This window comes from Rhizophagus irregularis, chromosome 7 (genome assembly GCF_026210795.1).
Source record: "Rhizophagus irregularis chromosome 7, complete sequence".
Classification (NCBI taxonomy): Eukaryota; Fungi; Glomeromycota; class Glomeromycetes; order Glomerales; family Glomeraceae; genus Rhizophagus; species Rhizophagus irregularis.
The window spans coordinates 5,223,339-5,344,717 of NC_089435.1; the positions used below are offsets into that span (position 1 = coordinate 5,223,339).

Below are 121,379 nucleotides of genomic sequence, written 5' to 3' on the forward strand. Positions count from 1 at the left end.
TAATTTTATAAATCTAGTAAATTTGATAAATTAACCTATTATGGCATATACATGTATTCATGTGATCATCTAAAAATAGCTAAACACGAATTAAATAAACAAACTTAATATTCTCTATACGCTCTATTTTGCAAGGACCGCTCATTGTACATTTGCGTAGCAGAAGACTAAGCAGAAGTATCATGAAAAGTATTTATATATATTCATAGGCTTTATGAATATTTATAATATTAATAAATTATACATGAAAAAGCTTTGCAACAGCTGCTGGAAAAATGAACGCGTACTTTCAATATAGTAGAAGTATGGAAGTTATTTATATTTCATAATTTCATTAATATTCGTAGGTTTACGACTATTTCATAATATAAATAATTGTTCATGGAAAGTTTTGCGTACAATATAATAATAAAGGTATGGAAAGTATTTATACTCCATAATTTAACTATTTTATACAATATTAATAATTATAACTGTTGGTCTAACTTTTGAACTTATAAAGTAAAAATAAAATTAACGCGTGCTCTCAATGTAGTAGTGTAGAAGGAATGGAAGGTATTTGTACTTTGTAATTTCGTTAATGTGTTTACATCTTTTTTATAAAAAATATTAATAATCACGCATAATGAACTGTTGGTTTAACTTTTTGAACTTGTAGAAATAAAGTTAACACGTGCTTTCAATGTAATAGTGTAGAAGGAATGAAAGGTATTTGTACTTTATAGTTTCGTTAATATTCGTATGTTTACGTCTTTTTTATAAAATATTAATAATCACATAAAATGACAACTGTTGGCCTAACTTATTGAACTTGAATATTCGTTGATGCAGAAATGAATTTAACGCTCTCAACGTAGTAGTGTAGAAGGAATGGAAGGTATGTATTTCACGATTTTGTTAATGTTCGTATGTTTACGTCTTTTTTTATAAAAAATATTAATAATCACGCATATTGAAACTGTTGGTTTAACTTTTTGAACTTGTAGAAATAAAGTTAACGTGTGCTCTCAACGTAATAGTGTAGAAGAGATGGAAGGTATGTATTCCTTAATTTCGTTAATGTTCGTAGGTTTATGACTTTTTAATAATAATCACAACTGTTAATCCAACTTTTTGAACTTGTAATTGTTTGTTTGACATAGTAGTGTAGAAGGAATGGAAGGTATATACTTCATGATTTCGTTAATGTTCGTATGTTTACGTCTTTTTTATAAAAAATATTAATAATCACGCATATTGAAACTGTTGGTTTAACTTTTTGAACTTGTAGATATACATGCTGCCCAAATTATTTTGGGATGCCATAATTATAATTTGGAATGTCATAATTTATTCAGTTTATATATAATTTACTATGTAAAATGCCAAAATAATTTGGGATGCCATAATTGAATTTGGGATTTTACTTATAATTACGGCAGTCCAAAATAATTTGGGTGGTATGTATACTTGTAGAAATAAAGTTAACGCGCTTCTTAACGAATAGCCGTAGTGTAGAAGGGATACAAGGTCCCTCTATAGTCACTCCCGTTATAGTCACATTCTACTATATAGTCACACTAGTTGAATGTTCAAAACACTTTATTATTAAAATCTATCCTATATAGTCACAATCTATCTATAGTCACTATCACACCTATCCTCAAAAATCTTATATTAAAAAGAACTGTTTATAATCACAGTTATATAATGAATATATTAAATAACTTGGCATCTAATAATCGTACAAAGATGTATCATAGCTTGTTAGAATCGTCTTACTGAGACGAATCGAATGGTGGTAGTTTTATCCTTTTCCGATCACTAGCTGACGAGTTATTCAACAAAATGTCAAACATCGGGATTATAATATTTCTTGATTTACGTTTACTGCGCCATTTAACATTTTACTAGATTTCTCAGTACTTAGTGATTGTAAAAAGACGATTTATAGCTCGTTGGAATCGCCTCATCGAGACGAATCGAATGGTGGTAGGCTCATCTCTCTGTGATCAATATTGACGGAGTTACTACTTAAAAACTATTTAATATTTTTTAATTTCGGAAATTGATCTAGTGATTGGATTTCAATGTATTTTATACCATTAGATTCGTCTCATCAAGACGAATCGAATGGTAGTAAGATCGTCTTTCTAGGATCAATATTGGCAGAGTTACTACACAAAAACCATTAATATTTTTTTAATTTCGGAAATTAATCTAGTGATTGGATTTCGACGTATTTTATACCATTAGAACCGTCTCATCAAGACGAATCGAATGGCGGTAAGATCATCTCTCTACGATTAATATTGGCAAAGTTACGATACAATAAAGTTTTAAGTATAATTCTAGCTAAAATTATGTTAATTTTTGGCCGGAATTATGATATACAAATATAAGAAATTTTTTATATAGTCACATCTCTTTATAATCACCAAATATGGACTGTCCCAAATGTGTGACTATAAAGAGAGTTGACTGTATTCCTTAATTTCGTTAATGTTCATATGTTTACGACTTTTTAATAATAATCACAACTGTTTGGTCCAACTTTTTGAACTTGTAATGTTTGTTTGATGTAGAGATGAATTTAACGCTCTCAACGTAGTAGTGTAGAAGGAATGGAAGGTATGTACTTCACGATTTCGTTAATGTTCGTATGTTTACGTCTTTTTTATAAAAAATATTAATAATCTTGCATATTGAAACTGTTGGTTTAACCTTTTGAACTTGTAGAAATAAAGTTAACGCATGCTCCCAATGTAATAGTGTAGAAGAAATGGAAGGTATATATTCCTTAATTTCGTTAATGTTCGTAAGTTTACTTTTTTTTTTATAAAAAATATTAATAATCACGCATAATGATAACTGTTGGTCTAACTTTTGATCTTGTAATATTCGTTGATGCAGAAATGAATTTAACGCATGCTATCAACGTAGCAGTGTAAAAGGACTGAAGGTATGTACTTCATAATTTCGTTAATGTTCGTATGACTTTATTACAATTATGTTTATAGGTTAAGTTTTAATAACAATTTGTCTTTACAACACATTTTTTTGATATTAACAAATAATGTTATCCAAATGACTTTTATTTTATAATATCAGATATAACAAAATATTAATCACAGATGAAATAGAAGTGAAGTTGAAAAATAAAAAGTCAAAGAACGAAAGTCAAATAAATGAAGATGAGCGACAAATAAGATTAAAAAAATTCTATTGACGAGATTGAACGCAATATTATGATAGTTTTAAATACAAATTATTTATTGTAGCTATATTTTGAATAAAAATACAAAAATTACATAAATTTATAAAATATTACGTGTAAGTTACAGTGAAAAATATTATTTTGTAATTACATATATTAATCACTTGAATTTGTGAAAAAAGTTCGCGAAATAATAATATTTTGGAAAAGTTTCAAAATATTGTACCGTAAACCTGTGAAATTCTGCGATGTAAAATTACGAAATGTTATACTTTCAGAAAAGTTTCGAAATATTATACCGTAAACCTACGAAATTCTGTGATGTAAAATTACGAAATATTATACCTTCAGAAAAGTTTCGAAATATTATACCGTAAACCTACGAAATCCTACGACGTAAAATTACGAAATATTACACTTTCAAAAAGTTTCAAAATATTGCACCTGTAAACCTACGAAAATCCCATGACATAAAATTACAAAATATTACACTTTCGAAAAGTTTTGAAATATTGCACCGTAAATCTAAGAAATTCTACGATGTAAAATTTACATACATGGCAATATTACACTGTAATTCTACGAAATATTACGCGTAAACTTACGAAATATTGCGTTGAACTTACAAAATATATCTGTTACGTAATTTTTTGAAGGTCATGTAAATTTACGGAGTATTTCGCAGGTGTAAATTTTCGTAATATTACGTCGTATTCAATTTGCAGATGAATTTAGTGTAAACGTTATAACAATTTAAAACATTGATTTAATAATTTTACATAATTTATTACAATATTATTTATTAACAAATGCACAATTATTATTTAACGATGAGAATCTATATTAATCTATATTCATCAGATATCCAATGATCCATGGGTAATCCACACCTCTAATTCATTCATGTATCTAATGTCCGATGCCAAAGTAGAAGCTAGTGAAAACCTACAAGAAGGAAGAAAAGAAACGTCAGTTAACGTTTCTTAAAAAAAATAATAATTAATTAAGTTTCGCAACACAATGTTGCGAAACTCACTGGTTCATTTTGATTTCCATTATCCAAACGTCTGGAACCTACAAAAAGTAAAAAAGAAATGTTAGGTAATGTTTCTTTTTAAAAAAAAAGAATAAAAATTAAGTTTCACAACACAATGTTGCGAAACTTACCGGTTCGTTTCGATTTCTATTATCCAAACGTCCAGAACTTACAAAAAGTAAAAAAGAAACGTTAGTTAACATTTCTTTTAATAAAAAAAAACAAAAATTAAGTTTCGCAATGTAACATTGCGAAACTTACCGGTCGTTTCATTCATTCTGACGTCCGGAACTTACAAAAAGTAAAAGAAAAAAACGTTAGTTAACGTTTCTTAAAAAAAAATAAATAAAAATAAAGTTTCGCAACACAATGTTGCGAAACTCACTGGTTCGTTTCGAACTCCATCATCCAAACGTCCGGTGTTTCTACAAAAAAAAAAGGAAACTTAAAAACGTTTCCTTACAAAAAAAATTTAAAAAATATTTTTTTTTAAAAAAGTTTCGAAGCGAAAAACGCTTCAAAACTTACCCTTTTGGTTCCTTACTTCCTGAAGTCGAATACCGAAAACCTACACAAAAGAAAATAAAGGATCGTTAAAACGTTCCTTATAAAAGTAAAAAAAAAAATTTAAAGTTTTGAAGCGAAATGCTTCAAAACTTACCATCATTTCATTTTCTCGTTTCAGTAAAAGCATCGAAAATCTTACAAAAAAGAAGAAAGGAAACGTTAGAAACGTTTCTTTACAAAAAAGAATTAAAAAAAAGATTTTTTAAAAAGTTTCGTAATGAAATGAAACTTACTTAACGTTCTGAACACTCTGATCCTACAAAAAGGCACTGGTCAAAATAGTCCAAATCGGCTAGAAATCGGATGTCCGATTTTAGGCTGAATTTGGTGATAAATATGGCCGATTTATTAATTTAGGCAAAGTTCTGATTGGCAGGCCGATCGATGCCGATCAGAATGTCTGAATTGTATCTGAATTGCTTAGTATTTTTAATCCGAATTGTTTAAAAAATATTATTCATAAATTTACCGAATTGCAGTGAATTTATTCTGAATTATGGTAAATTTGTGACAAAAGTTTCTGAATTGTAGTAAAATTTATTCCAAATTGTAGTAAAATTTATTCCGATTTGTAGTAAAATTTATTCCAATTTGTAGTAAAATTTATTCTGATTTGTAGTAAAATTTATTCCGAATTGTAGTAAAATTTATTCCGATTTGTAGTAAAATTTATTCTGATTTGTAGTAAAATTTATTCCGATTTGTAGTAAAAAATTTATTCTGATTTGTATTCTGAATTGTATCGCAAATTACAGTAAATTTTATTCTGAAATTTAAAATATTACATATACATATAAAACAATTTCACCAAAAATCATCCCAACTTTCTAACAAATCCGGTATATGTTAAATTCCTTAATTCCCATTTGTTTCTACAAATTGGAGATGATTTTCCTACAAAAAAAAAAAGAAAAAACATTAAAATAACGTTTTTTTTTAAGTTTCAAGTTTCAAAAATCAAAACGTTACCTGTAGGATGGCAAATCGAAGCCAATTTCCATACAAAAAAATAAATAAAATATAATAAAAAATGTTAAATTAAACATTTTTATTAAGTTTCGTCAAAAAGTTTCGAAAAATCGAAACTTTACCTGCGGATTCTGGTACAATTTGGAGCTGATTTCCTGCAAAAAAAAATAATAAAAAATAATAAAAAAAACGTTAAATTAAACGTTTTTTTATTAATTTGCGTCAAAAAGTTTCGACGAAACTTTACCTGCGGGATTCTGGTACAATTTGGAGCCGATTTCCCTGCAAAAAAAATAATAAAATCTAATAAAAAAATGTTAATTTAAACGTTTTTTTATTAAGTTTCATAAAGTTTCGAAGTTTCATAAAGTTTCGAAACTTTGAAACTTTACTTGCGGGATTCCGATATCCAATTTGGAGCTGATTTCCTGCAAAAAAAATTAATAAAAATAATAAAAAAAACGTTAAATTAAACATTTTTTTTATTAATTTGCGTCAAAAAGTTTCGAAAAATCAAAACTTTACTTGCGGGATTCCGGTATCCAATTTGGAGCTGATTTTCCTGCAAAAATATTAATAAAATATAATAAAAAACGTTATATTAAACATTTTTTTTATTAAGTTTCGTAAAGTTTCGAAACTTCGAAACTTTACTTGCGGGATTCCGGTATCCAATTTGGAGCCGATTTCCTGCAAAAAAAAAATAATAAAAATAATAAAAAAACGTTAATTTAAACGTTTTTTTATTAATTTGCGTCAAAAAGTTTCGAAAATCGAAACTACTTGCAGGATTCCGATATCCAATTTGGAGCTGATTTCCTGCAAAAAAAATTAATAAAAATAATAAAAAAACGTTAAATTTAAACGTTTTTTTATTAATTTTTTCAAAAAAGTTTCGAAAAATCGAAACTTTGCATGTGGGACCGGTATCCATATTGGAGCCGATTTCCCTGCAAAAATATTAATAAAATATAATAAAAAACGTTATATTAAACATTTTTTATTAATTTTTTTCAAAAAGTTTCGAAAAATCGAAACTTTGCATGTGCAATTTCGGTATCCATATTGGAGCCGATTTCCCTACAAAAATATTAATAAAATATAATAAAAAACGTTATATTAAACGTTTTTTATTAATTTTTTTCAAAAAGTTTCGAAAAATCGAAACTTTGCATGTGGGATTCCGGTATCCATATTGGAGCCGATTTCCCTGCAAAAAAAAATAATAAAATATAATAAAAAACGTTATATTAAACGTTTTTTATTAATTTTTTTCAAAAAGTTTCGAAAAATCGAAACTTTACCTGCGGGATTCTGGTATCCATATTGGAGCCGATTTCCCTGCAAAAAAAAATAATAAAATATAATAAAAAACGTTAAATTAAACGTTTTTTATTAATTTTTGTCAAAAAGTTTCGAAAATTCGAAACTTTACGGTATTCCTACAATAATATTAAAAAAAAACGTTAAACGTTTTTTTCAAAGAAGTTTCGAAAATGCGAAACTTATCTGGAATATCGGCGTCCACGTTGGAGCCGATTTCCTATACAAAAGTAAAAAAAAACGTTTTTAGTAATATTAAAAAACGTTTTTTAAAGTTTTTGAAACTTTTGTTTCGAAACTTACCTTTGGAAATCAGTATCCAATAGGGAGCCGATTTCCTATATAAAAGTATAAAAAAAATGTTAGAAAACGTTTTTTTTTATAAAGTTTCGAAGAAATTCTTCAAAACTTACCTTTGGAATTCGGTATCCAAGTAGGAGACGATTTCCTATATAAAAGTATAAAAAAAACGTTAGAAAACGTTTTTTTTTATAAAGTTTCAAAGAAATTCTTCAAAACTTACCTTTGGAATTCGGTATCCAAGTAGGAGCCGATTTTCTATTTAAAAGTATAAAAAAAAAATGTTAGAAAACGTTTTTTAAAGTAATAGTTTTGCAAAAAAAAATTAATAAAATCAGAACGTTAACTAATGTTCTGATTGAAAATATTAAATGAAAAGTTAAAAAACGTTTTGTAAAAAATAAAAATGTTAAAAATTGGAACATTATTTCCGATAAAAAATTAAAAAAAAATCCCAAAACGTTTAAAACCGTTTTGTTTAGGAATGAAGTTAGATGAAGATAAAGTTTCGAAACTTTAGTTTAAATAAAGTCTAAATTCGGTAATAGATCAACTAATTGCCAGATTAATTTTACTGTGGCTGCGGCTTAGTACATCATAAGTTGATTTTGAAAAATCGTTTATTCGAATAACTTCTAAAATTGAGACAATTTTTCCATGCCCAAAAGTTTTGATTTCGACCAGTGCAATTTGATATAAAAGTGCCATAAATCAGACAATATTAGGCAAATTTTAAGCTGTTAATCAAATATGATAATTTTTTGCTAAATTTTTATTGAATTTTTATTGAATTGTTAATTTTCCATAAATCTGAAGTACATATTTGAATATTGTAAATTTTAGGTTGATTTACAAATTTGTCAGATTTTTTTTTTGATATCAATCAGCCGTCAATCAAATATAATGATTTTTTAACAAATTTTTGTTGGATTTTTATTGAATTTTTATTGAATTGTCAATTTTCCATAAATCTGAAGTACATATTTGAATATTGGGTAAATTTTAGGTTGATTTGCCATTTTGTCAGATTTTTTTTTTTAATTTCAACCAGCATCAATCAGCTGTCAATCAAATATAATGATTTTTTGCTGAATTTTTATTGAATTTTTATTGAATATTTATTGAATTGTCAATTTTCCATAAATCTGAAGTACATATTTGAATATTGGGCAAATTTTAGGTTGATTTGCTATTTTGTCCATTTTTTTTTTAATTTCAACCAGCATCAATCAGCCGTCAATCAAATATAATGATTTTTTGCTGAATTTTTATTGAATTTTTATTGAATATTTATTGAATTGTCAATTTTCCATAAATCGGAAGTGCATATTTGAATATTGGGCAAATTTTAGGTTGATTTGCCATTTGTCTATTTTTTTGATTTCAACTAGCATCAATCAGCCGTCAATCAAATATAATGATTTTTTGCTGAATTTTTATCAAATTGTCTGATTGGCATCAATCAGATGTGCCGATTTATAATGTTAGTCAATTTTGGTCTGATTTTTGGCCGATTTTCCATATGTCCGATTTTTTTAATTTCGACCAGTGAGGATAAAGGAAACGTTTTCTAAACGTTTTCTAATAAAAAATTAAAAAAAAAAATTGAGTTTCGAAGTGAAAGTGTTTCACTTTGAAACTTACCATATCGAAGTAAATGCTTCGAAACTTCATGGTTTACCGAACTTGAAGACAAACCATACTCCTCTTTGAAGGTTTTCCTTCACCTCGTCTACTAAACATAAGAATTCCACGCATCGACCCAAAAATGAATAGACCATATCTTGGGACCCTTCTCAACAATGTGAATTTTACGGCAAAACTCATTTTCCAAAATCGAATACGTTAAATATCTACAAAAAAACAAGTATAGGAGTCAGTTTCTAAAAGATATTAAAAACACAATTTTTAAAAAGTTTCAAAGCGTTTCGCTTTGAAACTTACCATTATTTTTCTGAAAGACGATTCTGGGAAGGGAAAAGGGAAGGGGAAGGGAATGAAAGAGAAAGGGGGAAAACGAAATGGGAAGGGAGAACGAAGGAGAAAAGGGAGGGGAACGAAATAGGAAGGGAGAACGAAAGAGAAAAGGGGGAAAACGAAATGGGAAGGGGAGAACGAAGAGAAAAAGGGAAGAGAACGAAATGGAAATGGGAAAAGGCGAAAGAAATTGAAAGATCATAAGAAAAAATTAAGCTTTTACTAAAAAAAGCTTAATTTTTTTTCGCTATACCGCAGCAGGCGCAGCTTCAGTTACGCCTGCTGCGGTAATTATTAGTAATATCACGTGATATACGTGATATATATTTTTATATAAATAGGGGCATTTTCCCTGAAAAAAATTTTTTTTTTTATTATAATTTTTTTGATAGATGTATATATATACTTATATATATACATATATATATATCTATCTAATAAATATAAGTAATTTTATGGGGTTTAGGAATATCAGGGTTTTTTTTCTGAAGGAAAAAAACTATGGTATTCCACCCACATGAAATTACTAAGTTATACCCAGAAGCGTGTGACTAAGGTTGCTTGCCGAAACCTAGGGGTTTAGGCAAGATGGCGTTTCGCCGAAAAGCGAAATTCTGCCGAAACTATATTAAAGTTATATTAAAAAACTGGCGAAACTTTGGAGAAAGGCGAAACTGCCAAAACTTATTATAAATGCCGAAACTGCTGAAACTCTGCCGAAACTATAATAAATCTATAGTAAACTTTTGACGAAACTAATCGTAGGATTTTGAAGAGGTTTAGACAAGCAACCTTACGTGTGACTTATGATCACTGTATTATCACGTGTATGATTATAAACTTTTTTACTTTTTTTATACTTTTTATACTTTTACTATCACACGTACAAATTATTTTATTTTTTTCCCTTAAATATTTTTCTACGTTCTTTAAACAAATAATTTTCTTTTACATACAACTGAAGACTGAAAGGATAAAGATGGTAATTAAAAAGCATATTTCTATTTTCTTTTTTTTTTGAAATAAATAGATAAACTAATAAAAAAAATTGATATTTTAAGGAAACCTTATCAACTAGCTCAAATAATTCTACTAAAACGAACAAGTTAACAACATATGAACGATTTGTTATTCCTACAAATAAAGATTTACAAGCTATTCAAGCTTATTCTCACGTTGCTAATACAGATGATAGTACTAAAACTTGGATGAATCTTTTTAATTCCTATAGAGAAGCAGCCAATTTTACTAATTCTCTTGAACTATTGGATGATACTACATTATAAGAACAGCTTTGTCAATTTTTTTGTGGTGTTAGAAAATCAGGAAAAAAAGAATATGCACCTTCTTCATTACATGTAGGCTTTGCTGCAATTGCTAGAGGATTGTCAGATATTTTTTATCCAAATAGAATTATTAATATTCGATGATAAACACAAATGGAAACGATTACATGAAATTTTTGATGGTCGAATTAAACAAATTCAAGACAATCAAGATACATCCCGTAAGAAAACTGATGCACTTGAAATGTGTGAGATTAAAACTATCCTTGATTCACCAAATATACAAACTGATACACCAAAGGGTCTTACATACTGTGTTTGGTTTTGGTTAACACTTCTTTGCAATCTGCGTAGTGGTGATCCAAAAAGACTAAAAAATTCCTGGATTGTTCTCAATGAAGATCACAGTATTGAAGTAAATATACCTCGTGAGAAAAATAATGCAGGAGGTGCCAAAAATCCTTACAATTCTGGTCAGCATAATTATATTCCTCCAGATCTACCAAATAATTATTCACCAGTGGCAGATATTCTATTATATCAATCTAAAAGACCAAAAAACTGCAAAACTTCAGAGTTTTTTTTAAAAATAAATACACCACGAGAAATATATCATGGTAATTGGTTTTCTGATTTAAAACTTGGCAAAAATTCTCATGATAATATGCTTAAAAATATTGTGGCAGATTGTAAAATTGATGCAAATGGACGTAATCTTGTCAATCATTCAATGCGTTCAACTGGAATTTCTTTATGGATGTTACTTGGTATATCTCATGCAGAACAGATGGATATTACAGGACATAGAACACTTGCTGGGATTTCTGCATATTCAACTTCAACTGCTCAACAAAGAAAAAAAAATGTTTCACTTCTTATTCCCCAAAAAAGAAATGCGGATGATCTTAATGAAGAATGTTTAACTAAAAATTTTTCTAACAAAAAACAAAATCCTTTAAAAGAAAATACATCGGGAAATCAAGGTACCATAATTTTCCATATTTATTTTTTTACTTTTAATCTGAAAAATTACATATTTTTTTTAGGTTTTATTCCTGCTTCTCAATTATTACGATATGATCAACTTGAAATACAATCTTTAGAACAAGACCATAAAATAACTCAAGATTCATCAAAATTACCAATAATTAATATTGAAAATATTAATATTCAAAATTGTAATAATATAAAAGTAGAAGTTATTGTTAAACCATTTGAATAGTTAAATAAATAGTGTAGTAATGTAATTTTATATATTTGTAATAATGAAAAAATAATTTGAGGAGTATAAAAAAGTTTATTGCTATGAAAAAAACCGTATAAAAATTTCATGGGAAAAAAAAGCTTATACTTTTAATTAGGGAAATTACAATGTTCTATATCATAAGTCACACTTAGTGCGACAGGGTATAACTTTACGAAAAGCCCCTCCTTTGTAAACAGGTAGAGGCCATAAAGTACCTATAGGGGGAGAGCCATTGCTGCTCCCTCCGCCTGTTTATAGTGACAAAAAGAGGGAATCTTCAGTAGTAAGGTTTTGTATAAATTAAACAACACATCGTGTTGATACATTGTTAATATTAACAATGTGAATTTAATGTTAAATAATGCGTTAGAATATAAATATTATAAATTTAATAATGTCCGTAATTTTACAAATAAATAAAAATTATCCTAACAATTTTAATGTAATTAAGTGTAATGCTACATTATCCTGTGTAATTGTAGTATTTTTTTGTGTTTTTTAGTGCAATTCCACGTTTTTTAGTGCAATTTTGCGTTTTTAGTGCAATTCTGCGTTTTTTAGTGCAATTCCACATTTTTTAGTGCAATTCCGCATTTTTTTAGTGCAATTCCGCATTTTTTAGTGCAATTCCGCATTTTCTAGCATAATGTTACATAATACGAAATTTTCTAAAAAATATGATAATTGTGGTACTTTTTAGCGTAATGCTACATTGTCTAGTGTAATTGTGGTATTTTTTAGTGCAATGCCGCATAATTTAGTATAGTGCTACATTTTTTAGTATAATTTAATGTAATGTGGAATTTTCCAAAAAATGTGATAATTGTGATGCTTTTTAGTATAATTTGGTGAAATGCTAAATTTTCCAGTGTAATGCCATATTATTGAGCATTTTCAAAAAAAAAATGTAACATTTTAACATTCTGACGAAAGTGAAACATTTGACCAAAAAAACATAAAATTTGCTAAAAATATGCAACATTTGACAAAAAATATAGAATTTTCATAAAAAAATGCACCATTTGCTAGGAAATCGAAATATTTGATAAAATTTGATTTTAATTGACAATGTTATAACAATTTTATGAAATGTTGTTATAATGATATCACATTGGAGATAAAATGTGGAATTTTCATAAAAATGCACCATTTGCAAGAAAATTGAAACATTTAACAAAAAAAAAGCAAAATTTAATTTTAATTGACAATGTTATAACAATTTTATGAAATGTTACAAAATGTTACATTTGAGATATAATGTAGCATTTTCCCAAATTTTCATAAAATTTGCTAAATCGGACAATGTTGTAATAATGCTATTCCAAAAAATTGCTCAGCGTAATGCAGCATTTTCCACAATTTCCCACCATTTTCCAGAAAAATGTGGAATTTGCATTTTTTGAATTTTGGACAATGGTGCCCCTTCGACCTGTGATCTTTATGAAACGCCGAAAAGCTATGTAGGAAAAATAGAAGAGGAATCACGTGAACAACAAACAACAACAGTCTCACCCTTAGCTTTGCTGGATGATCATTCAATGGAAATAAAAATTTTAGAGGAACCCAAACACCAATCACCAGTGGTACCCTTGTGACATAAACAAAATTTAATGTATAAACTCAGCTGTATATCCCAAGAGGAAAGAAGTGTGTGACATATGCTGAAATCACAAAAGGTTCTAGTTCTGATAATTTTCAGCTTACATTACCATTCTCTTTAAAAAAATGGAACACTCAAAAGACTTCACCCAAAAGTAGTACAGTAGCAGCAGAATACCAAGAAACCTAAATTTATACTAGAAAGAATGATTTCGACTGTTATGACTGGATATCTGCCACAAAATAAGACTTGTGTCTGTGAAATAGTCATTTATGATATCCCCTCAACCATGTCGCAACTTGATATTCTTATGAACCTAGGGAAATGGGGTCAAGTAATTGCATTCAAAGTTAAGATGTAAAAGAAGTATTCAACTGTAACTGTGTCTATAGACTTCAACAAGTAAACTTTGCTTAATTGGAATAACAGAGTTTGGACTGCTCCATTTGGAAGACTGCCTGTACGATAGTTTTCTGCATCCTGGAATTTGAAGCAACGCAAAGAGCAAAAAAAATTCCAGGCCGTTGTTATGGATGTACCCAAATCTGTTACTAACAATATTATTTACAATGCAGCGAATCCAGCCTAATCAATGCTATCACAATTAGATGGTACTTTAGCATTCAAAATTATTTAAGATCATGGACTAGAGCTCCGAACAGGTCAGCCAAATTCAGGTAATCTGACCTGACCTGACCTGACCTGAAATTCAGGTCAGGTATGAGATTTTTAAAAAAAATTCAGGTCAGGTATGAAGATTGACCTGACCTGATTGACCTGTTAACCTGAAACTATTGATTCTACTATATAATAAAAGTGAGTTGCGGTATTGCGATTCACTTTTTTATATAGATTCTATATAATAAAAGTGAGTTGCGGTATTGCGATTCACTTTTTTATATAGATTCTATATAATAAAAGTGAGTTGCGGTATTGCGATTCACTTTTTTATATAGATTCTATATAATAAAAGTGAGTTGCGATATTGCGATTCACTTTTTTATATAGAATCTATATAATAAAAGTGAGTTGCAATACCGCAACTCACTTTTGTTATACAAAATCAATATAAAAAAGTGAATTGCAGTATTGGGATTCACTTTTTTATATGATTTTAATATAAAAATGTTGAATCACAATATTTTGAGAAAAAACGTTGCGAAAACGTTTTTTCATAATATTATATTAAAAAAATGTTTCGTAACATTTTTTTTTTGATATTTCAATATTAAATAACGTTGCGAAAACATTTTTTTCATAATGTTATATTAAAAAAAACGTTTTGCAATATTTTTTTCAATATTTTAATAAAAAACGTTGCAAAAACGTTTTTTTTCATAATATTATATTAAAAAAAAAAAGGTTTGTACCATTTTTTTTCAATACTTTAATAAAAATAGTCCTGAAATTTTTCAGGTTTCAGGTCAGGTCAGATCAAACAGACAACCTGATATAACCTGACTTGACCTTACCTGAAAAAAAATTTCAGGTCAGGTTTATCAATTAACCTGACCTGACCTAACCTATTCAGAGCTCTATCATGGACGAAAGAAGTTGATTGTATATTTTGACACTTAGGTTAGTTTGGATAAAACACTCAATACAGAATTCACTTTGAAGAATTTAAAGGTATTTGGACTAGATATTTTTCGTCCACCTTGAATCGGCTTAAAAATAAACTACCAAAAAAGACAGATTCTACTCAAAAGTAGAACTAAGAGAAGATTCTGAATGTTATGCAGAATGTGAATAAATCCAATAATAGACAGCTTAAGAAAGGGAAGTCTTTTGAAAAAAAAAAGCAATCTACTTCAAATAACAAGGCTTCAATGGTAACGACAAACTTATGATTTTGGCTGAAATTCAAACGTTGCTAAGATCATTGACCAACTGACGAGAATACTAGGCCAAATAAGGAAAAATGGGATTATGGAATGCTCGCTATTATATATATAAATATTAACCCTTTTTTTTTACCCTGTTTTTTTTTGTTTAAATCCTTTTTTTTTTCTACTGTTTCATAATGGGTCTTGCTGAAATTTCCTTATAGGTGTAAACTGAGAAGAGGGAATCCCCTCTAAGAACAAATATACACTTAACACAGAAAGTACTCTCATAGCCTAAATTCTACTTGACAGTGTACATGTGGAATCCTTTTCAGGATGATGAGTGGTTTAGTTTCTACTGATTATTAGTTTACTCTTTTCATTTTCATTTGTATGATGTATTATGATTATATTATTCTAATAAAGAAACTAAATATGTTGCAGTAAAAAAAAAATAATAAATAAAATGTTTTCACATTTTCATTACAACTACTACATAATGGATATACTAACTTAAAATTTTCTTGTAAATTTTGAAGTACAGTTACAAAATCATTATTCGTAAAGTTCCAAACAGGTTGACTAAATTCAGGTAACCTGACAGGTTGACCTGAATTTTTCAGGTCAGGTTTAATAATTGCAATTCAGCATCAGTTCAGATTATAACATCAATATAACCTAAATGACCTGTTAACTTGAAACTATAATTTTATATAATAAGAAGCATACGGTATTATAATTTACTTTTTATATTGATCTTATATAATAAAAGTGAATTGTGATATTGGGATTCACTCTTTTTTATATTGATTTTATATAATAAAAATAAGTTGCGATATTAAAATTCACTTTTTTATATCGATTTTATATATAAAAAGTGAATTGCGGTATCAGAATTCACTTTTTTTTATATTGAAAAGTTAGTTGTGGTATTGTGATTCACCTTTTTATACAATTTTAATATAAAAAACTGAATTGCAATATTTTAAAAAAAATGTTTTACACCATTTTTTTTTTGATATTTTAATATAAATCCTGAAAATTTTCAGGTTTCAGTTCAGATTAGGTCAAACAGATAATCTGATATAACCTAACCTGATCTGACCCATTTGGAACTCTAATTATTCACATCACACCAATAGCAGATAGGAATATTTTCTGCTTTTTTTGAGATATAATAAAGCAATTCAATAAGCGAATCACAGGAAATTTGAATTTTAACAAAAACCTTTTGTACTAAACTATAATCATCCAAAAAAATTAGGGATCCACAGAAATATGTGTTAATTTGTAGCGTAAATTCTAAATCTTGTTTTTCTTGTTCTGTTAATTTTAATTCACTATAAAGGCATTGTATTTTTTCATATGAATTACATTTTATATAATCTTTGATTTTGGTAGAAATAAGGATATTACTTGGTGCTAGCTCAGTTTTAGAATTTAAATTAATTAAAGAAGAACAGAATTTTTCTGTTGTAAGTTTGCCATATAAATTTGCAAATGTTTCATAATGATCAGAATTATCTATTTAAAAAGTAATATTTTAATAATATTTTAGTAATATTTTATTGTTGAATATAAATATCACAAAGAATACCTTATGAAGTTATGATAGTATTGGATCAGACAAAAAATATAAATTCTGAAAAACATCAATTGGAATTTTGATGGGATAATAAACTTTGCAGGAAGGTTAATTACATTTTTTAATCTAAAAAATTTGAAAATACAGTTAAACCTTGATATAGCGAACTCTTGATATAGTAAATTTTTCAGACAACTATACATCAGGAAATTTGTTTAGGCGTAATTTAGTATAATATTTTGGAGGTGATGTAAAATTTTGAAATATTACACTAAAAACGTAATATTACAAAAGTTTACACTCTTAAATTTGAATAATTATAGTAATTTAATAATATCTCGCTATCTATTGATCAAATCAGGATGATCTATAGCTCATCGGAATCAGCTCATCAAGACGAATCAAATGGTAGTAAAATCACATTTTTACAGCTGATAGAATGCTCTATAGTATGCAATAAATAAAGTTTTAAATTTATAGAAAGTCATCTATCAAATGTAAAGATATGATTTTACTACCATTCGATTCGTTATAATGAGCTGATTCCAATGAACTATAGATCGTTTTGATTGGATCAGTAAATAGCGAGATATAAATTACTATAATTATTTAAATTTAAGAGTGTAAACTTTTGTAATATTACGTTTTTAGTGTAATATTTCAAAATTTTACATCACCTCCAAAATATTACACTAAATTACGCTTAAACAAATTTCCTGATATTTGAAGTTCCTTTTTTTTACTTTTTTTAACAATCATTATACTAATAATTATTTATTCTTTTATGTTTAAATTCTGGATGCTAGATTATATATTTTAAAGCTACTTGCTTCAAAATTTTTTTCATTTGTAGGTCTCCATTGTTTATTGGAATTAAACCAATTGGAACAATGTCCAAACTATTAACAACATATAAATTTATAATATAGAATAATTAATGTAATTTAATTGATTTGTACATATAATTTGTAATGCTTTTATTAAATAAATTAAAAAGTTGACACTAGTTAACATTTAATAGTAGATAACTGAACTTAAGTTGTTTTGAAAAATTTTGAAGATTTATTTTTAAAATTCTACGCAGATTTTTTAACATTTGCAAATCTGCGCAGATTTTAATAAAAATTTTTCTCCAACATATATTAACAGGGTAGTAGATCTGCACAGAAATTTAGGCCAAAGATCTTTACACTTTTTACCCTAAAAAATTTACTGATGATTTGTAATACTTTTGTGAAATGTGAATATGTACAAAAAACTTAGAATTTTTTCTATTTTATTTGTTATTTGTTAAAATCAAACCAACTGAAATAATGTTCTAAACTATTAATAATATATGAATTTGAAGTAAAAAAGATGACGGAACTTTGATTTTAATGCATTTAATAATTTTTTTTCTTTGATAACCTTCAATATGTAATAGATTTTCATATAATTTTTTTTAATTTTGTAAATATTATTAAATATGGTTTAATAAAAAGATTTCAGTTTATAAATGAATTAATTAAAACTTTAAATAGTCTGGATTGATTTGGATTAAAAAAACCTGAGATCAGACTAAAAAAATCAGTCCAGTCCCAGATTATCTTTTAACATAAACTGGACTAGACCAAAATAAACCAATTATTTTGATCCAGTTTGGTCTAGTTTTATAATAAAAAAATATTTGCATTTTTTTTATAATAATATATTAAAAAAAATGTTTTCACAATATTTTTTCATTAAATTAATTAAAAAAATATTGCATGAATATTTTTATAATTAAAATTACTTTGAAAAAATATTTCATAACATTTTTTTATTAAATTATTATAGAAATGTTGTGAAAACATTTTTAATTAAAATTACTTTAAAAAAAATTTCACAATGTTTTTTGTTAAACCATTTTTTTATAATAATATATTGAAAAAAACGTTTTCACACGTTTTTTTATTAAATTAATTAAAAAAAATATTGTGAAAATAGTTTTTTCATTTTTTTCATTAAATTAATTATAAAAACATTGTGTAAATATTTTTTATAATAATATATTAAAAAAAAAACATTTTGCACCATTTTTTTTTATTTAATAATTAAACAATTGAACATTTATTGATTAGATTTATAACCTGAAATCGGATCAGATTAGACTGAATATTTTGATTCATATTGAAACATCAACCCAGACTAGTGGTCCAATCTGGATATCCATTTATCTGTGAACAGATAATTCGTGACCTCCATCACATTGGTCAAAAACTAATATATCGGGTAGCAGATATATATCAAATATGTACCCGATATGTATAGTATTAATGCAGAAAATTGGGTACCCAATATGTGTAAGATATGTGTAAATATATATATTATATACGTATTATTTACGTATAAATATACGTATCGATACAGATATGTATATGATACGTGCAAAATCGCACCCAATATGTAGCATACGTGTAAATATATATATTATATACATATTATTTACATATCATATACATATCGGTACCCGATATGTATATGATATATATATATACATATATCTTACACATATCGGGTACATATCTGATACATATCTGCTACCCGATATATTGGTTTTTGACCAGTGTTACAGATATGGATTTCTACCAATAAAAAATCTGGATAAATTTGTGTAGATAAATTCAATTCACAGATAATCCAGATTGCAGATTTATCCAGATAATAACATAATAAACAGATAATAACGGATAAAACGGATAAAAAAATTTATTATTATAATTGAAAAGTTGAAACAATAGTCAGTATGGTTTATTATTTTATTGTTGTTTATTATTTTATTATCCATTATTATATCACAATACGATGTAAAAAATAAAGTTTCAAAAAAATAAAAGAATGAAAAGATTTAAATACTTTTTGTGTAACTTTGTCATATTAATCGGCATAATTAATATTTTAAAGGAAAAATCCCTCCAACTAAACGCCAATTCTTCTTACAAAACACCAAATTTTCCAACATATTTGATGCCAACTGTGTTCTTTTTATGGTCATAACATTGCCAGCTTCGCTAAAAAGTCTTTCACTTGGAGTGGATGTGGCGGGAATGGCCAAATACTTTCTTGCTAATTTTGATAGTACCGGAAATCTTGTTTTATTAGTTTTCCACCATGTTAAAGGACAATCGTCATGATGAATCTTAGGTAAAGCTAAATAATTAGCTACTTCATTAACGTGAGTAACATTATCTTGAAATATTCTTGCTAATAATGAATTTAATGAAACTGGTTGTAATTCAACTTCTTGATTTTCACCAGTTAATATCCTTATATCTTGATATGCATTTCTTAATTGCTCTTGAGATCTAAGGTGCAATGAATTAGACGTAAATCCAAGTTCTTTAAATCGTGAATCCAATAAAGCAGCCAACATCCCTTGTTCCTGTGGAACTTCCCAATAATGATTCATTGCTTAGTATAATGCTACTTTAACACGCTTATCAAGATTGATGCAATTTTGTGGCATATTAATATTAATTTTTCTACGTATAGGTTGTCCAGAAATAGGTTCATCTTCTGGTGCATCTTTATAGCCAACATCATCATCAAATGCCATATTTTGACTGGTTAAATCTATAACTTCCACATCTGAATTATCATCTGGTAAAATTTTTTAATTAATTATTGTTAATACATTATACATTAAACTAATGGTTGTGTATTTACTCCCGCCTAAATATTCAGTTGCTCTGGCAAAATCTTTCAAAATTATAATTAATTTACTGATTTTTTGCCATTCATTTTCTGTTAAATTTATTTTTTTTAGTCATTTTTCCATCACGCCGTGTTGAAGCATCAGGATCAATCAACATAGTAGATGCCAGGACATCAATAAGATCTTTGATTTTTATTAAACGTTTCCATGCAAGATAGCTAGAATTCCACTGAGTTTCTACATCAGCAATCATTTGGAGGTATTCATCATTATTTTCTAAATTCTATAATAAAATAATTTTTTGAAGAAAATACATTAATTAATACTAAATAAATTGATTTAATAAAATGGAGTGCATTTTTTTAGCATAATAGAGTAATAAATAATCTAATAAATTAGTAATAAATAAAAATTTAATTACCTCATTATTATTAAAATGGTTGGTATTTTTTTGAATCTCCAGTAATTTTTCCGTTTATTTAGGTGATGTAAAAAAATTTATTAGTCTTTTAGCTCGTGCAATTAAAACTTCTGCTGGTATTAATCCTTTACCTACAACAAGCTGTAATGTATGAGCTGTACAGGGGAGTCTTGTAAGTTCATTCATTAATTTTTCAGCTTTTACCATATTGGGTCGTCATTGTAAAGACTTTACCATTTAAATTTCAATTTGAAATAATATCACGTAATACTTCATAAATATTATCACCTGTATGAGAATATGGAATGTATTGAACTGCTAAAATTGCTTCGCAGATATTAAAATTGTTATCAATAAAAGAATACGTAACACCAATATATCCATCTATTTCTACTTCGTGCTGTCCATAAGTCCGTTATGATAGAATAAGAAATAACATCTTTACTAAATTTTTTTGTTAAAACAACCTTGATTTGATTGTATGACTCAGCTATTAGTTGTTGAATTGTTTTATCACTTGGAATTTGATAGTTTGGATCAAGTTCTGAATAAATTCGACAAAACCGTTCATCATTATATACTGGAATGTCATTATCTTTAATCAATATTCCAACAAACTTCCGTCCTGACTATTTTTAATGTAGGATTATTTCAAATAATTTCATCATACGGGTTTGTGATAGCTGATTGTTATTTCGTATTTCACTCATCCTTCTTCTATGGCTTTCTTCAGTAATTCTATGTGTAGAAAGATGAACAATAAAATTGCCAGTAGAATTATCAGAACCCATAAAATGACTACATGATTCTACACCATTTTTCTGTTGAACTTGAACTAAACACTTTACAATCCTTCTATATTGTTCAGTTGGTTCATATTGTTCAAAGTAACTCCATATCCAACTCTATCCTGGTGGTTTAGCATTTGGAATTAAAACTAGTTGGTTAGCTATTTTATTTAAATCAGTTTTGTTGAAACTTTATTGCGTTTCTTATTATTCTTGCCAGTTTTATGCTGGTTATTTGTAGAATCCGTGTCTGACTCTGGCTCAATTAAAGGTCCATTTGGAGCTAAATTTTGCTGATTTAATAGTTCACATACCTTTCGCCTTCGGCCTTTTTGAACCACAAGTTAAGTGGTTTTAAGATTTTCTGGCTGCGAATATCTGCCAACTCCTCACTAGACATTATTATAACAAAGACTAGACTATAATAAGCCTTTTTTTAATCACTGACGCGCATTTTTTGATCAACAAAGTTACACAAAATTAATATATATCTGTATAGATATCCATGGATATTTGTATATCTGTAATCTTTTATCTGTTATTTAAAATTAATATTCAGATATCTGTGTACCCGTATGGATATCCAGATTTCATATTCACAGATTAAACCACTAACCCAGACCTGACCAATCTGAATTTTCAGGCCAGATTGCCAGATTAGGACTGGACCAATTAGAGCTTTAAAATTAATTAATGCAACATTCAATAATAATTTTTGTTTAATATTTTGAAGATTTATTTTTAAAATTCTGTATAGATTTTTTAATATTTGCAGATCTGCGTAGATTTTATTAAAAATTTTTCTCTGATATGCATTGACAGGATAGCAAATCTGCGTAGAAATTTAGACCAGAGATCGTTGCAAATTTTTACCTTAAAAAATTTACTGATATATCTTTTTATTTCTGTATATTATAGAGGTTTAACAAATTTTAAAAATAAATGAAAAATGGTTAAACTTTATTTTCTACAAATTTAATAAGATTTTAATTTAATATATTAATAATAGGCTAATTTATTTAATATTTTAATATTTAAATTTTATTTAATATTTGTATAATTATACAAACATTTATGTAATCTGAAATCAATCAATTTGCCAATAAATTTGTCTACCAAATTATATTAAAATACTAAAATTCATACCATCCATAAGTAGTTATTTTAAGCTCTTCTAATTTAATATATATTTGAATAATAGTAAGGTATGAAATACTAAATTTTGTATATAAAAAGAATGCATAAATATTATCCAAATTTTTTATTACTAGTTAAATTAGCTAAATAGAATAAAAATAATCTAAGATATAGGAATTAGGATTTAATAAAGTTTGAAAATATCCATTTAATTTCAATAAATCACTCTATTTACTTTTATATTTTTTGTTCTATTGATTTAATAACAATATATGGTCATAATATGATTTATATGTACTAATTTTTTCCACTAATGTTAAATAAAGGTTTGATAAGAAGATTGCTATTTTTAGTATTTTGATTATAATCATGAATTATTATCTTTACAGAAACTTTAAGTTTTCAAATGATATCATATTGATATCATTTTAATATTGATTCAATATCAATTTAATATCAATATGATATCAAAATAAAATATTATCATTTTAATATTAAAATAATATCAAAATAGTATCAAAATGATATTAAAATGATAATTGAAATAACATCGAAACAATATATTTAAGTTTAACTTAAAGATATCATTTTGATGTCATTTCAGATATTATTTTGATATTAATTTAAGAGTGAATTTATTTACCGCACCCTGTGTTACAACACATCCTTCCTTTTTTGTAAATTGTTTATGTCGATCTTTAGTTTATACACCGCACCCCTTAAAATGGCAAATGATAAACATAAAAATATATATAAATTTGTAACGCAGAGTGCGGTAAATACATTATTTCTTAATTTAATATTGATTCAATATTAATATGATATTAATTTATTTTGATATCACATCGATATTAAATTGATATTAAATCAATATTGAAATAATGTTAAAATAATACTGTTAAGCAGTGGGAAATTCCAGTTTCCAATGAAAATTTTACTGGAATCTGGAATCTGAAACATTGGAATTTTGATTCCAAATTGATTCCAATGGTTTCTGGAATCTGGAAATTTGATTTCAATGCTTCCAAAACCACTGGAATTAATCTGGAATACATGTTTCCAGATTCCAGATTCCAGAAAATGCCAACACTGCTGTTAAGATAAACTTAATGATATCAATTCTATATTGATTAAAAATGTTAAGTTTCTGTAAAGATATAGATTTACTTTAATATTGTTCTTTTTTTCAAAAACATTTTAAAATTATTTACAAAATTATTTTATTACACAGGTCAAAAAGTAAAAAATCAGGCATCAATCAGTCACCAATCGGCATTTTTGCCAAATACCGTTACCAATCAGGCAGTTTGCTAACTTTTGATCCAGTGATCAGAAAAAGATAAAATATAACTCATTGGAATCGTCTCAACAAGACGAATCTAATGGTAGTAAAATTGCATTTCTAGGATTAATACTTGATGAGAAATTAAGTAAAATATAAAAATAAAAATGTATCAATTATATTTTATTTAATTTTTTATTAACTATTAATCATAGAGATGCGATTTTACTACCATTAGATTTGTCTTGTTGAGACGATTCCAATGAGCTATATTTTATCTTTTTCTGATTACTGGATCAAAAGTTAGCAAACTGCCTGATTGGTGACGGTATTTGGCAAAAATGCCAATCAGTCACCAATCAGTCACCAATCAGCTACCTGATTGGTGACCAATTGGTGACTGATTTTTCACTTTTTGACCTGTATTAGTTTATTCACAATATTGTATAGTAATTCTAAAATTTACATTTTTAACATTAACCTACTATTCTAATTTAAACCTCACTTTTAATTTTCGATTCCTAATCTCTTAAGCCTATACAAAATTCTAAGTTTTAAATGTCTTTACTTAACTCTTCTTTCATATTTTCCATAAAGTAGTTTACATTTAATATTAATAAAAAAAATATATTTATATTCAATATTAGTAATAAAACAGAATTTTACATTTAAATATTAATGAAAGGAATAGTTAAAATAAAAATATTTTAAGAGAAAAAGAAAGAAGCTGTAGGAAATACTGATTTACTTAATAATTGAAAGTTTATTAAAAGTATAATTTATGTAATTATAGTTTATTTTACATTATTACAATAAAAAAATTACACAAATCTTATGACTACTATTATATAATTAAATTAATCAAATCACATGACAAATGGGTATAATGATAAATCACATATATGACAAATCATAATTTTTTTAATTATATTTAAAATTAAATAATTGTTTTAAAAAAAATAAAAATCTTTACATTTTACTAAACAACTAGATAATTGTAATTTTAATAGTGTTATTTTAATACAATCAAAATCCTATTAATAAATCATATTATATATATATTAAAAAATAAAAAATAAAAATAATTTATATACAAATCTATATTACCTATTAATTAGATTTATAACTAATATATTTTATTTAATTTAATTTATAAAAATAAAAATAAAAGAATAATAAATTAATAAAAAAAATGAAATGAAATTGTTTTTATTTAAGAATTATATGATAATATCTATTATAAAAAAAAAATATTAGATTTATATAGTATTAAAATTAATAAATTATAATATTACTTACATTAATAATAATACCAGCAGCAATTGTTTCTCCACCTTTTCTTAACATAATTCTTCCTAATTCTTTATTTTCCTTATAAGTTTCAAAAGGAACTGGTCTATTAGTAAGTTTAATTTCAACAGTAGCAGATGATGCTTTAGGAAGACATCTATTAATTTTATTAAAATAATAATTAATTTTTAAATTATTGGAAATTAATAAATTATTAAATGTTTTACCTTGGATTTTTCTTTACAATTTCTCCTGTACTTTTATCTAAAATAGTAACTAATTTGGTTATAATAGCCGGTTCATTAAGACTTTGTCTATGAAGAATAACCTAAATATATAATAAGTTAAATAATAAAATTAAAGAAAAATTTATACTATCATTTATATATGACTTACAGGAAATCCTTTTGTAATTGGAACTTTAATATCAAATACAACAATTTGTGCTAAAATATATGATGTTACAGGAACTGGATGTGATACTGAACACAAAATAGATCCAACTCTATATATAAAAAAGTTAATAATTAATGGAAATTTTTATAACAAATAAATATATTGCTTACTTAAGTTGGAGAATGTCTAATCCAGATAATGTCATTAAAATAGAATCTCCAGCAGCTGCCCATTTTGAAGATTCATCATTTGCTTCCAAACCTTTAATTATTAATATTTCATTATATTTTAATATTCAATAATTTCCATTTTTATTTTTTTTAAAAAATAAATTATACCTTTTATTACACCATATTCACCACCAGGAATAACCAAAACATCATCTCCAATCTGAATAGTTCCTGCTTCTATTTTTCCAGCAACAGTAATACCTCCCATACCACTTATTCCTCCTTTAAAAAAATCTGAAACTGAAAGTCGAAATGGTTTATCTAAAAGTCGTATAGGAGGTTCAAACTTATCTATAGATGTATTAAAAGTTATATTATATTAGACGGTCAAAAACATAGTTATGTTAAACTGTACAAACCTATTTGTTGAAATAAAGTTGGTCCAGAATACCACTCCAAAATATTTTGAGATCTCTTTAACAAATTTTCTCCTGTCAATCCACTACAAGGAATATATATTACTTTATCCTTTTTAAATCCAGCTTGATTCAAAAAAGGACTTAACTTGGTTATGATCTCATTAAACCGATCTTGTGACCAACCTACCTGTGGATCAAAAAAAAAAAAAATTATTTATTTATTTTAAATCAATGTATTCTTATAAACTAATATATACACTTACAACGTCTAATTTATTAATTGCTACAACCAATTGTTGTACACCCAAACTTCTAACAAGTAATGCATGTTCTTTTGTTTGACCATTTGCTTCAAATCCAGCTTCAAATTCACCAGTAGTAGAATCGATTACAAGAATAGCAACATCTGCCTAGTATTTAAAAATGGTAATCCATTTATTAATAAAAAAAAAATAATTTTTTTTTTCTGAAAACAATTTCATCTACCTGAGCTGCTCCCGAAATCATATTTGGAATAAAATCTCGATGCCCTGGAGCATCTAATAATGTAAATCTTCTATGTTCAGTTTCAAATTTGGTGATTGCAATATCCATTGTGATACCTCTAGATTTATAAAGTATTTGAATAAACTAATTGTATATATAATATACTAATTAATATGCTTTGAAAATTTATAATTCATGCAAACATCATACCTGGCACGTTCTTCACCCGTTTCATCAAGAATCCACGCATACGCAAAAGATGACTTTCCAATTTTTGAAGAGTCTCTTTCATATTTTTTCATAGTCTTTTCATTGACTTCACCAAGTAAATACAATAAGTGACCCATTAGTGTACTTTTTCCTGCATCAACATGTCCTTTATATTAATACATAGGTATAAATAGTTAGCCTATATAATATCCAATATTAATCACAAAGTACTATGTAAGTTTATACACTTACCAACAACCACTAAATTTAATGCCACTTTATTATCATTCCGTTTCTTGTATTCTTCAAGAACATTAATACGCTTATGCTTAGGTGATATTTTTGGTGGCAATTTTGTTACTTTTTTAGAAGAGGTATTTTCAACGTTAAGATTAAGCGCTTCCATATCAAATCTCAGTTGTTTATCAACATTATTATCATATAAAACTTCAGCGCCGTTATCTTCTTCAAGTAAAACAGTTGTAAGTTGTTTTTCTTTGGATTCTGGCTTTTGTGCTGTTTTTAATATGGGACTTGATGCTGAAGCATTTGATGATGTAGAAGAAACATCTTGTTTGGCTTTATCTAATCATTAAATAAACAAGATATTAATAATATAAAATGGTTGGAATATGACAAAAAGGATTAAAATACCTTTTAATGTACCAGTATTTCTTTGACGTTGTGCCTTCAAAGCAGTATCATCAGGGCTTGGTGTATTAAAAGCAAACCCACTATTGTTTGAGCCTGCTGTGTTAAGTTCAAAAGTAATTAAATCATTAGAAGGCACTAGATTATCTTGAAGTTGTTCAAATATGGAAGTAGCGAAAATGGATGGCGGTGCAATATGAGGATTTAATAATAATTGATGTGAATTCTGAATGAATTCCTTAGATTGAGTAATTTCTGAAATTTGGTCATTCATTATAGTCTGAGACACCTCATTAACTATTTCGCTTGATGAAGATAATGTTGTTGAATCATGCAAGCAATTTGTATCAGATGATAAAGTTTTTGATTGTTTGGAAATTATAGGGGTCATTGTTTTTTGCAATGGGGATCTATTATCTAATTTTTTTGACGCAAGTCTAGTTAAAGAAACACGTCCAGAAGACTGTAAAATAGATTTTTGAGCTAGAGATGATAAAGATGGAGCTTGACTGTTCAACTGCAAGCTAGAAGAAGTTTGAGATTTGGATGACTCTAATTTTAACGTGGTATTTGTTGCCATGCTAGATAATGATGGCCTAATTGATTGTTTCATATTCAACTGAGCCAGAGATGACAGTGATAGTTCAGATGAGCGTATCTCAGGTTTCGAAAATGAAGACTCTCCTACGTTGAGCTGGCTATCAATATTATTATTAATTCTGACTGAGAAACGTTTATGTTCATTTGTCGTTCTAGTTGAAAACATATCATTAGTGGAATCCAACTGGCTATGCAAACTCGAGAGTTTCGATTGTGTTGATTTGGGCTTTTCAGAATCTGCACCACCTAGTAACCCGCCATAATGCAAATTTTGTTGCATTTCATGAATTGAATTTTCTGCAAACATTAATTTATTAGGAGTAAGACTACACCATTTTACGTCATGTCCCATCCAAATGTCATTGGGGGAAACACAATTTGCAAAAATAGTTCTAGTTTTGTTTTCTAATAAATGGTGACTTTCAGGATTTCGCTGATTTGCACCAAAGACCACAGGGCTCGGATATCGTTTCCCATGATCCACATTAGACAATAGATCTGTTGAGTTTGAGAAGATCAAAGCCGAGAGAAGATTCTCGGTTAATGTGAATGACCAAGAAAATTATTTGCTTGTAATTTCATTAATATTAGTCATTCTTAATAATAGAATAAAATAACCGCCATCCACTTCTAAAAAAAAATAAAGTAAAATAAGAGATAAAGACTCGAATCACCTTTCTTTACGGGAATAGTTTTATTAGAACCCAATTTCTTTTGTGATTTTTTATTTGCTTTGGATTTATGAACCTCGTCTAAGAACAAAATTAATTCTAATGGTTATTACCGTAGAGATCACGATGGAACTCAAACATAATCTATACCAATACAAACAACTAACGTACCTAATAAGTACGCTATTGTATCCTCTGTATTATAATAATAATTCCATAAAGCATTTTCGATATCTTTATCAGATATCCCTTCTACTTGTCCGATAACATTTCTAACAAACATTTTCCCTTTGTCCATTTGTGCTAGGATGTTTATAACAGTATAAATGTTTCGATTCAATCAAAATTCATTTTACTATTTGTCAAACCTTTATCTTCCGGAGTCATTTCATAATTTTCTTAGAATATTAAATCAAAATTAATTAATTTATATTTGAAATATCAACCTAGGAAAGAAATTTGTAGTTACCATCATCATAATCGTCATAATCATAGTCATAATTCTCTGTTTCTGCAAGTATATCTGAAGGAGAATTAATTAAATTAGCATATAAAGTCAAAGCATACAATAAATTACCTGCAGCATTCAGGCTTCTAACCACTCTATGTCGAGACATTATTTCTGATCAGCTTATTCGAGAATTATTTCTTTTTAAAAAAACGATTTTCGTTCCGCGTGACAGGTTACACATCTGTGCACATGATTCGGATGATTATTTTTGGTAATTATACAGTACATTGATATTTATTTATAATAAACTATTAAGGTATTATATCTTACTTTCTTTTGCTAATAGATTGTTAATATTATAATTGTTGACTTTCTTAAAATAGTTTTGTTTAATTATTTTGATACTTTACAAATATGATATAATATTATTCCTAATACATTGCATTATGGTCCAAATCTCTCCAAATTCTTAGTGTAGTTTGGCGATTTTTTAGTGCTTTAATATTATCATTCATCTTTTCCAATAATTTAAAATTTGGCCAAATATTTTTTTAACCATAGATGACATTTAGCTTAAACTTGATATTATTTCAATGTTTATTAACCTTTTACAATGCCAGTACCATTTTTAAATAAGTGGAAGTATCACTTTTTTTATCTAACAATAAATGTTTGTTGGTTGTTTTTCAAGAAGAAGAGAGCCCTTTTTCTCACTATAAGAAATAATATATAATGCCCAATTTTACAATTAATATTTTCAATATTATCACTACTATTATTTTTTAAAATTGCATTAACTAATGTTGATAATTCAATATCAAAATATATGTTTAATTCAGTATTTTCTCCTTCATAAAATTTAGGTGTGATGAAAAATATGTGACAAATAGGATTTCATTTTGAAAAAAAACTGGCAAAGTCTTTCAGATAAATATAAATAGTGAAACTCAGATAGTACACAAGTTTTGCAGGTGTAATTTTTTGTGTCATAGGGGTAACAAATAAGTTTTTGATACTGAAAAAATTCTGTGTCTCTCAGATAATTATAATAGTATTTTTGAACTCATAGCTGCACATGTGACAATTTAAAAATGATTTATCCCATTTACCTCAGCATCACTCCAAGATTTTCCATTCCCACGTGACTTGTAATTTTAAGTAAAATTAATTGTTTGAAATTACTAATATTTTCGTAAAAATGAAATTAATATTTTTGTAAAAAAAATTTTTTTGTATAATAAATCCACAGGTCGAAAAGTGAAAAATCAGTCACCAATTGGTGACCGATTGGCATTTTCGCCAAATACCGTCACCAATCAGACAGTTTACTAACTTTTGATCCAGTGATCAGAAAAAGATGAAATATAGCTCATTGGAATCATCTTAACAAGACGAATCTAATGGTAGTAAAATCGCATCTCTAGGATTAATAGTTAATAAAAAATTAAATAAAATATAATTGATACATTTTTATTTTTATATTTTACTTAATTTCTCATCAAGTATTAATCCTAAAAATGCGATTTTACTACCATTAGATTCGTCTTGTTGAGACGATTCCAATGAGCTATATTTCATCTTTTTCTGATCACTGGATCAAAAGTTAGTAAACTGCCTGATTGGTGATGGTATTTAGCGAAAATGCCAATCAGTCACCAATTGGTGACTGATTTTTCACTTTTTGACCTGTGATCTTAACATTTTTATTTATATTAGAAATTTTAAATTTTTCTTATTACATAAAAATTTTGTAAATTTACGTGCTAATTTTTTCTCCTTTTTGGATAAATCTTTAATAGTATTTATAAGCAAAAATGTAAAATTTTAAGAAAACCATTAAAAAAACAAATTGAAAACCTTTCATATCACACAGAAGTTTGATATATAGTTTTTTTGTTTCTATATCCCTAAATTTCATAATTACAAATTTCTAATATCATCCAATTCATATAAAACTTTTGCTTCCTGTTAAAATAATCTAAACTAATAAATAAACTACTTTTGCATAAGTAAATAACTATGACTGAAATACCATTTACAATTAAGATGCATTAAAAATCTAAACATGGTAGTTAGTTTATTGTTAGTAGTTAAAAAATAAAGTATTATAAGAACTATCTTTAAAGGTTCGAACTATTGTTCTTCTTCTTTTGTAAACTATAATTTCAGTCAACATTTTTTCAATTGGTTAAACATTTTTTTCAACACTTTTCACCCATTTAAAATTTCCTTTATCTTGTTGATCTATTAGACCATTAATAAAGAATTACATTAAACTTAATTTAATTAATTATAAATCAATTACCTTTAAGAATATCAAGTACTTTTTCTGTTGTACTAATAAGTCTTTTATATATCTCTTTACAAACTTGTAAATTTTCATCTTCAGCAACTTCAAAAATTAATGCTATTTGTAAATTATGAGTATTAGATCATTCAAAATCAATAATTTGAGAAGATATTGTATTAATAAAAGGATATTGATGATAACGATAAACTATATCAAAAAATAAAGTATTCACTATTCCTTTTTGTTGCATAAGATATTTACAAATTAAAAAATGGCTAGTAAGAAAAGATAGGTATCCACAAAACCAATTATTAATGTTAGTTAAATATAAGTCATTATTAAGAACTCGTAATGAAAGTTCCTTCCATTCCCTTTTGAATGCTTTTTACCAATCAGCTTTCTCTCGTTTTACAACAAAAATTTGATTAAATTTTTTTCATTATATGGAACCACTTGCTTCATGATAATAAAGACAACTAAATCCAGACACGAGTGAAAGAATTTGTATAGAAAATCATGCTTTAGTACTTTTCAGTAAACTTTCACAAACATATTAGTTTTCATAATTGAAAATTTATTACTACATCCTACCCAAAACCATAGAAACCACTGGTCTACACTATACCATTCATTTTACAGATAAACTCAAAGCCATGATAATAAATGCTGCTAACAAAAATCATAAATTTCTTTTACAGCTTCTTTCCAAATTTGATTTAATAAACGAAACTGTCCATTGGCCATTGAAATAAGTGAATGTTCATGTAAATGTTTATTTATTTTTTTCCAGACTATAGAACATAATTCTTTTGGACAAAAAATAACTTTCTTCTTAGTTAAATTTATGGGCTAAAATAAAGGATCAATAAAAGAGAATCATAATTTGTGTACTACCTCGCCATTATAGTTAATTTGTATTGGTTTTTTATTACTTGATAGTCTTACTTTTACTGCCTTTTCAATATACCAAAGATAGAGTTGTACCTTTATGTTTTTCCAAATAAAATGAATAGCTGATATTTGAACAAAATTCTTATCACTTATAAAAAACTCTGATTCTAATTCATCACATTCTTTTAGTTGTACTAGAAAGTCAATTAAGATTCCAGTATGTATTCTATTGCCACAATTTCCATTATTCTTCATGAACAAATATGCCAATAAAAATTTCATGCCATCGATTTCGGCTAGGACTCTGATCAGTTCGGTTCAGTATGGTTTTTGCCAAAACTAAAACCGAACCGAATTGATCAGTATCGGTATTGTTAATTACCGAAACTGACTGGTAAATACTGAAAACTGAACTGATTTACTGATTCATTATCAGTTCAGTTTTTAACGTTTTTGCAACGTTTTTTATTAAAAAAACGTGCAAAAACATTTTTTTTAATTAAATTAACTAATAAAAACGTTTCGCTAAATTATTGAAAAAAAATGTTGTGAAACATTTTTTTAAATTAAATTAACTAATAAAAAACGTTTTGCAACATTTTCTATTAAATTATTGAAAAAAAATGTTGCGAAACATTTTTTTAATCAAATTAATAAATAAAAACATTTCACAACGTTTTTATTAAATTATCAAAAAAAAACATTGCGAAACATTTTTTTTTAATTAATTAACTAATAAAAAACTTTTCGTAACGTTTTCTATTAAGTTATTAAAAAAAACGTTGCGAAACGTTTTTTTTAAAAATAAATTAACAAATAAAAATGTTTCACAACGTTTTTATTAAATCATCAAAAAAAAATGTTGCAAAACATTTTTTTTTAATTAATTAACCAATAAAAAATGTTTCACAACGTTTTCTATTAAGTTATTGAAAAAAAACGTTGTGAAATGTTTTTTTTTAAAATAAATTAACAAATAAAACCGTTTTGCAACGTTTTTATTAAATTATCAAAAAAAAATATTGCAAAACATTTTTTTTAATTAATTAACTAATAAAAAACGTTTCGCAACATTTTCTATTAAGTTATGAAAAAAATGTTGCATAACGTTTTTTTTAAATAAATTAACAAATAAAAATATTTCGCAACATTTTTATTAATAAATTATCAAAAAAAAATGTTGCAAAACGTTTTTTTTAAAACAAATTAACAAATAAAAATGTTTCGCAACATTTTTATTAAATTATCAAAAAAAAATATTGCAAAACGTTTTTTTTAATTAATTAACTAATAAAAAACGTTTTGCAACGTTTTCTATTAAGTTATGGAAAAAAACGTTGCAAAACGTTTTTTTTAAAATAAATTAACAAATAAAAACGTTTCACAACATTTTTATTAAATTATCAAAAAAAACATTGCGAAACATTTTTTTTAAATAAATTAACTAATAAAAACGTTTCGCAACATTTTTATTAAATTGTCAAAAAAAATGTTTCATGACATTTTTTATCAACGTCATGAAACGTTCAGCAAATCAGTTCAGTAAATTTACCGAAATGATCAGTAAAATTTACCGAAGTGATCAGTAGAAACTGATACCGAAAATATCAGTTCGGTAAATCGGTTCAGTAAATCGCAAAACCGATACCAAAACTGAAGTTACCAAAACTGATCAGTAAATTTACTGAAAGGTTCAGTTCGGTAAATCAGAATACCGAAACCGTTCCGATACTGAAACTGATCGGTTCGGTTCGGTAATTACTGAAACCGATCAGAGCCCTAATTTCGGCATGTATTACATATAACTCAATTACTCAAACTTCAAATTATTCGTATTATTTAAAAAAGAATAAATATAATTTATCAAATGTATTATAATTAAATTATACAAAAAAAAATACTTACATATAGTATCAACTCCAATTTCATGTATTTTGAATTGAGAATTCTTCAATACATTCCATAATTCTGTTAAAAAATCAAGAGAATTTGGACAGTTTTTTTGAAATATAACATGATATGAACCTTCTTTAAGCCATTTTTAAGCAGATATAAAAGGATCTTTATCTCGTTTGTATTTATGCTGTCCGATTGCTGTCTACCAATAATGTATTTGTTTTTGATGAATATTAAGATCTAAACTACATTCAACAAGCTGCTTGTAAATTTCTCGTGAAAGTAAATTAATATTATCTGATATAAAAAGTTTAAGTTCAGGTGAAATATTCTTATAGAATGTAAAACATGGTGTATTTCTATATCAGATCTTTATTAAAGCATAGCAGACTTTCCAATTTTCAAATAATCACATGACGATTGGTAAATGTTATTTTTACTTAAATAACAAATAAAATTTAAGTAAATCATCAAGTTTTCAAGTAATTTTAAATGATGTAACGGTCATAACACTGACATAATTGTTTGTTATATAGATATAAAAATCGATTCTTCAGGTTATATTTAAACGTATTACAAAAGAATCTGGCTATTGGAAATGGAATCCAGAAGTTATAAATACTTGAAAACTTCTTATAAAACAAAAATAAGCATAGTACATTTTCTTTCAAATTGTAATAAGCTGAAGAAACAAAGAAATACATCAGTAAATTTTTTGGGATGTGGATCCCTAAGGATTCTATAAATTACTATAGAATCTTTAGAGATCCAGTATTTTATGGATTTCTCAAAAATCCTATAACAAATTTTAAGGATTTTTTTGGATTCTGCAGCTTATAGGATTCATAAGGATTTCCAATAAAAAATCTTTAAGGATTCTATACTAAAAATCAATTTTACTTTTCACGTAAAATGATCTACAAATATGTGTTACAAAATTATTGATGTCATATGACTTGTTCGATTTCAAAAAAAATGGTTTCTTTTTTTAAAATAAACTTTAACAATATCTTTTCTTTACCACTCACATGTAATTTTCCTTCCTCTTCATATGTTTCCCCTTTTACACGTTCTTTCCTATATATTTTTCTCTTCCCCTTTCACTCTATGTACTTTCTTTTTTTTTCCTCTTTCCAATGTTAATATAGAATATTTTTTTGGAAATTAACATTTTTTTTTCGATTTAATTTTCAAAGCTTTTTTTAAAAACTTTCTAACGTTTTTCTATATTTTTAGATAGCTTCTTAAGCTCTTTGGTCGATGGCATTTTGGTAGGTATTTTTTTTTATTTTTTCTTTATTTATTTTAATGAACATTACTAATTCATTTTTTTTTCTTTTTTTAGAATTTTTTTCAATATAGAAATGCAGTATATATATATATATATATATATTGAGTAAAAATTTTTTGTTTTGATGAATATTATTTACTAATTGTTTGTCTTCTTTTTTTTAGGTATTTTGTTGAGACTCTTAACATAAACGAAATTGAGTAAGTAAAAAAATTTTTTAATGATTTTTTTATTTTTTTTTTATTTTAAAATTTATTAATTGGTTTGTTTTATTTTCCTTAGATTTTTTCAACATGAATATTCAATAAGTAAAAATGATTTTATAGTTTTTTTATTTTAACGAACATTACTAAATATTCATTTTATTTCTTTTTTCTTTAAGCAGTTTCTTAAAATCTCTCTGGGTGTTGATGGGAATGACAGGTATTAAAAAAAATTTTTTTTTTCTTTTTTCTTAATGAACATTTCTAATTGTTTGTTTTTTTCTTTTTTTTAGGTATTTTTTGAGACTATGGACATGGGAATTTGGTAATTAAAAATATATATACATATATAATTTTTTATTTTAACGAATATCATTATTAACTTTTTATTTTCTTTTTTTTTTAGCAGTTTCTTTGAGTCTTTCTAGAAATGATGTTGTGAAATACTGGTGAGTAAAAGAAAAATATTTTTATATTCTTTTTAATATTAATAAACATTACTACCAAACTGTATTTTTTTTATTATAATATTATCGAAACATTACATACTACAGATAAATCTGCAATTTCAGCATAGATCATATGACTTATTGATTTGATTTACCGATTGATAATCTTTTTTTAAAGTTTTTTTTTAACTGAATTATTTAAAAAAATTTATTTCCTTTTTATAAATCATTTTTTTTTTTAAATCAAATATTTTTTTAAAAAATTATTTTCTGAATTTATTTAAAAAGAAACTTTTTTTAGCCTGAGTGATTTTTTATCAGTTTTTAAATCAAATAATTTTTTTAAAAAAATATATATTTTTTTTTTCTTTGGACTTAGTTTTTAGCATAGAATGGTAAGTTGAGGAGTACAGTACATATTTTTTTTATTATAGAAATGTTTAATACTAATGTTCCTTTTCATTTTTTTCTTAAAGACGGCGAACTTCAGTCTGGAACTTTGGAATGGTAAATTGAGAGGGGGGTTGTGTCTTTTAAACAGTTACTTATTTCTTTTTTCTCTTTTTAGAGGGTTGTTCTTCAGCTTTTTAGACGTAAAATTTGGCGAGAATAGTTTTTCAGTGAGGTTAAATAATTTTCGTTTTTTATTTTGTTAATGAATTATTTCTAACAGTTCAATTTTTCTTTTGTAGATGGGCTTGTTTATTTGGATATTAGACATGTGAAAGTTGGTAATGGGGTTACTTTTAATAATAATTTTTTTAACAAAACTTAATTAAAAGAATAAAACTAATAGCATTTTTAATTCTCTCCTGTAGATATTAACTTTAAACTTGGATATTGCTTGAGATCAGATATTTTGACATGAGATCAGGTACATACTGTTTATTTAAAGAAATTTCTTTGATTTTGTTTTTATTCAAAGATATTAATGATGCTTTTTTTTATTTTTTTTATAGATATCTGGCTTTGGACTTTAGATATGGAGTCAATACCAAAATTTGATGCAACTAATGGGAATTGTAATAATAATTTTAAAATTAATAAAATTAGACACATTTTAGTATTTAATTATTGAAGCTATTTTTATTTAATACTTTTGATTAATTAGCTTTAAAAAGAATATATAATAATGCATGGAATATAATAAATAGATGTATTAATAATAATAAATAAAATATAACACACGTCGAATGACCAAAAACAGGCAAAAAAAAATGGCTAGAATTGCATAAACTATTCGCAAATTTATATAAACTATTTACAAATAGTATAGGTTAATTCGCAAATAGCCAAAAACAGCCAAGAATAGCTAAAAATAGCCAAGAATAACCAAGAATATCTACTGCTTTTCATGCCATTTTTTTGCTGATTTTTAGCATTTCGACCTGTGTAATAAATAAAATTAATAAATTTAATGATATAATAATAGACAAATATAAATAAAAAAATACTTTAAGGATTTCTTATTGGCGAACTTAGGATCCTTAAGGATTCTATAAAAATTTTATGATAGGGAATCCTCGCTGGTGGGAAAGGTTCCTTAGGAATCTTTACTAATTACAGGATTTTTGGAATCCCTAAGAATCTGCGCTCCAAAAAATTTACTGATGTATGAGATCTATTTACAACAATGGAAACAGACATATTCAAAGGTTTGTTTTTACTTAAGCTTTTTAATTTACTATATGTTTATTGAAATTTATGATAGAAGAACCCTTTTGAAGAAGCTCTTTTCTTTGTATATTTAACAACTTCTTAAAAAACAAATTTTTTGGGTTTTATAATAAATTATTTACATGATTTTTCTTTGTTAGAAACTGATCTATCTATTATTTTATTTTCTTTGAATAGTGAATGACTCTTTTTCATTCCTTTAAATAAAATACAAAATCTTAAAAATAACTTATTGGTAAGAAATTTTATGATGTAATATTAGTAATATAGTATTATTTTCTCAGTGTATATATTGGCTAAACAAATAATTTTACATTTTAAAAGATTAAATCACTCTAATTTTGGAATCAAAGATCTTTCCAATTGATTCACTACATATAGAAATATTGACAATCAAATTCATAATTAGGAATAAATGTGTTGAACGCATTTATTCATCAACCAATGATTCAACTAAAGTAATTTTTAATTTGTTGGATAGGTCTTGGACTCTTGGTCTATTCTTTAAAGTAAATATAAAAATGTCAGTCTAGTTTATATGTAAGTTAAATTATTTGCATTTTTTTTATAAGAATTATGTTTGATTTTAATTTTACACAGATGATATATATTAAAGTTCTTTATTTTACATCCATATTCAGTAAAATTTTGAATACAAGTATATCAAGTTGCTATTTATTAATTTGGAAAGTTTGAGTTATAATTATTATGTAGAATTTTAAATTCACCAAATATTTATATCAAAAAAATGTATTGATCACGTTAAATTAATAAGTTGTTATATATAAAAGTTAGTCAATAATAATCTGATTTTAATAAAAATTGGTATAATTAAAATTTAATATAGAACATATATATTAATAGAATTTAAGGATATATTAATATGCCATGTTGCATATTGGAATTGTATATCACGTGATAAAATCAAAAAAATTCGTGTGATAAAATCGAAAGCCTGCTATGCTCTTTATTAATAATGATTTTTATGCAACTTTTACACAAATACTGAATCATCAATTGATTATCACAATGCTTATTAATATCTGAATGTTTTTTTGATTTTTCTTTTAAGCAATCTCTCTGAGAATAATAATATCGATAAGTTATATTTTTTCTTTTTTTTCATTAAAAGTATCGTGAAATCTTTATTAAAAAAATAATAAAATTAATAATAAACACCTATAATCAAATATTGTAAATAAATTCAACTCACATCCAGGTATATTTGTCCACATCAAATATTATTTTTACAAATACAATTGGCTTATTCCTTTAAATCACCTTCCAGTTTAGTACTTTTTATAGTACAAGAAAGTTTAAATTCATGATTTTCTTTGTTCTTACTATTATTCATATTTTCAAATAAATCTGCTATATAGTCATCAAATCCACCATAATGCAATCAACATCTGCATTATTTTGCATTATTTTTCACTGATAAACTTTCTTATTTGTAATGCGACATGTATTGCAAGTACAAAAGGATTTTCCATTAACAGTAAATAAGTTAAGAGGTAAAGTTTTTTTACCTTCTTTACAATACTACTTGTTATTGTCATTTGTCATAAGAATTTTTGAAGTCATTATAGTTCTATAAATATTTTAAATGAATATTACATCAGGAAATTTGTTTAGGCGTAATTTAGTGTAATATTTCGGAGGTGGTGTAAAATTTCAAAATATTACACTAAAAACGTAATATTACAAAAGTTTACATTCTTAAATTTGAATAATTATAGTAATTTAAGAATATCTCTCTATTTACTGATTCAATCAAGATGATTTATAGCTCATTGGAATCAGCTCATCAAGACGAATCGAATGGTAGTAAATCGCATTTCTACAGTTGATAGAACGTTTTGTAGTATGCAATAAAGTTTTAAATTCATCTATCGAACGTAAAGATATGATTTTACTACCATTCGATTCGTCTTGATGAGCTGATTCCAATGAGCTATAGATCGTCTTGATTGGATCAGTAGATAGCAAGATATTTTTAAATTACTATAATTATTCAAATTTAAAAGTGTAAACTTTTGTAATATTACGTTTTTAGTGTAATATTTCAAAATTTTACACCACCTCCGAAATATTACATTAAATTACACCTAAACAAATTTCCTGATATATTAAAGCTCTGAATGGTTTTGGTTTAAACCAGGAACCAATCTGAAACTGACCAAAAATTCAGTTCAGTTTTCAGTTTGGTTCAGTTCTATTTTATTTTAAGAAAAAGTGTGAAAATCAGAATAACTCAACAACCAGTAATCATATAAAGACGTGCAATAGCTCATTAGAATCGCCTTATCGAGACGCATTGAATGGTGGTAAGATCATATCTCTAGTCTTGATATATCACGAGATAATCAATGCTAAACAATTTTTAAGAAACTAGTACTAGAATTGTATTTATTAATCCTAGAGAAATAATCTTAGCATCATTTGATAAGCCTTAATGAGACGAATCTAATGAGCCTTTTTTCATTTTTTTATGATTACTACATAACGAGTTAACTTAATTTTTGCATTTTTTTAAATTTTTAAATGTCAAAAAATAAAAATTCCAATCTAAAATATAACCCATCATCTACTGATTGCATTGGAATGATCTTTAGCTCATTAGAACCATCTCAATGAGATGAATTGAATGACAGTAAGATCATGTCTCTAGCATCAGTGATCAGTATATCACGAGATAAACTATGCTAAGCAGTTTTAGAAAATTAGTATTAAAAGTATCTATCGATGCTAAAGACATGATCTTACTGTTATTCAATTCGTCTCATTGAGACGGTCCTAATGAGCTAAAGATCGTTCCAATGCAATCAGTAGATGATGGGTTATATCTTAGATTGGAATTTTTATTTTTTGACATTCAAAAATTTAAAAAAATGCGAAAATTAAGATAACTCATTATGTAGTGAGTATAAAAAAATGAAAAAAAACTCATTAGATTCGTCTCATTAAGACCTATCAAATGATGCCAAGATCATTTCTCTAAGATCAATAGATACTATTCTAGCACTAGTTTCTTAAAAATTGTTTAGCATTGATTATCTCGTGATATATTGAGGCTAGAGATAAAATCTTACTACCATTCGATGCGTCTTGATGCGGTGAATCTAATGAGCTATTGCTTGTTTTTATACGATTACTGGTTGCCGAGTTATTCCGATTTTCACATTTTTTTTTTAAAAATTAGATAAAATCGAACTGAACTGGACAGTTCTGGTTCAGTTTTCATTCAGTTTTGATTCCTACCTGAACTGAAAAAAAACTGCACTGAATTGACCCATTTTGAGCTTTAAATATTATCAATAATTAATAATATAAAATAAATAAAACTCAATAAAGTAATAATTTATTTAAAGTAATTTTATCGTTATTATATATATTAATATTAAGGTTGCTTGCCGAAACTAGAGGGTTTCGGCAGAATGGCGTACGCGAAACTGCCAAAACTAGTTTTGCGAAATCATCAAGAAATGCCGAAACTGCGAAACCTATCAAAATCGCGAAACTGCCGTAACTTGCCGAAACTGTTTCGGCGTTTCGGCAATACTTTCTATATGATTTAATTAGAGTTTCGGCATTTAAACAATTTATAAGAATAAAGATTAAAGACAATATGATTTTTTGTATGTAAATATTTATTTTATAATATTTAATATTAAACTAATAAAATACACGATTAAAAATATAATAAAAATTAAAATTTAATAATATCTTTATCTTCTATGTGGGGACCTGCTTCTACCTCTTCTTCTATCTCTACTTCTGTCCCGTCTTCTATCTCTACTTCTATCTCGTCTTCTATCTCTACTTCTATCTCATCTTCTATCTCTACTTCTTCGATCTACTTCGATCGGAGACCTAGATCGCGACCTTCTTCTTTCCCTTCGCAATCTATATTCATATCGACGTCGATCATGCGCAGCATGCTGCCGTCGATACTCTCGTCTAAACAGATCTAAAATCCAATAAAAATATTAATGAATTGAATGAATTGCCTAAATAAAATTAATTTAAAATAATAATTAATAATAATTACCGGTTTGTAACCAGAATTCATCGTTCATATCAGCAAAACACGCTCTATCGAAACTATTTGGGCTTATAATAGGAATGTCGTCATCATTATTATTTATTATCCTACTGAGGTTTTCATAACCTCGTTTGAGGGCATTCCATTTTGTTTGGCATTGCCTGGGTGTCGCTGCAAATCCCGTTGCAACGAACACCCTATTTGCTATTATTGTCCATGCATTTACATGATGACGGTTTGCAATTCTTTCGAATTGCTGATGTAAGCTTTCCGCTCCGCGATTAATTGCCTAGCTGCGTTAATCGTCCATTGGAATACTGGTGGTGGCGGTGGGACAAAAGGTACTAATGCTGCCATTTTTTATTTTTATGATTTTTTCGTAACTTGAAATTTGAAAATTAAATACAATTTGAAAATTAAAATACAATTTGGTTTTGAATTGCGAAAAAAAAATTCAAATTTCATAATATTTATAATAATTTTAAAATTCGTTATAATGTTTAAAACATGAACTGATGAACATAATAACATTCTACATAATTAAAGTATTTGTAACAAAATAAACACAGTTTTGATTCTAATGTAATAAATTTAATTAACGCAGTTCTAAATTTTTTTTTGTAACGCAGTTCTTAAAATTTATTGATCTAATGTAATAAATTTAATTAACAAAGTCCTTAAAACTTATTGATTCTAATATAATATGCTTATCCTTATTCCTTAATTAAATTGCACTATTTTTAAAATATAATATGCTTATCCTTATTCCTTAATTAAATTGCACTATTTTTAAAATATAATATGCTTATCCTTATTCCTTAATTAAATTGCAATGTTTTAAAATATAATATAAAATTACAATTGCCTGCATTGCCTGCATAATTATATGTTAACTGGACTTTGATCGCGAATATTTTGCCCTGCATAATTACATCATTTATTTCCTAAATAGTATCATTATTTAAATCACATGATATTAGAATTAATTCTCATTGGATTAACTATTGTAATTATTTCTCATTATTATTATTCCTCATTATCATCATAATTATCGTCATTATTATCACCGTCATCCATACCTAATACATCATCTATATCATAATCATAGTCACCTTCTCCGGGTCTCTTGTTATTACCACTATCATCAACTTCATCATCTTCCGCATTATTTTCATCTGAATCATCCAATATATCTCTTGGAATATCGCCGATTTCACTAGTAATTGAATCATGCGATAAATTAACAAATTGATCAATCCATAGACTTTCGATTACTACACGGCAATTGTCTTCGGGTATTGTTTCACCGCTTGTAGTTAATCTCTGAGTAGAAGCTTGCTCCTCATTATATTCCTCATCGTCATCTTCTGCAAAAGCTTCTGCAATACGTATATTGATCTCATCATCACTAAGACGAGTATTCACTGGTCGAATGAAGGGCTACCGGGTAAATTTCATATACCCGATAGCCCTATTATATGTTTTCGATTTTAACCTGAATGGCAGCTGATCGATCCACCCGATTTGTGACCGGTTCTCGGTGCAGATCAGGTATAAGTCATGTGACTTTCAGGTTAGAACATAACGGTAAAGTGCTATATGAATATCGGGAGAATTTCAGCAATCCGATATTTCTCCGAACTATTTATAATATTAGATGTATATTTGCTACATCGAAACCCGAAACTTATTATTTATTTATTTATATATACTATATATTATTCATTTATTTATTTATTTAACATAATAACATATATATATATTTATTTTATTATTATATTTTTAAAAATTATATTCGTTAATTTATCCTATTCTATCTATCTACATTATGTTGTTAATGGTTTGGAATATTATTCCAGTTGGTTCGATTCCAACAAACAACTATTTTTCCCAAAGTTTTTATGCCAACTCTTCCGAACTATTGCCTACTAATACCAAACGAATTAAGCAGAAGATGGATATTAGATTGTGGTGGATTAGGTTGATTTTGACTTGGTAAAATTGTGAGTGAAATATTATTTCGTTCTCTATAAAAAAAAAGAACGTTTAGTAAACGTTCTTAACGAAAAATATTAAAAAAAATAAGTTCTGGTACCTTGTGTCAATTTCATCTTGAGCGAATTACCTACAAGAAAACGAAAAAAGTAACGTTAAAAATGTTACAAAAAAAAATAGAAAAACCCTTCTATTTACCTTTCGTCCAAAGTCCAGTTCGTAATCTTGTCTGGCGTTCCTACTAAAAAAGAAAGAAACGTTAGTACGTTTCTTTAAAACAATTAAACACCATACACCGCATTATCCCATATACCTAAGTCCAGGTTCTCCCAAATTCCTAGGAGTCCGGTAATCTAAAAAACAAAAAAAGAAACGTTAATACGTTTCTTTAACATAATTAAACACCAACGCTATACACTTCCCCATATACTTTACCGGGTTCTTCCAAATTCCTAGGAGTCCGGTAACCTAAAAAAATGAAAAAAAGAAACGTTAATACGTTTCTTTAATACAATTAATGCCATACACTCCTCCCATATATTTTACCGGATTCTTCCAAGTCCGGTAACCTAAGAAAATGAAAAAGAAACGTTAGTACGTTTCTTTAACACAATCAAACGTCATACGCCACCCATATATTATACCGAGACTTCCAAGTTCCTAGGAGTCCGGTAACCTAAAAAAATTGAAAAAAGAACGTTGATACGTTTCTTTAACAGCCCCCATATATCTAAATCCGATTTATTGAAAAAAAAATATTTAGTTTCGACAAAAAAACTTACCGAATTTAAATACCGAGCTCAACAAATCCTACAAAAAAAGAAAAAGAAACGTTAAAACGTTTCTTAATAAAAATAAAGTTTCGTAACGATTTTCGTTACGAAACTTACCATTTCGACCTTAGAGTACCGGAGCGGCGGAGCCTACAGATTCTACAAAAAAAATAATAAGAACGTTAGAAACGTTCTTTGAAAAATAAAAAAAATATTGAAAGTTTGAAACTTACCCTCTCTTAGGCCTTAGCATCCCAGTCCGGTATAAAAGTCGAAGGGAGCCTACAAAATAAATAAAGAAACATTAGTAACGTTTCTTTAAAAAAAAAATAAAAAAAGAATCGAAGTTTCAAAACGAAACTTCGAAACCTAACCGAAATCCAATATCCAGAGAGTATCTACAAAAAGAAGAAACGTTAATATAACGTTTCTTACAAAAAAAAGAATAAAAAAAGATTGTTTCGCAACGTTTAAACTTACCGTTTCGAAACACCGAGCCGAACACTTGAACCTACAAAAAAAGAGAGAAACGTTAATATAACGTTTCTCAAAGAAAAAAATTTTTTTAAGTTTCGTAACGTAACTAAACGTCGCGAAACTCACCGTCATTTCGAATTTCACAAGGCCGAAATACTTGAACCTACAAAAAAAAAGAGAGAAACGTTAATATAACGTTTCTTACAAAAAAAATAAATAAAAAATAAGTTTCGCGTTGTCAAAACTTACCATTCGAAAAGTTGCCATTTGACAAGCCCCCACTAACCTACAAAAAGAGAGAAACGTCAGAATAACGTTTCTCAAACTCAAAAGAAAAAAAATTCAGTTTAAGCTTGAACGCTGCGAAACTTACCGTTCGTTTCGTTGAAAAATGAAAAAAGATATTTCGAAGTATACTTGAAGTATATCTTCGAAATGTCGAATTTAATTTCGTCCGTCTAAGGAGCCGCCCAAAAGAAACCGAACCTAAAAAGAAAAAAAACGAAACGTTAATAAACGTTTCGTTGAAAAAAAACAAAAAAAAATATATTTCGAAGTATACTTCAAGTATACCTTCGAAATGTCGAGTAAGGAGCCGCCCAAAGAAGTCGAACCTAAAAAAGCAAAAAACGAAGCGTTAATAAACGTTTCGTTGAAAAAAAAAAACCCAAAAAGAAAGACATTTTGAAGTATATATACCTTCAAAATGTCTTATTGATTTCCGTCCGTCCAAGAAGCCAAGAAGCCGCCCAAAGAAGCCGAACCTAAAAAGAAAAAGAAACGAAACGTTAATAAACGTTTCGTTAGTCGAAAAAACAAAAAAATAATTATTTCGAAGTATACTCGAAGTATACCTTCGAAATATCGAGTTCCGTCTCCAAGGAGCTGCCCAGCCGAACCTAAAAAAGCAAAAAAAACGAAGCGTTAATAAACGTTTCGCTAGTCGAAAAAATAAAAAAATAAATTATTTCGAAGAAGTATACCTTCGAAATGTCGAATTCCGAACCTATACCTTCGGCGTTCTGGACCTAAAAAATAAAAAAAGAATATTAGTGCTAACGTTCATTAAAACAAATAAAAAAAAATTTTTTGCTTACTCCGGAAGACTGGAACTAATTTAGATACCGGTATATGTCTTCGGCTTCCTTAAAGTCTCCAAGAGTCCGGCGTTTCCTTCAAAAGAAAAGAAGTCCGGAGACTACTAAAGTGAAACTTTTTAATCCGTTTCTGCATGTTGCAGATTATATTCCGAACGTTGGACGAGCTTGCCAGAAGTTAGAAATTTGATTTCGAGTTAAATATTTGGTTCTTCAAAAGGTGTGATAAAAATTTATTTATTTAAAGTATTGTAAGAAAAAAGTTAAAAAAAAATTAACTTTAAAGTGTAAAAAAAAAAAGTTTATCAATTAAAAAAAAGATCAAAGATTTTTGTGGGAATAGAAATAATTACATGCCGTAAATTATTCCAATGACCTATCAGACTACTGATAGGTATAATAAAATTTTCTGATATTTTAATGATATGTCTTTAAAAAATCAGATTTTTTTCATAAAATATTATTAAACATTTCGGATTACCGATACTTGTAAATGTTTAATATTGCCTATCATGCCATATCGGGTTTCTGATTATTTCCTGATATTTGACCAATACGTTATTACCCGATATTTCATCATTTGACCAGTGATTCTTTTTTTGATCAATTCCATAAAATCCAAGTTCAGTTTTTGAATTGGATTTCCAATACAAAATTAATTTGCACATGGATTCTAGTTTATCCACATTAAGATTTAAGCGACGTTTATGAAATAGCCATCCTAAAGTCGAAAATCCACGTTCGCAAGTTGCTGAGTTAGGACATATTGCAAATAGATAACTTGCAATTCTTGGCAGGACATCTGGTTCTGGTTCGGTATTAATATATTTCCACCAATTCACGGGATTATCTTTAGCAAAACCGATATCTAGGTCAAATGGCTCTTGCTCATTAATATATTTCTGTATTTGATCACATAAAGTTTCAGCTTCGTAACGGTCGAAACCTAAATTTTTCCCGATTGAAGCTGCACATTTGATAATTCTCATGAGGGCGCATTTTTTAAGTGGCGCGTTTCTAAATCTGGGATCCATAAAAAAACAAGTAATATACTTATCATCATCGAATTCATCAAATCTTTCATTTATTACTTTGATACAATGACTTCGGAATGCAGGATTTAATGATTTGGGTAACTTTTTTAATGTAGCTGCAAGTCTTGCCAAGCTCAGGAAACAATCTGCAAGTGTAGCTCTTCTCGATTCTAATGAAAGTACCGCTTTTCTTAGAGGATCCAGAACAAACCCAAGAACTCGTAAATTTGAAAAAAAATTTCTCGATTGAATAATCGGTTTTATTTTATCATTTGTTAGCACTTTATCGTGATCGCTGGCCATTTCTTCTAGTGCTGATTCCAAATTTATTACTGAATTTACGGATTCACTAGCAGTAGTCCAGCGTGTCTTGCAATATAATTTTAATCCTCCTCCACTAATTCCTTTTTCTTTAATTATTTGAGCAAGTTTTGCATTAGCCTGATGAGAACTTCTAAAAAAGGTTGTCAAAATATTAACACGTTTTAATAAACGTTCCCCAAACTTCTCCTTGACGATGTCGCATGCAATTAAATTGATAGAATGTGCAACGCATCGCACATTCTCAATCTTTGGATGATTCTCATGTATAATTTTTCGTGCATTACGAACATTGGCCGCATTATCGGAAACTACAGCACATATTCGATCTTCTCCAATACCTTCTATAACCTTTTCAATTACCGTAACTAGATATTCTGCAGTGTGCGAATTTTCAGACAAATCAGAAAGTTGATAAAGATATTCTTTACGCGACGGAGTCATTACAATGAAGTTCCAAATTGAACGATGTGTACCAGACGTCCAACCATCAAAGGCTAAATTATAAATTAATATTATATAGTAAGTAAGATTAAATAAAAATGACGTATGATAGCCTATTTAATTTAACAAACCTAACGTTAAATTCGTTTCCTTTTCAAGCTCAGAATTAACTTTGAAGTTCACTTGAGCTAATTCACGTTCAAGTAGTTGATTTACTAATACTTCCCTTGTTGGTGTATTGTACCCGGCATTAAGCTCTTTTATAAAATTGATGAAAAAGGGATGTTCCACTACTCTAAACGCAATTCCGCACGCAATAAAAAATTTAACTAATGCACGATTAATTCGTGTACATCTTTGTTCGTTAAGCTCTGTTGAATCACGGTAATCATCCATGTTACTTTGACCTTCAGAGTATTTTCTTTTTTTGGATGACTTGGACTTATCTTGCCGTTCCATTACTTTAGTCATATACCTTCTAACAACTGCTGCTGGCGCATCTGGACAATGGTTTGAAAGATGCTCTTCAAGCTTTCAAACTTCACCGCGTGACCACGTATTCTTACAGTACTTGCAGGAGGCGGCAAATTTGCCAGAACCAACAGCTTCTCCTTTATTAATATCTTCCCAAATGCTATTAGGTGGCCGACCTCCTCTATTTTTCATTTTAATGGGTGAATCTTCTATGTGATCAGTCATTTGAAATAGTTTATTATTAATATTATTATTAAGAAAACGGAAGAAAGTAAAAGAAACTTTAGTTCAGTGTTAAAGGAGATGACGGAATTGGGTTTATTAAATGCATATTACGCATTTTCCTTTAATGAATATAAGCCCCTTAAAAAAAACTGTAAAAACGTGTAATATCATAATATTAATATGGGAGTTAGAAATGAAAATTCTAACACTAGATAAAGCTTAAAAGAACTAAGATGACGGTAAAATATTGAAGTTTAATCTTTTATCTGTAGATTATTTGATCATCTAAATTATATTATTAATTGGTGTAACTTGGCGTAACTATATGCAAATCTTATGATCAACTATGCCGAAACTACGGAGAAACCTATTATAGAGGTTTCGGCATGTTTCGGCAGTTTCGCAATTTTGACAGGTTTCGCAGTTTTGGCGTTTCGGCGTTTCGGCACTATATAAGAGGTTTCGCACCTTTCGGCATTAGGCCGAAACACGGTTTTGCGACAAGCAACCCTTAATTAATATTATACAAAATATTTTGTTAGGTACTAGTTCACAACATATAAAGTTACAATAATATTATAATATAAAAATATAAAATAATAATCAACTTATAAGTTATAAATAGTTTTCTAATAAATAAATAATATAAATTTCCTTTTCGTTTAATTATTATAGTATATATATTAAGCACTTATAGTAGGACCCAGAAATATATATATAGGGGTCAAGTAGCGAAAATTTTTTTTTACTATGAGCTATATGCAGAGACTTTTTATATGAGTAGTACGCATAATTGACACCTGATATTGAAAATCCTGCAAAAATATGCAAATAAAATTTCAGATATTAAGTTATTAATTATTTTATCATGGCTTTTATATTATTTATAAAACCAAATACTAATGTGAAAAAATAGAATTTACCATTTTTTTAATAATATTTTTCTAAAATTTCACTTTTTAACTCTTAGAAATTTCTTTCAATTTATACTAAATATTACAATGCTGTTAGTACGTACAGTAAATATATTACAGTCGACTCTGGTTATAACGAACTTGTTTGTACCGAAACCTCGCTATACCGAATCATAATTTCCAGAACCGATTTTTTATAAATAATTTCACTGGATATAACGAACTTTTATAATAAAACACTATATAACGCATCTGAACCAAACTTAACCAGCCCCTATATATCAGCTATATAATAACTTTATACTTTTTATAACGAACGGTCATGTGACTATATAGTAGTTCAGGCCAATTTTATAGTGCTGGCCAGAATTACTAGTAATTTTTTCAAAAATTTATGTTAAAAGAAATTATAATTTTGGCCAGCATTACAAATTTGGCCTAAATTACCTATAAAGAAAACTAGTTTGGTATATTATATAACGAATTCACTATATACTGAACTAAACCTCCTAGAACGGAAGGTTCATTATATCCAGAGTTGACTGTATATATATAAGATTAGCCAAATTTAGGCTAAAAACACGTAAACTAATTTTTTACATATAAAAATTTTGATAAAAAATATGCAATCTTGATGATCTAACTATAGATGAAAATTCTAAAATTGTATGCAAATTATAACTTTACTTCATCTAATTTCACTATGATGGTGACGTATCTGTATACCCTACATACCCCTGTATATATATTTCTGGGTTCTTTTATAGTGATTTATTTATTTCTTTAGTAATCAAAAACAAAGAAAAAAAAAGCCAAAATGCTTGAAATGTTAATTTGCTAAACCAGTTCAGTTTAAGTTCATCAGTTTAATACAGCTTTAAGTTTAAGCTTTTTTGAAAAAATAAGCTTTCAAGCGATTGAACTTATTATATTAGTTAAACACAAATATATTATATAGTTAGACTAGATTTATATAAGCGAGTTTGTAAGCCTGCTTATCTATTTCATTATATAATAAATCTTAATCAGATTATATTGGAGCTTGAGATTTATTTTTATTTATATTTGATTTTTTATATCTATATTATTTAAATACATATTTGCTAAAGTTTTATTGATTTTTCAAATAATTTTTAATAATATTTGTTTCATACCAAATTTTAAGGCAGAGGTACAGACATGACTCGCTTACTTATAAGATAGGTTACCCCCAGGCTCAAGCGTAAAAATCATATATAAAATTCTTTGCAGATCCTACTATAAAAGGAAATTTTATATTACATTGTTATGATTTTTTTCTTTTTTAGCTAATTAACCAATAGAATTTAAGAAAAAAGTAAGGTAAAAACTAGTAGTAAAGAGCCAATTTTCTATGGTGACCTTTATTATAAGTAAGCAGGGTCCTGCTTGCATGAACATTTTCTGTTGATAACCAGTTTCAGATTGGACTAATTGTATGAGGACCCAGAAATATATATATAGGGGTCAGGTGATGAAAAAAATTTTTTACTATGAGCTATACACATTTTTTCAGGGCTGAAATTATGATAATGTCAGTCGGTTACTATAATAGGAAATAAAATTCTGACTGAAATTATCAAAAATTATCTAAAAAAGGAAAGATTTTCATGATTTTTTTAGTTCAAAATACGCAAACTCAAACCTGACTCTTTTATATATATTTCTGGATCCTATTGTATGTTTGGCGACTGAAAAAATTTGCTCATTAAGAATATTTTTTGTGGCAAAGGTTACAAGATTGTTATTATCAATATCATCAACAAAGTTCCAAATAAAATTAATTTTTTGCCGTTTTGACAGGATCTTGCTTACTTATAAGATAGTCGTCCCCACGTTCCTAAGCGTAAAAATCATATATAAAATTCTTTGCAGATTCTACTATAAAAGGAAATTTTATGTTACATTATTATGATTTTTTTCTTTTTTAGCTAATTAACTAATAGAATTTAAGAAAAAAGTAAGGTAAAAACTATTAGTAAAGGGCCAATTTTCTACAGTGACCTTTATTATAAATAAGTAAGTAGGGTCCTGTTTTGACATATGTTTTGTAATAGATTTGGATGAAGTTAATGCAATTTTATTTGTGTTATCAGGCGGCGTATCCAGTGTTTATTTTTCACTGTGCGGCATGTGCGTACACATACGATCAGAATTTTGCGCACACCTTTTTTAGAAAAGATACAGAGACACACAAAAAATTTTGAAATATCCTTATACGATTGGGCGCATATGTATTACAGCGCCATATATAGTATAGCCATACCACTTTGCCGCACAGTAAGACTCAATAAATTGTGCGCTATCTGCACAGTAACTTTTTATCAAAAAATTAACACTGGGCGTATCATTATTTATTAATGTAACATTGTAATTATTATTTATTAAATTTATTTCTGTAAGATTTGTATTATCATCAGTAATAAGAAAAAATGCATTAGTATCATATTCTAAAATTTCATTGTCAGTCATTTGGATTTATTAGAAAAAATTATGATGAGTGAAACTAAAGTTATTTTGGTCAACTGCATTATATATACTTTTTTAAGTTTATACTAACAAAAGTATTAAGCAAGCTCAAAGCACGTTTAAAAGCATATTAAAGCTTATTGAAAAAAGCTTGTAATTAAACTCAGTTTAAATATGCTTTGTTGAAGCAATTTAACATTCCTATAAAACGCCCAAAATGTACCATTAACTAATAATAAATAAATGTCACGTAATGTATTGTACAGTTGTACTGTACAACTGTACATCATAATTTTTGCCAAACAAAATTTCGGCCAAAATTACAAAATCACGTAAAGGTGAAAAATCTTGGGGCAATGCTGAGAAAGATGATTTACCCAGTATCACCCCAAGATTTCTAAGTAAAATTCTGCCCACATAACCGATGATGTTTAAAGGAGTGTAAAAAAATATTTTTTTGCCACTAAAAATTTTCCAAATTCCCAGAATACTAACTAGCCTAGCATTATTCTAAAAAAAGCACTGGTCACATGACCATGTAAAAATCATTACATCCGTCACACTTCTTAGTGTTTCATTGTTTATATTTATCTGAGGGACTTAGTTTTTTTCAAGTTGATAAAAACTTATTCGTCACACATTATCTGTCCCACACTGTTCACGTGACTGTGCATAATTCCGCATAATGCCGGCCACAAGTGCTTTTTTTTTGGGATAACGCTAGGGTAGTTAATACTTATGAAAAAATGAAAACGGTGAGGTGTGACACGAGATGACATTTTATGCAGGTCACGTGGGGTCAAAAATCTTGGGAAGATCAATTAAATGTCACTCGTTCCTTATATGGTGATGACGATGTGATAATTAAAACAGATCACGTGATCGAAGAATTTGGATTGTTTATATGGTGCAGCTATAATTTAAAATCTTCACAAATTATCTAAATCGTACTTTATACTGCACAAAAAATTTATCTTCAATGCTTTGATTAATTATATTTATTTATAAGTGTAAAAATTTTACAAATCCTAATAAATATATTACATATTATCACTATTATTAGACTGACTCCACATTCCACGTCCAGCCTTACGCTGTTCTTCAGCTAATTTTTTAAACATATCCATTGTATTTTGTTCTTTTGATTGATATGCAATAGCCTTTTCCTGTAAACTTGCTGCTTTTTCCGCTTTATAAGATTGTTTTTGCTTTTCTCGTGCATCTCTTGCTCGTTTATGAGCTGCGAATCTGCGAAAATATATATTAAATTAATATTCGCACAGTGACATATATAAACTATGTAATTACCTCGATTGAAAATCATCGTCACCCATCAAATCCCTATCGTTTAATTCAACATCCGGACTTACTTCTCTTCGATGATATGCATTCTTGGCCCTCTTTTTTTCTATAATAGCTTCTCTCCCTATATAAGATAAAACGATACTTATTAGCTTAATAAACATTTAATTACCATAAATAACTAAACTTACCCGTTTCTCTTGGTACTAATTCATCAAGAGTGGCCTCATGCGTTTTTTTAAAATCTTTAAGTTCTTTCTTTTTCAACGCACGTTCATAACGTTCCCTATCTTCCTGATCCATTTCTACGGACTCGGAACAAGGTGAACATTTACAGTATATTTGATAATTATTTAAAAAAATTAGCGATGAACGAGATTTCAATGCAATTTAAATACGATCGCAACAATCTCACCTTCTTCATATCCACCCTTCGATAATGAAGGTGGCATTATCGGACCTAAAAGAAAGAAACATTGAATATTCAATATTACAAAAAAAAAACTTTGAATTTTATTACTTACCAATAGATCTTTTAGATGTTGTATCAATTTTGTTATTTCCAGATCTCATTTGAACTTCCATTGCAAAATTAGTATTAGTCTGTCTATCTACAGAATGTTTAATGGTATCAATTTCATCTTGATTAATTTTTAAATTTTTCCACTTGTATCGAGTCGTTTCTGAACTCGTTAATTGCGAAGAACGTATCCCATCATAATATTTTTCTAATATCAATAAGTGTGATTCGAGTTATTAACGCGAATAAAAATTTAAATGCTAAACGATGTTACTTACTATCCAATTTATGTTTATTCCAAGCACTAACAAATTTTTTAAAATAACGATGTGCCTGTTCAGAACTCAATTCATCAAAGAACTTATCTTTATCTTCCCTCAACCAAGTACGAAACTCTGTTGACTTTGAGAAATAATCATCTACAGAAATCGCTATTATAAACATAAGGAGTTAGCTAAATTCTTAAAATACGTACAAGCGTGTACGCACATTTAAAATCTTTCAGCGAAGAAACTTCTGACTCGGTATCTGAACGTTGACGTTTGTGACTCTTTTTTTTATGTTTCTTTTCTTTTCGAGAACTATATTCATGTTCGCTATCGTCTCTCGAATGAACACGATGACTCTTTGGACGAGGCGACGCAGATCGTGACAGATCGTAACCAAGATGGGAAGACATTTTAACAAGCTTTTACCTAAATAATTTGCAATCTCCCGAGTATTTATATAAACTGTTGGCATTATTGCACCAATCAAAAGTGATTATAATTATGACTAAAAAAAATTGTCGCATTCTCTCACGCTTAGATAATAAATCTTCATCTTATATCTTTTTTGAAGCTTATATAAAGGAAAATCAAGAACCCAGCCACATCTGAGCAACCAAAAATTTTTTATTTTTTTTATTTCCTTCATTTATTTCGGTTTATTTAAACTGAAAATTTTTTATTTTTTTTATTTTCTTCATTTATTTCGGTTAGCAACAATGTGCTGATTCCAATTCATTTTATAATAAATTGGGATATTATTCACGTTTCAATGAATAATGTACGGTGCTCTTGTAGGCCTTGTGTTTGGTTCGTCGCAGGTGTCGCACTGTCGCAGGTGCCGTAGCTCATACGACAATGCTTATCTCCTTATCTTTTTTCCCAGCAAGATATTAAGTGTGTAGGAGTATATAAAAGTTCAGCCAACTTTCTCGCGCAAAAACAAGGTATGTACAATATATGCCAGAAGTTATGTATACATGGGACAAGTTTTTCTAGGAAAATGAAATATGACCATCCCCACTGGTTGCTTCATTGGAATCCTACATAATAATATTAATCTAACGATTCAATTTCCCATTCAAAATAAGTTTGACTTAAAGCAATTATAATAAAACTACTAATCATAAATTTTTGATTCTTTTAGTTAAAAGATGAAAATTGAATCAGTGGTTAAAGAAAAATTTAATTGTTAAATAATCACTATTTCATATATAAAAGGTATTTTTATATATAAAATAGTGATTTTTTAACAATTGATTTCTCCTTAACTACTGATCCAATTTTGCTTGTTTTTGATCCTTTTAATTAGAAGAATTCAAATTTATTATTAAATTTGTGATTTAAAATTAAATATTTTAATCATTTTTTCAAAATTTCAATTCTTAATTTTGACTAATTTTTATTAAATAATAATTATAATCATGTATTTTTTCCAAAAAAAATTCCCAATTCTTGGAAATTTTGCACAATTTCAAATTAAATTTGGGTATTGCTAAATATCACCAGTGGTGATTGTCACCACACACTTAATTCTGGCCGAAAATTATAATTTTGGCCAGAGTTAAAAAACACATTGGAAATTTTTTTTCAAAAATTTCAATTTAAATAATAAATGTGTAAAACAAACCCGAGTAGATACTAATCACACTAAAATTTTGAAAATTTGACTAAAAAAAATCTTTTTTAAAACAAAAAATTGTATTTTGCTTATAAAATCAAACTTTTCTATTTTTTTCAAAAACTATCTAAACAACAGCCTTTATAATCTAAGGTAAACATATTTTACCCATAAATTTACATATAGTAATAATATTTACATTATAATTAGAATAATATCTTAGTCAAAAATTTTTGAAAATTCAAAAAAATATTTTACATGTGGTGATGATCACCACTGGTAATATTTAGCAATACCCTTAAATTTTTTACCTTTGAAAATCACCCTTTTTGAATTGAAAACTGTGGTTTGTATTATAAATGTTTATAAAAACTGTTACATTAAGAATTTAAAAAAAACAGGTGACATAAAAAAAATGTTAAATTTCTTTTTTTTAATATATATAACATGTTAAAATAAGATTTAACTTTTATTATCTATTACTTATAGGTGCAATCAGAATTTCTTAATTATGGCATTTTGGCATTATGACATGTCATAAATAATGCTGTAACTGTAATAAAATACTGTAATCAAGGGGAAGTATCTATGTAAATCATTTTTTACTAATGGCAATGGCTAATTGAAAATGATTGACATACAAATTACATGACTGATTCAAACAAACAAAATTCACTTTTTTATTATAAAATTTATAAAATCAATAAAATAAAATTTATAAAATTATATAAGTTTTTTTCTTTTATTGTTTAAAATAATATTTTCATATAATGTGTTTTGCTTCTTTCTCAGCATTATTTTCTAGTCCAATAATTACTGACTTGAAGGAAAAGTTTTCAGTTAAGGCTGCTATTTTTTGAAGTTGAAAGTTCAAAACTATAAAACCTTTAGCATAAAGTTCGTCTATGACTAAGGATGGGCCCTCAAATGATTTTTCAAATCTGCAATATTGCAGATTTTGGAGTCAAATTGCAGTTAGTAATCCGCAATTCCACAATTCTGATTGGCTAATATTTTTAAATAATAAATTATTTTTTAAACGTTTATAATGATAAATAAATAAAAATATTTTTTAAATCAATATAATAAATTTATTTATTTATTTATTTATTTGTTTATCATTCGTCTTAAACATAGACTGATATTTTTCTAAATTGCATAACTGTGCCGTTTCTTAGAAAAAATTCTGGACAATTTTGTCCATTTTTAAAATAAGTCTTCCTGTTATATATATTTTTATCAAGCAACCCTATAAAAAGAAAAGAAATGTTAGTGACGTTTCTTTTTAAAGAAAATTAGCAACAAACATCTTTTTCTTCGGTTCTCCCTTACCTCAATTTCAAAATTCTGGTTGTGTCTTTAATTATTAAACCCTACGAAAAGAAAAAAAAATAAATTAATTAAATTTATCAAAAAAAAATAATGAAAATTTTCCGGTCCTCCCTTACCTCAATCCAGAATTCTGGTCATACTTTTCGTCTAGCAACTCTACAAAAACGAAAAAAAAAATAAATTAGTGAAAATTATTTAAAAAAAGTAACAAAATCCCTTCCCGGTGGCCCTCCCTTATCTCAATTCCAGAAGTTTGGTCACGCTTTTCATTTGGCAACTCTACAAAAATGAAAAAAAAATAAATTAGTTTGAAAATATTAAAAAAAAAAGCAATAAAAACCCTTCCTGGTCCTTCCTTACTTTAATTTCAAAAGTCCAGTCATGCTTTTTTTCCGGCAACTCAACAAAAACAAAAAAAAATAAATTAGTTATTAAAAAAAATAACGAAAACCCTTCCTAGTCTTCCCTTATCTTGAGCTTTTCATCCGGTAACACTACAAAAATGAAAAAAAAATAAATTAAAAAAAAATAACAAAAATTCTTTCCGGTCCTTCTCTTACCTCAATTTCAAAAGTTCGGCCATACTTTTCGTCCGGCAACTCTACAAAATCAAAAAAAAAAAATAAATTTATTAAAAAAACAACTTGCTGTCCAGTTTCTCCTTATCTACATGACTCCATTTTAAAAAGTTCAGTCATAATTTTTGTCTGGAAACTTCAATAAAAAAGAAAAAGAGATCATCAGATGATTTGTATTACGCAATTCATTTGATAATCTGTGTCGGACTGGCAGACTATAATTGGTAAATCTGCAAATCTGCAAATATTCTGCAATTTTGTAAAGTACCGCAATAGGCTCCGGATAATTATAATAGAGGTCATATACAAAATAAGTATAAAATTTTGTATTTTTAATTAAAAGGTTATATGAAAAAAACGTATATTTTAAGAAAATGTTATATGCAAAAATAGTATATTACAAAAATAGGTTATAGTAAAAAAAAGTATAAAATTTTAAATAAAAATTTAAGGTCATATATAAGCTTTATTATAAAAGGGTATATTCGAAAATAAAATGATTAACGTATGCCATAAGTCAAATAATCAAAAAGATATAAATCAATAATCTGCGGATAATCAGTTAATCAGATATTACTTTAATTGTATTAAAAACATGAGTAAAACGCGCATGTTAAATTAATAATAACGCGTATTTTATAATTTGAAAATAGCATCTTTTCTTTCTTTCTTATCATTTAAAATAAAACATCACAGGTGCTTATTTCATTTTCCAATACGTTATAAAAAATGATAATAAAAGTGTTAATGAAAACCTTTTTAATATCAACAAATTTCTTTCCGTAAACCTTCCTCCCAATATTTATACTGTTCAAAATTATGCTTCAGCTATTGATGTATCTAATATTTTTTCCATTACTTTTAATGCTCCTTTTGAAACTCTTCTTCCGTTAGCTAGAATTGATACTGCTGCTGAAAAGATTCTTCATCTTCAATATCCATACTTAACTCCTGCAATAGTTTTTTCTGATGGAAATTGCTTATTAAATTCTCTCTCTTTAATTTTTACTGGAAACCAAACATCTGCATTACAATTTAGATTGGCCATGGTTATAGAATTAATGAAACATGCAGATTTCTATCTTAGTCAAAATTTTTTTGAAGAAGATTATTATTTTTCTGATGCAGCTTTAAATTCAGCTAAAAGTAATTCAAATACACAAGTTACATATAATAAAGAAAAAGAGTATATAAGTGAAATTCTCTATATGTCTAAATCACATCAGTTTTGTTCAATTATTGGAATTTATGGATTAGCATCAGTAATTCAAAGACCAATAATGTCAATATATCCACCAACCATTTTCCAATTGATTAGTACTTTATATCATAAATTAATCGAGCCACGAATTAAAGCTTATGACGAATATATTACAATAATGTGGACATCTTCAAATGGAAAATAGAATATTAATAATCCTTTGCCATAAATGAATCATTTTGTTCTAATTTTTAAATTGAATTCATCATTTCCTTTTGTAAAATCTAAAAAAAAATGAGTGTGAACGCAAATTGGATGTTAAAATGCAAGATTCGCAACTTAACAATGAAGATAGTACAGAAAAGTGTGATGAAAAATATAAAAGTAACAATTTATTGGATGATGATGGTAATGTATTATCAGATGATGGTGATAATGTATCATCAGATGATAATGGTAATATATTATCAGATGATGGTGATAATGTATTATCAGATAATGATAACGATATATTACCATCAATATCATCTGATACATCAGATAACAAAAAAAAACCAAAAAATCAAGTTCATGCTAAGCAAAAACGAATAACCAAATTGGACCAAATTAAGGTAGTTCTATTTATTTTATTTAAATTAAATTTTATTTATTAATTAATTAATTAAAATTTAATTCTACTTAGAATAAAAATTTACAAAGACATCCAATAGTTAATAAAATTATCACTCGTAATAAAGTTCAGCGTAAATGTGGAAAGATTATCAAGTTACACCAAGCTTATAACTCCCAAAATTTGGAAATATATAGTAAAACTGGTAGCTGTTTATTGATAAAAGGAACACATCCACTTACAGATTACTTTACTACGATTACTACAAAATCAGGAAATTCATATGTTAGATTAAGAGAAAAGAAACATGTAAAGTATTTGCAAAGAATTGGTGGAGTTATTCATTATGGTGGTGCACCACGTATTAAAATATTGGGAAAGGAGTTATTTCCAAAAAAATTTAAAAAAAACTTTAGTTGAAAAAGACTAACAAGTAAAGAAACAGCACAATTAGAAAATGAGTTAGCTGCAAGAGCAAAGTGGTATAATGACTTTAGTGCTGGTTGTATTCGAAGTATGGAATGTGAAATTCTAACAGTAAATAAAGAAAATATTTGTAATAAATGTATGGAATTAAATAGTGATAAAAATTTAAAGGTAATTACAAACTTACAATTTTAAAATTTATTAAAAAATTTTACATATTAATTTGTATATTTTATTTAAATTAGAATGTTATTATACGACCAATTCCACAAATAGAGAATCGGAAATTTATACCAAAATATTTGGTTAAAAAGAATCCTATCGTTAAATATTTAAAGGATTCTAGTCTCAATTAGAGATGCGATCCGAAATCCGAAAATTCGGATCATCCGCCAATCCATCCGATCCGAACGGATAATGGATGCATCCGGATGGATTAAGGATATCCGTTTTAATCCGAAACAGCATCCAATGATCGTAGAGAGATGCACAATAGCTCATTCGAATCGTCGTAATGAGACGATTTGAATGAGCTATTGTGCATCTCTGTACGATCACTGGATGCCGAGATATTCGGCAAAACGTCAAACATCGGCATTTTCATTTTACGATTATGCAAAATTTTACGTTGCCGAATATCTCGGCATCCAGTGATCGTACAGAGATGCACAATAGCTCATTCGAATCGTCTCAATGCAACGAATCGAATGAGCTATAGTGCATCCCTGTACGATCGTTGGATGCCGAGATATTCGGCAAAATGTCAAAAATCGGCATTTTTTATTTATGATACTACCGATTTTTGACGGTTTGCCGAATATCTCGGCATCCAACGATCGTACAGGGATGTACAATAGCTCATTCGATTCGTTGCATTGAGACGATTCGAATGAGCTATTGTGCATCTCTGTACGATCACTGGATGCCGAGATATTCGGCAAAACGTAAAATTTTGCATGATCGTAAAATAAAAATGCCGATGTTTCACGTTTTGCCAATTATCTCGGCATCCAGTGATCGTACAGAGATGTATTATAGCTCATTCGATTCGTCTAAATGCAACGATTCGAATGAGCTATAGTGCATCTCTATACGATCGTTGGATGCAAAGATACCCAAAAATTTGAAGTTAATCCGGATTATCCGGATTTAATCCTATGATAATCCGGATTGATCCGTGCGGATCACGGATTGTAAAATTTCATCCGGATCGCATCTCTAGTCTCAATGAACTCTATTATTCAATAGATTTAGCACAAGATTCTGACTCATCATTTTGGGTAATATTAGCAGAAAAAAGACGCCAAGGAGTATTTAAAAATAAAAAAATTTTTGAAGGGTTATGTAAAATAATGGTAGAAATAGCAGATCGTGAATAGAGAAATAAAGGAAATCAAAATTTAAAATATCCAGAAAATTTTGCAAATTTTACAACTATTTTAGCATCATTTGGAATAAGAGAATATGAAATGTTTAAACAAAATTTAGCTAAACAAACACTTCGTAATATTAGGTAAATATTTTATTATATATTAATATTGATTATTAATCTAACCAAATTAAATTTACATTACGCCTTTTTAGATTACATCATGCACAATCAGATGAATCAATTAGTAATACAGATATTTGTTATGAAAATATGATGCGATTTAAAAAATTTGCTGATTCATTAAATTATAACGGACCTGTTGCCACCATGACGGATAATACGAAATTAAAAGAAAGTCTTAGTTATTCAGCAACTTTAGGTTGTGTTATTGGATCAACCTTATCAGTTTCTGAAACAAAAGTATCAAATTATGAAGAAGTTATTACAATCATTGATAAAATAAAGGTTGAAAATACTATAGCAAAACAAGTTCAAATTTATTTACTTCAGGTATTTGTTTTTAATGGTGCAATTTATTTCAATTCTACATTTTTAAATTTTAAATATTACTAATATCTAAATTTTTTTTAGATTCCCTTACCCAAAATTCCACCGATAGTTATTGGTTTAATTCCAAATAATAATAAAGAAAAAGCTGCTGATATTTTTGCTTATCATCAAAAAGTTTTACAATATGCAGCGCAATTGAAGATTAATATTGTATCATTTGGTTCAGATGGAGCAGCAAATGAATTCAATGCACAATTAATGTTAATGAGTACATCAACTACTGAAAATATTATTTTTGAAGATCAATTGTACAATATAAAGTTTAAATGTCCTGTTTTTCCTGGAATCGGCCCAGAAATTCGTATCTAAGATGCTAAACATGGAAAAAAGAGTGAGAGAAATGCATTATTTTCTGGTGCTAGATTGCTTACTTTAGGAACTGGAATAGCAAGATATGATCAAATACTTACACTTAGTAAAATGTCTGATAGTGTACTTTATATATGTGATGTTGAAAATACTGATCGGTAGGATGATGGTGTGGCCTATCAAATTTTTTGTTCAGCATTTTTAGAACAAGTATATGATCAAAATGGTTCACAAGATCCTAATAAACATGGTTTATTTATTTATCTTTTTGTAATTGGTGAATAATTTTAATTAATTGATTGATTACTTATTTATTTATAATTATTAAACTAATATAAATATATAAATTTAATTTTTTAGGTGAGTTGATTGATGCATATCAAAATCATACTATTTCACATAAAGAAAAGTGCCGAATGGTTATGTTAGCTTATTTTTTTCTTTATATGTGGAATAATCATATTGAGCAAATTCAAAAAGATCATCCAGATATTATTGATATAAGAAAAAACTTTCTTGCGCCTCAAACATTTAAAATACTTATCAGTTTAGCAGAATCGTTGGTGAATTTCTGTTAGTAAATTTATATTTATTAAATATATATTATAATGAAATTTATAATTTTTTAAAGATTTTACTAATATTGGCATATCGAGATTATTATCCAACTGTTCCGTTATGCACATGGATTCACAGTTCAGAACTATATGAACATTTTTTTGGATTAAGTTGACAACTACGTAATGATTTTACTTTTGGAAATCTGATAAAAATAATTCCAAAAATTAATCATATGTTTCATATTTATACTGATGTATCTTTAGCAAAGATATACAGTGAAAAAACTTCAGCAGAAGGTAATTAGTTTAATTAACATATTTTTATTTATAATATATCTGATATACTTATTTATTGGTTTATTTAATATTAGGTTATATAGTGAATTATTATGAAGATACCATAGCTGATAATATTGGTAATTTATTAGCATATCCCACAAATGAAGAAATGCATTTAATTATTCATGAATCTCATGAACAGGCAATTGCATTTGCTCAAATTCTAGAATTTGTTGGGTACAATTGTACAAAAATCTTTTTTACGGTAGATCATTTAATACATATATATTATTTTATGAAAACGATATACTAGATGAAAATTTAAATCAGGATGACGATAAAATGGAAAAAGCTGATAATTCTGAATCAGATGAAATTAGCAAGGCTGCAGATTTGGTTAACATATGTAATATTAATATTTTTAATTCGGGAGATGATGATAATTTAATTATAAAACAAAGTCAGGCAGAAATAAATTTAATGTATAATCAATCAGATAAAATAATTACTCAAGATGATGAAACAACATTTCAAACCGGAATTATATTATCATCAGGTAAATTAGATATTAAAATTTTAGTATTACAGCGCCGTAAACATGAATCTTATTCTAGTCAAAGAATGGAGAGAATTCAAGTGACACAAAGATTTCAAACGGAATTAAATTTTAATCCTAATAAGGTTAATAATATTATAGCTTTGAATCAAAATAATGGTGCGAGATCTAGAATTTTAAGAGTAAAGAGATGGCAAAGTAGAAATCGTTTAGAAACATTAGAAAGAATACTTCATGCTCCAGGTAATAAATTTTTACAATTTATTAAATTTATTACTAAATATATATTTATTAAATTTAATTTATTTTTTAGCCTTGCCAAGAATTTGCGTTGCAAACATTACTCCAGAAGATCCTGCCAAAAGTGGTGGTTATGCATTTGCTCTTCTAGGGTCAAAAATTTATCTCGTCCGGTTCTTGGCAATATATCGTCAATCATCAAATTACTATTCTTATGTTGATGATAATGTTACTTGTATTGATTCACTTTCCTATATTTCTGTATGTGTTTATGAAGAAAGAGTACCAAATATTTTTGGATGTTTTTCAATAGCCAGTCCTAAATATATCTTATACTCGCACATTTCTAGCAATTCCATCATTTATTATCTAGGAAATTGCGAAACATGTAAAGAAAATATGGGATTTATTATAGTTGGAAAAAGAGAAATGGAAATTTATAATTTTTTTAATTCAGTAAAAGACAAATTACAATTAATATTAAATAAATAAATGACAAAATTTTAATGCAAATATATATTTAAGTCATATGACAAAAAAGTATATTTTAATGTTATATAAAGGTTATAGGATAAAAGCGTATAATAAAATGGTTAAATTTATGTATATTTTTTTTGAATTTTTATTAGTATCATGGATATGACCTCTATTATAATTATCTGAGGTCCTACCGCAATTGTACTGCAATTGAATTGCGGTACTTTAGATCATTTGCGGAATTGCGAAATATTTGCGGAATTGCAAATAATTGCGAATTGCAGATTTGCAGATATTTAGACTTCAAAATCCGCAATGTTCTGCAATACCGCAAATCGCAATTATTCTGCAATTGCCTATTTGCAGCGTCATCCTTATCTATGACATATAATGTATTATCTTTATTTTTCAATTTACATTTAAAAGGCTTATTATAAACTGGTAATTCTGAAAGTCCTAATTCATTTACTAGTGTTGTTATCAGCCCGGTTCGGTCCGACTTGAAGCTAAAGTCAAGTCGCGCTGATAAAAAGTTAAGCCGAACCAAGCCGAACTGAATCGACTTGAAAACTCAAGTCAAACCAAGCCGAACCGTGTTGTGGCGGGCCAATGGGGCCGATTGACACTGCAATATCACGTGACATTACACAAAATTCCAAAAAAGGAAATTTTATTATCCACGAAAATTGAAACTTTGAGTTACACAAATTTCCAAAAAAGGAAATTTACATGCAGATCATTTAATTCCGGCTGGAATTAAAGGTCTATTAATTCGGCAGAAATATGTATGTTACACGAAATTCCAAAAAAAGGCAATTTTATTTTTTACGAAAATTAAAATTTTGGATTACATGATATTCCAAAATAGGAAATTTATGTGTAGATCATTTAATTCCGGCTGAAATTAGGATTTATATCCCATCGGCTCCATCGGTCCCATCAGCCCGCTGCAACTCAAGTCGAACCAAGTCGCGACTTGAAATTATCAAGTCGAACCAAACCGATTCGGCTTTAAGCTAGAAGTCAAGCCGAATTGATCCCATCAGCCCGGTTTGGCCCGGTTCAGCTTGACTTGGACTTAACAACACTATCATTTACTCTTTTTTACTGAAATATTCAAATCTAAAATAATATCTTAACGATATCATTATGAGATCATAACAATTTTATGATGATTTTCTAAAATGATAACATATTGATATAGTTACGACTCTCTTAACAATAACGTAATAATTAAAGTTGCTTGCCAAAATTAAAGAGTTTCAACATGTCAAAATAGTCAAAACTATTTCGACATTTTGACAATGGCCTTCTGATTTGTCGAAATGCCGTAATAATTTTAATATATCAAAATCGTTTTGGCATTTTGACATAGTATATCATATGATATACATATAGTTTCAGCATTACTCTATTCGGTTAGGATTGGTCAATTATACTGATCATCAATAATCAATATATAAAAAAAAATTTTTTTTTTTATTTTTGTTATTTTTGTATAGACACTGAACTGGATAAACTTGGACATGGATAAATTTGGACATGGATAACATGGACATTAAGATAAGTGGGTATTCTTTTTTAAATTTATTATAACTTAAGAAACATTTTCTAACGAAAAATGAAATATTATAGGGATACCAGTTTTCTTGGAATTGATGAAACTGGAATTTACATACAGACGGATAGGTAAAAAGAAGGTTTTTTTAAAAAAATTTTAATGTTTTAAGAAACGTTTTTAACGTTTCTTTTTTTCTTTTTTTTTGTTTGTAGGGATACCAGCTTCTTGGTATTGGACAGGACCCTGCTTACTTATAATAAAGGTCACCGTAGAAAATTAGCTCTTTACTAATAGTTTTTACCTTACTTTTTTCTTAAATTCTATTGGTTAATTAGCTAAAAAGGAAAAAAATCATAATAATGTAACATAAAATTTCCTTTTATAGTAGGATTTGCAAAGAATTTTATATATGATTTTTACCTTAAGCCTGAAGGTGACTTATCTTATAAGTAAGCAGTGTCCTTATTAGACTTAAAACGAAATGATACCTAAAAAAGAAAGGTTAAGTCTTTTTTTGTTGCTTCTTTCGTTTCTATACTAACTCGTTACTAATGTCTTTCTTTCTTTTTTAGATCTTTGTCTTTAGTATTTTAAGAACAAAGATTTGGTGAAAGGTGAGTGAAATGAAGGATTTTTTTAATTATCTTTGGTTATAGAACGTTTACTAATGTTCTATATATTTTTTTGTAGTAATAACTTCTTAGAGACAAAATCAGTATTTGAACGTGAAATATAAATGTGGGTTTTACTTTTCTTTGGTTACAAAATGTTTGCTAACGTTTTTTCCTTATTTTTTTTGTAGTGACAACTTTTTGGAAATAAAATTGACATTTATGTCACAATGTGTCCAAGGAGTTTTTATAAAAAAAATGTCATAATCTTATTTTATATATCACGAGAGTGATATTTTAATTTATAAGTATAAAGATAATGAGGGTTGCCTATTATGAGATGTTTTATGTAATTTCAACGATAAATTTGTGTAATTTTAATTTATTTTAATCATTTCAGTTAGGAAAATTTTGCAATATTAATTAAATTAAAAATCGTCATCATTCCAAAAAATTTGTTTTTACAACATGTCATTTTTTGATAAAAAAAAATTTTTTTATTCTCTATAAAAATGATTACTAATAAACGCAAAGAAGGTTGTTCGCAGAATGAAGTATAGGAGCATTATACGCAAGGTGAGCATGATTCAGAAGGGCATGCAAATGGAACTTGTAAATTTTGTAAAAAAATTTTTAGCAGAAATAATGTGTCTACATTATAGAGACATATTGCAAACCATTATTCAAATGCCCCACCTCACTTAATTCAAAATTATCAAAAAGTATTTGAAGAGAAAGCAAACAATAATAATAAAAAAAGAAAATTTTCTAATCAAACATTTTTATATGATTATCACGATGCTGATGAATTACTTCAAAGAAGAATTGATAGAATCAACAGAGCTTTGTTAAAGTTCTTTGTATGTTATAAAATATCTTTTGTATAGTAGAATCACCATTTTTTACAGATTTTATCAATAAATTTAACATTGCATATGACCCTCCATTTCGGGAACTATTGGCCAATCGCTTATTTGAAGATGAATTAGGGAATGTTAATTCTAAAATTCATAAAGAATTGCAAATGTCAGACAATTTAACACTAAGTATGTTACTTAAAAAAAATTTTTAATGAAAATCTGTTGATAACTTGATATATTTAATTTATATTTAATTTTTAATATTAGCTTTAGACAGGTGGTCATCTTCTAACTATAGATCTATATGGAATTTTACTATACTAACTCCAAATAGAAAAGAATATATATTTCAATTTTCTGATCTATTTAGTGATTCACATACTGGGGAATATATTGCGGAAAAGAAGATGTTATCAATCGAGTTGGAGTATCAAAATTTTCAGCTATTGTCAGTGATAATGGATCTAATGTTCAAAAAGCACGTGAATTAACTGAAAAAAAATTTCCAAACATAATAAATGTTCGATGCATTTCACACTATATAAACTTAATGTTATGTGACATAGTTCAACATCCATTCGCTAATAAACTCCTAAAAAAAGTGAATATTTTAGTAACATTCTTTAGAAATAATACTAAAGCAGGTAAAAATATTTTAAACTTAAATGTAATAATTTATTTTATCACTTGGCTACTAATTGGTATTTAGGATTTTTTTTGCCAGTTATAAACTGGCAGACTAATTAGTATATCTAGGATGATAAAAAAGTTATTTACTGATCTAGTTTAATATATAAATGGGTTTCGGATGATAACCCATTTATATACTACTAGATTAGTAAATAACTAATACTTAATAATTGCTAAATTGAATTTTTTTTTTTTTACAAAAAAAAATTACTGTAGATGCTAAGTTCTAGGAACTTTTAAATACAATGAATATTAAAGGTGGCGTGATCGTGCTTTACTGCAAAATAAGGTAGACGACTGCTTATAAAAGCATTGATGATATTTTGAAAGTGAAAGCTGTTCTAGAAAATATAAGTAAAACTAATTTTATTATTTATACTATTATTATATGAATAATAAATTTTTCTATAGATGGCAGCCAACCACTCAGATTTATTAACAAATGATAAAATTAAACCTATCATTTGTTCGTGAAATTTTTTTAATGAGTTGAAGGTTCTTGGATTTGTTCAAAATCCATTGTGTAAAGCTGTGTTAGCATTAGAAAGGAGAGAAGCTGATTTAAGCGATTGTTACTTAGAATTAGCTTGAATTTCTCTTGCAATAAAAAAATTACCACGTCAAGTTTATTCAGAATTTCATAATTATTGTATTGAAAAAATTAATGCACGTTTCAATGAATTTGATGATAATGATTACTTGCTGGCATTTTTTTTGAACCCTCTTTTCCAAGGTATTGATTTATTTATTTATTTTATTTATTATTATTTTGACTCACTATAATAATTAAATAATACTAAAATTAAATATATTTAATTAGCCGAACCTCTAAAACATGGAATTTAGACACAAATAGTTAAATATGCTAACATATCAAATATACCTAAAAATTGGATTCCTGATATTTAAACGATTAGTCACTAATATGTAACACTGAATCAATCTTACACATATCGGGTACCGATGTAAACGGCCGAATATCAAGCACGAAAAGAAGATAAAATTCAACCGCCAAATGTAATTATTAAGTATTAAGAACGAACAAATTAATCGTGGATTGGCGTAGATGGATAAATAATTAGCCGAAAAGGATAAACATTTAAGAAGAGTAATGATCTGCATGACGTAATATTTATTGAATGATTGACAAAGAACCAATAGGATAAATAGAGTCGATCATTTGCGGCTTAGCGATCTTTACAAGAACGATAAGAAAGAATAATTATAAGCCACGAAAGATAGATTATAAGCAAAATATATAAAGTGGATTAAAAGAACATATAAAATAATGTCGGAAAGATTAAAGAACACAAAATAATATAAAAGATAATATGAAAAGATGGCATAAAGATGGAATATAAAAGATAACATATTAAAAAGAACATATATAAAAGATAACACAGCCACAAAAGATGAATTATATCTTTACGACATAATATTTGAAAGATTATTTTAAAGAGAAGATAGCACAGCCATAAAAGATGGGTTATAAATTATTTCTTTACGATGTAATATTCAGATAATAGAAAAGATAATATATAAAATAATATATAAGATAGCATATTAAAAGATAGCGTATTTAAAATATAGATAGTATATTAGAAAGATAGTTCAAAGATAATATGTAAAGAACATGAAAGATAGTATATAGATAGAATAGAAAGTAGCATAAAAATTGTATATATAGAGAACGGAATTCAAAGTAATTCCATAGTTCGCATCCACAGAACTCAATAAAATATAAGTTTCGTTTAATTATTTGTTAATGAAGTTTAATATTAATTAAAGGTAATAGGTTCGCCCTAAACTTTAATTAATGTTTGATTAATTAATTTTAATTAATGAAAATTTAAGAAGAATTAAATATATGTTTTGAAAAGTGATAATTCGTAGCGAGAGCTATCGAAGTTTGAAATTAAAGGTAAAAGTGGATATAATTTGAGGAAAGAGACGTATATTTTATTTTATATCGTTTAATGTTTTGTATTACTAACACTATTTATTTTATGAACCAAGAATGTTGTTGTACGTTGTTCGCTGATGTTGTTGTTTGTTAATTATGTTTTGATCACGTGCTTGTTCGTTTAATTGTTCGTTCGTTCGTTTGTTTGTTCGTTCATTCGTTCGTTCGACCATGAGAATGCCCGTTCGATGTGGCAACCTTGTAAATTGATGACAGGGGGAATTGGGGGATCTCATATGGTGCATGCTCGCAAGAAAGGAAATGATCATCATCACATGATTATTATTAATATGAAAATTTAATTTCGTTGGTAAGTCACTGATAGGTATTATTAATCAATATTTTATTTTAGAATTTATTTTTAGATTTCAGGTTTTGACGAGTTCAAAAGGAACCAATAAATCAATAAGGATTTAACGAGTTAAAAACTTGAAAAGGTGAAAGATTGGAGTTTGAAGTTGTGCAAGTAATCACTTAATCGATAGAAAGCACAAGAATGTTTCTTTCGGGAATAAAGTACCTGAGAAATTTCATAAGGAGATGTAGAAGTTAAAGATAAATTTTGGAATAAAGATTAATAATGGGAGAACACCAATGTATTATCCGGGGTTCATCTGTGTGGTATGGGTTACCTCTGAGTTTGGATTTTGGATAAATGCTCAAGATTGGAAAATTTTTATTCTTCGACATTAAAGATTATAACGTATGGGTTACGTCAAATCTGGATACCCAGCTCAATAAATGCGCAAATTGCTTTGGGGACGGAAAATGAAGATTGTAAAGACACCTACTATCAAGAAACATTGAATGGATAAAATAGGACAAACCTGAAAACTGTCGTGCTTTTATTCCAATGTGGGGTATCTCCAGCGGGTAAAAGATAGAGATAAGCTCAGTATAGGTCAGGAAGATAAGTTGGTTAGACGAGTTTTGAGGATAGCAGATGACTTTTGAAACTGGATTTTGGAAGGTTAGATTCACCCGTTGAGAAACGAGTCGGCCAACGAAGAAGGAAAAAACGGACACGTTGTATTGTTACAGGTCCTAGGCTACATTTCAGATGAGGGTTCCTGGTGTAGTGTCCTAGTTCACGCTCTCACTACAATGTTCCGTTAAAAGAAGAAAAAATAGAAGGATATTTACACATTAACGAGCCGTATAATGAACATTACGTGCAGTATTTAATAATAGAGTAAAATCCGAAAAGAAGGACATTTATTTAAAAGAAGAACATTTATTTGAAAAGAAGGATATTTATTTGAAAAGAACGACATTTTGTGTGTTATAGATTAATTTATATAATATAGAATATATAGTAAGAAGGATTTATATGGACGATAAGAAAGATTGGAAATTCGCAAACCTTAAAAGTTACGAAAATTTTGAAGTTTGTGATATGTGAAATTATGGATCTTGGTGACAAAAAGATGTGACAAAAAGAGGTGATAAGTGAAACTATGAATCACGGTGACGAAAAGATGTGACATGTGAAATTATGGAAATCGGTGATAAAAGATAAATTTTAGGGCGCAGTAAAAACCTCCGCAGCCTGAGGAGATTGTGGACTTAGAAAAATTTTTGAAATTTTATGGCGCAGTAAAAATTAATAGTAAAATATAGCGTAGTAAATATATAGAACTGAAAGATGGAATTTAAAGATTGAGAGAAGTAATCTATTTGAAGATAAAAAGAATGTTTAGAAGATCAAAAATAGAAACGATAAGAGTGAAATATATATATATATAGAGAGAGGAGTCCGATTGAAATTCTGGATGGATATTCATGGCAATTTAACTAAAGCATACAATGGAATGGTACCATCAATGGGAAAGCGAATATAGAACACATAAAGAAGAACACGAATTAGGAACGGAAGAATTGGACGAATGTTTAAATTGTGAATTATGTTATCCAATAGTAAATGAACCAATAGTATTCAAGAAATTTTGGGACGCATTATTTAAATTTGAAGATGCAATAATAATATATAATGACGTAACAATTAAGGGAGTATTAGATTTATTAAGTATGAACAATTCAGAAAGAGAGGATACAATACATAAAGGAAAATGCAGAGATATAATGGATAGAATAACAGAATCAATAAGATATAGAATACAACCAAAGATGAAAGAAAAAGGATTACGAACAATTATATTAGTAATTGTAAGAGATTGTATTGAAAGAAATCTGGAGAATGAAGTATTTGATAGATTAATTGGAAATCCTGAATTAATAGAACACAAATATATTTTGGAAGATTGGGATGTTGAAAGAAGGTTTGAAAAATTTTGGCAATGGTATAGAATCACATCGAAAGAAATTGGACCATTACGAGTAAAGATAGGAGCAATAAAGACATTTAGGGAATTACTATATGAAGAAGAAGGAATAGCTATGAATGAAGAGAAAGTAAAGGAACTAATGTCCGATGTAGAATATGAGAACATACATATAGAAAATGTTCATGAATATCATAGGAATATGGTACAAAAGATAATAAGAATATTTATAGATACTAGGGGTTTTACAAAAGAACCAGAAGATTCAGAAAGTGAAGATAGTCCAGCAAGTTACGAGTTGGAAAATGATTCTGAGGAAGAATTAGAGATAATAATAGGAGACAAATCATGGAAATTTAGTGAATTAAGAAGAAGGTCAAATGTTATGGATAAAGATCAACTGAGGTACATTTGGAAGATAGGAATAAAGTTGATGATAGAAATGGATATATTGGTAACGAGAATATTTATGGACAAAATTCAAGAGGTAGAGGAATTGGATGAAAGAGAAAAAGAATTGAGGATAAAAGAATGGTTAGAAAAAGAAACAATAATGTGTGAAAAATGTGGTAATAGAAGGTTCGAAATGGACGAAGCGGATAGCGAGTGCGGGGAATGTGTTAAAGAAGCGCAGAAGAATGAACAAGATGAGCTAATAGAATTAAGAAACAACTTAGAAAAATTGGGATATGAAATAGATGTGTCAGAAATTCAAAGAATGAAGAGTTTTGGGGTAAATAATCGAATAATGGTAACTAAAGAATTTGTGGAAGAATATATGGAAGTGATAGATTTGGAAGATAAAGAATTAAGAAAAGAAATCCATAAGTGGTTAAACAAGAATACAACTTGGTGCGAAAGATGTGAAATAAGATGGATGAATGATATGTTTAGATTAGGATGGATGGATGATATGTCTAGAGTAAGAGGAATGGTATGCAAAGATTGTGAAGAAGAAAATATCGATGAAATTGATGATCGGGTAAAAAGATTACAGAAGATTTTTGAAGATATTGGAACAATAATAACTGAAGAAGAATTGTTGAGATTAACTAGTATGGGATATACAGATGGAGAAATTTTAGATAAAGAATTCATTGAAATCTTTCAAGAAAATAAAAATAAGTCGGAAAAAGAATTGAAGAAAAAGTTAGATAAGTTGTTGAAAGGACAAACAGGAACAATAGATAGTGAAGAAAGTGGCGAAAGAAGCGATAATGAAGAATCAGAAGAAGATAATACAGATGATTCAGAAAAGATTGGAGAAATATTAAGTCCGGATGAAAGATGGGATGAAGATATTGAAAATTTTAACGAAGAAGAATTTGAAGATGAAGTTGAAAATGTTATAAATAGAGGGGATAGCGACTTAAGTCAAAACTCAGATACGAATAGTTCATTAAATATTAAAAATTCTGACAACGAAAGTGAATTATCTGATTACAATTTACAAGATTTATTTCAAGAGAATATATTGAAGATGGCAACTGAGGGTCAAATAAAAAGAGTGATAGAAAATGCTTTAGGTTTTCCAGCAAATACTTTGAACGCAGCAGTAGGAGCAGGAGGAAGTTTGATAGAAAGGATCGAAAATGCAGGGAACGAAGCAGGAGGAACAATTAGTATACCACTCTTTTATGGAAGAGAAGATGAAGATGTTACTGATTGGGTTAGACAATTCGAGGTAGCATTTGCAGCAGTCGGAAAAGCAGCGGGGGCTAATGGCGTAAGACAAGCGGTATACGCAGCAGCACATTTAAGAGGGGCAGCAGCACAATGGTATAATGAAATGAAAGAAGTAAATGCGGGAAACTTAGTGAATTGGGCAGATGCAGATAATGATAATGATTTAAAGCATAGAATAAAAAGAAGATTTACCAGAGAGGATGTTAGAAGAAAGAAAATGCTAGAATTAAGAAAAACCCGACAAGAAACAAGTGAAAGTGTTGAAGAATATACAAGAAGATTTAGACAAATATTAAGAATAGCAACTAGAGGACATGCCTTAGCAGACGAATATCAAGTAGATTTTTATATTGAAGGATTAGAACCAACAATAGGGTATCAAGTTAGAAGACAGAATCCAGCGAACTTAAATGGGGCGATAGAAATAGCAGTAAGGGAAGAAGGTGCGAAAGACGAATTTTTAAGAAAAGCAATAGGAACGTCAATTAGTACGAAGATAGACATCGGAAAAGACGATAATAGACAAAATATGTTCGCAAAACCATTGAACGAAAATTATGAGGACGAATTAGCTGAAATGTTTAAAGAAAAGGCAAAAATCAGTAAATTAGAAGCACAAATAGCAAGTATGGAGAGAAGATTAAATAACGATAATAGGAATAGGTATCGATCAAATATGGGAAGGAGATTAAATAATGGTAATAGGAATAGTTATCAACCAAATCAGATTAGGGTACCAACATGTTACGGATGTAATAGAGTGGGGCATTATAAGAATAATTGTCCTGAAGGAAGGAATGCAAGATTAAATATGATAGACGAATATGATGATCAAGAAGAATACTATTATGATGAATATGGATACGAGGAACCACAATACGGTGAAATGTATTATACACAAGGCTATTACGATGATTATGAAGATAGAGAATTAAATTATCATAGTGAATTATACGCAAAAGATGACGCAGTAAAAGGAAGAAGACAATCAAGAAGAACGAGTCCAATAGTGGGATATAAAAACAATGATGAAGGAAGAAATTTACAAGAAGAATTAAGAGAAGCAGGAAATAGAATGGATGATAGAGAAATACCAACTGGTACAACAGCACCAAATTATATACCTGAACGAACTGAACAAAATGGGGATAGACCAATGGGACCAAAAGGAATGAGGTGGAGTAATAAAAGGCAAGCTTATTACGACCCAACAGAAGGACTAAGAAAATGGAGAGAAGCAGGAGGACCAACAAAGCCCAGAGAATATGGACCAAGACTAACTGACGGAATACCACCTTATGACATTGTGGAAGATGTGAAAAATTGTAGAGCGAATATAACATATGGACAATTAGTAAACGGGAATCCTAAGTACCATAAACAATTAAGAGAAGGAACATATAGACCAAGAAGTATAAACGAGAAAAATTGACTACACTCGGTGGGAACTATGAAAGATGAAGAGAAAAGAACTACAGCGATGAGAACGGAATTAGAAGTTGAAGATCAATTAGTGAGTGTAATAATAGATACCGGAGCAGCAGTAAGCGTGATAACAGATAAATTAAGAAGAAGATTGAATATACCTATATTTGGAAAAAGTAAATTTAGATGTACAATAGCAAATGGGCAAAAGATAGCAGCATTAGGAAAGGCAAATATAACTTTAAGATACAAAGATGAATTAGAGATATTAAGAGACGTTGAAGTAATCGATTCAGAAGAGGAGGATCTAATTTTGGGAAATGATATATGGAAGCTGTATAATGCAAAAATAAATTTCGAAGATCATACCTTAAGAATAGAAGAACGGGGAGAAATAATAACGATCCCAGTAGGATATGAAAGAGAAGCAATATATGAAAGCGAAGAGAGCGAGGACGATGAAGAATATGAAAGTAACGATGAGGGAGAGGTATTCAAAATGCACCAGAATTTTAAATAGAGAGTCTTGGCTCTGAAGAGAGAGAGACGGAAAAGATGCTTAAACCTAGTGAAAAATTTATGCAGAAATTAAGTATAGGGAAAGTGGAAGAACCAATTTGGGAAAATATGGTAAAATTATTATTAAAATACCAAGATATTTTGGAATATGACAAAGAAATAGAAGGAAGAACAAAAGCGGCGCAACATGAGATAAAAATAAAAGATGGGGTAGAACCAATAAAGCAAAGAAGATACAAAGAAACAGATGAGAAGGCAAAATTTATAAGTGAAGAAGTAGATAAATTATTAAGACAAGGAAGGATAAGAAAATCAAAGAGTCCGTGGAGTTCACCGGTTACATTAGCAGGAAAGAAAACAGGAAAATATAGATTTTGTATTGATTACAGAAAGTTAAACAAGATAACTATAATGGATAGTTTTCCTTTACCAAGGATGGATGAATTGTTAGACAAATATAGAAAAGCAAAATGGTTTTCAAGTATAGATTTAGCGGCGGGATTTAATCAAGTAGAAATGAAAGAAGAAGACAAAGAAAAAACAGCATTTGTATGTTCAAAGGGATTATTTGAATATAATGTAATGCCGTTCGGTTTAACGAACGCACCAGCAACATTTCAGAGATTAATGGATGAAATATTAGAAGAATACATAAACGATTTTGTGGTAGTATATATCGATGATATTATGATATATTCAGAAAATTTAAAAGACCATATGGAACATGTGGAAAAAGTATTAAAGAAGCTACAGGAGAATAATTTGATAATAAAATTAAAGAAATGTAGATTTTTGGAAAGAAATATAGAATTTTTAGGACATATAGTAGGAAATGATGGATTAAGGCCAGACGATAAAAAGATAGAAAAGATAAAAGAAATGAAGGCACCAACAACAGTGAAAGAAGTTAGATCATTTTTAGGACTTTGCTCATATTACAGAAAATTTGTGAAGAATTTTTCAAAGATAGCAAGACCAATAAGTGATTTGAGAAAGAAGGGAATACCTTTTATTTGGGGAAGAGAACAACAAGAAGCGTTTGAAAAATTGAAAGAAAAGTTAATACAATATCCAATATTGCGACATCCAGATTGGAAGAAAGAATTTTTATTAATAACAGATGCATCAGGAAAAGGATTAGGCGCAGTATTGAGTCAAAAAGATGAAAAAGGAAAAGAAGTAGTAATAGCATATGCAAGTAGAAGTTTATTACCAGCGGAAGAAAATTATCCGATAACAGAGTTGGAATGTTTAGGAATAGTTTGGGGAATCCAACATTTTCATAAATATTTAATCGATAGAAAATTTAAAGTAATAACAGATCACAGTGCATTAAAGGGATTAATGAATGCGAAGATACCAAAAGGAAGAAGAGCAAGATGGGTAATGGAATTACAGCAATATAATTTTGAAGTAGTACACAGGTCGGGAAAAGAAAACACGAACGCTGACGCATTAAGTAGATTATTAAAGATAGTGGAGGAACAACCAGAAATAGTAATAATCGACGGAGTAGACGGATTGGGAAAAACAAGTATAGTACAAAATTTAATTGGAGAATGGGAAAAACAAGGATTAAAAGTAAGATTCAATACTTATAAAAGAAGAAGAAAAGATAAAGATGAATTTCACGAATCAAAGATGGATACAGAATGGAAATTCAGAAAAGAAGTAGTGGAACAAATAAATAGAAGAATGTTAGAATATGATGAAGATACAGATATAATAATTTTAGACAAATCACCATATTGTGAATATTATTATCAAAAGACGAAAAGTTTTGACAGAGGGTTAATTACTCCACATGGAAATCATGAGATGGAAAAAGAAATATTTAGATTGAAAGAAACAATAGATAAATCAATAGTGATATTTTTAGAAAAAGATGGCAATGTATGTTGGGAAAATTACATTGGAAGAGAAACAAAGAAAACGGAAAAATCATCATATCCAACATTAAAAAAGGATGAATATTTGGACATGGTTAAAATGTTTGAAGAAAATCAGAGCGTATACAAATATACCAAAAGATACAGTCGAGTAAAAGTTAAAAATGACAATAGTAGTTGGAGAAAAGTATTTAAAGAGGTGGAAAAATGGAGAATGGTTAAAGAAATTTTATGATCGAGGGGGATTTACACCAAGAATAGTAATTAAAGGAAAAGAGGTATTCGATAAGACCCGAGTTCGATTCAATTAGAATTATTATGAACGAGACCCGAGTTCGATTCTTTTAAAGTTATTTGTGAGGTCACAAATAGCGAAGAGGGGGATAATGTAAACGGCCGAATATCAAGCACGAAAAGAAGATAAAATTCAACCGCCAAATGTAATTATTAAGTATTAAGAACGAACAAATTAATCGTGGATTGGCGTAGATGGATAAATAATTAGCCGAAAAGGATAAACATTTAAGAAGAGTAATGATCTGCATGACGTAATATTTATTGAATGATTGACAAAGAACCAATAGGATAAATAGAGTCGATCATTTGCGGCTTAGCGATCTTTACAAGAACGATAAGAAAGAATAATTATAAGCCACGAAAGATAGATTATAAGCAAAATATATAAAGTGGATTAAAAGAACATATAAAATAATGTCGGAAAGATTAAAGAACACAAAATAATATAAAAGATAATATGAAAAGATGGCATAAAGATGGAATATAAAAGATAACATATTAAAAAGAACATATATAAAAGATAACACAGCCACAAAAGATGAATTATATCTTTACGACATAATATTTGAAAGATTATTTTAAAGAGAAGATAGCACAGCCATAAAAGATGGGTTATAAATTATTTCTTTACGATGTAATATTCGGATAATAGAAAAGATAATATATAAAATAATATATAAGATAGCATATTAAAAGATAGCGTATTTAAAATATAGATAGTATATTAGAAAGATAGTTCAAAGATAATATGTAAAGAACATGAAAGATAGTATATAGATAGAATAGAAAGTAGCATAAAAATTGTATATATAGAGAACGGAATTCAAAGTAATTCCATAGTTCGCATCCACAGAACTCAATAAAATATAAGTTTCGTTTAATTATTTGTTAATGAAGTTTAATATTAATTAAAGGTAATAGGTTCGCCCTAAACTTTAATTAATGTTTGATTAATTAATTTTAATTAATGAAAATTTAAGAAGAATTAAATATATGTTTTGAAAAGTGATAATTCGTAGCGAGAGCTATCGAAGTTTGAAATTAAAGGTAAAAGTGGATATAATTTGAGGAAAGAGACGTATATTTTATTTTATATCGTTTAATGTTTTGTATTACTAACACTATTTATTTTATGAACCAAGAATGTTGTTGTACGTTGTTCGCTGATGTTGTTGTTTGTTAATTATGTTTTGATCACGTGCTTGTTCGTTTAATTGTTCGTTTGTTCGTTTGTTTGTTCGTTCATTCGTTCGTTCGACCATGAGAATGCCCGTTCGATGTGGCAACCTTGTAAATTGATGACAGGGGGAATTGGGGGATCTCACCGATATGCAAAATATTTATTTATTGTATTTGTATTATATAATCCAAAGAGGTATATTAAAATTATTACTAAAAAAGTATTTTAATATTAAAGATAATCGTTTATTCATATAAAACCCCTTATTTTCAATTTTTTTTTATTTTTTCTAATATCACGAATAACTGACAAAAATATTAAAAATATACATACCGTATTTTGTGGGCTACAGTACCCCCCCTATACACAGTATTTTACACAAATTTTTTTTTGGATTTTTTAAATACCCAGATTATACATGTAGCTGAAACCTCTATGAAGCTAAACAGGGTTTCAGACTTTCAGTAATTTAATTATAATAAATTATAATAAATTATTAAAAACTATCCAAAAATCCATCTAAAACTCCAAAGACTTTATATTATAGTTTCGGCTGGATGTAGAGATTAATTTTTATCATTTTTTAACTTAATTTTGATTTAAAGATGTGGCTAAAAATCACGTGAAAAAGTTTTGGCTACAAGTATAACCCAGATATTTCGCACAGAGACATTCGATTTTTAACCTCTAAAATTTATAAAATATCTGAGGTACAACACTAGAAAAAAAAATATATACACTGTATAATATCCGGGTATTTATTATCAACTTTATTTATTATATATGATATTACAATATGCAATACATTGTTAAAATCCTTTATATTATTTCCTAAATTCTCTCAATATAGAACATTATTTTTCATCAGAAGTTAGTTCTTGATTTTGATTTCCATCTTCTCCACTACTATCATTACCACCATTATTTTCTTTACTCTTACCTTTATCTGTTTCAATTTCCCACTCATTTTCATAATCATTTTCTTCGGTATTCATTTTCTTCATCATCTGAATTATTTATATCTACCTCATCATCATCCTTCGGCATGTCCAGTAACTTATCATAATCAAATAAATCATTATCTTCTGAATCATCAGTATTTGTTGAAACTTCACAACATTTGAAAAACCTTCTAATAAGATCTTCATCAACATCATCCTATGATTCCTTGACTCATGTTGCAACTGTTGAATAGGAAGGTCTTTTAATCCTTCTGGCTGGAATAAGAGCATGAATGGTAGAAGACATCCAATTATTATATCATTTTTTAACCTGCAAATTATAAATAAATGTTAACAAAAATCAAAGAATTTATAAATAAAATATGCTAAATTGCTAACAATAAAAAATTTTAAAGAATTATATACAATTTTTACCTTAGCATCAGCAAGTTTGAAAAGTGTTGATTCACACCAGTATACGCGTTGATCAACACCAGCTAGTTGTTCAACGCGATTAATAATATTAATCAACACCCGTATACTGGAGTATATTAACGCTTAATGTTAATATACGCGTCATTCAACTCTAATGTGTAGTTCAACACATTATACATTGTTGTTTAACGCACTGTATATTAACACATACTATACTATTTTAATTAAATTAAATTATATTTATTTTTATTCACCTTAGGAATCGAACCAAATACCTCAACTTACACTATTAATTATTTCACGATCTAACCACTGCACTATTTAATTTAAGTATATATTTATATATATTAAACTTAATATTTAAAAAAAAAATTATTTCGGCAATTGCGTAATGTACTCTTATCATGTGTATCACGTGATACTAGACTTAATAATTACCGCTGCGGCAGTGCTGCGGCTGCGGTATAGCAAAAAAAAAAATTAAGCTTTTTTTGGCAAAGCTTAATTTTTTTTGCTTTTTCCTCTTCGTTCTCCCCTTCCCTTTTGTTTTCCCATTACTCTTTCGTTCTTCCCTTCCTTCTCCCCTTCCTTTCATTTTCTCATTATCCTTTCGCTCTCCCCTTCATCCCTATAAAAAGTTCTATCCGTTATTTCTGTAAAAACCCGTAAAAATGAGCCTTTCACAGATCCATTCACGGAAAATGATAAATTCCGTAATAAAAGGTTATTAATTCTGGACCTTTTACGGAAGAAAGATGAAATATAAGAAATGGATTAACTTTCCCTTTCGTTCTCTCCTTCCCTTTTATTTTCCCATTACCCTTTCATCCCATTTTCCCCTTTACTTTCCCCTTTACTTTCCCCTTTCACTTTCCATTTCACATTCTTTAACGAAACGTCAAAAAACGTTTCGAAAATAATTTTTTTCATATTGTTTTAATCGGAACGTTGGCTAACATTCTGATTTTTTTTTTTATTTCATTTTTTAGCGAAACGTTAAAAAATGTTTCGAAATACATTTTTATTTCATATTTTTTTAATCGGAACGTTGGCTAACGTTCCGATTTTTTTTGTTTTTTCATTCTTTAACAAAACGTTTTTTAACGTTTCGAAGCATTTCTTTTTTTAACTTTTTTAATCGGAACGTTAGCTAACGTTCCGATTTTTTATTTTATTTCATTTTTTTATTTACAAAACGTTTTTTAACGTTTTGAAACTTTTTTTTTAATTTTTTTTTAATCAGAACGTTAGCTAACGTTCCAATTTTTTTTATATTTTATTTTTTTACGAAACATTTTTTAACGTTTCATAATATGATTTTTTTTTCATATTTTTTTAATCGGAACGTTAGCTAACGTTCTGATTTTTTTATATTTTATTTTTTTACAAAACGTTTTTTAATGTTTTGTAATAATATTTTTTTTTTTCACATTTTTTTAATCGGAACGTTAGCTAACGTTCCAATTTTTTTTATATTTTATTTTTTTACGAAACGTTTTTTAACGTTTCGTAATAATATTTTTTTTCACATTTTTTTAATCGGAACGTTAGCTATAACGTTCTGATTTTTTTTCATTTCATTTTTTAACAAAACGTCAAAAAACGTTCGTTCTCCCTTTTTGTTATTTTCCCCTTTCCCTTTTCATTCCGTTCTTCCTATTCCCCTTCGTTTTCCCCTTTCCCTTTACGAATATTGAGAAAAAATCATTTTTTAAAAGTGTTTCTGTATTATTTTTTTCTTGAAAAAAGTAAATTTATTAAGTAAAATAAATTATAGAAAACTTTTTAAATATACATAAAAAATCTCTTTATTTGAGATTTTGATATAAAAAAATAATTTAGCAATTAAAACGCGTCTTTCCCTTTCGTTATCCCTTCCCCTTTTCATTTTTCCCATTTTTATTTCGTTTCTTCCTTTTCCCTTTCGTTCTCCCTTCCCCTTTCGTTATCTTCTTTCCCTTTTCGTTATCCCCTTCCATTTTCGTTTTCCCTTTCCCTTTCGTACTCCCGTTTCCCAAATGGTAAGTTTCAAAGCGTTCGCTTCAAAACTTTTTTTTTAATTTTATTTTTTATTGTTTATGAGGGAACGTTTCTAACGTTTCCTTTGGTTTTTTTTTGTAGGACCTTCGTTATTGTACTTCGGAGCGAAATGGTGAGTTTCGAAGCGTTTCACTTTGAAACTTTTTTTTTTAAAGTTTTTTTTTAATTAGGAAACATTACTGACGTTTCCTGTATTTTTTTGTAGGTCTTTTGGCTCGTTTTCAGTTCGAAATATTGAAAACGGTAAGTTTTGAAGCGTTCGCTTCAAAACTCTTAAAATTATTTTTTATCTTTTAGGAAACATTACTAATGTTTCTATATTTTTTTTGTAGGTTTTTGGCGTGTTCGATTCAGTATATTGAAAACAGTAAGTTTTTGACACGTCGAAACTTTAAAAAAAAAAAATATTTTTTTAAATTACTTTTTAGGAAACATTTCTAACGTTTTGATACTTTTTTTTTATAGGCCTTTCAGTGTGTTTGACCTCAGAAAACGAAATGGTAAGTTTCGAAGCGTTCGCTTCGAAACTTTTATTATTTTTTTTAATTTCTTTTAGGAAACGTTTCTAACGTTTCCTTTCTTTTTTTTGTGTAGGGATTTTGGTGACTTTGGAAAACTTGGAAACGAAAGTTAAGTTTTTAAAGCTTTCGTTATAAAATGTTTTTTTTTTACTTTTTTATAAGGAACGTTTCTAACATTTCCTTTATTTTTTTTTGTAGGTCTTTCGTTATTTTTGGCTTTGGAAAACGGGAAATGAAAGGGTAAGTTTTAGCTTCGAAACTTTTTTAAAAATTTTTTTTTTAATTCTTTTTTTGTAAGGAAACGTTTCTAACGTTTCCTTTCCTTTCTTTTTGTGTAGGATTTACGGTATTCGACTGAAATGGTAAGTTTCACTTTGAAACTTATTATTTTTTTTTATTACTTTTAGAAAACGTTTACTAACGTTTCCTTTCTTTTTGTAGGTTCGGAAATATCTGGTATTGGATACGGGTCCTGAAACGGTAAGTTTCGTTTGCAATGAAACTTCCGTTTTTTTGTTTTTTTTCTTTAAAAAACGTTCTAACTTAACGTTTATCTTTTTTTTGTAGGTTCAAGAATATGGTTTTGGATATGGGTCATGAAACGGTAAGTTTCGTTCGCTACGAAACTTCTGTTGTTCTTTTTTTATTTCTTTTTAATTAGGAAATGTTTACTGACATTTCCTTTTTCTTTTATTTAGGTTTCGGGAATTCATATCTTGGTTAGTTGTTGTAGATTCAGCCGTTTCGAATTCGGAAACTTAGATTTGGTAAGTTTTGCGAAATATTTTTTTTTGTTTTTTTTTTAATATAAACGCTTGCTAATGTCTCTTGATTATTTTTTGTAGGTTTAAGCTCGTCTTCAACTGGAAACTTGAAATGGTAAGTTTCGTCGCGAAACTATATATATATGTTTTTAATAGAAACGTTTCTAACGTTTCCTTTTTCTTTTTTGTAGATAGGCTTGGATCAGATTGTGTAAGTTTCATTAACGAAACTTTTATTTGTGTTTTTTTTATTTGAAATCCCACCTTGTTATTGTTGTGTCACCAGAGGCGCTTTGTCAACGGAAATTTAGTACGTTGATCGCTTAAAAATCTGCGGCAATCCAATTATAACAAGAGGAATTAAATTTTTTAGATAATGTATTTGTATTATTTGTATTTTACAATAAATTTATAATATTTACAATTAAATTTTATATGTTAAATAATATACAATAAATTATGTTAATAAATTACTATAAAGTTAACTATTGTACAAACCATTGCTATACGCGTTTTTAATATCAATATACGCGTTTTTATACATTGTATACACGTTTTTAAACTATCGTTGTTTTACTACGTGTAGTTTTACATTTAAATTGGTGTTGTTTTACGCGTTTTTAAACATTTTTAAGTAGCGTTGATTGACAAAGGGTTTGTTTCCCTACGTTTTTTGGCGTTGAACAACACATGGCATTTTTTAACAATTTATACGCCTGTTTAAAACTTGCTGATGAGCTTTAAAGCTTTTGTTAATTGCAATATTTAATGGTTGCAATTTAAATGTGCAACCACCTGGAATTATGGCAATATTTGTATTTTTTTCTACCAACCGATTTTTAACAGAACTTATAATATGACTACGAAAAGAATCCAAAACCAGTAAGGAATGTGAATTACTAAAAGGGTTTCTTGAGATCCATACAGTTTCAATCCACCATAGCATTTCCTTTTCATTCATCCATCTTTTTTCATTAGCTTGTATATGAATACCATATGGAAAATTTTCTTTTGGCACATTTTTCAATTTAAAAATGCAAACTGCTAGAAGCTTACTGCCATCAGCTATACATACAAGCAGGGTTGGGAAATGTACTGTACTGAGTTTTTTTAGTATAAGTACATTTTTTTATATAAATTACAGAGGTATTTTTAATCATATATACCCTGATTTTAAGTGGTCCAGTGATTAGATTTCAATAAAATTAAGCTTATTAGATTCGTCTCAATGAGAGGAATTTAATAGTATTTATTTTATCATAAATAAATAAATATTGACAGAGTTAGCATTTGAAGTAACTTTATTAAATATATGGTATTTAAAATTTTAAGTACAATGTACTAATTGTACTGTACTGTACTGTACTGTACTGTACTAAAATTTTACCTTGTACGTCATATTTTAAGCTGCTGTCATGCAAGTCTACTTTATAAAAGATGACATTCATGGCGCGTAGTATGAATGCTGACTGTTTTTGTGCCCTTATGGTCTATAGTGAAATTACTTGGCAAATCAAACCATAGTAGTGTCTCATCTATATTACCTATATATTTTAATGGATAGTCATGCTGAATCCTTCTATATAAAATATAATTCAAAAAAACGTTTTGTTTTTCAATTAAATCTAATGGTAATTGTTATGCTATAGTTATTTTACGACATTTACTAAGATTATATTTTCCTAAAAAACCACTTAGCCATTTATTTGAAAATTTAAATGAAGTGATATTTGGATTATTTGCTAAAAAATCCTGATTTCTAGACAACGTAATAGCTTTTTTGGTAATCATTTTTTGAGTAACAGGATTTTGATTCGTTTTTTTTTCACAAATCCACGTAAATAAATCATCTTCTAAATCTGGATATTTGGCAGATTTACCCGAAAGAAGCTTAAGAAAGGACCCCAGATATCTAATATAAAGGTCATAATAAACTTTTGGCCAAAAATACCTCTTTTTGCTGAAACTCGAAAAATCGTTTTTTGTAAATATCTCAGCATCCAGTGATTCAATTTTAATGAAATATTTTTTATTTTGTAGCCCTCATTTAGCTCTACAATTTAAAAAAAAAGTTCATTAAATTTGGACCACTGGATGCCGAGATATTTACAAAAAACGATTTTTTGAACTCCTGAAAAATGGGCCAATCTGCCGAAAGTGTGACTTGAACTCTTTCTTGTAGATCCTTGGTCAAAAATTTCACGAAAGAAATTTTTACTCTTCGTATTAACACATCTCTTATTTTACTACTAAAATGCCTCCCAAAGGTAACAAAAAAGCTGGCAATAACCCTAACAGGGGACCTGCCAAGTGACAAGACAAACGAAACAAAAATAAAGACTCTGGCTCTGACGTTTCGAACTCAGATAATGAACAAACAAACAATAAAAACAACCCTTCCAAACGTACCCGTACGCTTCCAGATAATCCTATGGAAGAAGACTACGTCGCCGACTCAGCGGCTGACGCTGGAGGTAGCAATACTACTCCTTCTCAACAAAATAATGCTGACAATTTTACGTCTCCTCCTCCCAAAGATACTACTGCGCCTTCTGCGCCTGGTTCTGTCGTGTCTGGTACCGACGTGTCCATGCATGCTCCAAAAGACAAAGAAACTTCCCCCTTAGACGCGTCTCCTAATAAGGATATTATGGATACCAATAATACTTCTCCTCTTCCCCTTGACACGCCCACTATTTCCATTCTTAGGTATGATTATCAGGCTGCTGCGGCGCCTAATACTTCCCCTGAATTTGTCAAAAAGTATCCTACCAATCGGGCTATGATTGACGCTGTCAATAATCTCCTTTTGAAAACTTATCACTCTTACACTGGCCGTGCTCGTATGTCTGGTTCTGGTGACCTCAAAAGATTGGTCATTCATTTTAATTCAACTACTGAACGTGATGCCTGCCTTTCTCTCCAACATGATGATCTTGCCGATCTCAAATTCTTTCTGTATGACCCTCAGCAACTCCGAACTGATGAAGATCTCTGGGCTATTCAAGTTACTGACATCCCGTTTTTCATCAAAAAGGATGATATTATTGCTCTTTTTAAAAAATATGGTAACATACAATCCTGTCGCCTCCATACACGTGCCAACACTAAAGTCCAGCAAGCTCGTATCATTTATGATGATGCTTCCTCCATCCAACATTTCATAAATAAACAGTGGGCGATTTATTGTTATTCCACTTGTTTACGCATTACGCCTTGCTCTCTCTCCCTCGATCAAAAGAAATCACGGCGTGAATTCATCGCTGTTTTATCTCAGCTCCCTTCTAACACAAAAGATGTGCATTTAGCGCCCTTAGTACGATCAATTGGCGCTATGGCCGTCAATATCCCCCTATCTCTTAATTTTTACAAACCTAAATGATGGGCTTACATCACCTTTAAATCATAACAAATGATGGACACCGCAATGGAACAATCAATCGTTCTGCAAGGTCATAGGCTCCAATGGGAACTCCCGGAGAATACAAATAAGCTTTGCCATAGATGTGGCAAACTTGGCTGCGCTCTTACTGCATGCCCATTGAACAATTCTCGAGGTTGCTCACGCACCCGTAACCCTGTTGCACACTTAAAAGAACGTTTCAAAATTGGACAATCGAATAACTCTAACTCTTCTGCCAATCAAAGTAGACATCGTTCCCGTTCTCAATCCAAAGATCGTTCTAATTCTCGACAACATAATCATTTAGCCAGTCATACTGGACAGAACAATAATAATACCAATAATATTTCCTCGCCCAATTTTTCTACTTCCGATAATTCTACCCAATCTGCACAACGACCTCGATTTAATGAGCGTAAAGGCAAAGACCGTTCAGTTTCCTTTTCCACTTCCCAACGTAATAGTACCTCTACTCCCAACTCATCTGGCCATAAACCTCCTTTGGTGGATCTTAATTGTCCCCAAATTCAGGAGATTCTCTCGGTGCTTAGAAGCCTTCAAGATGATATGGCTAGTGTACATGCTAGAATTTATGCTCTTGAATTAGCTGATCAGAGAATGTCTCAGCTCGAACTTCGTGTTTTTGGACATATGCAAGATGATGTTCTCCCACCTGATTCCAATGATTCCTCACATATGCTTGTTGACAACCACCAACGCACCCCCCTTATATAACACAATCCAACTCGCCCACTTCGTACAAGCCTTTTTCTGGCCCGGTTCTCCCTCTCCCATCGGTTCCTGTCTTCCGTTCCACCATTTCCTTCTTTCCCATCCCCGAAACTGCTGATGAAGTTACCATTAATAAAGAACGTGCTGAAATTTATTCCTTTCAACGATCTTTAGATAACAAATTCGATCACCTATCCAGCTCTATTGAAAGATTTATTAGCTCCATTTCTGGTGGCTCTTCCTCGGACTTAGTCAATAAGACTTCGTCTGATTAATTTGTTATCCTTCTCTTTCACCCCGCAGTTTTTATCATAGTGTTATAATGATGAATGATAATATAGATTATGATACCTTTGTGCGAAATCCCCCCAACCCCGTTGATTTTAGTGATATTTTTAATGATCTTTTATCTGATACTTTATTTTCTTCCTCTTCTTCTACTTCCCCCATTCCCAATTCTTTTAACATTTCTTCCTTTAATGTTAATGGTCTTAAAACTCCTGGTCAAGGTTCCTTTAAAATGGACCAAATTTCTTCTTTCTTTTTACAAAATCATATTTCCTTTGGCAGTATTGTTGATACTCATCTATCGCCTAAACAAATGAAATTTTTATCTAAACGAGTTTGTGATTATACCATATGGGCCGATCCTTGGAATCTAATTTTTTTACACAAAAATAATTTTATTAAAGCAAATATAAATTATCATTTATATAAGAATAATAAATTTATACTAGATAATGCAAAAAAAACTAATTAATTATATAATTTTTAATTTTTTTTTAATATAAGATATCATTAAAATTTAAAAGATCAAATATAACTCTCATGACAAAATCATTGATAATTCTTCGTAGAAATAAGCTATACAAATAAATTTACATTCATTTGAAAGAGAAAATCGAGATCTATCTAATGAATCTAAAATCAAGTGAATTGAATCACTAGTTGTTCAGTAATCACGTTCAGTATATTTATTGAATTTTATCTAAATTTGATCATTAATTACTTCACATGTAGTGATTCAATTTGAATGATCTTTGCTCCCTAAGGTGATGCCAACTTTTATCTTTAAAATAAATTTAAAATAATTCGTTTAATATATGTAGATGTTTAGGAATCATCAATTATATTATTAATATAAAATTTTATAAGTTTGATAAAATCTGATATAAAAAAATTTATTAAATACCTGTAGATGCAAGCTACACGAATGAAATTATATTCATTTGAAAGAGAAAATTGAGGTCTATCTAATAAGCCTAAAATCGAATGAATTGAATCACTGGATTGTGAATAATTACGTCTAATATATTTATTTTTAATTTTTAAATTTGATTTGACTTTGATCGTTAATTACGCCTCATCCAGTGATCCAATTTTCCTGATCTTTGATTCTTACGATAGAGCAAATTCTCAGCTTTCAAATGAATGTAAAATGATGACGTTAGCATATCTCCAGGAATAATAATGCACGATTTTGTCACCTGCATAAAGTCCGATCTGAAAATTTTATTTCTTACCAAAAAATGCTTTCATAAGAGAATCCCAAATTCTTTTACTTTATTTAAAAGATTTTATTTGCCATTTAAGGATTTTAGTAGAATAAATCTAATAAAATAATTTTAAAAGATAAAAAACAAATATATAATTAGTTATTTTGAAAAAAAAAGAATATCTTATTATTCATTTTACAACTATTTTACATCATAATTATTTTTTATTTGCATGTATTTTATATAAAGAAAAAACAATAAATTAAAGCTAAAAATTATGAAAAAATATGTCTTATCTATGTATATAAAATATTAAGTTTTTTCTTTTACTTACCACTTAAAAATAACTGCTATATTTGCTTATAAACTTTTTTGTCATATTTAATAAAAGTGAATAGAAAAATGATGGAAAAGTGATGGGCAGTGATGGGGAAAAAGAAGTGGTTATTACCGTTATTTTTGAATATTGATTAAAAAAATTTTTTTTATTTTTTATTAAATCTGAGTTACGTAAATATGTAACACATATTTAATTTAGATTTGTGTAATGTTAATCTTACTAAAATATTAAATTTTTATAAAAATCTTAATTTAGACTAATTCCAAAAATCGGCACATATGCTTCTTTTCATTCTGATTTGGATTCCACCAAACACGGCCGGTCTTCTGGTGGTGTTTCTTTATTCATACATAACTCGTTAGCCACTCATGTTCAATTTTATTAATCCCATTCCTCCTGAATTCTTTCTGTAGACTTGTTTTTTAAAGGCAATGTTAAATTGCGTATATTTGTCGTCTATATCCCACCTACAAATGATCTAGTTCTTCGTTACGAAGTCATTGATCAATTAATTTCTCTAATTTCCCAAACTTCTTCACAAAACTTTCACCATGCTATTTGCGGTGATTTCAATATGAATTTAGAGAAATATTACTCTATTTTTTTGCATCAACCTCAGGTTGCTGCTAAACGAATTCACAAATTGTTTCACTATTTGCTTTCTCATAATTATGAGGACTGCATTCCCTTTAATTTATCCGGTACCTTAGGTACTTATCATCATTTGGATACTATTACCCGTATTGACTTTGTTTGGTCTTGTCCACTTCTTCGCCAATATTTGTTAACAGCTTCTATTTTTGATGCTCATGATTTACACATTTCTGACCATAACCTTATTATTACATATTTTGATGTTTCATTATTATCAGATGCTATTAAATCTGCACGAGCTCGTCAAATTGGTCGTAATACTCGACATGTTTTTAAATATGATTCTATTTCTACTGAACAGTGGACTGTTTTTGCTGATGATTTGGATAAATTATGTCCAATTGATCCACTTATTTTTGACGCTTGGCCTCTCAATCAGAAGTGTGAATATCTCCATTCTAGGATTATCAAAGCTGCTAATTCCGCCTTACCTTCAATTACTGTGGGCAATACTTATGTTCCAAAAAAGCCTAAAGACTTGGAAAGTTTATGCCAATCTTATAGATTTTTGTCTAAAGTGGCTAAGACTATCCGTTTTCTTCACAAGACCCCTACATTATATTCTATTCATCATGAAACCAAGTGGTCTTCATATTATATACGTCTTAATAATATTTTATCCTTTTATAAACAAACCTTTGTTACGCCTATTATTTTTCCTCTCTTTCTTCGAGATGCAAGAATTGATGATTTTGCCAATTTACTTCAAATTCTAGAAAATATGACTTTGCTTTTGCAAAGTCTTCTTTTGCTTAAAGAAAAAGAATTTCAAGCCTTTTCTATCCAGGCTAAAATTGATGCTCGGAATGATAACTTCACCAATGATATTTCCACTTTTATTGAATCTGCTTTGTCACAAACCAGACAACAAATTGTTCTTGATCGTGTTTTCATTGATCATCCAACACACCCTACTTTATTAACTTCTCCAGATGCTATTGATCAAGAAGTTATTGAACATTTTCAAAACTTTGTTCCAATTACTTCTACTCTTCCATCTTCCATACAGGAATTACCTGAACGATGGTCTAATGCTTATGCACCATTTGCTGATGTTTCTCCAGCTATTTTTGATTCACTAATGGATCCTCCTACCCTTGATGAATGGTCCTTAACAATTTCCTTCATGCCTAATGATAAAGCCCCAGGACCTTCCATAATCTCGTATGAGATGTTAAAACACCTAGGTCCTTCTGCTTCTGCTCTGCTTTTCAACTTGATTTGCGCCTGTTTATCAGACACAAATATCCCTGACTTATGGAGACAAGCTACTGTCTTTCCTATTCCCAAACCGCATGAATGGAAGTGCTAACTCAAAAATACTCGTCCTATTACTTTATTGGAGGTGATTTGCAAGGCTTTGGTTAAGCTCTTTTACAATCGTCTCGCTCCTTTGCTCGCCTCCCACCATGTTCTTCAAGGTGGTAATTTCGCAGGTTTACCTGGGGGTTCCTACCGTGATCCTATTATTACTCTGGAATCCATCATCCATGACTCAGTAGTCACTAAACAACCTTTATGGATCCTCTCCCAAGACATTTCAAAAGCATTTGATTCTGTAGATTTATCTATGTTGCGTTTTGCTCTTTAACGTTTACGTTTGCCTCAAAATGCAATTCAATTCTTACTCTCTTTATTTATGTCACGTTCTAACCGTGTCATTACTGCACATGGCCCTACTCCACCATATAGAGTTAGAATTGGAATAGACCAAGGTGAAGTTATCTCTCCGCTTTTATGGGTTATTTATTTAGACCTTCTACTTACAACTCTTAAACATGAGAAGAAAGACCCTTATTGTTTGGTCTCTCCATTGGCTCCCTATACTGTTTTATCAAATTCTTGCTCTCCGGACGTTTTAGAAATTAATAATTTGGTGTTCATGGATGATTCTACTTTAATCTCTTCTTCTAAAGAAGGAATGGAACATATGTTGTCTATTACTGAAGAATTTTATTGTTTAAACAACACCTCAGCCAACCATAACAAATATGTTTTAGCCACTAATGCAATTGCTGCTTCTCGAGATTTGTCTCCTATAGCCTTTAATTTTATCGCTCAACTCCACGCCCAACATTATTGTTACTCCTATCCCTATGTCCTCATCTTTCCGGTTTTTAGGAGTTTGGTTTAATATTAACGGCTCTAGAAACTTTATCCGACAACAACTTAAACGAGAATGTAATTCTTTCTCTGCAATTCTTCGCTCTGCGAAATTGACTGTTCAACAAGTGGTGTATCTTTATAATACTGTCTTGATCCCGAAATTGGATTTTTGAATGCAAGTCACACATTTATCTGAGGCTGAATGTTCCACTATTACTTCTTCAGTTCGTGCTCTAGTTAAACACAAGGCCAAATTATCACGCTCTGTTCCTAATGTGGTGTTATATTTAACACATGCTTTGGGTTTGATCAATTTATTTTCATTTCAACAACAAAGTCATTTTACTAATTTATTTTTGTTAGCAAATTCTTCTTCTGTTTTTATGAAATCATTATTCAATTATAGGTTGCGATTTATTCAATTTTATTGTTTAATTCCTATTTCTCCTTTGATGGTTTTGGATTGGACTTGTTGGTCTTCTCTTATAATTTTTAAACAAGATTATATCGCTAATACTCTAGCTTCATTACTCTCAACTCCCTTTCATTTGTCACACGCTAATCTATCATCTGTGCCTGATTTAACCTACCCCAATGGCCATACTCCCATTTATCAATGTCTTTCTTTGGATGTATTTAAAGCCAATTTAACAAGACTTCGAAAACGCGGCCTTTTTTACTTTTCGCAACTTTTGACACCTCAAGGAACACATTTGCTCTCTTGGTCTGTCATATATGTTAATTCTGTTCAAAAGCGTGATAATGCCCGTCTTTCCAATTGGTACAAAAATCTCTCCACTAATGTCACGATTCCAGATAAACCTGGTTTGTTAAAAGACCAATTTATGGCTGAACAACGACCTGTGAGCCAGATTGCAAAAGAACTTGCTCCTTGCATTCCTCCTTCTGGTTATAAGAAGAATTGGATTGTCACGATGAATGATGATGGCTTGGAAAACAGATCCAGATCCAACCCAAACGCTTCACATGTACTATTGTACATTGGATTTCAGACTGCTTATCTCATTCGAGCGATTTGATTATTCTACAACCTTGTCCTGGCTGCAATTTAAATATAAATAAATCTTCCTATTCAAAGAAATCAGTTGCTACTGGTTCTGTTTCCTGCTCTTATTCAGCCTCTCTTCGTCAGTCATGGATCTTACCTATGAAGAAATCATCTATTTTGATTCACACATCCAGCTTGATTGCTACGGTGTCGTGAGTGGAAATCATGGATTTTGTTACTTCTTTTTGTAATCCTTCAGTTCGCTTGATGCCTGCTGCTGATCTTTCTCATACTTCCTTTAATACTGTTGACAGGACTTTGCCTACTCCACATTTGCTTACGGCTGGCGATGTTGCTGCTTCATCATCGGTCGTGTTTTCTCCAGACTCTTAATATATCTTTTACACTGATGGTTCTCTTATCAATTTAAGAACGTGTGATATTTCTATAGGATGGGGCTGGGTTCAAATTGTCAAGGATTCTGGCTTTCTTAATTCTATTGCCACTTACAGTATAAGCGGGTATTATTCGTGATTGGCCTTCCTTTTCACGAGCCGAAGCTGCTGCTATTTATGCAGCTTTATCAGCCTCTCCTGCCAACTCTGTAGTTCATATTTATACAGACTCACAGTCTTCCATCGAGGGTTTGAAACATTGTTTCTTATCTGATTATTCAGATACTCGTCTTTATTATAAGACTACCAATTTTGAACTTTAGGCCATCATTCAACAACTGATTGTGAATAAACAACTTTCAGTTTTACCTTTCAAGGTTAAAGCTCACTCTAATTTTTATTGGAATGACTTCGCTGACTCTCTTGCCAATACTGCCCATACATCTGACGATGCTATTCTTATCTTCCGCCTCGACCTTGCTGCAGTTCATGATTATATTATGACTTATGATGACGTAATTTGTGAATCCAACCCAAGACATCTGTTTAAACAATATCATCAGATGTTGTATATGAAAGACCTTTTAGCTCTTTCTCGCTTCCGTTTTATTTCTCTTTTAACAGATCCATCCTATTACGTGGTTGATTGGGCTATTACTTGGTACACGTTAATGTTCCAACCTAAATTTGATAATTCCTTCACCAAGGAAAATGTCTCTAGACATCACACATTGAAATTCCAACTCTTTCTGAAAAACTTACCTACTTTAGAATCGCTGAAAAGGACACGACCTGATTTATACATAGAGATTCTTACCTGTCGTTCTTGTGAAGACCACCTAGAAGATTTTATGCATTTATTTTTATGCAAAAAACGCCACGTCAAATTACACCAAATTTTAACATCATATCTCCACCATCTTACCCAAAAAATTAAAGAAGCGGGTGATAATGCCAATTGCGATTACTCTTCTCTAGTTGATAAAGTTACTTCCCTTCCTTGCTGGACTTTCTCATCTAACAACTGGTCTTCCTATAGTCTTGTCCGTGGCTGTTTGCCTACCACCTTTCTGGAAGTTTTTAAAAACTTAGGTATTCCTCGCCTCACTGCTATGAATGTGGTTGCTGCCATACATAACAATTTTGTCAACAAATTCCGTAAACAAATTTGGAATCCGCGTTCATATGATAAAGGATTATGGGAACGTGCGATAAACATTTTTTCGAAACTTAAACAATCTCCAAGGCCTAAAGGTTTGCCCAAATCTTCTTATTTACCTTACTCGTCTTTACCACCTCTGACCCATGTTGATTCACGTGACTCTGGAACCGATTGGTTAAAAAACTTGATGCAATATGGATTATCTTGGTTTAATCACATTTCAGGTTTTATGGGTCGTCTAACGGTGCTACTTAATAACCGCTTTTGCAGGATGGAGTGTCGATTTTAATAGTGGGCGCGTCATTCGTTATTTTGTTAGCATAGTTGCTTCCACTTTGGTTGGAATATATCAGGGGAGATCTAGGAAGTGTTAGTATTAGCGAATTTTCTTTTGAACTTTCTTTTAATTTTAATTTCTTTCTAGGAGACTATATAGCTTTGTTTTTAGTTAGTTTTTATTTTATTTTCTTTTTCTTATATGTAATTTTGTAAAGTTTGATAAATAATTAATAAAGATAAAGGCTACTATGCCATGTTTGCCCGAAAGTGTGACTTAGTGATCATCTCCCGTTGGGCTCTGCCCATTTTTTCCCAAGAAGACATGGATGAAAAATATGAGGATTTTTTGCCTTGAGTGATAGTAAAAGGACTTTTCGACGTTATATGAAGTTATTACCAAGATCTTTAGTTTCGCTCCAGACTCTTTACGGCTTATATTGAGTTAGGACCATTATGTGAGTTTTGGAGTTACCAATACTGTAAGATGGCAGTTCCATACAAACGTTTTTCTGGGCTTTCTGAAAGGTTAAAAGTAGTGCGTTTTGGTTCCTACACCTTTAAAGTCTAACTGGCCAAGTGGTTCGCAGGCTGGACAAGTATTTCTTGGAAGGAGCTCCTGACCAACATATTTCTTACTAGTTGATGTATAGTTGCCGCCGAAATTATTATTACGGTTACGGCACGTGCCGTAATCACCGTAATTAAAAACCGTAAACCGTAATTGCCGTAATGCCGTAATGCCGTAATTTAACTCGGACCGCCGTAATGCCATTAAAGTGGTAATATGCCGTAAATAAATAAGACTAAACTTAATTTCAGCCGTTCGTAATGCCCGGTCAACTTTTTTATCACGTTATATCACGTGACGTTACACTAATTTCCAAAAAAGGAAATTTTGTCCCCAATAAATCAAAGAAATGGGTTACGCAAGGTTACACAAGTTTCTAAAAAAGGAGATATTTTTGCCGATCATTTGGTATTGTTCAAGTCACGTGATCATAATTAATTACGGCATTTTATTACGGTTACGGCATTATTTACGACATATGCCGTAATGCCGAAATGCCGTAATTAGGGAATTTCGACGGCACCTATAAGTTGATGTTATTAACGGGGAGTTAGTCTTCTAAAATAAGGAGACGGAGTTGAGGTGTATGTTTGGTGATTTTTACTCAGGTTTTTCTCATTGCACTTTGAGTTTTCCTGAGGTTTATGTTTTTATTTTATGCTTTTTGTTTTTCTTGGTCACTTTTTTCAGTATAACCTTATTTTCTTTAGGATGGGGGGATACTGGAAAATTTGATCGTCATAGTGGCTTGGTGTTACTAATTTTAAAATCGATGATCACTCGAATGATAAGGGGGTGACAGGTTGGATACCGCAGTTTTTGTAGTATGCCGATCATGGTGGTCACATGTTGGACTATCATTAGATTGACTTATCTAGATAGATTTTAGGCCAAAGGATTGTTCTCAATGAGGTGGGTGTCTTCTGTTAAGGATTGTTCGAAATAAGATGGGTGTCCATATTAGGATTGCACGACACTAAAAAGTTCCCTGAGGTCTTTTTGAAATAGGTTTGTTATTCATAGTACATAGTCAAATATGGGAAATTGAATTTTGTGTATTTTTGATAGCGCTAATGGTATTTGGCAATGGGATTCTTTAATCTTTAAATGTAGTGGGGATCTCGCTGGATACGTATAACATAGTCGATTCTACCAGGTTTGAGATATAATTTGGAGGGTAGCCATAGTTATTTATATAGAGAGGATGTTGGATTTATAATCTTAGCATTTCTTTTTATGTATTTCTGGAAGATTATTGTTCTTGTATTAGATTAGTTATGCACTTTGTTGCAGTTTTTTTTTAAATACCTGGTATTCTCTAAAGTAACTTGTGGCAAAAATTAATAAAATTTAAGCGCAGCTTTGTTAAACCAAAAGTGTGACTTAACTCTTTCTTGTAGATCCTTGGTCAAAAATTTCGCAGAAGAAATTTTTATCTCTTCGTACTAATACAACCTTATATTCTACTACCATAACTAATAAAAGTGCTAATAAAGCTGGCAGCAACCCGAAAAGGGCCCTGCTAAGCGCAAAGATAATCGAAACAATAACAATAAAGACTCTGGCTCTGATATTTCAAACTCTGATATCGAACAAATAAACAATAAAAACAACCCTCCAAACGTACCGTACGCTCTCTAAAAATTCCATGGAAGAAGACTTCGTCGCCGACTCAGCGGCTGATGCTGGAAAAAGCAATACTACTCCTCCTCAATAAAATAATACTGATAATTTTTCATCTCCTCCTCCCAAAGATACTGCTGCGCCTGCTGCGCCTGGTTCTGTCACATCTGGTACTGACGCGTCCATGCATATTCCAAAGGACAAAAAAACTTCCCCCTAGACGCGTCTCCTAATAAGGATATTATAGATACCAATGATACCATTCTTAGGCGTGATTATCAGACTGCTGCAGCGCCTAATGCTTCTCCTGAATTTGTTAAAAAATATCCTACCAATCAAGGTATGATTGATGCTGTCAACAACCTCCTTTTAGAAACTTGCCATTCATATACTGGCTGTGCCCGCATCTCTAGTTCAGGTGACTCTAAAAGACTGCATCAGAAAATTTTTTGGGAAGCAGATCTGCGCAGATTTTCAGAAATTATATCTACGCAGATCTTATACCCTAGTGCAAAACATTAAAGGAAAAATCCAATAAAAAACTGCGCAGATTTTATAAATAAACAAAGTTCTGCGCAGATTTTTAAATAAAAAACCTTCGAAATACCTCAGCAATTTTTTTCAGTAAAAATCTGCATCACAATAATACAAATTAATTTATTGCATTAATTACTAATTTATTTATATAATCAAAATTACTTTTTTATTATATATTAACAAGTTTACAAATACAATTGAAATCTATTACTAGTAAGGTTGCTTGTCTAAACCTCTTCAAAATCCTACGATTAGTTTCGTCAAAATTTTACTATAGATTTATTATAGTTTCGGCAGAGTTTCGGCAGTTTCGGCATTTATAATAAGTTTCAGCAGTTTCGCCTTTCTCCAAAGTTTTGCCAGTTTTTTAATATAACTTTAATATAGTTTCAGCAGAATTTCGCTTTTCGTCAAAACACCATCTTGTCTAAACCCCTAGGTTTCAGCAAGCAACTTTAATTACTAGTCATTGCTATTCATCATCTCTTTACTGTATATTTACATGTTGTTAATGGTTTGGAACATTGTTCCAGTTGGTTTGATTCTAACAAACAATTAGCAAAATGGAAAAAAAATCTATACAAAAATAAAGGAAAAACGAACATTAGTATAAAGTTCGTAAAATTCGTTAAAAAAAAGTAAAAGGATTTCAAAGTAATTACCTTAAATATTACTTTGAAATTTTGTTCAGAAACCCGTCTAAAGTCATAGGACCTAAAAAAATTGAACGTTAATTAACGTTCATCAAATAATTTATTAAAAAAATAAACTTTCAACAGTTTTACCTTCAAAAATGAGTCTGGAGCTATACTTCAGTGTTCTGGACGTACAAAATATAAAAATGAACGTTAGATAAATTAAAAAAATATAAAAAAATTAAAGAATTTCAAAGTTTACCTTTGAAATTTACGTCTGAAAAACCATAGACCTATAAAACCTATAAAAAAAATACAAATGAAACGTTAATCAATGTTTTACTAAATAAAATTAAAAACTTTCGAAGATTATACTTTCGAAATGATGTCCAGAGTACTTTCGGTGTTCTGGACTTACAAAAAATAAGAACGACATTCGTTAAATAAAATAAAAAAAATAAAAAAAATTTTAAATTTTGAAGTTTTAACCTTCGAAATTCCATTATGTCTGGAAAGCCAATAACCTATAAAAAGAGAAAATTGAAACGTTAGCCAACGTTTCATTAAATAAAAAAAAACTAATAGAATTTTAAAGTTTTACTTTTGAAATTCCATCCAGACAAAAACAGGAGAGCTGAAACCTTAAAAAAAAGAGAAAGACAAAACATTAATAACATTTTGCTAAAATAAAACAAAAAACAGAATTTCAAAGTTTACCTTTGAAATTCTGTCCAAGAGGCATCCAGAAAGCCGAAAATCTACAAAAAAAAGAAAACTGAAACGTTAATAATGTTTCGTTTAAATAAAATAAAAATAAATATTAGTTTCGTAACAAAAAGTTCATTACAAAACTTACCATGTTAAAATCCAGACGAGCTGAAACCCTAAAAAAAAAGAATAAAAGAACATTAGAAAAATGTTCTTTAACCTTTATAAAATTAAAAAATATATATATATAATTTCGCAATAAGATGTTGCGAAACTTATCATTTTCATTTTGGGAATCTTTGGAGTACCAAAACTACAAAAAAGAATAAAGAACGTTAGAAACGTTCTTTTATAAAATAAAAAAATATAAGTTTTGTAATGAAAAATTCATTACGAAACTTACCCTCTCTTAATATCCAAGAAAAAAAAATTTGAAAGTTAGTCTTTCGGCTTTCTTTACCTAAAAAAAAAAGAAATACGAACGTTAGTTAACATTCGTCAATAAATTAATTAAAAAAAAATAATTTCAAAGGTTTTACTTTCAAATGAGTCTGGAACATACTTTCGGCGTTCTGAACCTAAAAAAAATAAAATAACGAAATGTTAGTAAAATGTTCGTTAAAGAAAATCAAAAATAAAAAACTTCAAAGTGCTATTACCTTCGAAGTTCTTCTAAGTTCTCCAAATGGAAGTTCAGAACCTAAAAATAATAAAAAATGAACGTTAGTATAATGCTCGTTAAAGAAAAATAAAACAAAAAGAAACTTTGAAGTGTTATACCTTTGAAGTTCTTTCAAATGGAGCCAGAATCTAAAAAATAAAAGAAAAATGAATGTTAATAGAATATTTGTTAAAGAAAAATAAAAAAAAAGAATTTTGAAGTGTTATTATCTTTGAAGTTCTTTCAAATGGAGCTGAAACCTAAAAAATAAAAGAATACGAACGTTAGTAGAATGTTCGTTAAAGAAAAAAATCACAAAAAAATATATATAAAGAATTTGAAGGTTTACCTTCAAATTCTTTCATCCAGTAGCCAGAGAACCAAAACCTTACAAAAAAAATACCTGAAACATTAGTAAACATTTCGTAAATTAAAAGTAACAAAAAAAAATAAGAATTTTGAAGGTTTACCTTCGAAATCCTTCTAAATGTGAACAGGAACCTAAAAAAATAAATGAAAGCTGAACATTAATAAAAAAAATACAAAAAAAACACGTTTCAAAAATATACTTTCCATTCTATCAATCCAAAGCGCAAAGTTAATGCCAACACCTACAAAAGAAAGAAAAAAAAATTAAATAAAATTTTTTAAATAAAAAAGTTTCAAAGCCTTCCGCTTCAAAACTTGCCAATCCAAAAACCCAGGAATCGAAAGCTGATACCTACAAAAGAAAGAATAAAAATTGTTAAAATTTTTTGACGATTTTTTTATAAAAAAAGTTTTGAAACTTAATGCATAAAACCTTCGATCCAAGAACTGATGCTAATACCTACAAAAGAAAGAAAGAAAGAAAAATTTAATAAAATTTCTCAAGAAAAAATATTTTAAAAAAAAGTTTCGAAGCAAATGCTTCGAAACTTACCAATCTAAAGCTTGGGACCGATACTGATACCTATAAAAGAATAAAGAAAATTAAATAAAATTACATTTAAAAAAAGTTTCGAAACTTCACTTTAAAACTTACCGATTAAAAGTCTAAAGATCTGCCGATACTTACAAAGAAAGAAAAAAAAATTAATATAATTTCTTAAAAAAAAAAAATTAAAAAAAGTAGTTTCAAAACTCTCACTTCGAAACTTACTTATCAAGAATTAAGAACCGAAGCCGATGCCTACCTACAAAAAGATGAAAAAAAAATTTAGTTGAAGTTTTTTTAATTTTTTAAAGAAAGTTTCAAAGCGAAAAAAAGCTTCGAAACTTACCAATTCAAACCTGAGGACTGATGTTGACACCTACAAAAATGAACATTTAGTAACGTTTCGTTAAAAGTAAAGATACAAAAAATATAAAAAAAAATTCGAAGGGTTTTACCTTCGAATTTTAGTCTAGAGCCGTTTTTCGGTATCTGAGATATAAAAATAATAAAAAATGAACGTTAGCGATGTTCGTTAAACAAAAATATAATAAAAAAATTTCAAAGGTAAAGATTTTACCTTTGAAATAAGAGTCTGGAGCTGTTCTTCGGCATCCAGGACCTAAAAGTTTGATAAAACGAACGTTAGTGACGTTCGTTAAATAAAAAATAAAAAATTATTATTTTTTTTTAAAATAAATTAAAAAAAAAATTATTATTATTTTTAAAAAAAAAATAAATTAAGATTCAGAGGTAAGCATACCTCCGAATTCCAACTAAAATCATCGATAGATTCTATCTAGAACTTATATAATATAAAAAAAAATAATTTTTTTTTTTAAAAAATAAATTAAGATTCGGAGGTAAGCATACCTCTGAATTCCAATATCTTTGATAGGTTCCATCTAGAACTTATATAATATAATAAAAAATTATTATTTTTTTTAAAAAAATAAATTAAAATTCAGAAATTAATATACCTTCGAATTTTAGGAATCTATATAATATAAAAAAAAATAATTTTTTTTTTAAAAAATAAATTAAGATTCGGAGATAAGCATACCTCAGTAGTATGAAAATCCCAGTTCTGGCTCAGCACCACCATATAATCTAATTACTACCACTTTCATATAACACTGGTCAAAATTAATACTATCGGGTACCTATCGGGTACCTGATATGTGTACAATATATGTGATATATGTGTATGATATTTAACAATGCTACACATATCAGGTATCCGATATGTGTAGTAGAAATGTAGAAAAACGGTGACACATCATGTACATATCACATATACATCTTACACATATCGGGTAGTTAAATATCGGTCACATATCATAGACTTATTGGGTATCCGATATATTATGATATATATCATATAGATATCATACAGATATCATACAGATATCAGACGGATAGATATAGGATAATGATTTTGTATTAATACTAGTAGATTTATAATTTAATTCAGGCAAAAAAATTATAAAATGCAATCATAATTTATATATTTTTTTAATTTTAATTCAAAACTTTATTACAATTTAAATTTATTTACACTTTTTAATTAAAAAAAAACAATTATACTAATTATACTTGAATACTTGAATAAATATATATAATATATAACTTCTACTAAAAGTAGCATAAAAATAAAATCACTTGTTTGCTTATACCTGTTTGATTATTTAAAAGAAGCATTAATGATAAATATATTAGTAAGAGAAAAGAGAATGTTATTAAAAAATATTAGTATAGATATATAAATATAGAAAATATTAGTAGAAACATTAGCAGAAAGAAAAAGTTAGTAGAATAAAAAATGTTAGTAGAAAGAGAACGTATATCAGTAGTAATATAATATTAATAGAAAATATTAAATAGTAAAAATGTTAATATAGTAGAAAAAAATAATAAAAAATATATTAGTAGGAGTTGATCATCCTATCTCAGTAGTTGGTTACTGAGACCCTCATTAAGCCTGAGTATGGTGAGGTCGCAGGTTCGATTCCCATAATCATGGAAATAAAAAGAATTTTACTGCGGACGCTACTACTAATAGCGTGAAAAAGTATAATTTAAATTAATTTGAAATACGCGTTATTATAAAAAATTTTCTTATATTCACTTTGAGAAGAGAAGAGAAAATTTCTTTAAAAACAAATAAACAAACTACAAATTAAAAAATTGTAAATAACACACGCAAAATCAATCATGCAATTAAAACACTTATTGTTGATTTTCGTCTTTACTATTGTTTTAGCGAGTAAATAATCACCTTAAAAAAAATTTTCTTTTTTACTAAATGAATTCTTAATAATAATTTGATTCATTATATTGACACAGATGCAGCACCATTTGATCCTAACAATAAGATGGCCTCAGATGTAGATTGCATATCAACAGACTTTGAGAATTGTTACCGTATAACAGGGGCAGTATGATACAGATTTCAGAGGTTTTGACCTTATACCCCCCACCATTGCGTGAGTTTTATTAGTTTTATTATTAGTAGATATGTATAAAACTTATATAATAATTGGGTATTTATCATGAGTAATACTTAGGTATTATTAAAGTATTTTAAATAATAAATCGGTAGAAAATGGGAGTTCTTTTTTGTAGGGTACTGTGCATGGGGGGGGTTACTGTGGCCCGCAAAATACGGTATTTCGTCAAACACTACTGATCTACTGCATTTTGGTAAAGCATTTTAATAAAGAAGCTCGTTATCTATAATTGAAAATTAATTTGTAAAAACTAATACCTATTACCGATCGTGCTCGTCATGATTGTCTTTTCGGCTGTAAAATATATAATGAAATTAAATGAACTAGAAGCATCAAAGCGCCAGATGAAAATGTGTTTACTGAATTGTGACATAAAATATCACATTCGATCAGTATGTGTGTGTGTATTGAATAGTACGAAAAAATTTTTGTGCCATACTCTTTTTATCGGCAACTGTATATATTTCGAACCTGACGCACGCAATGATAAAACAAAAAATAGATAAATAAATAAATAAAAGCGATTACACATATACATGCATGTATTATAATAAATAAATAATAAACAAATATAAATATATAATAAAAGCATTCTCATTAATTTGTTTATTAGAATTATTAAAAAATCAATGAAATCATTTCTATTATAATCTTTTTTTATTCAATTTGAATTGACCGATTCATGATCAATACGGATACAGAGCCACAATATTATGGTAGTAAAATATATAGTATACTAGTATTCATAATTATAAATTCAAATATATATATTATCATTAAAACATTTGATCGATATTTCAAGCAATTTGCTCATCCCATATCAATTTTAATTGAACATGGCGCAACACAGAAAAACATGGCAAAATACGCTTATACACATCCCTTACTTCTCCCTCATTTTCACATTATTAATTTAAAATGACTTTGAAAATTTTAACACGGCGGCGCAATTATGAAAATGAAGTATAATATCAAGAGTGATCCCTGTAGGACTATTTTATTTTTTATCTTGCTAACTCCAGAATTTATACTACAAATCTTAGATACAAGTGAAAATTGGGTAATGGATGAGGTCAAAAATCTGGTGTATGAGATTATCATAGTTAGCAATATTAACAATAAAAAAGAAATTTTTCCAAACTGTAAGAAAACAATGAATTAGTATGGTGCAGAGACTCGCATTAAAATGATCTAGATACGCATATCCCTTCCCTTGAAAGCATGTCATATACATATTTCACTTAATTGCAAAAAAATCACTGCTAATATGTTATATTACATAAAATTTTTGCTTTGGGTGCGTAATGTAAAATTAAATTTGCATATATCTTTTTATTACATTAATTATAGAGAAATAAGATAATTAAAACAAACACTATAAATGACTATATAAAATAAATCCGCATTAATGTTTATTTATTCTTTTTCTTTTTTTTTCTTTTTTCACCACCTTTTTTTGATGCTTCCTTAATTTTCTTGTTGGTTCAAGACTACCTGTTGAATTTGAAATAGGTCAATAGTAAAGTTACCAAGAGTAACTGTTGGGGGAACAATGGGGACATATCCAGCAGCAGCAGGAATCGTCGGCGGGTCCCAGAAAACTGCATTTACTGGGATAATTATTTGAAATGCGGGGATATTAGGAGCATTACAACCAGAGAGGTGAGCATTGTCTGTTGGATGTCCTAATTGGTGAGTACCGAAATCCCACTAAAATATATTGAGGTTATTAAGACGTTTTGATCAAAAATAAAAATTATAAATTAGCATCTTACCGTTAAATATCCAGGTACTCCTTGCTGAAATAACATCGCTGTCATTGATCTGTAGAAACGTCCTTGCAGATCCCGCGTTGTCCTTTTTTCATGAAATTTAATACCAAGTACATATCTTACATAAACTTGATTTAGCCAATTTTGGCATTTATTTCTCAAGTTACCAATACTTTGTGTATTGGCTACTTCACAAATAATTCGAGCATGTGGATTCCCCTAGACGAAAAATATTAATGTTAGAAAATCGTAAATCAAATATCAGGTATTACAAATCTAAAAAAAATACATTTTTATCTCCAGGAGGAGGGCCAGGGTATGGAACAATAGGTTGTTGGACATGATTCCCATTTGGTTTAACCATAACATCCGAAGCTATGAATTGTCCCATTACAGTAGGATTAAAATGGACTAAAAGAGGGATGTAAAATATTTGAGAATCAATTATATATAGATTGAGAACCAAATATACTAGAGGAGTTCTCTTACATCCATCACCGGATACACTTATTGGTTTGTTAAGAATGACTCCGCCATTTGCAATGTTAAAATAGTCTTGGAGCAACTCGACAACAGCATTATGTTCTGGGTCGCTCATATCGATCACATACACGTCACCATTAGTTCTATGTTCGTATTTGTACCCAGAAGATTCTTTACGTTGAAGAAAATTATTGTACTCTTCTGCAGTTATTTTTGAGCCAATCTTACAAGGAAAACTGTCATTCATACAAGTTAATACTGAACAGATATAAAATAACTTGTGTATGATGCCCACTCACCTGCTTTCACTTAGTGGTTCGTCTTTTATTTCTGGATGTGGTTTAAGTAGTTTCTTTAAATTTTTTAGAGTCTCCTTCGCTAACCACACACCAGGAATATAATGTAAACGATGATTTCGACTAGACATTTTGGATACTTCTAAAGGGTAATATTTTTTTCGTAATTATAATGATAAATGTGATCCGATTTCGCATCAATTGCAAAATTTATTTCTAAAAATACAATTTTGCTAGTCGTAATTGTGTCCTTAAAATGTTATTAACTAACTTATTGGGTTACTCCTTGAAATAATAAACTCCTGATTACTGATAAATGGATAATTGTGATCCGATTTCAGAACAATTAATATCAGTATTTATTATTTCGTTAAAAAATTTGTGCTACAAATCAATTTTTTTGATGATGTAATGCCACAAGTACTGTTGTACTGTACAACGCTCGAATTTTTCGTGTAACTGAGTTCCGAAGAAATAAACCTTTCACGCCACGCCGAAATTGCTACATATTTGAAAGGTAAGTGTAGCACAAAATGTCTTCAGAGTCCGGCTATTAATTTACTTAATTTGCTAGGAAACTAATTTTTCAAAAAAAACCATTTAGATATAAATATCGGCCTGTTTTCCTTTATCTGAATAATTTACCGCAGTTGTGGCGCAGTTTCAAGGTTTGAATTCTCTGATGTTCTAAGTTGTTCTAAGTTTTGCGAACGTCGGGTATTATATATATGAAAGAGAGTGGTGATATATTTTCTAAAACCAAAATATAAGAGCAACCAGTACTTTCGTATTGATATAGAACAAGAGAAATGAGGTGTATTCTTTAGCACTATTTATACGAAATCTGTTGAAAGTGAATAAATAATAGTTTCCACTGCGGCACTAGGTGATAAATAATGCTATATTTCTCTTTTATTTGGTCGTAGGAGTTATGTTTACAACAAATGTCCTGGATTTTTAACTACAGAGAAAGAAGCAACTCGCTCGAAAGAAAAAGAATCAGTTGATAAGTTATTTCTTTTGTATGCAGTGGTACAAAAAGTACGAAATAACAGAATTACGTATTTTGTGCTCCTTGTGCTCCAAGTGGAATATTACTTGTGGTGGGACAGATAAAAAATATCATTTACGTAACGTTACTAACGTGATATGTACACTATTTCACCTTTTTTATATTTTTTTTCTCGCAGTTGAGCAGTTTTATGATCAAAGTATTTCTTGTTGCTCTCCAAAGCGAACATATATATTAGCGAACATATATATTGTATTCGATGAATGTAATATATGACAAGAATATTTACTTTGGAGTAATCCTCGTACTATTATTAGAATCTGAACGTACATGGAATCCATATAGATTTGCGAAGTTACTGGAGTATCCCGAGTGGTAAAAATTTCGGAGCTAGACGAGTGCTAGACGGATAGAAAAGTTAACAAATAGGATCAGAGTATTTATTCATAGAATAGTTTTCGATGGAGCTCTGAAATTGCAAACATGAAATGATTTCACTATAATTACAGTAAGTATTGTACTAGCTCATTGGCATGGTGTCTAATATTAAGTGTCATCTGTATTCTGTTTCAGTGAGTCATATTTTATTCTCTTCGGTTTGTGCGGGTTCTCACTTAATCACTTTTAATAACTTGTATGCAAGCGATAACTATGCTTTGTGGCTTAGCTTACACGAAATATAGTATGTATATCAATTACAATTACGTGACTACTTTCTGAACAATTAGTCCTTCATGTGTGTTGATGCGAAGGTATGGTGCTTACGACTTGATGTAACAATTATCAGGGTCCGTACAACTTTCGTTTTACGGATATTCTCCTTTTTCTTCCAAACTCGTTTATCTCACTCCAACTTGTTTTTATTCGTTCAAGCTAAAACGTTTTATGTTCACGCAACAAGTTTTGAGATGCTTGCGTTAGCGAAAAAGATTAAGAAGATACTACCCTATGTAATTTTTACGTAAAGAAGAAGAGTTACATCTCGACGAGATGACTTGAAATTAATTCGCAAGCTAAAGTCAAGTTTTCTCAAGATACACGAATGATTTTGAACTACATGGAGTGGAGTTGGGGCTTGCAACAGTTCCCGTGGCTTTCGCCAACGAATGCAGAGAAAAAAATCTTCATTGTTCTCATACAAAAATAAGACTTAAAAGGGTTTTCAAAATATGCGAAAAGATGTGTGAATAACAGACATACCAGAATCTACACCAAGTAAGACTTTTTTGTATATTATCTTGATCGCAGCATTCTTTTGATACAACATAACTAATACAAGTATTTTGCTTATTTATGAAAAGAAATTCATAACATAGATGATGAGGACGGGGCTTTGTTGCACTGTATTATGACTCAGACTAAGCAATATGGGAAGGGTCTTGAGCGATTCGCTGTGAATATATTTCAGTTATCATCCACTCATATATCCGTATGGTCAAAACTTGTCTGTTATCGGAAAAAGGAATTTCACTAAATCCGTAATTCAAAGTAGCTGATGAAGAAAATATTTGATGCATTGGTTACACAATCAAGCATTTAGGAGTTATTTCCAATGCTGCTTTTGGTAAAGAATATGACTTATAATGTGTCTAAAAAAAGCAACCAGCAGACTCAGTCTGTGGAAATGCCACAATGAGAAGGAATAAAACGAGAAATGATATGTCATAGACGGTAATTATTTTTAACGGATGGATTTTAATATCAACAGCAAAATTACAAATAGTAATTCTGTTATTTCCTGCACCGAACACATAGTGTTAAGTGGTCCCATCAGATAACGCCCAGTGTCATGGCACTAAGCTCCTGGTAGTATAGAACACACCGCTTCCCCCTTATCTTGGGTTTCGATAGAGAAGTAAGTAGTTTTTGCACTACAATAATAATATGTATTTATTTAATTCGATTTGCCCTATGAACGTAGGTTCCTAGAACCCCTCCTCTACGCTTTAGCGCCCTTCAGGTAATTTCAGTCATAGACTGCTCAAAGAGCACTTCCTTCGAAAGGTCCATAAATGGACTGGAATGGGTCGAGGGCCTCCTCGTTCCTCGAAAAATCATAGGGATTTTTTGCGACCATTGATCTACTTCGTACCCTCCGGGTATTAATCATAACGTATAAATGATCGTCATCACAAACCCATTAATGGGTACTTCTCTTCTAGATGGAATCTAGGGCAAGATGCTCAGTTCATAGAGTCGGAGACTGGGGCTATGCCCAAAAATGTAAATACGTGTTTATGGATGATATCGTTGATATTAGTATCTTCCCTTGGCCAGAGATGAAAACTTACTTGGAATAAAGTTCACATTAAAATACGTCTGCGAAAAAATGTAGTCATTCGTTGATCCAAGATATTTGGAAAGATGCATAGGATATGAATCAACGTGATAATAAGGAGGTAAAATACATCTCGCTATCATTATGTGTTTTCATATTATCCAACAATAGATACTGACTGATTTTTTTATGTATTTCGTGATCACAATTAAAGGTGGGTAATGAACAGAAATATGACGTGTAAGCTTGCCCAGTGTCATATGACATCGATCCTTAAGGGTCCTATGTCATGTGTTCATAGATAACTGAAACACGGAAAATGTAATTTATTATGTATATAGCAAGAAGCTCATTTGGCATTTATTTTAATAAACCATAATGGACTAACTATTATGTGAAGAGCAATTTTTCATTACATGCTTATAAAGAGCGTGAATATTTGATTTAACTGTATCGATATTAAAATAGATTGAAGTTTGTTGTGATTGTATTCAATTTTTTATGAAGTGTTACTTTGTAGAAAAAATCGAATCCATGGATACCAGTGCTTCGTGAGAGAATTGTATACAAGTTTTTGCGTTCTTCGACAGAGTGATCGTATTGCGATGTTCATATACCTAAAAGGTACAAAGTAGAACGGGTTTGTTCCTTTAGGTTCTATAACAAGTGCTGTTTTGTTCTACCCTTCCTATGAAGGAATCATGTGATACTCTTTTCTATGGCATAGAATGTAACGTGATCCTATCTAGTAACATGATGTCTGCAGAATATTTATTTGTAAAGCAGCGGCTCATGATCTAGTTATAATATTTGTTTATTCGTTTGTATCCTATATGAAAACATTTACGTGAATTTATTGATTACTTGTGTCGATGATTCATATTCCTTTTGGAGTTAATTATCCCGGTAAAGTAATGTTTGATTATGTAATCACTGGAACAAAATGCGAAACGTTAATTTCAGGATGTAAGTTTTCCAAGAAAGGGTTAGGTAACTTGTTTGGAAGCTTGGCAATTTTTTTCATTAACCGCAGTAATTGACAATGTGTTGGAAATTTATCGTAATTACACAAGAGAAAAAGAACATAAAAAAATGTTTTTATCATGCGAAGTCGATTATGCAATTATATTTTTGGATAAAGATTGAGTGTTAGACTTTGCGTTATGTTCTCTGTTAGTTAGGATAGAAATATACAAATCACGGGATCAATGGCACATGACACTCTGAACATTTGCTAAGGGTATCATATGATCAGTGTTGCCGTTATATCTAAGAAGAGATATTTTACCGGATTATCATAGAGAAAATAATTGTCACAACATTACAGCAAAAATGGAATAATGTTCATTGGAAAATTGGCTGATAATGCAGTTTTTCGATTTATTCTATTGTTGATGGATCATCGTTAATTAAAGAGAAGAGATAATGTATCAACCAAATGCGAATAACTAATAGTAGAAAAAAGAGCTGTATTTTAGGTCGCAGTTATTCATGTTATTACAGTGTAATTACATTTTGTTCAGATTGTCATATGATAACACTGGTACAAATTTTTTTTCGGCTAATGATATCCTGGACTATTATAAAAACCGTAATCGATCAATAACGCAAGAGACAAAAAAAGTTATTACCTCCCGTTTCTTTCGCAAAAATACCTAGGTATGAAGCGGTGCAAAATCCCATTTATGCATTAGCTTACGACAAGGCGCGCTTTGAATGAGCCGACCGTAACTAGAAATACTAAACTGTAAGTGACCGGTGTAACAGTTGTAGGATCGCCAAATTATGGTTTTTCGGGACACACAATGTACAGTATGACTAAAAATGTATACTAAAATTGTATGACAAAATTGTATTTAATTTAAAATTGTATAAGCTAAATTGTATCAAAACCCACATAAGTCCGTAATTTCAATGTTCTTGAAATTGACCGATCCTTACAGTAATAACTAGGCGAGATATATCCATCTACCTCGGCCAATTATACTGCCTTGAGTTCCTCAAGTCCGATGTGGTAACCCCCATCTTTAGTGACCAGTCAAAACTTCTATGACAAGAAACATCACCATACGAAAAGAAATCAGTTCCAAATGGAACACGTTGCGCAACTTGATTTCATACTAAGGATTTTTCTTTGTTCAATTACGTTATAAATTTTTTTTTGTCAGAAAAACTACTAGACTAATATTTGAGAAGATGTATACGGGAAATTATCATTCCAAATTATGACGATTATGAATAGTCACACAGCAAGACAATCTACTTTTGAAGGGGAACGTCTAAAGCCGTGTTCGATCACGTGATTTTGAAAAATTCATCACCCCCTACATCACACCCCTTTTTTCCATTTTTACTATTTATCCTGGGGACTTAGAATTTTCGGTGGGTGGAATTTTATTTGTCGCGCCATCTTGTCACGTAGTTAATATGAAAAATCACGTGATCGAACACGGCTTAGACGATTTCTACAAGGCAACAGATTCCGGTGGAGCGAATCCCTACGGGATTTTAGGAAAGAGTTTAAGATATCGTATTACCTAACAGGACATAGCTATCCACTAAAGTTGTATGCGAACTTAAAAGAACAGTTACTAAAATAGTCTTAGACATAATCGTAATTTGCCTATTCATGGAATCTTGTCCACCTACTATGATATCATTTTTCCTTTTTTAGTGTTTCTTCAGATACCAATATGAAATACCGATTGTATTACAAAAAATTCTACATATGTCTAAGGTACCCAATGAATGAGACTCAGACTGGCATGTGAATTAAGGTTGGTCCACATTATCGTTATCAAAATGATAAGAATAGGTTACATGATAAATCGTATGAACTGTATATTGTAACTCAGAGGAATAATTATCATATTTCTCTTAACTAATAAATAACTGTAGAATATTTTTTAAGTCGTGTCTACAAAAAATCTGTAATTATTTGTTATTTATTTACAATGTGTATGATCTTTGGACTACATCAACAATTTATTGCGTTACAATCATATTAATGATTCTCGTTTTGATTAACGTGAGAAGTATGCAAACTCAGTTCATGTGTTACTATGTCATATTCACCCCAGAGTATTATTTCTGTAAGATTTCTAGTATTAGTTAAACAAGAAAACGTTATCCAGTACACCAATAGTTTTTACGCCATGTGACTTAGCTTTCAATCAGGTTGAATGGCAAGAGCACTCATGTAGATGATTAATAGACAAGGTGTATAAAAAGAAACAGCTAGTTTACTAATGCATTGCATTATCGTACCATTGACCAGCTCTTCGGATTACAAAAATGAAAAGGAAATGGCTTTGCCATTGAGAACAGAATCTAAACTTCCCAAGGAAGTCCTTGAAACTAGTTTATAGTAGCACTACACCGGTCATTCATACTAGTCAACATAGTGATGTTATCGAATAGACTTAATCTCATCAATATCAATACTTATTAACTTGGGATTCGTTGATCCATACATGCCCCCAGTATCTGCTACCAATTATTTCATTACCACAAAGCATTGTAATACAGAATTTTTCTTCAATTACGTAATAAAACAAGAAGACTGTGATCACCAGGAGAATACATCTTAAAACCTCCACTTTGTACCCGCCAGGTAGTTTTATTAGATTGAAGTTCTTATGATAACAGTTGATTTATTTAGTTTTGTCATCATGATAAATTAGTTCTGCTTAGTTCCACTAAACAATCGTCACTTGTTATGTTGATGTTGTTATCGATAACGATCATTTGTTGTTCCTGCCATCTGAGTGTGACTTTGTGCAGTTACACTCTTGTCACCTATATTTGTGAAGCAAATCTATCTTTCAAAATTCTTTGTTCCTCACGCTTTAGCGCCATACAGGGAAAATTGAGAAGAATAATTCGTATACAATTTGTTTATTATTCAATCACAGAAATTGATATTAGGTTAATGAAAAATAAGCGAGGTCGAGAATACAGAAGTACATATACTCTTCTTTCAAATCATTTCATCAGTAACATCAGAAATGATGCCTCTGTATATATTATTTTTTATTATATGTTGGAACTCTCATACGCTATCAAAAACTAATCAATGATATGTCAGACAAAATTCAAAACGATATCTGATATAATCTGTGGAAAACATGGAACAATAGTTGCTATAAACATAATCAATCGTTAAAATGTGCTTTATACATCATTTCATAATACCCCAAGCAAAGAAAAGTAAAAACTAATAACGTGGAATAACAAGTATAGTAAAAAAAATAACTAACGTTACCTAAATATGTAACTATTACTTCAACAGATGTGACTATTTTTAGTGAGGCTGTGCTTAAAACGCTTCTAAAAGTAGTATGATTCCCTAGACAACCTTTATACATGAATTATCCAACTGTTTCATATAAAGATTAACGCAAGTAGCCTGTTTACTAAAATAACTATATATTCATCTATTGTGGGTGTAAATGCATTTCCATATTATGCTTCCCTGGTGCCCATTTTATAGGGAACATACGGTGGTGAGCAAAATTATTTGGAATGACGAATGTGTGAAAATGGCCATATTAGACTGATTTTTATACGTTTTTTGCGTATTTCACCTCTACCTTTTTCCAAAAAAATATGCTCACCACTGTATATTTACCCTCATGGTACGAAGTAGAATTTGGAGGTTACTTACCGTTTGCTAACAATTTTAAGTGTCAAGATAATAAATGTAGTTATTTTCTACTGTCTGACAGAATTTTTACTATAGTACTAAAGTGCATATTTACTTTATGCGGCTAAAATTGTAACAATCTGGAGTACAAAAAGTAAAAAATAGATTGGCCTGTATTCACACAGGTCGAAAAGTTAAAAATCAGGCATCAATCAGGCACCAATCAGTCACCAATCAGTCACCAACCAGCTACCTGATTGGTGACCGATTGGTGCCTGATTTTTCACTTTTCGACCTGTGTCATGCAGTTTCTCATAATGTTTAGACAATATAATAATCTGTTTAGTGTGTACCAGTTTATATTTGAGTGATACGAAAAGTTGTAGAGTCGGATCAACCAACTGAGTACTGTATGATATTAAATTGATGATGTGTATGATCACTTGACAACTTTCGAAATTAGTTTATACAGGCATGATTTGTGAAACTAATACTAGTATATATATAGTATAAAATCATCTTATGATCTGATAATCTGGTCAGTTATACACGATATAAAATAAAGAAAGAGAAAAATTTTTTTTCACGCGTTTAAATACCATTTATTGTTTTCGTGTTAAACAGATGACTTTTCACTGTGAAATAAACATGTCTTATACTAATTTTGTTAATAAAGAAGATATCATCTATGAAGAAGATCTTGTTTCGGAGGTAAACTTGCTTTTTACGTGTATATTCATAAAGTAAATATATTATAATAATAAAAAATTTCAATTATATAAATATATTCTTAATTAAACAGGAAGATAATACAGAAATATATATTACAAAAAATATCACAGTTAAAACGATAATTCACTCATTAACTCCATTAGAATACCCACCAACTAGTGAAGTTAAGGAACTGCAATAATTTATCATGTTGAAGGGTGGCAAAATATAGAAATGGCATTTGAAGATGTAATATCAGTTAATTTTAAATTATATATTATATTAAAAATACTAATTATTTCATTATTTTTGAAGGTTCGTATTCTATGGGTTTGACCTTGTGGCCAAAATAAAACAACTTGTACATATCTTGGTGATATTGCTGTAATTAAAAAAGATAGAACGTACGGAGTAAAGATTTGTGAATTTGCAGATCCAGAACTTCGGGAAATGGAACACAAGTCGGTAGATCCTAACTCAGATTTACGTTTAAGAATGAGTAAAGAGTTATCAACTGATAATGTGAATTATAACACTTTTGCGTAAGTATTTGGAAACTTAAGGTCTTTTATACTATTTTTAGTTGTACAATAATCCTTGTCATGCATAATAGCGATCATTTGCTTATTATTTTTATTTTAGTAAATATTTAGCTGCATACAAAACTGAATGTCGATATATGCGTGATGGAGTTCAATGTAATGGAAAACCTATATTAAAATGTTTATGACGTCATGATGAAACTGTACCTCCATCATATTTTATTGGTTGTACTGGTTGGAGAATGAATGAAAAATTTCATCGGTTTATTAGTATTAAAGAAAATGTAGACCTTAACTTACTTCAACAACTTTTAAATGGATTATATGAGGTTAGATATAAATATTTTGAATATTAAATTAAATATTTTATTTGCTTATTTAATTTATTTAATATATACTCTAGGGAGAAACGGATGAACCAGTAAATAATTGTTATTCAGTATTCAGCAATAGTACGAAAAGAATATATTGTCGTAAGTCATTAAATTTTAATATAATTTTTAACTTTTACTGCTAAATTACTTCAGTTTATTCACATAATTATGTATACTATCAGCACATCCACATCGTTCAGAAAATACCATTACGCAAGGAAAGCTTATGAAAAAAATTATGTGAAGTTAGATTTTCTAAACTAATTCCTGTTGATATTAAAAGCTGTCCATTTGTGATCCTTATATCAAAAGGAATTCATACTCATCCTCCGCCACCTCCAAACCAAGTACCTGTTACTATTCGTACACGTCTACAAGAATTAATTCACCAAGCAAATAATGATAATACTGATGTTACTCCAACTCATATTATAACAGGTAAATAATAAAAAAATAAAATATATAAATATTTATTTATATTTATTTATATTTATTATACAAGATTTTTTTTTATTTTTATAAAAATTTTTTAAATTAATACTAATTGTATGTATTTTATTTGATAGGAAATTTAATTAAAACTTATTTTGGCGTTGAATATCTTTCTGATATACGCATCATTAAATAATACTGATCGTCTTCGGTATTATATTGATAAGATTCAGAAAGAAATTCATCCACAAGAGCAAGGATTGCTAGGAGTTGTTTACAATTATTCACGTAATATTAATAATTTTCGTGATTATGTAAAACGTTTAGGTAAAAATTAAAAGTAAATTTTACTTTTTGTATTTAATTTATTTAATGACAGTTTTAAGGAAATAATATATTATTTTTATTATTAGAATTCTTTGAAGATGAACATGTAATAATTATTTCGTACAACTTCGAACAATTAAATGAATGGATAAAGTGCAAACATTTTCAAATCGATTTGTCTTTCAAGCATGTAATGGGTGAAATAAATGAATTTGAGATTAATTATTATAGTAATGAAGCATAACTTGAGTAAGTTTCTTACTATATGATAATTTAATATATTTTATTGTTTTTAATACTATAAATTTTGAAATTACTATATATATTAATTGATAATTGATATTTATTTTTAGTTCTTACATTTGCCCGAGTGTTTACTAATCGTGCAACAACTATTGCGTATCAAAGAATTTTTCGCGTTTTATTTGATCTTGTATTACAATTAACGGGTTCGCCCCCTGCAGTTCACATATTCGCTGATCTAGGTTGGAATTGCATCATGCAGATCTTGATTATGCGAAAAAAAGGACTTGGATTGGCTCTAAATGAAATTGATAATACAAAGGAAAATTTGGGAGGAACATTTGGTTCATATTTTTAGATCTTGTTTAGTCCATTATAAAAGGTAATTATTTGTTTTTTTTAAGTCTAAAGAAAAACTATTAAAAAAAGATATTATATTTATAAATAAACTTTATTTAAACAAAAAAACTAATTTATTTAATTATTAATATTTAGAAAAATTTGGGAAAAAGGGTTACAATGATATTGTAAAGAACAAAATGATTACTTCTTACAGCTGAATCAGAAAGTGCAATTAATCAAGTATTTGATGATATTCAAGCAATTGAAGAGAATGCTGCAGGTTAGTAAAACTTAATAAATGAATTTTTATTGTAATATATATTACTAAATGGTATTATTTTTAGATTGGATTACGTTCTATCGTCAAAAAATGGGTTATTGCGTCAGCTTAATAAATCCATGTCAAAAAATTGCTAATGATGTTTGGATAACATCACCTGATAATACAAAGAAATGGCACGAATCGGCCCTACATGTATAACGCTAAGCAATCGACGTGGAAGAGATCTTAAATTGTTAACGGCTATTTTACAGTATGTAGATATATAATTTGTTCTTTAAAAAATTATTATTTATTTATTAAGTTAATTTATTACAGTGGTCAAAAATTAGATAAAGAAAGATTTACTACCATTTATGTTCACCAAAAATATAATATACCAAATAAAGGACGTGATAAAGGTCTGATTTCACGTAATGTTATGTCACGATAAACGTAATGGTAAGTATATTTTTAAAATTTCAGTTGTAATGCTAAATAAAAATATTGTAATTAACATTAAATTGTTTTAATTTATAATTTATTTATATAGCTAAGAAGTTGACGAAAGTAGTTCCTACCAAACGTAAACAAAATGAACATACAGGTTCTAATAAGAAAACTAAAACAAATATTATTGAAATTGAAGAGAATGATAAAGAGAATATATGTACGATTTCTAGCAGAAAGATTAAAACAAGAAATGGTACTGAAGGGGATGATAAAGAAAGTGAATTTACTTTAAAATTAAGTGAGCTTGAATTTCAAGAACGAGCTTTAGCTTTAAGGGAACGTGAACTTATTTTAAGAGAAAAAGAAGCAAAAATTCGTGAAATGGAATTATCACTTGCCGAAAAAGAACATGTGTTAAATTCTACTAAATAGTCTAGGTAACAGCAATCTTTTTTTTTTACAAATTAAACGAAGTAATTAGCAGATCATTTCTATTTTGACCGCTATTATATCGGTATATAGAATTTTATAAATAAATCAAAAATACCACTAAAATTTGATAATTTATTAAGTTTTTACATATATTTATTCTTTAATAAATAGATTTCAGTAAAATTATAACGTAAATTAAATAAAAAGCAATTGAGTATGAAATTGAAATTTAAAAAGTTATACATCACACATTTCGAATGTTAATAAGTATATCAATAACATGTAATGTATTGTATAATTAATGTATTGTATGATTATACATACCATACTCAATACAATTTTAACGTCATACAATACTCAGTTGGTTGATCCACTCTACAACTTTTTGTATTACCGTTTATATTTTGGTATTTTTTCGTAATTATACATTTATATCGAATTTCTATATGTAATATCTTAAACAAGATATAATGCAGAGATAAAGGAATGACGAAAGGATTCTATGAGGTAGAGATGCGATCGGATAGAATTTTACAATCCGTGATCCGTACGGATCAATCCGGATTATCGTAGGATTAAAATCGGATAATGAGATTAACTTCAAATTTTTGGGTATCTTTTTGCATCCGACGATCGTATAGAGATGCACTATCGCTCATTCGAATCGTTGCATTTAGACGGAAATCGAATGAGCTATAATACATCTCTGTACGATCACTGGATGCCGAGATAATTGGCAAAACGTGAAACATCGGCATTTTTATTTTACGATCATGCAAAATTTTACGTTTTGCCGAATATCTCGGCATCTAGTGATCGTACAGAGATGCACAATAGCTCATTCGAATCGTCTCAATGCAACGAATCGGAATGAGCTATTCTACATCCTGTACGATCGTTGGATGCAGATAATTCAGCAAACCGTCAAAAATCGGTAGTATTGTAAATAAAAAATGCCGATTTTTGACATTTTGCCGAATATCTCGGCATCCAAGTGATACTGCTCATTCGATTCGTTGCATTGAGGACTGATTCGAATGAGCTATTGGTCAATCTCTGTACGATCGCTTGATGCCGAGATGATTCGGCAAACGTAAAAAATTTTGCATAATTGTAAAATGAAAATGCCGATGTTTGACGTTTTGCAGATATCTCGGCATCCAGTGATCGTGCAGAGATGCACAATAGGCTCATTCAAGCTCGATGCTCGGTTACGATGATTCGAATGGTATTGATAGCATCTACCTGATCGTTGGGATGCTGTTTCGGATTAAAACGGATATCGCCCCAATCGCGTCCGGAATCCATCCCAAGGATCCGTTCGGATACGGATTAGTTGGCCGGATGATTCGGATCGGATGGATTGGCGGATGATCCGAATTTTCGGATTTCGGATCGCATCTCTACTATGGGGCAACTTATTTATAGATGTTATAATGTATATTATAATAGGACGCAACTCAAGCTATGGCTACAACAGATATCTTATTGAGATGGAGCATGATGAGAAGGAAATTATTATTACAGTCAGAGAGTGAGCTACGCCCAAAAATACTTTTGAAGTGATGCTAGTATTGTGAGGCAAATGTATTTAATCAATAATTACGACGAAGAAAGAATATCGCATGAAAAATTAGTCAAAAGGTTAAGGAATTAATAAAACAGATTAACATAATAAAAGTGTATATAAAAGCACAAATTATATGGGCCAACAAGCTACGGCATTGGCAGATAGTGTTTTGCAAATTCCGTGGAATGGATCGATTATGGAATCTTTCTTGGCATATTCGGCGTATTTAGCATGTATAAACGTGTCGTAATTTATAAATCGCAACCACAGCTCGCTACTTTTAGAATAGATATCTTATCGTTTTATCACATGTGTAACGCTGTGTTAATAATGATAAAAAATAAATTATTTCTTAACAGCTCGTCTACACACATAATTATACTAGTACTTATTGTTACAAATTTCTCTACCTAGGATATTAACAACTAGAAAATTGTGCATATGACAATTATCATGATCAAATATCTAAGTCTATTTTTTAGTGTAAGAAAAATATACAGATCTGTTTTTACGAATAAAAAGCGTAACATATAGCAAGCAATCAACGTGAAACTTTCCATCCTCTCTGGGATAATGCCCAACGAGCTCGTGGCAAATTCGGCTGCAAAACTACTACTGACACGAAAACTTCGTCGTAATTTCCAGAAATCGCTTGCCAGATCTTATGTAGTCGGGTTCGGGTTAGGGGAAAATTCAGACCAGGGGATTAGGGTTAGAGGTGGTTAGGGTTAGGGTTAGGGTTAGGGTTGGGTTAGGGTTAGGGTTAGGGGTTAGGGTTAGGGTTAGGGTTAGGGTTAGGGTTAGGGTTAGGGTTAGGGTTAGGGTTAGGGTTAGGGTTAGGGTTAGGAGTTAGGGTTAGGGTTAGGGTTAGGGTTAGGGTTAGGGTTAGGGTTAGGGTTAGGGTTAGGGTTAGGGTTAGGGTTAGGGTTAGGGTTAGGGTTAGGGTTAGGGTTAGGGTTAGGGTTAGGGTTAGGGTTAGGGTTAGGGTTAGGGTTAGGGTTAGGGTTAGGGTTAGGGTTAGGGTTAGGGTTAGGGTTAGGGTTAGGGTTAGAGTT

At 28.9% G+C, this 121,379-nt stretch overlaps 15 protein-coding genes across 15 annotated transcripts; 8 read left to right on the forward strand and 7 right to left on the reverse strand.

The window, feature by feature from the left end:
* Positions 1–10,347: 10,347 nt before the first annotated feature.
* On the forward strand, positions 10,348–10,654 carry OCT59_027897 (uncharacterized protein; the record flags this gene model as incomplete). The annotated part of the gene is made up of 2 exons (XM_066137300.1): positions 10,348–10,350; positions 10,430–10,654. The coding sequence occupies 2 exons, from the start codon at positions 10,348–10,350 to the stop codon at positions 10,652–10,654; spliced, it is 228 nt and encodes a 75-aa protein (XP_065993702.1).
* A 14,536-nt stretch (positions 10,655–25,190) lies between these two features.
* On the reverse strand, positions 25,191–29,733 carry OCT59_027898 (uncharacterized protein). Its single transcript, XM_066137301.1, has 18 exons — positions 29,683–29,733; positions 29,575–29,628; positions 29,474–29,503; positions 29,277–29,408; positions 29,109–29,186; positions 27,838–28,932; positions 27,436–27,768; positions 27,184–27,349; positions 26,974–27,091; positions 26,751–26,897; positions 26,634–26,674; positions 26,488–26,570; positions 26,237–26,419; positions 26,069–26,159; positions 25,899–26,007; positions 25,730–25,830; positions 25,512–25,659; positions 25,191–25,446 (listed from the first exon to the last, which is right to left on the reverse strand). The coding sequence occupies exons 1-18, from the start codon at positions 29,720–29,722 to the stop codon at positions 25,426–25,428; spliced, it is 2,970 nt and encodes a 989-aa protein (XP_065993703.1). The 5' UTR covers positions 29,723–29,733; the 3' UTR covers positions 25,191–25,425.
* A 14,672-nt stretch (positions 29,734–44,405) lies between these two features.
* On the reverse strand, positions 44,406–45,186 carry OCT59_027899 (uncharacterized protein; the record flags this gene model as incomplete). Its single annotated transcript, XM_066137302.1, has 8 exons — positions 44,406–44,423; positions 44,492–44,534; positions 44,607–44,646; positions 44,729–44,761; positions 44,840–44,862; positions 44,938–44,969; positions 45,089–45,103; positions 45,184–45,186. The coding sequence occupies 8 exons, from the start codon at positions 45,184–45,186 to the stop codon at positions 44,406–44,408; spliced, it is 207 nt and encodes a 68-aa protein (XP_065993704.1).
* Positions 45,187–46,254: 1,068 nt separating this feature from the next.
* Positions 46,255–46,776, reverse strand: OCT59_027900 (uncharacterized protein; the record flags this gene model as incomplete). The annotated part of the gene is made up of 5 exons (XM_066137304.1): positions 46,255–46,307; positions 46,398–46,442; positions 46,527–46,571; positions 46,641–46,688; positions 46,746–46,776. The coding sequence occupies 5 exons, from the start codon at positions 46,774–46,776 to the stop codon at positions 46,255–46,257; spliced, it is 222 nt and encodes a 73-aa protein (XP_065993705.1).
* A 6,735-nt stretch (positions 46,777–53,511) lies between these two features.
* On the reverse strand, positions 53,512–55,057 carry OCT59_027901 (uncharacterized protein). Its single transcript, XM_025322559.2, has 7 exons — positions 54,851–55,057; positions 54,640–54,792; positions 54,366–54,569; positions 54,257–54,301; positions 54,033–54,146; positions 53,848–53,965; positions 53,512–53,787 (listed from the first exon to the last, which is right to left on the reverse strand). Exons 1-7 carry the CDS (start codon positions 55,038–55,040, stop codon positions 53,580–53,582), a joined length of 1,032 nt encoding a protein of 343 aa, XP_025165994.1. The 5' UTR covers positions 55,041–55,057; the 3' UTR covers positions 53,512–53,579.
* Positions 55,058–58,753: 3,696 nt separating this feature from the next.
* On the forward strand, positions 58,754–59,564 carry OCT59_027902 (uncharacterized protein; the record flags this gene model as incomplete). Its single annotated transcript, XM_066137305.1, has 2 exons — positions 58,754–58,757; positions 58,855–59,564. 2 exons carry the CDS (start codon positions 58,754–58,756, stop codon positions 59,562–59,564), a joined length of 714 nt encoding a protein of 237 aa, XP_065993706.1.
* Positions 59,565–59,682: 118 nt separating this feature from the next.
* Positions 59,683–60,751, forward strand: OCT59_027903 (uncharacterized protein; the record flags this gene model as incomplete). The annotated part of the gene is made up of 4 exons (XM_066137306.1): positions 59,683–59,970; positions 60,042–60,283; positions 60,395–60,566; positions 60,641–60,751. 4 exons carry the CDS (start codon positions 59,683–59,685, stop codon positions 60,749–60,751), a joined length of 813 nt encoding a protein of 270 aa, XP_065993707.1.
* A 2,688-nt stretch (positions 60,752–63,439) lies between these two features.
* OCT59_027904 (uncharacterized protein) lies at positions 63,440–64,773 on the forward strand (the record flags this gene model as incomplete). Its single annotated transcript, XM_025328581.2, has 4 exons — positions 63,440–63,503; positions 63,578–63,730; positions 63,799–64,284; positions 64,355–64,773. 4 exons carry the CDS (start codon positions 63,440–63,442, stop codon positions 64,771–64,773), a joined length of 1,122 nt encoding a protein of 373 aa, XP_025165991.2.
* Positions 64,774–80,575: 15,802 nt separating this feature from the next.
* On the reverse strand, positions 80,576–81,105 carry OCT59_027905 (uncharacterized protein; the record flags this gene model as incomplete). Its single annotated transcript, XM_066137307.1, has 3 exons — positions 80,576–80,703; positions 80,851–80,993; positions 81,098–81,105. 3 exons carry the CDS (start codon positions 81,103–81,105, stop codon positions 80,576–80,578), a joined length of 279 nt encoding a protein of 92 aa, XP_065993708.1.
* A 2,529-nt stretch (positions 81,106–83,634) lies between these two features.
* On the forward strand, positions 83,635–84,509 carry OCT59_027906 (uncharacterized protein; the record flags this gene model as incomplete). Its single annotated transcript, XM_066137308.1, has 8 exons — positions 83,635–83,637; positions 83,732–83,739; positions 83,857–83,898; positions 83,997–84,020; positions 84,100–84,138; positions 84,226–84,262; positions 84,357–84,425; positions 84,504–84,509. 8 exons carry the CDS (start codon positions 83,635–83,637, stop codon positions 84,507–84,509), a joined length of 228 nt encoding a protein of 75 aa, XP_065993709.1.
* A 14,887-nt stretch (positions 84,510–99,396) lies between these two features.
* Positions 99,397–102,748, reverse strand: OCT59_027907 (uncharacterized protein; the record flags this gene model as incomplete). The annotated part of the gene is made up of 23 exons (XM_066137309.1): positions 99,397–99,440; positions 99,512–99,546; positions 99,624–99,663; positions 99,737–99,774; positions 99,851–99,885; positions 99,963–100,002; positions 100,218–100,245; positions 100,473–100,529; positions 100,632–100,647; positions 100,729–100,769; positions 101,080–101,117; positions 101,201–101,231; positions 101,300–101,341; positions 101,415–101,451; positions 101,533–101,559; positions 101,653–101,682; positions 102,003–102,022; positions 102,102–102,135; positions 102,224–102,265; positions 102,407–102,438; positions 102,517–102,554; positions 102,624–102,640; positions 102,707–102,748. The coding sequence occupies 23 exons, from the start codon at positions 102,746–102,748 to the stop codon at positions 99,397–99,399; spliced, it is 804 nt and encodes a 267-aa protein (XP_065993710.1).
* Positions 102,749–105,443: 2,695 nt separating this feature from the next.
* Positions 105,444–106,835, reverse strand: OCT59_027908 (uncharacterized protein; the record flags this gene model as incomplete). The annotated part of the gene is made up of 5 exons (XM_025328580.2): positions 105,444–105,863; positions 105,929–106,144; positions 106,215–106,336; positions 106,415–106,644; positions 106,708–106,835. 5 exons carry the CDS (start codon positions 106,833–106,835, stop codon positions 105,621–105,623), a joined length of 939 nt encoding a protein of 312 aa, XP_025165989.2. The 3' UTR covers positions 105,444–105,620.
* A 2,535-nt stretch (positions 106,836–109,370) lies between these two features.
* On the forward strand, positions 109,371–110,016 carry OCT59_027909 (uncharacterized protein; the record flags this gene model as incomplete). Its single annotated transcript, XM_066137310.1, has 5 exons — positions 109,371–109,387; positions 109,472–109,477; positions 109,532–109,571; positions 109,638–109,676; positions 109,879–110,016. 5 exons carry the CDS (start codon positions 109,371–109,373, stop codon positions 110,014–110,016), a joined length of 240 nt encoding a protein of 79 aa, XP_065993711.1.
* A 5,271-nt stretch (positions 110,017–115,287) lies between these two features.
* Positions 115,288–116,894, forward strand: OCT59_027910 (uncharacterized protein; the record flags this gene model as incomplete). Its single annotated transcript, XM_066137311.1, has 8 exons — positions 115,288–115,350; positions 115,442–115,534; positions 115,666–115,680; positions 115,768–115,892; positions 116,164–116,221; positions 116,296–116,365; positions 116,513–116,704; positions 116,833–116,894. The coding sequence occupies 8 exons, from the start codon at positions 115,288–115,290 to the stop codon at positions 116,892–116,894; spliced, it is 678 nt and encodes a 225-aa protein (XP_065993712.1).
* Positions 116,895–117,258: 364 nt separating this feature from the next.
* OCT59_027911 (uncharacterized protein) lies at positions 117,259–118,754 on the forward strand (the record flags this gene model as incomplete). Its single annotated transcript, XM_066137312.1, has 6 exons — positions 117,259–117,274; positions 117,379–117,612; positions 117,825–117,890; positions 118,062–118,143; positions 118,209–118,291; positions 118,423–118,754. 6 exons carry the CDS (start codon positions 117,259–117,261, stop codon positions 118,752–118,754), a joined length of 813 nt encoding a protein of 270 aa, XP_065993713.1.
* Positions 118,755–121,379: the final 2,625 nt, after the last annotated feature.

Excerpts from the sequence above, each read along its gene's own strand:
- OCT59_027898 (XM_066137301.1), bottom strand. The coding sequence starts at position 29,722 with ATGTCTCGACATAGAGTGGTTAGAAGCCTGAATGCTGCAG. Across the intron at positions 26,420-26,487 it reads AACTTTATTTCAACAAATAG|ATAAGTTTGAACCTCCTATA; the intron begins GTTTGTACAGTT and ends ATACATCTATAG. Across the intron at positions 25,660-25,729 it reads ATTGTAAAGAAAAATCCAAG|ATGTCTTCCTAAAGCATCAT; the intron begins GTAAAACATTTA and ends TAAAATTAATAG.
- OCT59_027901 (XM_025322559.2), bottom strand. The coding sequence starts at position 55,040 with ATGTCTTCCCATCTTGGTTACGATCTGTCACGATCTGCGTCGCCTCGT. Across the intron at positions 54,302-54,365 it reads AACATCTAAAAGATCTATTG|GTCCGATAATGCCACCTTCA; the intron begins GTAAGTAATAAA and ends TCTTTCTTTTAG. Across the intron at positions 54,147-54,256 it reads GAAGGGTGGATATGAAGAAG|AAATGGATCAGGAAGATAGG; the intron begins GTGAGATTGTTG and ends CCGAGTCCGTAG.